We start from the raw sequence: 144,179 nt of genomic DNA, 5'->3' as shown, positions 1-144,179 counted from the left end.
GGAGTTGTGCTATCGATGTACGCTTGTAGCGACTATTGTATGCATGTGCTCATTAAACTTATTGCGTAACGATGTTCTTGCGAACATCGATGGCATTGCTGTGAGAAGAATAGAGACGGCGTACATGCGCGAGCCTGTAAGACTATTCACAGCAGCACCTTCTGTTTCTTTTCAAACTCCTTCACAGTATTCTTACCTGCCCCGAACTACTCAGCTGTACCATGTTTCGTATTCCGCGCAAAATTACAAGAAAACAAAGACCTTTCGATGTTCCTGCCGGTCGTCACCAACACTTAGCCGTACACAGAATACACAGTCTTTATAACACGTATTTTCATTATCTTGATGTTTTTCATAACTCGTTGTCACTGTTCTTTTCCAAGCTTTGTGTTGTTGTACTACTCATATACTTTCGCATATTAACGCGACAGTGTTAAGGGCCCCGCGTCGCACAAAATCCGGCGTCGGCGTCAATGTCAGTGTCGGCGTAAGCATCGGCGTCTGGTGGAATTAATCATGCCGAATCACATCATCCCGAACCACCCCGACCGGACGTGGTCTTCGCGTGGCGCAAGGCGTTAGCGAACAAAAATTGATTTTCTCAAAGTAAAATTCGTCAGAAAAATGGTAACGTACAACTCAAGCACAGCCTATAGACGTGATAGTGTCGGATTGTAATTTGAATATACAAAAAAAAAAAGCCTAATAAGCAGCCAGGGATCTTTGAATGTTGAAAACCGAGCCTTTCTAAATTTTGATCGGGCCCCATGTCACAGAAAATACGGTGTCGGCGTCAACGGCGTCCAATAACGCTATCGCGTAAAGGCGAAGCTTAAGCGTATACGTTTAGTTTTTGTTCAACTGCCCTTCTCTTCCGTTTTCTTTTGTATTCACCTTGCGCCTTGTTCTATGTGCACTCTTGTTTTCAAGGTCGTTCTCTTTACTAATTCTTTCTGTTTTCGCTTATAATCCCCTGCCGTCTTTTTTTTTATGTATATGCGTGCGCCAGTGCACAGACCTCGCGGTTGTTCCTGGGCACGGTAAATAAATGGATGATTGATTCACTGAATAATAATAATAATAATAATAATAATAATAATAATAATAATAATAATAATAATAATAATAATAATAATAATAATAATAATTATTATTATTATTATTATTATTATTATTATTATTATTAGTAGTAGTAGTAGTAGTAGTAGTAGTAGTAGTAGCAGTAGTTGTATCTACAAAAACGGTATGAACCCACAACTGTGGGTGATATATGTCAATTATCGTGTGATAGTAAGAGAACAAAAAGGTAAATCACAATACAATAGAAGGATTACATCGCAAGGCAGTCTAACCTGAGGTAGCAAGTTCTTCGTCATCTACCCACACGATCGCCTTCATTCTCTTTGCAAAATTATGTTGGTGATCGGTGCCAAAGGGTACGTAGAATCGTTATTAGAAAACACTACACTTATTCGTGCGCGCGCAATAATTGGGACCAGAATTGAAAGGAGTACCGAACAGTATAGACGAGATCTTTACTTCTGCCTTTTAGCCGTTTTATCGAACGAAAGAGCGCCATCACGGGCGTATCTGGAAGTCATCAATACAGAAATTCCAGTTTCCCGGCTCTCGTATGTAATGCTAAAATGATAGTTAAGTGCACCGCTTTACGTTTAGTTGACCATATATCGTACTGAGCTTGCATACGCGAGCACGCAGAAGCGCGAGTGCGAAAATCAAAACTTATAAATAATAATAGCACAAAAAGTTAAACAGCCTTAAGTCATCACTGAATGCGTGTGAGTCTGAGTCCGGCTGAGTAGAATTTCAGCCTGTCCGAGTCAATGAACTACGGCAGCTGTAATAATCTGAATGCTTAGAAGTGCCGAGGTGCGGACAGACGAAAACAAAACACGAAATGTGGGCAATTTGCTTGTGGGGAAACCTGTTATCCGGTTTCTACAGAAAGCGAAGCCTGCACGCTTCTGCACACCGAATATGCCCATGCACCTAATATGCCACGCGGACAATATGCAAATTGCGAGGCGTTTGTGCACGAAGACGACGACGGTGCAGCAGTGCCGTGCAGCTGACAGCGCGAAGAATGTGAGCTGGAGGAAACAGATGCTGCGCAAAGCTGCTGATCAGAGTTTCCTGCTGAAATCACTAGAGGGAGCCATGGTGCACTTCGACAGTTCTGCTACTTTATAACTGATGATTAGTACGTAGGCATTTTGTCTGTTCTTTGTGATGGTGGCTTCGTTTACTGAGCATTATGCGCCTTTATTACCCTAAATTTAGAAGCAATCGTATTTTTTGTAAGCGCCGAAGGCAGTATACGACTCTGCACGTATGCGTAATCACTGCAAAATGGTGCACTTAAAATGCAGTACTTCGTTGAAAGTGATGAGTCTGCAAAGTCACGAAGCCGTTTTAAAGACACAGGAACGAAGTTTAGGCACAAATTCAATAGTTATCCATCATAACCACGCTGGCCGAATGCTGGCCGACGCTGCAATATGACGCTACAGCACCGGAGTTATTCCCTCCGCTAATTTTTGTTGAAATCTCTGTGGTTAGAAGAACAACCTTTAGGAAGTTGTGTCTATTAAGGAGGAAAATTAGGAAATGCTTCACCGAAGCTCAGGTTGTTGGTATACAATCTGAGCTTTGAAATACGCGCGGCCTGAAATATAACATGCTTCCGTGGTTCGGGATCCCCAAACTAAACAGGATGTACTTACAAAAAGCTGGTCATGTTACAAGGGAAAGCCGTCAAATTTATTTATATGAAATGTAAAAGGTATATGACTCCCGTATTATGCTTCTACGTGATAATGACATTCCAACTTTACAAATGCTTAGGAAATATGCTCGCATAGTGTATTTGCATAATATTTTAACGTGTAAACTAGACATGTCCGTACCTTCTTGCGTCCAACTTTTAAGTACCCGAAGGATTCGACACATAGATGATGAAGTGCTGAAACGTATTTTTGCAATAACAAATGCATTTAAACAGTGTTTTCTTTTTCCACGGACGCTTTCCGACTGGAACGCCATTCCTAAAGCTGTTTTTGAGGCCACAGTTTTTTTCAAGGGCACTTGAACATATGTTGTTACATTTGTCTGCTTTTTGGATGAATTTATATTTATACAGGTGCAGAGATATAACCCTGTTCATTTGTTAGTGCGAATACTCCTATGTGCTTTTTTTTTGTTTTTGTTTATGGTGCTGTATGTCTGGTGCCCGCCATTTTTCAATATTTATTTGTTTCATATTCCACTCCTGCTCGGGCCAACCTGGCCGGCAGTATTGTGAAATACATAAATAACCCTGAATTATATATATTGTAGATACACTCTCTTTATTCTTCCAACGTACGTGTCATCTCCATATATACAACCTCGTATGCAGCAATAAATATAGAGAAAAAAAAAAAGAGAGGAGAAAAGCTTCACTGGAAAAGGTCGCTCGCCACCGAACCGCCCTGACAGCCGCGCACATTCCATCCGCAAAACATGGAAATAACAGGACGTCACAACTCTCGCGGAGCCGAACTCGCGTTGTTGCGTACACACCGGTCGGGCAGGCGGCGCTTCCACCGAGGGCAATTATCCCCGTCTGCGTTCCATTTAGGAAGCGCTCTCTGGTGGTCGTTGACTCGGCGTCCGAAGCCGCCCTTGTTTCTCGACGGAAAAGCACTGTGCGCCAGCTGAACTTTTTTTGACTGAACCGGCCGTGGCTTCCTCTCCCACTTTTTTCTTTTTCCTTTCTTCGTCTACTTTTGTGCCGCTGTTAGAAGAGATCAGCTCAGGTGATTGGTAATGCAAGCGAGAAACGTTCCTGCATACACGTAACCATCCTGCCGCGACTGCGAGTCCCGATTGGCCTTAACGGTTCCATCGATCTGCACCAGTTTTTTAAAAATGTAGCGAGGGTGTAACAACTGCGCTGTGCGCTATGCACGTCGTTTATTTTGAAGCCGGAAATAGCTGCGTTGTTTTAGGGCTACGCGGTTCCGGAGCGGATCGGCTCTGCCCGATTGGGAAAGCCGAACGCACTATATCAGCTCGGAGGGGAAAAAAATAGTTTCGTTTAACGTTGAAACAGTGGTCTTTACCGACGACCAGAGGTTTCCAAAAGTAAAATCAAGACGCAAAACTGAAATATATCGGAGCGTTTTATCTATTGCGATAAAGTTACAGGCACATCGACGGCAGCGAAAACGTCCTGTTTCCGAGCAGATAGATCGCCGCATTGCTGATTGTATTACGGTCTCAGAAGAATTCGCGTGAGCAGTATAAAAAATAAGAGCGTTTCCGTCTCTTTCTGACCCGAAATCACGCGGGTTCGTTCGTTAAACGTAGGTCATCTCTCATCTCATATATCGATTCACCACACTGCGATTCACTGCGAAGGGTAGTGTTAGTAACGGAGTTTTTTGCCTCGGCGCTGTTTTCGGTGTTCTCCGTCTGCCATACGGGCTGCAGACGCATTTACATCGTTCTTGGACGAGTTCGCGGTTACGACGCGGCGACACTTTGTGTTTAAAAACACACACGCATGCTTCGCCGACAATGTTATTTGAACTGCGAGTCAAAACGTCAGCTGACGAGCGAAGTGTGGATTTCCTGTTGCGAGGAATGATTAAAAGCAAAACGAACAAGCTAGAAAAAAAATGTTTAAAGGAAGAGGAAGAGACACATTCTTTACTGAGTGTTGGAGACGTTTGCCTAAGCCCCATCCTTGTTATTGTTAGAGTGCAGTGAAGGTCTCGTACAATGAAGGCCAATGGAGCCTCGGCGCACGCACCAAACTGCGCTGTGACAACTGCAGCAGCTGCGTGAAGCTTGTCGGTTTTTTTCCATGACAGCTGCGCGCGCAGACCGAGAGAGAGAATACCACTCGAAATGTCTCGGCGAGATAAAACGTCTACCGAGAAGACGCGAGTCAGCAAGAAACTCCGCTGACGACAGAAACGAAGCAGACGTGCTTAATGCCGCCAATGCTAACCGTGATTTATTATTAATTTCCTGCTCGTCGGTTAGCGCGCAGAAAAGTGGCTTCGAGCATCGCCGGTGTACTTACAACTGCTAGCTTTCCTCGTATTGAATATATCGCTTCCGAAATATGTTGGGCGGCGCCCGAGTAAACATGTCGGCGAAACAAAACGGAAATTGAAGCTTATAAAATAGTACGTTAGCATAGACGAACTATAAAGTCATTACACAGTGGTCTGTTAATTGAGTCTGCATGTCTTGTCATCGGCTCAACCGTATTCCTGACACCTTCATGTTAACATAAACACACACACGCAGACACGTTAAACACAAAGAAAAACCTGCAGTCGTCCGCTTTGCCTCGACTATCAGTTCATCTTGGCGGTTTAGTCACTTTCTTTACACCTTTCAGGCTATTGCACATCAAAGAAAAGAAAGATAGAAGTGAAGGAAATGCGAGGGAGCTATAGGAGCTTCGCTACCACGTCGTTGTCAAAGCTGGTTAGTTTTGACCGTTAAATTATTATTTTGCCACCCTTCGTTATCTGTGCGAAGCTACCGCCCGTCTGCGACATCGAGACCGAGTGACTTCCGCGAAAAAAAAATAATGAGATAAAAGAAAAGAAGACAAAACAACATTCTTTCCGTGATCCTGCTGCCAGACGCAAGTCAGCGCCGTCATTAATTGCCCAAACAACGGCGGGAGGGGGCAAGATCATCAAGACGTTCCAGAATGTACGCAGCGGCGAACGGGTTGCGTTCGGTGACGTCACGTCGGCAGCGAGCATTTCACCCTCTCCTCTCGATTTTACTCTTTTCCTCCGCTGTCTTTCCGAAGAGGCACGCAATCCGAGACAACGGGAGAGGATTCGCAGAAGGGGAAAGGAGGTGGCGAGGAAGTGAGGCCAGATTACGGCGCTCTTGCTTTCCTAGTTCTCTCTCGTGTTTCTTTTCCTTCTCCGCTTCTCAGCGGCAGCGCTCCAATCAGAGCGAAGCGTCCGGGGCGAGCCTCTGCGCTCTCATTGGTCGATTCCTGCAAGTGTTCACGTGCACACGGCATGCCCAGGGCGCGCGCCTGCGCGTCGGCGTGCAACCACAAACGAAGGTTATAAAAAAGCCCCCCCGCACCCGACGTCCACGCAGTCACTCGTGCTTCGTCTCTTCGGAAACCAGATTACGTCGCTTCACCAGAGGACCAAAGCCGGCATCGACGACGAGAAAGCGCCGATATATTTTTGTTTTCGTTAGCCTTTGCTGCGGTTCCCGCTTTTCCGATCTGCTCCGAGACACACAAAGCCTCCGACCGATAAAAACAGCAACGACGCGTATTATAAAAGAAAGAGCGGGCGGCGAACAAATTTTTTTCCCCCGCTTCTGTATATTTTTTTTACCGCCCACCTTGATCGCATCCACAACAAAAGGGGGACCCGACACAGCGACCACCAGCAGCAGACGAGGCCTTTCTCCCGGGGGACGTCACCACCAGCCGTCGAGCGAGGAAATATCTTGGCACGACTCGGCCAGCGCCCGCTTATCACCGGAATCAGTCCGCCGTTCGATGGAAACAGGAGTGTCCCGCTACAGCAGCGTTCCGGCATGCGACGCGCCCAACATATCGCTGCTTCTACTCAGTAGCGAAGACGCCGACCCGACGCGCTGCGACGGATCCGGAGACGTCCACGACGACTGCTGGCAACAGCTCGAAGCCTTCTGGGGAGCCGAGAAGCACCGCTGCTGCCAGCAGCACGAGCCTGCCGCCTTCGAGAGCAGCACCGAGAGCCAGCTCGAGAACAGGGACTTCCTCAGCGAGCCGCCGCCTCAGGATCCCGTCGACGAACAGCTAGCTAGGGTTGGTAGTAGTAGTAGTCGTCGTGCAGTCCGTCATCGTGCCGACATCGTGTAGGCGACACGTCACAAACTTCTGCGCAGCGGAGCTCTGCTGCTTCCTATTTCGCTGCATATCGTTACTAGTCGAGAACTGATTGGGTATACCGGAAGGAAGCAGTCTGCAAAGTGGAACGGCGTAGCGTAAAAATACACGTTCCACATGGCATATTGGTTGAAAACGTCTCGCACAAGGTGCGACGGCCTTTGTACGGAATGAAATTGATTACCTTGTTCAAAAGTCTCGCTGCGATAGCAGCAGACTTTCGTAGTTGCGTCGCGTGTTTTCAAACTATAGTGACTCAGTAGCCACGTATCAGGCAGCAGGTAAGCGTTGTTTGGGCTAGAACGATTCGCATGCATAGATACGTAGATTGCCCCGAAAAAGATAACTCACCGAGACATATTATGCGTCGCTGCACGTGAAGTACGAAAATCCGGAAACCGAAGCAGATTCGAGGCAAAATTACGAAACATCCGACGAAGAAGACGCAGGCCGCGGGCCACTCGAGATAAGGAAATCGAGCCCTCTTGAAAGACGTCGCGCACAGGCACCGCGGAGAGCTGACACGTGGCGCGCAGCCGCGCTTTCTTTCAAAGGTCTCGGTCGTTGCGTTGCCGTCAGCCGCAGCTGGGTGTAGACAGGCCTAGCAATCCACGTGTCCGCGAACTGGCAGAAACGAACCGGCACCGATGAAGCAAGGAGAGAGAGAGAGAGGGCGAGGAGTAAACGGCACGCAAGCAGACGCGTGCGCACATATTCGGCAGCTGGCGGGCGCCCGACTGAATCACCGAAGCGTGTGGCTCCGCAGACGAGCTCCGTTGCGCTGTCTGCAACGAAAACTCCGAGGGCAGACTCTTTCCATCTCTCGCTGTAACGACAGCTCCTCGAGCTTTCCAGACGGGGAGGATGCTTTTGTTTTGACTTGGGTACTCCGCTCCTAAAATAACCCGCGTACCTCAAATGGGACTTGCAGGCAGAGAACGAGGAGGGGTTAGAAGCCGGGGGAGGGGGGTGGGGGGAAGGGAGGAATGGGTGTGAGCGTTGAGTAATGAGGGTGGGATGCCGTGCGGGGGTTTGTGACCGTATTCACATTCCGCCCCTGTTTTACGAGCTTTTCTTTTTTTTTCTTTCGTTTCTGATACAGTTTCTTTTTCTTCCTATCTTCACTGCATTCTTTCAGGCTGACAAACACCACGTAGCAGGTTTTAGTGAGGTGAGCCGGAATTTGAAAGGAAATCGGAACAATGGGAAACGAAAGCATATATGCACGCTAGAAACTGTGCGGCAGATTTGAAGTTGTATATTGAATATGGGTGTAGGCGGATATTCGAATCTTGCTTAGCTAAACCGACTTGATGCCTGAGGAATTGAAAGTCAGCTCCGGCGTTGGTCGTCGGCCGGCGCAGTGTTCTTGAAACTTTCACTTGAACCTAAGTATCAGCGCTTTACCGCGTGCTGCGGACTCTTTTACTTTGTTATGATTCAGTCACGCTGTTCCTTTCGTGAGCCGACTTACCCAATTCTGTGATCTTCTGTTTGCAGTTATACGTGTGTAGACGCTTTGTGACCGAACAGCCTTTACGATCATTTAGCCACAGTTAAACGAAACTTACTGAACCCACTGACGTCAAGTGTGATACTGTCTTGCTGCCAACTGTCAACTCAAGGCCCCGATTGCTCATTTTCTTTGCAGAAGGCGAACAAGGCAAACCAGGCAGCACCGGCCAGCGATTTCTTGTACATCGTCAGAGGCGAAGACATCAATGATGTGCCCACCAGCTACGTGGTCAACGGTATCAAGCCGCACGAGTTCCCTGTTATCGGTGAGTGGAAAAGGGTGAGGGCCCTGAGGAAGCGACGGTATTCTGTAAGTGTTCATCTAGTGATCTGTCCATTTCGGTGAGCGCTGATTGGCTGGAGCTGAACCAGCGAGAAGGAAACTGTTTCCTTCTCGCTGGTACCCCAGCCCAGTCAATCATTGTTTGAGCAACAGCTGAAATGAACATTTCCACTTAGTGCACATTTGCGGAATACAGCCCTACTGGCTTTCGGGAGGCAAGGACAAACCTTCGTTTTACGCGATTCCCAGAATAACTGGTACGGCTAAGACTTACGAAGGTCTGTCTGTGACTCCTGAATGGTGTCACCGTATCTGTGATGAGTCCCTGAAATAAAAATAAAATAAAAACGTAGAGCTGAAATCGCAAATAATATTAGCTGCTCTAGTAACTGTGACGTCACTGCCTAGCAGCATTTGCCTGCTCTGTGTGCTACGTAAAACGCAGGGTTCTCACCACTGCTACGGCGTATGACGTGGGAATGTTGGACGCTACCTTAATGACATTCGTCATCAGCAGCTTATTCACGTCTACACTGCCGGACGAAGGCCTCTCCCCGAGATTTACAATTCCCTCTGCCTTGTTTCAGCTTCTCAATCTCGTATGCCTGTAAATTTTATTTTCGTATCGTGCCATCTAATAATCAAACTGCCGTTGTCGACCGAGCTTTCATTCCTTCGGCACCCACTCCGTTTCCAAATTACCGGATATCTGCTTCTACGCTTCCCATGTCCTGCCTAACTGCGTTTCTTCTTCTTAATCTGAACTAGAGTATCAGCTGCACACGTTTGCCCTCTAAAACAAACCGCCGTCATCCTCTCTATTGACGTCTCTTAATGTCGCGTTTGCGTCTTTCGTTTCATCACCGGTACCAAAGTGCTTTACTTGGCAAGCTTCTTATACTAGTTCCGGCCACACCAGCTGTACTGACATTTATTATAACTGACTGTGCGTGCAAACTAACCTGAACGTAACTCGGGTCAGTTAATGTTACCCGGGATGCAGTTTGGTTTGTTAATTTCAAGCGAGAAATGCTTGAGCTAAAAAAATAAGGAAGTAGGAGGAAATGTTATATTCGCTCTGTTACCGTAGCTCCGTATTGCACCACTGTTTTGAAAGTCGCATCAGTGTTGTAGATAAGACAGACAAATTTTACTAGGCAGGGCGCACTAAATGATCGTGGCTCATGCAAAAGTGGCCAGATTCCATAGCTCGCATGATACTGTGCTGATGTTGCGGCGCAGGAGACATCTAAAAAGCCGGTTGGGTAGGCTTCAGAGGTTTTCCACTTTGTTGACGTAAAAGCCTGTCATCGTCTACGACTAAAAAGCATACCGACTAATTATCGTTGACTAATTCTTAGGATAAATACAGGATGCAACTGGTTAAGTTAAAATCGCTTTCAAATAATTGGTGACCGGGAGCTCAATTCCTCACTTCCGCTTACAGGTTTAACACTTAATACACTGTCATATCATGGTCGACTTCATTGCAAAAGTGGGGAAAAAGCAGGCTGGTGAGCAAGCAATTGGCAACTATGGCATCGATTCCAGGAACAATAGAGGAGAGCTAGATGTTGGTAGAATTCGCGGAAAGGAACAGGCTCTGAATAAAGAATACCTTCTTCAGGAAGCGCATCAACAGGAAGTGGACATGGAAAAGCCCTAATGGAGAAACAAGGAATGAAATAGATTTCAGCATAGTGCAGCATGTATAAGTGTTAGGTAGGGTAAAGTGCAGTGACCATAGGTTGGTGAGGTCTAGGATTTCTCTCAAATTTCAGTAACACGAAACGTGGATATAAAGAGCTGATAATAAACGCAGACAAAAAATGTTAAATATACTGAGCTTGGTGGAATCAGCCGCCGCTCATCTTCAAATGGGACGCCCTAATATCTGTCCAGTCAGGCGTTGTAATGAGGTTAAGAGATCTGCAGGCACAGGATGATGGGAGTGGGTTGTTTTTGGGGATAGCTGGGGAGAGGTCATGGTCTGGCATTGCGAGATAAAATAGTTTGATTAGCTATGACGACGACTTTCAAGTTAACTGGTTTGGCGCCTCGACCCTAAACGTTGTCTCCCTTCTTTTCCCCACCGCAGGCACCTACGTGGACAAGCGGGTCGTGCCGGGCTTCCGGTACGTGGTGCGCGTGAACCGCACCTCGCGCTTCCTGTTCGGCGGCCGGCCCGTTGCGACTGGAGAGCGTGGGCCGCGGCTACGGCAAGCGCATCACCTTCGAGGCGCCGCCCGGCGGGCTCAACGAGAACGACAACTTCTTCTACTCGGACACCATCGCGCAGGGCTACGGCTTCGCGCCGGTCGCCGTCCAGGTCGGGGACCACTTCCGCGTCCAGGACTGCCAGGGCGAAGTCTGCGGCGACCTGGTGCTCGACGAACTGCTCGGCGAACAGACCGAGGTCGCGGGCGACGTGCGCAAGGAGGACGGCGCCATCGTCAAGGAGATCGCGGTCGACTTCCACGCGAGGTTCTTGTGCGTGAACAACAGGCTCCTGGACCGCCAGCTGGCCTGGAACAAGGTCCGTCTCTCCGCCGTCGCGAGGCTCGTCAAGCCCCGCGGATCGACCGAGGCCCGACTGGAGAAACTGCTGCTTCGCGACTGTCCACTGGCCGGCTACGAACTGGTTCCTTTCTCGCGCAAGCTTCAGCAGCTGGTGGACAGCGAGGAATAGATACGTATAGGTCTGCGCCCCACGCCTGACTGCCGCAGCTCTGGATGTGGCGATCTCTTCTTTGACCTTATCGACCCGCCCCGCACTGCCCCGGTCGTTGACTGCGCTTCTTTGTGCGGTCTTGACGAACGCGAAGAAAACAAGCTCGAGCGCGAACCGGCCGGTAAATTGTCTTTGGGTCCGAACTGGCGTCGTATTCGTTCAAGCAAAGAGTCAGCGCATATTTGTCGGCGCCCACTCGTAGCCAACCAAGGAGCGCGAACGTTGTTTTGTGGCACGAAACGACGTCTTTTCTGGTCTCTGAGCGATCTTCTCTCGCTCACCGAAAGAGAGTTGTTGATTGCATGGCCTGACAGGACGAAACCCACGGACACTGACCGCGTGCGATGCGGTCTACTGAAAGAGACTCTTGTAAAAAAAAAAAAAAAAAAAACTTGTAAAGACTTGAGCGGCTCTCCTCGGCAGAAAAGGCAGTGTTTCTGCGAGTAGTTTCGCAAGTCAACGTGTTCAAAGCTGGTCGAAGAAGAGAGAAGAAACACCAAAACAAAATGGGCGTAGAACTACGCGCCTGGTGTCGTGGTCAGCAGGCTGGCCGTGTCCTGTTGGGAAAGTGATATATATTTTGTCGATCTTGTGTATTCTACTCCCGTCCTCGCTTAAACAAGTCTTTCAAGGAACTATCTGCGCGTCTGGCGATTCTCCTTTTGTTTATTATTTTGTTGTTGTTAGAGACGAGGTACCATACACCTCCAGCGCCTACTTTTGCTGCTGCGATATAGCCTTGATGAGAACTCGTGTATATTTTATACCGCTATTAGTATTTTTTACCTTTGTTCGCCGTCGTCATCCGAGCAGCCGGGATCCTTTTGTTGTGAACACCTGGTCGCTCGGTTTCGACTTTGTGCGCATTTATTTAATCGGTGAACTGTGTAATTTATGCACCGGCAAGCGATGTCACGTTTATGTTTTGCCGTTGGTACTGCTCGAATGTCAAATAAAGTACGAAATAAACCTACCCTGGTTTTCTGGATGTGCTCTGTCGATCCCGTTCCTGCGGGTTTATCACCGTCGCCATCGCCACCACGTGCATCATCATCGTCATCATCATCACCATCAAATAACAGGAGTAGTAGCGAATGATTTAGCTGACCGCCGCCAACACGTTTCAAGATCTACAGAATGGCAGCGAACATTAAATATCTGTTGCAGTATACGGTGAAAGTGGAAGCGTGATCTCTCTTCACACCAGCAAAAAAAAAAAAAAAAAAAGAAAGAAAAGGAACAAAGACAGACAAGCCTTTTCAGACTGTGGCGTAGTCGGTACAAATTCATTTGATAAAACACAGCAAGGCTCTCAGCGTAAGTTTCCTAGGCAGGCTGCTACATAGAATCTACCCCCCAAAATCTCCGTCGAAGCATGTAATTCCAAGTGAGCTCGTAATTTTTTGATGATGGCATTGGTCTTCGATTTTCAGTTGATATTGCGCATAGCCATGTCTTCACAAAATGTACCCCGAAATTCAGACAACAAATGCATGTGCACTATATGCAATGACTTAGCGAGCTTACCTTACATGCTCTGGCGGTGTCCCGCGTTACGCGGCGATGAAAGCAACACTTCTTCACGTTAGGATGCGGTTCTACGCAGCCCCAACCTCGAATAACAGTTATGGGCTGTTCAACGGGCCCGCGACACGGCGGAGAGGCTCGGCCTCTCTGTCCCGACGTGGAAGCGGCCCGCTGGGCGCTAGCACGCGCCCTAAAGGACACTAATAAAGTTCTTCATCCATCCATCCATCCATCCATCCATCCATGTCCCATGTGCTTTCTGTTATTAGGTGGCCAAAAACAGCCATGTTCATCAGAATGGCCCGAAGTATCCTGGATATGAGGACAAGTTATATGGTGGTTACCCCGAAGAGTCGTCAGACTCTGAAAAAAACAACAACAAAAAAACTGCCAGATCACAGTTGACAAGACGCTCGCTAAGGACTGCCGCTGAAGCTTAAAAAAATTAAAAGAAATGAAAGAATAGTGTAGACACAAGAAAAAGGACCAACACAAGGTACGAAAACACCGAGGCATTTCCATAATAGATAGTCAGCGTGTAACATCATCTGTGACTTCCACCTCTTGCATCTGTGACTTCCTACGCTCCCTAATTTCCTACATTTCCACATAACATTTTCAATTATTCACTTATTCATAAGTGGCAAATAATGGCGAGGACTAAGGTAAATTATAATCGCAAAATTGCAGGCAGTCACCGGTAATACGCAACTATCAGTGAGAAAAAAACAAAAACAAATATAGTTTTTGAACGGGACGGTACGATTTGGTGAATGTATTTAAGACACATTTCACAAGCATGGGGCTAGTAGAGTTAACAATAAACAACGGAATGAGATGGTCGCATTGGATGATTGGGGATGGTACAGTATTTATAAAGTTTGGCTGAAAATGAAGCTAAACTAGAATTCAGCGCTTTTAGTTCGAAGGCACTGGGAAATTTTTTTCGCATCAGAGAGAGACCTGTTCTTTCAGGGGTACTTTGTCCACCTACAACACCCGACAACTTTCTAGCCGACATTGTGAATCCGATGATTTGCGATAAAGGCGAAAAGGCACGAAGATTGCTTTGACTAAACACGAAAACTCGTCTTGTGAAACTGGGAAACAATACATTCAGTTCCGGCGTCCGACAATTAAACATTGCAACATTATGATTTGGTGCGAAGCGGTTCTGTAAAAAGCAAAAAACAGAACTGGAAAGCACCCAGTGATATCCTGTGTTCAGGTGGGTACGTACACATCATGAACACGACATCGGTGAGTTTTCGTCATCGGAGAGTCGCTTGAGCAGCTGAAAGCCTTAGCGAAGTCATCAACATACATCAGCGGCACGTTGATACGGATTCTCGCTCCTGGCGATGACTTCATCGGGCAGCGCTGGTGGGTGCCGAAAATGTAAAAGAACTGAGCATCCGAGAGTGTCCACAAACTCCAGGCCACCTTCACTGCGTGCCAATCGGTGGAGTTCAATGCGCTCAGAACGGTCGATAACCCGAGCGCGCTGTAAAAGACCTGGTCGGCGTCGAGATCGCGTGGGGCGTCCTTGAGATAAGCCTTAACGAAGCAATATTGCAGTCTTTTTATGTTGGCACCTGTCTCGGATTTCCACTCGATGTTGCGCAGAGCCATGGCCCACAGGCTTTCGGCCAATATCTGGCCAAGAAGAGCCATGTTCGGCAGCCGTGCATTGTTCGAGCCCGTACGGATGAAACTGTAGGTCGGTAGCTGAGACAAGGAGATAGCGGTCGTCCACGAGGAAGACTTCCCCGTATCTAGTCATTCTCATTTGCTGCCAAGACAGATAGACGAGCCGTTTCCAACTTTAGGTTATAAACGCGACCGTTAAGCAGGTTCTGTGCGAAGTCGGACGTAGCAGTTGGAACTGGCACGTCAGTTCTGCTCATAGACATAGGAGTGAGCAGCGTCACGTTCTTGAAGAATCTCTCCAGCTTGTCGGCGTCTTCAGTTTCGAAAAGCGTACTGTTTCTGAACAGTTCGCGGGCAGCGTCTTTTACGGAGACGAATATATTTTTTGCTTGAACGTCCTTTTCGTGGCTGGTCAGGAGCTCCGCCTGGAACAAGCCCCACAGTCCGTGCAGAATGAATATGCTGTTCGTGCAGATTTCGAAGACACGTGAAGAGGCAGTGCCGGACTCGACGACGAATTCACTGACACCGCTGACGACGGCGTGCCACAGAAGGTACGCGGCTTTCGATCCCGACAGGGCGTCGCCGGCGAACAGGTCGTAAAGAAGCCGAATCCTTTTGGCACCTCGCACCCGGATGGTTTTCACGTCTTTCAGCGACAAACCGTTTGCATTCACTGCAGCATGAAAGTCGTCGATGTTCCAGACCTCTCGGCTGAAAGCGCTAGAGCCTTTCTGCGGACGGTACGTTGCCCTTGCTTCGGGGACATGACTAATATGTTCGCATAGCTTCGCAGCCGTCGTAACTACTTGTTTTGCCGTCACTGCCACGCTTAAACTACCCTTTAGAGCCCGAACCGTAGTCATGAGATCGGCCACAGAACGCTTGTCCAGAGGACAAATGGGCAAAGCTCGTAAATACAATGTCCAGACACTAAAGTGGGAGAGGTGCACGACTGATGCCAGAGAATACCTCAATTGCACGGATACGCAGAACATCATGGTACTTCGAGTGTCCGGTTTAATCAGAAGGTCCGCCATCTCTCGAGCCAAAGCGCGGGCCAGGGACGAGGCGAACGACTCGTGGTGCAGTGTGGCGTGCACGCACGTCTGGTAGTAGGTGTTGAGGAATCGTCCGGCCTCGCCCATTGTGGCGTCTATCGGCATCACGCCCGTGATCATGGCTTCTCGGAGCTGATCGTGCACGCCAGATGCCACCGAGAGCGCGTCGCTGATTACGTTTGAGCAGACGTAAGCGAAGAAATCTCCGCAGGGACTTAGGCTGCCGTTGACGCTGATGGCAAGTTCGTGGGCCTCGTCTGGACAGCAGAAGTCTGCGTCGGAAGGCTTCCTGGCGTTCTTTCGGCGCTCATTCACGTAGACGGAGATGAATGTGATCGCCGCGGCGACGACCAGAGATAATGGTACGCCGCAAACGACGAATAAAATGCGTTGGGAGACCACAGGAGACGCGGGGGATGGCACGTTCGTCCCCCCGGCGTCTTCGGGCGCACCGTTTTCCAACGGCGCCGCAGCAACCGGTCCTGGACTAACACTGTTCGCCATGGCTTCGTTCTTCTGCTTCTTCTTCGCGTTGTCGCACGCGAGCTCGATGTGCCGGCCAAAGAGCACACAGGACCGTTTGCGAAGCCCTCTTTGTCTTTCTGCGCAAGACAAAAAAAAAAATGTATGCTAAAATTCTCCTAAATATTTATTATGTTCGCAAAACTTTCTCTGTAATACTTAGATATTTGATCATTCATATCTGCATCAGTAGGCACTTTAAATGAAAACAGTTTTTTTCACCACTCGATTCATGGCCGATCTCCCAGAGTGGCCTGCACCATTTCACTTGGGAACAAGAACGAGCACGGAGCAAGATGTAGCACTCTTTAGGTGTGGACACCGCGCCTTGCAGGAAGGCCTAATAGTGATCCCTATTGCAAAAAGGCGCCACGTGATGACTCTCCTATCTTAGGTCTGACAGCAGAAAAAATGTCCCAATAACACGGCAGCAGGACCCGATGAAATCCCAATACAGCTAATAATAATAAAAAAAACGCGGTCCAAAGAGCAGGACACTGCTGACTAATGCCATAGAGAAAGTGATTAGAACGAATAAATGTCCGGTTGGATGGCGTGAAAGCAAGATGAACTTCATATATAAAGGCAAAGGTGATAAGGATAAGACGAGCTTTCGATTTCACTAAAACGTATGACAGTGTAGAACATGTAAGCCTAATAAACGTGCTTCAGAATGCTGGTCTGCGAAATTATTTTGTCGCGTGAGTTTATGAATGCTTAAACAGCAGGGAATCTTACTGCTCTCAACGCGGCTTGTCTTCATCAACGTGTAAGCAGTCAAGAGGTCTACCACAAGGCTCAGTCCTATTGCCATTACTGTTTAATGTATTACCTTTGCAACAGGATGTGCATGTGTATGTATACGCCGACCGGGCATTGCAGTTTTTGCTGCATCGGTAGATTTACATGGAAATTACCAAACTCTACAGAGTTGTGGTTCGATGGCATTAACCTCCCTTTTAATATAAAAAAAGCGCGCCATCGCAATTTACCCTCAAAGCGTTTCTGTGAAAATTTCGATTCTTTATCGACAAGACAGTTTGCCGCAGGTGAATTCACTTAAATATTTGGGTGTATTGTCGACCGAAAGGCTTAATTGGAGCATATTACCTCAAAATAATGTGGAGCATATTACCTCAAAATAAGTATACGTGCAGTAGCAATGCTGCATAGACTTAGCAGCAATCGATCCAGAAAACGTCGGCAAGCGCTGATTATTATCCATTGTATGTATGATCGCCCGATAAAAGAGTTTGGCTGCGTTTTGTTTTCTGGTGGACCTGCACACAAAATTCGGCCTCTGGTTCTATTATAACTAGAAGCATTACGTTTATGTCTTGGGCTTGCTAAATTCGTCGCTAATGATACATTATATCAAGAAGCACGCCTGCCTTCTGTTTTCATGGGATTTCATATCCTAACAGTACAAACTTTCCTAAACATATAGGCATTTCCACAGAGGAGGTCACAATATGTTTACATTATTGATTCGGCCTCATTTTTTAACCATCAATGGTATCGCTCACGTTGCCCTCAAGTTGTTTCCGTACAAAATCTATTAGACCAATTAAATGTCCACCTATGTGAGGTGGTGTTACTAAATTGCTGTCCCTAAAATAGAATCTGATGATATTTTTCGAAACAATGCTAAACGTTTGTGCTATAAATATCTGAATAGTATTTTGGAGTACCACCTTACACATCTGGATACAGAAACCGTGATAGCAACTGATGCTTCCGTCTGTGAAGAGAAGGCGGGTGGGGGCATAGTATCACCATATCTAAATTAGTATTTTTCTATTCGGCTACCTCACTTCATGCCTATCTTTCAGGCGTAATTATTGGCAATTTTCTGTTTGTCTGTTCTCCAACTCCACCCAATTCGTCAGATTTATTAGAAACTGTCTATTGTTTCCTCCCAAGACATTTACATCTCGTTCGTTTAGTGTGGATGCTAGGCCACAAAGGGCTAGCCTTAAATGAATATGCGGATACACTCGCAGTTGCATCCCAAGATGGTCATATAATCCCTACACTTTGATCTTAGTTAAAGAAACCCAGGTGGTCCAAATTTCCGGAGTCCCCCACTACGGCGTGCCTCATAATCAGATCGTGGTTCTGGCACGCAAAACCCTATAATTTAATTGATTTTTTTCCAATAATCCCCATTTTACCTACGTCAGCTATGATAATCGAGGCGCGATTCAGAAAAAATTACTACCGCAAATAATTTTGCGAAATCGTCAATGTCAACGTCTGATTTCCCGCATCTTATACCCGTGCCACACGGGCAAAGTAAAGTGCACTTTGAGCGAGTGCACTTCAGTGCGCTGAGTGTTGCTTTGGCGGCGCGCTGCTACACGAGAAAGAAAAGTGTTCTTTCAAAATGATTGCCATGGCGATCGGGAGTCTGGCGGGAAAGCATATATTTGTTCATATGAAAATTTGTGCACGAAAACAGTTCATTATTGTTAGTTATGTTATTGCGCGCTTTTTAAATGACTCCCGCGAACAACGATCAGCACCGTCCCATTTTGCCAATTGCGAAGCCATCACGCCGTGCTAGCGCCATGCGCAGAAGACAACGGCGCACGAGCCACTGGCAAGGCAGAAACATTCGCGCCGATCCAGGGTGCAATAAGCGAGCGGACTGTCTGCCAGTTGCCATGTAGACGAGATGATTTCGTTTTACTTTTAGCTGGTGTGTTGCGCCGATGTTTTACCGGATGACGCTGCGATCATCGGTCTGTGTCATCAGTGCGCATTCTCTGAACATCATTAGTTTTCGGTCGTTTACGTGCACTATATGATAACGTACGTTATTCGGCGAGTTTAACGTTCGTTATATTTGAAACCGTAACTAGGCTGATCTCAGAAGTAGCAATCGAAGTGACATGTTTGGCGCCAAGGCAACCAGCAGGTAAGCTCTCGAAAGCAGCAAAGGCCCTAATAAAGAAACGACTAAGCATGAAAGTGTCCAACTCGAGAGATCAGATAGAATTCGCTGAACTGTCGAAACTGATCAACACGAGGAAAGTAAGGGATATTCGAAATCATAACGTGGAAAAGATCGAGGAAGCAGTAAAATATGGACGCAGCATGAAATCAGTGAGAAGAAAACTTGGCATAGGACAAGGCAAGATGCATGCATTGAAAGATTAGCAGGATAATACAATCGACAATTTCTTTGATATTTTAAAAGCATCGGAAGAATTCTATACTGACCTGTACAGTACCCAGAGCAGCCAAGATACTTTCATTCGAAGTAGTGGTGAATAGGATACAGAGGCTCCTTCTATAACTAGCGATGAAGTTAGAAGGCCCTTGAGAGATATTACCAGGGGAAAAGCTGATGGAGAAGATGGAATAACAGTCGATTTAATCAAAGCTGGTGAAAATACCATGGCGGATACTCGGTGGCGGTAACACTGAGATTATTCCTCACCGATCTATTGTAAATAAAATGGAATAGGAGCGTCGGACAGACTGCAAACGACTCAACGACTCAACTTCGGAATTTTTTTCTCATATTTCTCAGACTGGTTACACACTACTACTACTACTACGACGGGGACGGAACGGGTGCCGCCATAAGGAGCTTCGCCCCTAAAATTCCGAAGTTGTGTCCGTAGCGCGCAATCGAACCAGGGACCCCTCGCTTCCGAGCGCGCGGCATTAGCCCACTACGCCACGAAACGGACATGGACACACGCACCACGATGGCAATAAATACCCAACATTAACGAAATTCCGCGTTTCTAGCGCGTTTCTAACGCGTTTGTGCTAGCGCGTTACGGCCCGTGTAAGAAGCTGGTGTAAGACGCTCTGGCCTCTCCGCCTTACCTTCAACGCGTTTCGAACGCGCTGCCCAAAGCGGTAGCAAGTCAAGTTCAAGTCGAGGAGCGTTTATGAATATGGGGGGTATACTCTCTCAGCAGTCATGTGATGGCGTCGGCAAACGCGGTGCACGTTCCGGCTTGTGTAAATGGCTGCGTAAGACGCTGTGGCCGCTCCCCCTTACTAGAGAGTACTGCACGTTTCTATAGCGTTTGTGCTAGCGTCCCCTTAAGCGGGAGATCCGATGATTCCCTCCGGAGCTTCGCCCACTCATCATCATTCACCCCGTGGATATGCTGTGAATTTTTTCTTTTCATAAAAGTAGACGTGGCTACCTACTACGACGACGACCACTACTACTACTACATACTACAGAGGAGGGACAGACCCACACCCTAAGGAGCTTCGCCCCTAAAACGTAATAACACCGTAATAACAACGTAATTAACGCCGTTATAACGACCGCGATGCTCCGCATCAGCCCATGGTTCCCCTCGGGAAGATGGTGTAATTTCTTTTTTACTTTCTGCTAGCGACTGACGATGTCTGGTTCTCTCATGCGAGCTACAGAGGAATCGTGATAAAAGGCATGCGCGCGGAGTTGAAGTGCATATCACTGTATGTTTACTTTTTGCAAAATACTCAGACTCAACGAAATTTGGAAAACAATTAACGTAGGTAACCAGTAAAAGTGCGAAGGTTATACAAATTGGTATCTTCGTAGCAGTGGTATTAGGATTGGATTCATTGACGGTATTTCTGTAGGCAGACTGATACGCAGGTGCGGCGCGGGTCGGAGCAGACGCATGCTCCGCACGCTCCCTCTTTCGACAATCGCTGTGTGTGCCAATTTTGGACTACGACCACAAAAAAAGTTGTCGCAGTTTAACCCGAAAGGCGAAGCATCAATTGCGATAGCAAATTTGTAGAGAGCTATACGGAGTAATGATAGTAAAAGCTTTAGCAGCTGTATAAACTTGGACATGCAGCAGCACCGGCAACACGCAGAACTGTTGTCGACGCCGTCGGCGTTTTGCCCGCGTTCGCACAAAACGCGTGCGGCGTTGGTGACTGTTGCTGGAGCCTCTGGGGGCGGCTCGGAGGTTTTCGACGACATCAGAACGGGACACTCGTCGAGCAGCGTCGGAAGTCTTTACCACCTTCCCGCCTCACAACGTTTTTATATAAATAGGCACTTGGAGCCGCAGCCCCGCGCCAGTGCCGGAGAACGAAAGGTGCGCGCTGTGCGGCAAAACTAGAGTGGACGCGTCGCAACCACACGAGTGCCACGCGAGATGTGTGCTCTGTGGCGGCCCGCACGTGGCCGGCTCTCGCGACTGCCCGCGCAGATATCGCCAACCAGCCCCCTCCAAGCCCGCAAGCCCATCGGCCGGCCAAAAACGCGGACGCAGCCGGACACCGACTCGCAACCACAACGGACAGAAAGGCATCGACAGCGTGGCCGGAAAGAAACCCGCTACAAATCAACTTCCCAGTCCCGATCCGGGAATTGGGCGGGCTCCCCATCCAGATCACGGTCCAGTGGGCGCCGGCCAGCTCAGCAGCACATCCGGCAGGGCCAGACGACATCCGCGCCACTGGCCCTCTAGTTAACGGGACCTCAGGTGAGCTGGGCATCAGTGGTCGCCTCCCCTGGCACTCAAAATAGCTCTCGCAATACAGAATCGCCGATGATCGCACAGCTTCAAAACACTATTGAGCGGCAAAATTGAACGCTAGCTCAATTGCAACAGCAAGTCGCACAACAGCGGCGATATAACGTAAAATAATTGCCAAACTGTTTTGATTCTAAACTCCTGACGTCAAATTTACGTAACCACCGACGCAAGCATTGGGAGGTGACGCGCAGCGTTGTCTGAAGAACCCAATCAAACACTCTCCTCGTTTATAGGAGGTCCCCTTTGTTCGCTTTCAAAACGAATAACATTGCCTGCGCTGAGAGGTGTTTGTTATTTAATTAGCTGACAAGAGGCGAGGAACACGCTCTAGTGGAGAGGGTTTCGATGGGGCCGAGCCAGCACAGTGAAAATAGATAACCGCATGAAGAAGGTGGTGCCGGCTTGTCCGATTGGTCGTCTTCGCCTTACTTAGCTTGCGGTGGCTGATCGAAAATCGCGGCGGCGTGCAACGGAAGGATAAGAATGCCGCTAAAACAGATCCTCAGCAAGGAAGAGTTGGCAGAGCGATGTCGTATACGTGCCGAAAGGGCTCGATAACGTTTTACTGCCACGCAAAAAGGTTTATCATGCGCAAATAAATACATGCTCACCGGTAGGTGCGAGTAGCGAGGGCCTGAGCGATCGGCGGGCAGCCATCTTCTATTCCTTTCGCAACGGGGCAGTCTCTGGCTATTGCGAAAAATTATCAGTTTTGTATGTCATATTAATACATTTTTTTTGCGTACACGTCACTTTGACGCGGTGAGTTTTCTAGGTTTTGTGAGGTCGCGTGACAGACAGGCGAAGTGGGCGTAGCCAGAAAACATTGGACCAATAGCAGAGGGCTAATGGTGAAAAGACGTCAAATCAGGAATGATTATTTTTTTCTTTTGTGTGGTTTAATCCTGCATAATCAGTGTGTACACGTTATATCAGATGGCCAGCTATCGCGGTTTTCGTGACGTCGCGTGACAGACAGGCGAAGTTGGGAGTGGCCCGAAAATGTTTTGACCAATCGTGGAGGCTGATTGCAGAAATTGGAATCAAAACACTTTGGAATCATTTTACGTTATAGCGCCCCAGGAGCAGGAAATTTCCCGCCTTCGACAGGCACCAATACAAGGAAATAAGCGTCCCCAGACAACCCCTACAACAGCTACTTCAGCAGACTGCGAGATGTCCCCGGCATCTTCCGAGACTCCAGAACCAGACACTCATATCACCCAACGCCGTAATTCCCTGACCACGCCGACACAGGCCTCAATAGCCGACATGGTGGACAAGGCCTTGGAGCAGAAATTAAGTGCCTTTACGGCTACCATAACCCAAATGATAGAGCAATCCATCATTAAGCACGTCAGTGCGCTCGAAGAACGCAACGCAAAAAAAAAAAAAAACTGCACGAACTGGCAATGCCGTATATCACTCAGATGCAATCAATCATAGCTAAACACAATAGGCAAATAACTCAACTCAACGAAGGCAAGCATTGCAAGGGTGTCAAGCTCCTGTCGGGACGACGTGACATGCCAGCTGCAGCTCTATCCATCAATCCAGACAGCGACGACGCCTCCACGACGTCACGTGATGGCTAGTCGCGATCCGCAATTTATAGTAATTCAGTGGAACTGTCGCAGTTTTCGCCGTAAAGCAGCATCACTGTATCAATATATTCAAACGCTAGAATCGATACCAGAAGTTATAGCTCTACAAGATGTCGGGCAACAGGCAGCCAAACTATCCTCGTACATGACTTACGCTAGTGCCGATGGTATATCGGCAGTCACGTTTGTCAATAATCGATATGCAGCTCTACAGCATGACCTCAACCTCAGCGCCGCTGCCTTACAATATGTATTCGTCCAATTGAGCGAGTGAAAGCGCGCGTCCCTCGCGCGCTTTTACTCGCACATACAGCATACGGCACGCGCCGACGAGTTTATCGCCTTCGGACTTTATACGGAACCTCACGGCGACGACGATGGCGACGGTAGGAATGCGCTTGGAGTGTCCATATAATTGCTATCGCCATAAAAATAGGAGTTCTGCAAAATATACATTAGAAATGCGAAGATTAAATGCATTATACAAATGCGAAGGTACAACTTGATAAAGGGCAAGGAAAGTGTCGCTGGAAACAAAGTTCACTGCTTGTATACACAAAATCTCGCAACAAGATATTTAAATATACGTATAAGTCACCAATAAATCTACGTATCTAAGCAAACATCACTGTATATGGTGCGTCAAACAAGACGGCTCTTCACGGCTTCTTACGCCTCTCCTCATGGTGCACAAGTGGCTTTATTTGGCATTGTAGAAGCGTAACTTATTAATCGAAAGTTCTTAAGTGTCTCCTTAAGAACGGCTGAACTGTGGATTCCTCTGAAAGGTTTGTCATGCATATAATGAAGTGGTGGTGTAGTGCATCGCCGGAACAGCCATGACGTCGAAATTTGTTTCGTTGTTCTTGCATAGACTAGGCAGAAATAAATGGACGTTGTGTACTGCTATATTTTACGTCTTTGTTGGTGACGAACTCTCATTTTACATCGTGAACGTGAATCGTGAGCAGGCAAAGCTAACGCGTAGTATTTTTGCCGCCAAATTCCTTCATCTTCAGCCGTATACTGGGTTAGCAAAAGCCAAGTAATGCGTACACTCATTCGCTGGCTGGACATGACGTACTCCTTAAATATAGTAAACCCGACCTCGTCTTACGATAAGAACGTACGCTGAAAAGCGCGAAAGGCTGCTCCGCCAGATCTGATACAGAATACACCCGATAAGACAAGCTGGATGGCACCGTCAAAATATGTTCGAAAGGTTCGTCTTGACAAAAGTTATCCTCAAAACTCATAATATACTGTTCTTGGTGTACTCAAATGTCAACACAAAGGGGCAGTGCCTTGCTTTTTATTTATTTATTTATTATACCTCAAGGGTCCCGTGAGGGACATTACATGAGGGGTGGGTACAGGGGGTAGAACATAATTACAGTAAAATTTGGCGAATACAGGTCAAATGAATACAAGTCAGTTAGCGAATGCAAGGCAGGAATAAATAAAATAATAATGATGCGCAGCAGTGTACACGATAACCCAATGGGTTAGCGTCGATGCGTGTGATTTCTTCGACGGCAGATTTGAATGCTGCATGGTCGGTGATCGTAGCGATATGGCCGGGAAAGCGATTCCAGTCACGCGCAGTACGAATAAAGAATGATTGATGAAATGTTGTGGTGTGGGCACGTGGAGGGATGACGGCGTTTTGAGGTCCGAGTTGGCTGCCCGAGGGCAAAAAACATACAGGAGTACATATTCGCCAGGCGGTGAGGCATGTGTCTGCTGCAGAAAGAATCCAGATATGTCTCAACACATTGTAATGGGATGCTAAGATATTCACCCAATCAAAACAGCACGGAACGTCTGCACCTTTCCATAAGCGCTGGGGCTCACGGCTGATGGAAGCGTCAACTAACCAGCCGTCGAGATAACCAAGATAAGTTTGCAGTATTGATGAAATTGCAAGCATAGGTAACTTTACATAACAGAGTAGGTAGGCAGAGTTCTAAATAGAAAATTGGAAGGCATAAGTAGCTTACAAAGACTAGATGGCTATTGGTCGTTATCCCCATTTAAAGGGGATGCCGTTAGAAACCATTTTCATCAATGGCGTTGTATTGGCGATATAGAAATATCCACTAACAGCCTCGTTGAGGAAGTGAGTGTAGTGGCCTCGTAGCCTTCCTTTTTTTTTTTTTTTTTTTTTTGTGAGCACCCACCATAAACGGCCGGAGCGCTACACTAAAAACTATAATGACTGAAGCAGAGGAACTGTTCTTAATTCATAAACCATAATTTGCAGCGGTCTATATGGCCACTAGAATCAGGGCAACACTTGACTTCAGGCAACCAAGAGAATCCGGCTGGCTTCAGGAAGGGATATTCAACGATAGATCATATCCATCTCATCAATCACGTAATCGAGAAATCTGCGGAGTACAATCAACCTCTCTATATGGCTTTCATAGATTATGAAAATGCATTTGATTTAGTAGAGATACCAGTAGTCATAGAGGCATTGCGTAATCAAGGAGTACAGGAGGCATACGTGAATGTCTTAGCAAATATCTACAAGGATTCCCCAGTTACATTGGTTCTCCACATGAAATGTAGAAAGTTACCTATCAAGAAACGGGTAAGGGAAGGAGACAAAATCTCTCCAATGCTATTCACTGCATGGTTAAAGACATATTCAAGCTCTTAGACTGAGAAGGCTTAGGAGTGAGGATCAACAGCGAATATCTCAGCAACCTTCGGTTTGCAGATGACATTGTCCTACTCAGCAACAATGGGGACGAATTAGAACAAATGATTGAGGACCTTAACCGACAAAGTGTAAGAGTGGGGTTGAAAATTTATATGCAGAAGACAAAGATAATGTTCAATAGCATGGCAAGGAACAAGAATTCAGGATCACCAGCCAGCCCCTAGAGTCTGTAAAGGAGTACGTTTATCGAGGTCAATTACTCACAGGGGACCCTGATCATGAGAAGGGAACTTACAGAAGAATAAAACTGCGTTGGAGTGCATACGGCAGGCATCGCCAAACCTGACTGGGAGCTTACCATTGTCGTTGAAAATAAAAGTGTACAATCGTTGTATTCTACCGGTGCTAACAAATGGGGCAGAAACTTGGAGGTTAACAAAGAAGCTCGAGAACAAGTTAAATACCGCACAAAGAGCGATGGAACGAAAAATGTTAGGACTAACGTTAAGAGACAGGAAGAAAGTGGTGTGAATCAGAGAGTAAATGAGGATAGCCAATATTCAAGTTGATATTAAGAGAGAAAAATGGAGCTGGGCAGCCCATGTAATGCGTAGGATGGATAACCGGTGGACCATTAGAGTTACAGAATGTATACCAAGAGAAGGGAATCGCAGTCGAGGACGGCAGAAAACTAGGTTGGGTGATGAATTTATTAAATTTGCAGGCGCAAGTTGGAATCAGCTAGCGCAAGACAGGGGTAATTGGAGATCGCAGCCTTCGTCCTGCAGTGGACATAAATATAGGATGATGATGATGATGATGATGATGATGATGATGATGATGATGATGATGATGATGATGATGATGATATGGCTACCATATTTGCCGGTACTGCGGGAACAGGCAGGAAAAACTGAAAGCAGGAAAAACAGGAAACACACAAAAGGAGGAAATGCGGAACAATACCGCATACTTTTGCCCATTTACACCTTCCGGTTGAGGTCGGAATAAAAAAAAAAAGTGCGAACATTCTAATTATCATTGTATAAGGTATAGTACATAATATTTCATGTTGTACTGTATATGTTATTCTGTAAAATTTTGTATTGTTTTCCATACTACTTTAACAACCTGACATAGCTTACAGTATTGTAAGTAATAAACCACATCAACAAGAACATTAATAATAATATGAATAATTATTTTCACCACCTCGTTTATTCGAAAGATGTCCATCGCTGCCTTCTGTTGCATATTTAACTTCTGTTCTGCTTGCTTTGAAACGGTGATACATTACGGAGATGGAGGACTGAACTGCACTAATCTTTCTGTTTCGCGAGCGAAACAAGTCTGTAAGCAAATTAAAGCAAAGATACAAATGTTAGGGAACAAATGAGAAGACCAATAGCCAACTAATCGGACAACATATGTGTCGAACACACAAACCGAATTACTCATTCAACTTTTTGCATTTTTTGTTTGCAGCGCTGACGATCTACATGGAAGCGAGAGAGAAGGGATAGGAAAGAGCGCTGACTTATCCTATCCCTTCTCTCTCGTTTCCATGTAGATCGTCGCGGTGCTAACCAAAAATGCAACCGTGCCAACACGCCCGTTCAGCCACCCTTGCGATCATTCAGCTTAGCATGGCCGTTTTTAATATTTACATTGATGGGCAGGTTTCAAGAGTATGACAATCAGGTCAAGTTTGATGTTAAGCTTTCCTATCTTTCATTTAAAGGAAAAATAACTGGAACTTAATGGAATTCGACTTTGTGGGATAAAACTATGCGGTACAAAGCTTTACGCAGCAAAAATATGCGGAAGAACAGCGTGCGGAACTAAACTATTTGGGGGAAAGATCATGCAGGGCAAAATAATGCAGGGCAAAACTACGTGGGACAAAACAACGTGGAACAAGACCTCGCGCTACAAAGATGTGCCGAACGAAAATAAAACATACGCAGTATGCTGGAACAATTTATGCGGGACAAAATTATACGAGACAGAATGGTGCGGTACAAAAAGTAGAGCACCAAAAATGTGTTGGACGAAAATAAATAGGCGGGGTATGCAGGACAATGCTATGCGGTGCAAATTTATACAGGACAGAGGTATGCGGGAGAAAATGTCGCGCAACAATGATGTTCCGAACGGAAGTTAAATCGGCGTGGTATTCAGGACAGAGCTAAGCCATGCAAAATTATGTAGGTAAAAACTATATGAGAAAGAACTATGCGGTACAAAACTATGTGAGGGATAACTGCGACACAAGACATATTGACAACCTTCACCGCCTTTTTTTTTTTCGACGCGGCATTTCCAGCGTCCTGAGTCACGCTAGGCTGCTACACACTGATTGAGCTGGCGGTCTGTTAAAACGCAAATCGTCCTGCTGCATTTGTTACTATTTTGCATTGCTTGGCTTAAATATATATCCCATGAAATGCATACTGACATTAAATACTGTATTGTGCGACTTTGCTGGGGCCGTAGAAAAGTAAACAAGAAACATGAGGAGGGAAAAAAAATGTCTACTCCAAAACTAAAAAAAAAAAAAAAAAAGAAGCGTCCGCGACAGGACTCGAACCTGCAATCTTCTGATCCGAAGTCAGACGCCTTATCCATTAGGCCACGCGGACTACGCCGGCGAATGGGAACCAGTATCACCAAACTGTTGAATGCCTTGCTCCACAGCATTTTCGATTTTTATCATATTGGCCACACTTAAGTACTTTCTTTCGTACTTAAAATTTATAGGCAGCTGGCTCACGTAACTTTATTACTAATGGATCCTCTTTAACGTAGATAGCATTACTAGATACGCGTCGCGTGTGGAATAGTGATGCATGCACTGGATGTCTTGTACTAACTTAAATGACATTGCTTGCAAAAAAAAAAAAAGCATAAAGGCAGTTTGGAGCTCTGGCCCAAAGGATTAAATTCCAGACCCCGCTATTTTTAAAACTTAGCTACAGTGTCAAACCTCTTGTGTTATTCCTGCCACCGCTATCCATTCCGAATATTTTCCTTCACCCTTCGTCAGGCACAACGTGCTAGCAAGATACCCCGCGCGCCTTGCTCATCAATAAATATGTTTATAAACAACGAATATGACGACCACAACGACAGCAAAGACAATACCGATAAAGGCGACAATACCGACAAGCGAAAGGTGACAACATGCCTGGTGCTCCGTGGTCTATGCGGATATACAGTATTTGCAATGTCGACACAATGACTTGAGTAAGACGACGAGATATACAGAAAAAAATATAAGTGTCAAGTACGGCGCCGCAGCGATGTTCTCCCCCCCTCCCCCCCCGCCCCTTTTCCCCTTCCCACCTCGAGACACATTCTCTTCCTCGTCTGCCTTCACGTGTGTTCGCATGTACACCAAATGTTTCTGATGATTACTCACAACGCCAATGATACATATGAGTGTGCAGTCGATCGTTGCATCCCACGTGTCAAACTTTGCCTCAACCAAGATGGCCGCCCTGCTGCCTGTAACACCCTCGTAGTCGAGATACGTGTTCCGAAAGCTCGGATGATTCGACGAACGGAGATACGTAGCAGGGATGGTGGCATCAGTCCGCATGTTGTCCGAGCTCTGGCATCTTGGTTTGGGCGAGAGAGATGCTTAGAAGGGCGCATTTGCCAATATTTTCGTTTTTTTCTGGCTGGTCTTTTAAAATTTATTATGGAATATAAAATTGGCAGTTCTCCCTTTAGGGCCACCTACCCGAAAAGCTCATGTTCACATCTCGGCTTGTGCCGGCATTATTGCAACGAGAAGTAATAAACAACCTAGTTTTAATAGCAACCACATTTATTTTCTACTCGATGCTATACTGTGTGCGTGCCAATGTTCTGGGACAGTCTGGCGGCATTACGAGAATTTGCCGCACATCGTTTATGTGTGTTTTTTTCATTTGTGTGTAGGGAGCTCCACTGTGCATTCCACTGTGACGCTCACGCATGCGGTCGCTGGCGGCGAGTGTTAAGCACGCACGCCGTTCAGACAAAACACTCGCAACCCGCTTCCCCTGGACAACGCAGAGTAATATTTTATTGGTCGCATGACGCGTGCATTTGGCTTTACAGCTTTCAGTCCAACTCCCGGTCTTGTACTTCCATGCCTCAACGTCACGTAGGCAGAGTTCTCTACAACCGAAAAAAAAAAAAACACCGAGGCGCACGCATTGTCATCTTCGACTTATGCACGCGCTAAAGACCGCGTTCTGCACGCTTACTATACTTAAAGATGGTCTGCACCGTAATCCACAGTTTACCACATTTTAATAGCAACCACATTTATTTTCTACTCGATGCTACTGTGTGCGTGCCAATGTTCTGGGACAGTCTGGCGGCATTACGAGAATTTGCCGCACATCGTTTATGTGTGTTTTTTTCATTTGTGTGTAGGGAGCTCCACTGTGCATTCCACTGTGACGCTCACGCATGCGGTCGCTGGCGGCGAGTGTTAAGCACGCACGCCGTTCAGACAAAACACTCGCAACCCGCTTCCCCTGGACAACGCAGAGTAATATTTTATTGGTCGCATGACGCGTGCATTTGGCTTTACAGCTTTCAGTCCAACTCCCGGTCTTGTACTTCCATGCCTCAACGTCACGTAGGCAGAGTTCTCTACAACCGAAAAAAAAAAAAAAAAACACCGAGGCGCACGCATTGTCATCTTCGACTTATGCACGCGCTAAAGACCGCGTTCTGCACGCTTACTATACTTAAAGATGGTCTGCACCGTAATCCACAGTTTACCACAATTGCAATGAATTCACGCTTCGGGTCAAAGCGGTGATCGGTATGCAAGGCATCGACGGTCCACGCTAGCGGCGTATAGGCGTCTCGCGTAGCAACGGCTGCCACGCAGCGGTGATGCGGTAAGTGGCACCTCGTAATGCAAGTCGCATGACTCGCATCGCTAGCGCGATAGAGCAAGCTGGCTTGCAAATTCTAATTCCCTCGCTGAGGAGACTCGCGGGAGATGCTGCGGGCTGACAGTCCCGATGCACCGTGTTTGGTAATTAATGTATGGAGGACGCATGATGAGCGGATAACTATATACACTATGTGCGCTAACAAAGAATAAATAATAAACGAGGTCCAGCAAATCTCGTGTCCCATTGAAAAGTTACCGAATGTCTATTTCAACCAAAGAAAGAAGGAAAGAAAAAAAGAAAAAGAAAGAAAGAAGGAAAGAAAGAAAGAAGCAAAGAAAGCACAGCAGACAGAAACAGACTGTTTAACCGTTCTGGGGGACAGAATAACATATAACGCATATGCACGAAGAAAGTGGGAAGGGGGGGGGGGGGTTGGGGGGGGGGGGCTCATGCTTTACCAGGGAGTGTCCCAAAAAAAGGCTAGCTGCGAAGTTGCCACAGTAATCTAGAAAAAAAACATATGTAATTGTGTACAGTTCATGCGCTAAAATCTGCGCTCCTCATGACGACGCAGCAAATGGCAGTTGAGTGCGAAAACTAAATATACGACTCCATAAACGGTAGCGGCTCATTCGGGAGTCGTCTGGGCGCTGAGAAAGCCGTACTTGTCCGCCATGTTAACCATCACGATGACCATGCTCACGACGATGGCCTTCGCGAGCAAGCCAAACAGAAGCTGAAAAAAGGAGAAGAGGAGGATTAATCAGTAATATGAGCAATTAGGAGGAAGCATTACCCGACGCCCACGCCCGATTATCCTATTCAGATCCGTGGGGCACCCAGAAATGCTCTCCGCAATCAACAGACGCACGGAATTGAATTGGAATAAAATTTGTTGCATTGGAGAGAGAAAGCTGGATACTACAGTCTCTAGGAAGCATAATTTCCATTTAAGGCTTCATATAGGTTGACAAGAGAAGCTTTCTTTTGCGAATTTGCGAACCTGGCCAGGTTTTCGGGACCCGGTGGTGTGGCTGTTCTCTAGCCAAATAGGCCAGCCAATCACAGCAGAGGACGCGCGCGACACCACCGCCACTGGGTTCCTTGCAGCCCCGCCACCAGGTGGCGCTCGCGTCCGCGCATCCGCGGCAATGGCGGCTCGGGCCGTGCGGGGAAAGAAGAAAAAAAAAAAGAACCAGAAAGCTCTCCTTTACGCCAGCGGCTGCGGCACTGCATTAGCCTCTATACAATGCCTGAATAAAACCTCCGGTGTCCCTTTGCGCGGAAATTCAATAAACACAAACTCGCGTTTCAAATATTAATGCACTCGCGCAAAGCTTCGCTATATATAGATTCCAACTCGTCGGATCTGTTGCATTTGCCCCTAACATTGCCCAAGATCGGAAAATTTAAAAAAAATTAGGGCAGAAACTTCCCGCTGGGGAATTGTCATATAGTGCGAAGCATTCTTTGTAATCATTACATATGGAGCCTATACTGTATTTTAAGAGAAAAGCAACTGCACCCAGTTTGATCGCATTTTGAAAGGTAACGTAATTATTCATTGCGCTCTCGATACTGTAATTTACCGGGTATACAGCTATCCATGCAAGCAAGATACCAGAACAAAACTCCTTTTTTTTTGTGTGTGTGCATGTGCTAATGGTCCATACCCGTTTAAGCGGATTGTGGCGAATCGCGTGGGGAAGTGGGATACGTACCAGCTTCCAGAAGGACACCCGCGCCAATTCGTGCAAGAGGGCGAGTGGTGCTGACGCCGGCATGATGACGTTGGACGAGGCGCCCACGATCACCGGAATCGCGTAATACGTGGGGTGCATACGCTGTACCTCTGCCTGCGGAGAGACCGAGCAAATGTTCTGCGTCAGGGCAGGATCATACAAAGCTAATACACCCTTGCACGTAAAGCATCGTGTCTCCACAACCTTTCCTTTATCCCTCTACCAGTGCCTTTTCAGGCGAAGCTTGAATTACCTCACAAGTGTCAGCGGTGGTGGAGGTGGTGGTGGTGTCATGCTAAAACCCTATCGGAAATCTGTCGAAAACTCGCGTCTCGTTCACTTGGTATATACCGAAATTGGCAGGGAAGGGTACGAATGTGTACCAAAATGACTGATAGGTCATGACATCAATATCACATACTCGTCAGTTACGTCACGATTATCGATAATAAAATCACGTGTGGCGCATACCCGCATCCAGAGATATGCGGGAATGAGACAGGGACATGAAAGAGAGAAAGAAAGGAAGAAAGCAGGAGAGGAGAGAAAGAAATCATGTGTGGCACATACCCACATTGGATATGCGGGTATGAGCCAGGGATATGTGGGTATGAGCCAGGAACAAGAAAGAAAGAAGGAAGGAAGGAAAGAAAGAAAAAAGAAAGAAGGAAAGAAAGACAACCCGGCTGCTCCCAGAGCAGAGCAGGTGCGGGGAAAGCTGCGCTGGCGCTGTATCACATGACGCGCGCGACCAATAAGGGTAATTTGGTTTGCCACGGGGAGGGAAAACAAAGGAAAGGGGGTTGGCGCGCACTCCGCCGGGCTTCCCTAGCCTCAGATCAGTTTCGGCGTCCGGATGCGAGGCCCACGCGAGGTGCGTTCCGCCAAGGGGCAGGCTGCGTTTGAGCAACGACGCCACGAACTCGCTCGGGAACGGGCTCGTCGTCGACATGCCGATTCTAGCGTGAGGGCTTCCGAAGCCCAGGTGCAACGTCAGCGAAGAGCCGCCGACCTTGAGTTTAGAGCAAACGAAGCGGAACGCTTGCGACAGCGTCGTCTTGCCACAAGCTTCGCTTACCCCCGACAGGGGAAGGGCTCTGAAGTTTTAAATGCGAAGCATTTCTTGCCGGCGGCTCTGTCCGTCCCTCCCGCGGCGTCCCACACCCCCACAGCGCTTGCGCGTCCCCTCTCCCCCTCTCTCTTCTCCTACGCTCTCCCCCTTTCTCTCCTCTAGGAATCCGGAGCGGCGCGCACGACATGTGGTGCGACAGCTGCATATTCCGCTGGGGACGCCACGGTAAATCCGCGGTATGAAAATGACGGAGCGCGCGTGCCTCATTCTCTCTCCTGTGCAGCGCCGCGATGAGCGCTCGGGCCGCTGCCGCGAAACCATCTCCCGCTCAAGCTAACCATCTCCTCACTGCTTCGCATCCACACATGGTTCCCTTTAGCGGGAGATGGAGTAATTTTTTTCATTTTGTGGATGTGAATAGCTAATGAACCAACGCCACAACAAGTGGACGCCATCAGGCATCTGCCATCGCAGTCATGGGCCGTCGTTTGCTACTAATGCGAGCTTGTCAACTGTTTCTGTCCCTTTTCACACTGATACGCTGCCACGTTGCATTTAGGAGCCGATGGTATGATTCTGTCGATATCTTTATCATTCGCTTACTTTATTTTCACTAAACATGTAGAAATGGGTGATCAAGAAAAACGTTGCGTGACCAACCTGACCTAATTCCGTCGAGAACGGCATGTTTGCGCATCCTTCGTCAAACCGGTTGATCCTCGTACGAATGGTATCATTTCCGCTCGGCGAAGAAAATTTGCATCGGCATGCCTGACGACTTTCCGTGATACGGTAGTGACCGAGTAAGGCGGAGGCAAGAATATAGATACAAAGGATTTGAAAGGAGACTGACAAGGAGGAGGCAAACGGCCGGTTTAGCTCTGCTGTGAGCTGTCTCCTTCGTCCACACTTACTGGAGATTGCGGCTTTATTAGTGCGCGTACTGGTTGACTGTAGTATTCTCGCTGTTGCTGAACACATGCGGCACTACTTTCCCCTGCCTATGGCAACTCAGCAAAGGAACTATTTCTCGAAGCGCAGTGGGGTGCATGGTGGGTTGTCAGTGACTGTCACCCTCTTTCTCTCCGCCCCCCCCCCCCCCTCGCCTTTTTTTTTCGTTTTGTATTTAGGAGAAGGATCCTTTCCTGTATTTTTGACTAATTTAATCACGGCCTCCGGTATGAACAATGCGCATGCGCGCCACACTCTCTCGGAGGCTATTGTCTAACCCACGTGGTCTAACTCGTATCATGTACTACTAGAGTTACTAGAAGCAGCCCTGGTGCTGTGATCGTCCAGCTGATATGAAAATGATTGTATAGTACATGAAACGTGCCTGATTTTTCTGCTCGTGGGTTCAGATTTTCTCATGGCTTTGTTCACTTTTCATTTTATCATTATTTATTGGCCTAAATGTTGAAGCAATGCTATTTTTCTAAACGCACAAACAATGCAACGACTATCTGCGGACAAGCATGATCGCGGCGATTTGTTGTCATTTATAAGGCAATATTTAGTTTTAGATAATCAGTTTGCAAAGTCACAAAGCACTTTGAAGTGAGGACCAAGTTTAGGCAAATCCATGAGCTAACTACGATCCTCATGCTGGCTGAACGCCACGCTTGAAGCTCTCACTAGCGTCAAAGTTAGCTCTAGTAATTTTTGCAGGAAACTCTATAGTCTAACCATATCATGCATATCATGCCCCAACTATTATGCACCAAGATTTAAAAGTATGCAAATGCCACGTAGCTGGATAGAGCCAAGGTAATGTTTGCCGTGGCTTAGAGATACATAAATTATTTATTTACATTCCGCTTAATTACATAATTAATCTTAATTCATCAATAAACTTCTCAAATATTATAACTAGATGAAAAGTGTCAATGAGAAAATCGTAGAGCAACATGAGAAACTCCCGATACAGCTTTCTGTTGCTCAATACATGCTACATAAAAGTGTTTTTTTCCGAGCGTGAAAGAAGCCCGCGAATACACGCAAAGTGCCTCGAGTGGCCAGTCGCGCGGCAATATTGAATGTATTCGAGGACTCCTTTCGCGCTCGGAAAAAACACTTATGTAGCAGGTATTGCGCAACAGAAAGCTGCATCGGGAGTCTTTCATGTTTCTCTGCAATTTTCTCATTGACACTTTTCATTTAATTACAATATTTGAGAAGTTGATTAATGAATTGACTAATTATGTAATTAGGCGGTATGCAAAAAAATATCTGAGTATCTCCAAGCGACGGCAAACAACACTACCTTGGTTCTGCCCCATTGCGTAGCATTTGCATATTTTTTAATTCTTGGTGCATGATAGTTGGGACAGCCTGTATAGTTGCCCTTCAGTCCTCTACTACTACTACTACTACTACTACTACTACTACTATGCCGGCATCTGTTGCGGCAGCGGTGGCGCAGTGAAACTCGTCGTGAGCTCGATCTCTATCAGGCATAAGGATGCATGCAGCTATAATGCAGCCCTGATTCCACAAATCCCTCGCTGCGCAATTGGCCTTGAGACATGGGCGCCGCTTAATACGTGCTTGCCGCCGGGTGTGCCCAGACGTGTAGATGACGGCCTCTTGATATCGCCTTATTGTACTCACGATGTTCACAACGACCGGCGTCATGATCTGGACGAGCACCTGCTTGTCCGCCGTCTCGGCCATCACCGAGCTAGCGATGGCCAGCATGGCTTGCGCCTCGACCACGGTGCACTCCTCCCAGAAGGAAGTGGGCACCAGCTTGAAAACCTCGTGCGGGATATCGTAGACCTGCGGAGGATTCATTAACGGTTGGGTCGCCGTTGAACTTTTCCGGCACTCGTAGATTAAAATGGGCCTCCATTAGTTTGACCATTGGCTCGGCTTTCTTCTCTTTCGCATGCTCCATAAGAGCAAATAAAATGCCATCTTATTTATCTCATCCAGGCCTCGCGCAGTATTTCGAACGCTGCTACCTGCTACAAGTGCAATGCATTATTATTATTATTATTATTATTACTATTATTATTATTATTATTATTATTATTATTATTATTATTATTATTATTATTATTATTATTATTATTATTATTATTATTATTGAAAATCGCTAACGAGCGTGTGAGCGATGGACTAAAGCCAAAGTAAACTTATGGGATGTTCCGCAGGTTGACTTCCCCACCTAGACGAGGAGCATAGTGGTGCGGCTCCGTAAAACCGCGGTGGAACGGCGAGGTTAGCGAGCAGCTGACAACGTTGGCAGCACGACTCAAAAGCCGTTTGAAAAAGGCAGCAGAGATAACCAGTTGGAATGTATATACAGCGAAGCTTTGTGTAAGTGCATAAAGAGCCGGAACACGAGTTTGTGTTTAATGAACACAGCGTCCTCCGCTGTGATTGGTTGGCCTATTCGGGTTGGGAACAGCCAGGCCGCAGCGTGCACCCGCGGTCACGAAACCCCAGCGAGGTTTGCAAAGAAAAGCTTCGCTTTCAAAAGCAAAGCACAGGCGATTGATGGAGAGGCTCGGCAGCTTAAGTGGCAATCATCTACTTCAGAATTGCTGCGTAAACGTCGCCGCTTCTTAAAGTCCTTGATTGTGATCACGCTATGAAGCAATCAGACCACCCGTTACAATTATAATTTACTCAATTTATCTACACGTAAGGAATACTTTTCAATTCACAGCTAGTAGCAAGTGAGTGACCGGGAGACTGCTCGAGCTATAAATCACGAGGAAAAGCGTCATAAAGACCAGAAAGCGCAACAAAGCGACGACACGGTGGCGCGTCTACCAGATGCTGAATAATGCATCGTCATAGATCGCCGACACCGGTCTAATGATCGCAGTCGCTTGTCTTTCGCCGGCGGAACTACGTGATAAAGAATACAAGTGATCGGAACGTTAACACCTAGATTGTGGCGTGCTGCATTGCATGCAATACTTCTCCCGGGGTTTTACTAGCTTTGTGCGAGTGGTTGACGATCAGCGATACATTTTCAAGAGACCAGTGCCTAGCTATGCAAGAAGAATACGTTGGGTTCAGCAAACCACATTATTGAGGAAGAAACACTCAAAGCGAATGCGGGGCGTATATATGTATATGTATATACCTGCAGCAGCTTCGACGAGACCTGGGTGGCCCCGATAAACAAGAGGATGCTCCAGGGCACCACTTGCCAGATCTGCCGGACGAAGTCGAATGCAGCTTCCAGGCATGACGTCACCAAGCTCGTGGCGAACATCATCGACGTCAGCGCACTAAGAAGAGCCACCCTGCAAGTGACCCGTGCATTCAGCACAATCAATGCGTTTACTGTTTACTGTTACTGTTCACGTAGGGATTATTGAGGGGAAAAATGCTTGTGCATTGCACTAGAAATACAATGCAGACGTGGAGTGGGAGGGGCTCGCGGTAGCCGCGAGTGAAGTTCTACAAGCAACTGACTTTTCGATGCTTCATCTCAAGCATACACCGTAGGCTGCCCATGTTTATCTAACCTCTATGCAGTACGCACCGCCTATAGTACCAAGGGATCACTGGTCTTCAAACGCCTCTGCATTTTCCCCCGCACCACATCGATTATAAACTGACTCACTAGGGCAATCGTCGACGATGCGCCCTCATCTGTTCTCTTATAGCAGCGCAGAGGGCTTCACCGTTCCCAGCGATAACTCTCCTCGGTTTCATCTGTCCCCGCCATCATTCGCCTTTTAAGCGCCGGCATCGCCGCCGCATAGTAATACCTCCTAGACATCATAAATGATTGGCGCTAATACATTGAAATTGGTGACGACGAATCGCAGAGAATGTGTTTCCCTCGGTGGACAGACAATTTCATTTCCCAAATATGGAAACCGATCGCGTAATAAAAACGAGGGCAAGATAACACTGGCGAACACATGTCCAGTTTTCTCACAACTGTCCTCGTTTTCAATGCCTGCTCGGTTTCACAGATATGGAGATGCAGAAGCTCGCCCAACTTCTAAGACAGTTTGATGACTGATTAGAGAGCTTTCGAAACTATCGAATCATATGTAGCATCTACGAAGCCTTCGTGATATCTCGGGTTAAGCGAAGCGAAATCCGTCGCTTGTAGTGCAAACCATAAGCTGGTTAACGGATGTACATTGCAATTTAACGTTAAATATGCTGTTGTAATTTTCCTGAAAAATAGGACGATATAGTGCAGAGTTACGACTGCATCTTGCGTCAAGTCCAGGATTGCACATCCTGCGCACACATCTATAGCGCTGGATCAAGAAGTCACATGGACACAAGTGTCACATTGTGCATTAAAGCAAAGCTTTACGCTATGTTACGCGGTCACTGGTTGTGAAGTATAGCACCTACTGTATATAATATATTATGGCTCACCGGTGGTCCAGGTTGAGTAGATGTGAAGGCACGTACGTCACCACAAATACTGCCACGTACGCAGCGCAGGCAAACTGCACGCCCCTGCGCACATGAAAAGTGAAACATTATACGAAACATTGTATGAAACATTACGTGTAACATTAGGAAAACATTATGTCAACGTTCACCCCGTTAATTGGTGCCAAGGAAGAAAAGCACTGATGCTAGCCAAGTCGCGCCGGCGTAAGTGTGGCTACATTCGACAAGCACTGGAATTCCTATCCACTTCATCCGCGTTTACGACGGTTCCGATTATTCCATGCTTTTCTACCGCTTCACCAAATGAAGTGTTTGGCTCTTAGTCAGCGCTCTGTCCTGTGTCGCGCTGTTCAAAATTCTGCTGTTTCCCAATGTGCACAATTCGGTTCGCTAACTCAAGAGTGAGTAACCTTATTGACGAGCCATTTGCTGTAATAGCATGAGTATTTTAAAATAAAGATGGCCGCCGCGCTAGCAGCAGGGGTTTATCCGGAATTTCGACTTTGGGTGGGTGGTAGAAGAACGCGGGGGGGGGGGGGGGGTGTAAGAGGTTCAAGAGGCTCGCGCTCTTTTTACTCCGTTGTTTCATTTAATTAAGGCGTAACGCTTGTTTTCAACAAATGGTGACGGAAAAGCTGCTACTTAGCAGAAGTATACTACTTAACCTTTTAAGCACGCATATTAAACCACATCTTACAAGGGAGTTGATCCTAGTTATTGCATGTAGAGCTGATTTTGTGGCGCAAACAATACTACAATGAAGGTAGAGACAGGCAGGCACGAACGAGCGCTGTATAGAAGCCGAAACGTGTGCCTAGTTTTTTTATTATAAATTCAGTGCTATATTTAAACACCCATGGCATCTGTCACCCCGGTTGAAAATTGCAAGATCACAAGCGACAGCATTTAGAGTTTTCATTTGAATTCACGAAGTTTGTTCTTTTTTTTTTCTATGTAGAACAAAGGTAAAGCAAGTTCTTAATCTACAAGTCTTATTGAAAGAACAAAGTGCAGACGTTTTCAAAACTAAGTACAATATCACTTTGCAAGATAAAAAAATACCAAGCACAATAGGCACAGAGAAGCCATATACCTTAAAGAATACAATTAAAATATAACAACTAAAAACAAATTAAAAAAAACGGCAGATCCCACGCCCTATGGGGCGTGGGATCTGTGAAGCAGTGTGCGGGGAGCCTACCAAGTTAACGACACGACCACGAGAGCACCGAGATGAAGCGGCTGTTTCATGACCTACGTGACACGCATGTCATGACCTATCATTTATGTTCGTCATACACTGTTGTCATACTATGCCAATTTTGATACATACCAAGTTAACGAAACGACCATGACAGCACCAAGACGTAGGCGGATAGATAGATAGACATATACTCTCAAAGTGGTATATGATCGGCGAGAAATGATTCGCATTTAAAAAGTATATATGCGCATCATGTCCGCTACAATCCGGTACATACAATATCCAAAGAAACTAACAGGCCAACCGTGGCTGCCACATTCACAAAATAATAATAATAATAATAATAAAAGCTATGACTACAGAAACTACACAATTGCATCGTGTCACCCCGCACAATACCCGACGTGGTTTCTTGGTTCACGTCACATAGGTTTGATTTGGTTTGGTTTTGTGCATTTATGTATAGCACAACCCACTACGGGGGATTGGCCATGAATCGGGTGACAGTGGGTAGAAAACGAAGAATACATAAATAGGATTTTCTTATTTAAGAATGAGATATGAAATTAATTCTAATCGTTAATATAAATTTTCATGGCATATTATCTGAAAATTTGAAGTTAACATTTTAGTTTTCATGTAGGCTTGGTCCACAAACTGCAAATATTCATCATTTTCTGTCTTTTGCGTTCCTAATATTGGGGATACTTGGAGCTTCGATAGAAATTTTCATCAGCGCGTCGACATGGGCCGGCGTCACGTGACATCTATCTGATGTTAAGAACCTGTTCACGGTGGAAAAAGCATCTTTCAACGGCAGCAATTCCTACGGAAAGAAGTAGTCTTTCATTGCAGCTGATGACAAAGGAGGGAACATTCTTTTTCTCTCGACCTCGCACGCAAGCATTAGCAGTGCTTGCTGTAAAGCTAGCGCTCCAAGATACCGTCTGTAAATTCTGCTCATTCCCCAGTCTAGTCGTTCGGAGCTTAACGATAACGAGAGCACTGTGCTACATTGTAAATTTTACGACTAAGCACAGGGGTAGTGCTCGTACTGCACGTATTGTGTATACGAGTACGTTGACTTAAAGATGGAAGAACAGCAAGACCAAACGTGAATCTCGCATCTCATTCACGCGCAAGCGTCTACCACGACCTCAAGGATTCTCCGCTCCCTGCAGGTAGCAGCGTAGCACTGTCGTCTGCGTGCTGAATATCAAACTTAAATTGGGCCTCAAAGTTTAGGTTGGTGCAGAATAATTTTTGGGGGGGTGTCGAGATCCTCCTGGGGGGGTTAGGGGGTATGTATAGATCCCTGGCTAGCAGGACGAGATATCCCACTGACCTGGTTAACGGCAGCAAATAAGGAAAAAAAAACTAGAAAAAAAAAAAACGCGTTTCTATCCCATATTCGCGTAGTGCAAGCGAGGAACTGGTCGGGATTTTTAATAACTATGACGTATGGGTGGCTATTGTTCCCTCCAGAAAGCTTCGCGGCCAGCTAGCGCACGTGAAGGACCGCTTTCAGCGTGGCCTTTATCCAGGCGTTATTTACAAGATTCTTTTTGTAAAGACCGTGACGCAGCCTACATCGGTGAATCGGGCAATATTTGGAAAAGAAAGAAGCAGCTATACGTGGTAAAGCAGTACGACGTGGTAAAGGCGAACATGGCATCGAATGCGCTGGCAAAGTATCACGAGAAGACAGACCACCACATCATCAACTGGGACGCAGCAGGTATCATCACCAGGAAAAAAATCACAATCTACACGCTCAATGCTACACGCTTAATGCTTGAATCATTCTACATCCAGACAACAACACCCGCGATTAACAGGACGTGGGGCAATCTACCATATAGCTGCCCCCGCTCATTGCTCCATCTTTCCAGTACATAAGTGAGGACTGTGCATCTTCCTTGTTATTGTGAACAAGGAGTCCGTAAGAGCGTCGTCAAAAGGTGAACCTTTATTTTTATTTTTTTTTCTATTTTTTGGCGCGTGTTTGTTAATGCGAGAGCATTATATGCCCCATTACACCAACATCCGGTGTCATTGGCGTCGCCACTGAGCGATCGTACGAAACAAGGCCGCGCGTAGGGAAGAGTAAAAACACGTCAAAAATGATAGGATTGAGGCCGAATGTATCAGGGAGGTTCCTGTAAACGAAGTGAACCATTGGCTTTGAAAGGGGAACAATGGTAAATTTCGGTCTGGGTGGGAATGAAGCCCAGGCCTCGTGGGTGCGCGCTTCCGCGACGTCACGGCGGCTCCGCGGTTCTGGTTGGCTGAGGGTGTACCTAGTGCGTGCGTCATTGCACACGTCGCGTCGAAAGGTGTGGTCTGCTACGTGCGTCATTGGGCACGGGACGGCACAGCCAGTGGGGTGGAGGTGGCGCCGCTGAGCGGTCCTTCGACTTATGAACTCCTCGCGGGCAAGCTTTAGCGCGTCGAGATGCTTGGCACGTTTTTATTTGGCCCCTACCGAGGCGCATTTAGAGCTCAGGCTAGAGCTCCCACCGAGAAGGAACGCGTAGAAAAGAACATTTCACCACAGGGACTACTATGCTTTTCTATTCCCACACGTAAGCAGTCTTAGGTGTGTCTGTTGAATTTTTCTGCTTCGGTACGGCGTTTTAAGGCTTTTTGCTTAGTTTGCACCAGCGGAAGGTTCTCGGGGTATACATCAGAATCAGAATAATGTTTATCATGTTATGCCATGTTATCAGTAATGTTATCAATGCATATAACCTGGGCCTCACCTCTGCCGCCGCTGTCGACCTGCGCGCTTCTCTCGAGCAGCTCTTTTGACGGCCAGGTTCTCCGACGAGTACGGGTCCGGATCACTGGACAACGGATACGACAACGCTTTGCTGGCATCTGACCCGTGGAAAATTATTGATATACGATACAATTCACGTTAAGTATCCATAGCCTTCGATAAAAGCTTTTTAGAAAACCCAGTGAACTTAACTGTGAACATTTCTGAGGGATATTTAGCTTCTGTTTCTCTAAACTCTTGTGTGCCTCCTGGGCTTCGTCGATTTTTTTCTTTTCATTCAAGCACAAATGCTACACAAATGTTTCATGGTTTGGCAACCGCTCAACTGAGTGTGAGTGATTTATCTGGATAAAATTAGAAATGTTCGGGAACCACACCCGCTTAATTGATTCACGTTTATATTCTTTTTTTTTCTGCAAGGTTCGCAATATGTTTCCATGAGAATTACGTATTGCTGGATGATTAAGCGACTCTGCTAATTAGAGACTGAAGGGTTTTGTAACTGTGAGCAGTAACAGTGCTTCACATGGGACCCCTTGTTCAGTTACCTGTGCTGTTGTGCAATTTATTATTGCATGCACTGCTCTAGAGTTCGCACCATGTTTCTATGAGTATTACTATATTCATGGACGATTTAGCAAGAGCCGCTCGTAATTTGAGATAGAACGGGCTTGTAACTGTTAATGGTAACAGGAATCACAATTGATGTTACTAATAACAGTCATAGCTGATACAGCAGTGTCGCTACGAGACACAGCACCACCGGTTAATACAAAAAAGAAAAACCTTCACATATATGCGAAATTAAGCAGCTGACATATCAAAGCGAGCGAAGCTGTTCTCACGCCTTTTGGAAGTGATCCTATTCTTGTCTGCCAGTGCCCAAAATATTGTCAACGCCTCACTTCATGTGGTGCATTTTTCTTGCTTATAACGGAATTCTTTAGGTGGGTGCTTTGTAGTATCAGCGCTTAGTACTTTTTACTATTCGATATATCCAACGTTATGTTCTCGTAGTCTGCGCTGCTGGCTCTTCTACGTGGAAATTCAATAGCGACCGCGGTCACCACGCGTGGCTGTGGCACGAAAATTGTTGTGTACTACTGCTTAAAGCCCAAGTGCAGCGAAATTCAGGGCCTCTTAGAAAAGCCTCGATTCAGATAGTATAGATGCAGCAGAACAAGCTTCGTGCAACATTGTACATAAGAAAAAAAAAAGAGTGATTGCGTCGCAAACCCTCGCAAAAGCAGGCGTTTTTGATATCGGAACTGGAAAAAAAATTTCCGCCATTACCACTCACTGGAAGTGACGTACGACCCGGATCGCGCGACTCCTCACCATGATCTCCGAGATTAGGCTACGCCTGCGGCTGCCCGCAGCGGGTTAAACAATCTCGGAAGCTGCATTGGACTTGCGTCATAGCCGCCAATCATAGTCGGCTTAGGCGCTGATAAAAGGCCGCCAACAAACAAATAAAAAAAATTAAGCAATTACCAGCCCGGCAGCTTTGGCAGGATTGCTTCAGGAGTGTATACTGCGCAGTCATTAGCGATTTAGCCGAAGTGAAATTTTGTTGCAGTTGGTGTTTAACAGCTTCACTGTAACCCTTGCAGAAATATACAGAGGGCACGCTTGCGAAGACAGCATAGCGTCGTTGCGCGCAGGGCTGCAATGCTGCCTCACTATGGCCTGACGTAGATTAGCCAGATGACCGCGCTGCAGGTGACCAGCGCCAGTAGCACCCCGGGCAGCGTCACGATCGCCCAGGTGGCGCCCGAGACGGACCGCTGTGCCACGTGCGACCTGCGACACAAGGTTCTTTGTCATTGGAAGCCTGCAGTCCGACGCTTCATAGGTCACGTGCTGTTTTAACAGAAGTCCTAACTGTAGTCGCAGCTGCTTAGTGAAAGTTTCCATATTATTTGTATTAGTTTAAACAGCCTTGTATTTGATGTATAAGATATATATTAGACTGAAAGAAGCTTTATGCACAGTATTATTCTAGTACAATTATTCGCTCGTTTTTGTCAGCCCATTAGGAATTAGCATTCTTCGACAAAAGGCTTCTTCGACAAAAAAACGTGCTGTGCCTGTTTTCCGACCCTCCATCTTTGACACGATATCATGCACGGGTTGCCATGCGCAGTGATGTTCCTATAAAAAAAATGTGCACCTAAATAAAAAAAAAATGTTCGAACTTATATCGTCTTACGTTGTCGTTTTTAAGTGTGTCCTCGTTTCTTTAGCGGTACTGTTTCGAAGTATGCCATACCAACTATCCTGAATTACTGGCTTGGTCAACTTATTACCTCGAAGGGCACCTTCTGCGGAAAATAGCCGCAAATATCTCGCCAAACATGGGCACCTGAACTATGACTTGCAGAAAGGGATCCCCGAGCCATCAGCACTCGGTGTTACCGAGAATGTCCTTCATAAACGCCGATTCAACGAGAACCGGCGCTCACTACATGAAACTGCGGTTAGGCAAGAGTGAACAAAGACGGCACGGACACCGTCCCTGAGCAGTACCTGAATACAAGGGTATAGCACTGCTATGGAGAAGGCAGTCATAGAGGGACAATCGCACTCACGCGAGTGAGACGCCCCTTAGTGCCTTCTTGTTGCCGCCCGTGTGGAAGCTGCAGATGTTCCCCAGCACGCTCATCAGCGACGGGCCCAGAATGAAGGCGTTGTGCACGTCCGCGCGACCGCTGAAAAACCAGGGCCCGGTATCCCGTTACTACGAGCAGAAAAATGACCGTAGTATGTCCCTGTATTGCTAAGCGGAAGTGGTACGTACGATCCATCTAGAAGTGAGAAAACAATCTCTTCTTTAGCTAGCTGGACTATAGATAAGGACACTTGGTATACCTTTATTTTATTTTTTTGAAGATTCCTTGGTTTCCCACGACCGCAATGAAGGGGACAGCATTCACGAGTAGATTTATTTCTCTTGGCACTCCATGCGACGTATAGTGATGTCCACTGTTAAAGGGAACGCTTGAGTTTAGTGCACGTGTTTACTTCCCCCCCCCCCCTCCCCCCTGAAAAGTGTGCAATAGCCCGGCTTCGCGGCAGAAGACTTGTGGCGGGAGGCCGCGGCACCTTTCTACACATCTGTGCAGTGAGTGCATTGACACGCCTTCGGGCTTGAACTTGCAGCTCGAGCGCAGGCAAACTGACAGCTGCTCACTAGGCTGACCTTTTTAACAATTTTTCGCACCCGCCGCGGTGGCTCAGTCAGCTGAGGCGTTGCGTTGATCGAATCCCGGCCGCGGTGGCCGCATTTCGATGGAGGCGAAATGCAAGAACGTGTGCTTGCGTTGTAGTGCACGTTAAAGAACCCCAGGTGGTCCAAATTTCCGGAGTCCCCCACTACGTCGTGCCTCATAATGAGATCGTGGTTTTGGCACGTAAAACCCCATAATTAAATTAATTTATTTACGCGACGAGGACATAGAGCTTGTTTACCAGAAAAAAAAAATGAAGAGCAAACTTGTTTCTTTTTGAATTTCACGCGGAATTGAACCTTAACTGCGGCGGGGCGCCTGTTCGACATCGTGGATTTCAGAGCAATTTTTCGTATTTGCGCTGTTGCGGAGCTTTAAGAGCTCTCAGGGACCCTCGAGAATTAAAAAAAAAAAGAAAAAAAATGAAGTTAAGTTATGAGGTTTTACATGCCAAAACCACGATCTGATTATGATGTACGCCGTAGTGGAGGACTCCCGAATAGTTTGGACCACCTGGGTTTCTTTAACGAGCACCTAAATCTAAGTACACGGGTGTTTTTTCGGATTTCTCCCCCATGCGGCCTATTCTTTCCTCGAAATTGTTCACCAGTATACCAATCTGACCGCAGCCTTTATCCACGCTCCTGTAAAGGCTTAGTTAAAGCGGAGGAGCGGCTTCTACTCCTGCTGTACACTATGCTGTGCCCGGCAGCTCTAACACACTTAGATCCCGCCTTTTCCGCCAGCTGCTCACACTGTGGGGAGAAGTCTTCGGACATCTACCACATGGTGTGGGCCTGCCCCTCCAATCCTGCTATCCCCAACCCAACCCGGGAGGACTGGGAGGCGGCCCTGCTTGGCTGCCCTGACCTTCAGGTCCAAGAGGCCTTGGTCGGACGAGGCGAAGCAGCGGCGGACGCCAATGGGGTCCGATATTAGGGATCCCCACCTAGTATGCGTAGGGGCCATCCGTTTAAGGGGCGGTTCCTGCATACGTCCTATGTATTCTCATTAAGAGACCCAATAAATGCTTTTACCACCACCACCCATCGAAATGCGGTCGCCGTGGCCGGGATTCGATACCGCGACCTCGCGCTTTGCAGCCGAACACCATATATCCACTAAGCAATCTCGGGACGGGTACTAAATAATTCAATATTTGGCTCATTTACGACGTGATGTAGTCCGTCTTTATCGATTAAATACTTGGCCCGATCAGACGCCCTCAAAATCCATGACGTCATGGCAACACGGTGCGGAAACTTGAAGGCAGCGTCGCCACGAGACCTTCGCGTATGCGTCTTTACTGGCTTACCCGTAGCCTCCTCCTCTCGGGGTAAGAGTGGCTTCTTGTTATTATATTGTGCAATATAATAACAAACTGTGCTAATACAGCTCAACTTAATTTTCTCTTCAATATCTCTGGTTAACAGTCGAAGCTCCAGCCTGCTGGTTCGCTACTGAACCGTTCGACGCGTCAGTTACATTATAAAATGGCAAAAAGCCCGGCATGTACGGTAGACGCACTGTACTCGCCTTCTGGTCTTCTTGGTTGCGGTTGCAAACTGGCTCCCTATATGGCTTGCTGCAACAGAGAGGGAAGGAACGCTGATATATCTTCGTGTCATCACTCTAAACCCCGTGTGCTAATCAGGACACCGTCAAACTCTACGTCATTGTGAAATTTATCATCGCTTCCAGCTCGATTGGCTCACAGGAGTGCGACGGCCTCTCTGATTGGCCCAGAACAACAACGTTACGGAATCGGACAACGCGGTGGCGTTTTCATTTGGGCTTGTTGGTACAAAGGTCAACGCGCTTGTCTAGAACACTCTCTTGAGGCTTAAAGCAGCTACCAAAGCTTAATTTGACCACCAGGTCGAGAGAAATCAATGAAAACTGTAAATGCAGTCACGCAACCTCCCCTATACAGCCGATTTTGTGCCACACGTCACCTTCAGATATCGTCAGCACAGTCCTGAGAACGTGGTTCGCGCGTTCTAAAGAAGTGTGCTGACCTCTGTACGTACACGTATACGTCATCATGGGGGCTCTTTAGCGCACTTAGCTTCTATTTAGCGCAATGAAAAGTGAAAAGTCGTATAGGTATCATATCATGCTACTGCTTTAAAGTGAACGAAGAACAGAAAATGGAGAAGGCACGACGCCCTGACCGGTCATGGACTGTCGGGTGCTGACGCCGGTTCGCGTGTTGAGAGTGTCGTCGAACAAGTAGCTTCGGGAGCGCATCGCGCGGCGCTGCGTGGTGGGTCGCCGGCTCCGGTCCCAGCCGTTACTCTCGCCGCCCGACGACAAGCTTCCCATGGACGGCCGGCTAAGTCTGCCAGTCGTCGTATGCATGGTGCTGCGAGCGCAACGTCGAGCGCGCATCAGTCGACCTGCTTTTAATGCGAATAGCGTTTAAAGGTGAATAGCATTCCAGACATTGTCAGACCAGTTTTTTTTTTTTTTCATTCCGGTCATCTAGATATCTAGCTATCCCACCAATAACGTGAGTCCATCCCGAGGATAGTGCTGTTTAAACACGTTAGGCGATCCAGCGGTTATAGGGCAGTAAAAAAAATATGGGCCTTTCGCGTGGTATGGGTTCACTGTTTAAGTGTCGCTCTTCAATGCACCTTGCCGACGCCGACTTGGACATGGGTTAATGTGCGACTACGGCCATTGGGTATGTTCCGCGCTTCGATGAACCTCTTTGACGCCAACTTGGTTCACAGTGTTATGTGCAAGGCAAGAATCAAGATCGCCAGTAGCCTCTAGAGTCGTGGAGTACTTGTCTACTCACAGGCGAGTGCGCCATACGGCCATGATTGGGAGCTTACGTCAAAAGCAGTCATTGCGCGGGGCAGAAACTTGGAGGTAACAAAGGAAGAACAAGTTAAGCGCACAAAGACATGAACTAAAAATCTTAGGACTAACGTTAAGATCAGAGAACAAACGGGGATAGTTCTAGTTGACATTAAGTGGACTGGGCGCCTGTAATGCGTAGGATGATTGACCATAAGGGTTACGTGGATTCGAGGTCTGTGATCAGCAAGTTGGAATACTTAATTGGAGATTAGTGGACATCGTAGATGTGTGATCGTGTTATGTGCCGCGTGGTAGCGTGGATTACGGCGGTGCGCCGCCTGAAGACGCAGCTGCGCGTTCAAAGAAAGGCGCGAGAGAGCGGAGCCCAGTTGCAGTACGCGCCTCATGATTGACGCGTTTCGTCTGTTCGCAAACTTGGATTATCATCGTAGATGTGTTCCCGCATTTTATTGCGATCGAACTTAAACCGGATTTCTGCCGTCGGCGTCGTCGTCGCCGTCGCCGTCGCCGTGACCCTATAGGGCGTGCCGTATGCCCGAGCGGACGTGCGGGGACGCGCGCTATCAGGAGAGCGAACGCACTCAATCTCCCACGCCAAGCAAGGAAGCGGGAAGCCAGCGCCGGAGGGAGCGGGGGGGCGCACTTCTATCGTCGCACATCTCCACACGAAGAGCCGCTCAGTTTCCGTTGACGTTGAAAAATTCAGTGTGATCTATTCATGTTTGTTTGTGCGCGCTCAACATAACTGCATTAAAACTTGTGTCCCTTCGCACGCGCTGCCCAGGTTCGCTTAAGCGTCGCGCCTTTAAGAGTGGAACGCGATCGCATTCAGCATTCGAAACGAGATCACCTATGGGTGATCGGGGTGAGACGCAGCTCCCCCTTTCACCTTCTACCTCCCCCTAGACTCTGCTTCTCTTGACAGATGGCTTGCGTTCTTTCCGTAGCAACTAGCATAGCTTAGGGTCGTAACCATTTCGAAGAGTGCAATGCCATTTGTGTAGGATATACGGGTTTGGGAAGGTACCCGTCTGCTTTTCGCCAGATTACTTCTTCCTTCTTTGTGAGAGATCGTTCTATAGTACCCGGTCGAAGGGCAAAAACGTACACAGGACGGGCGCTGTGAAGAGCGAAAAATAACATAACTGCATTAAAACTTGGAGATCGCTTAAGCGGCGCCTTTAAGAGTGGAACGCGATAGCATTCGAAGATCCCTGACTGCTTCTCGCGCTTTCCGGCAACTGCAGCTTATCGTAACCGTAATGTTTACCGTTTACCGGGAAGCGCTTGCGGCGAACGCTACGCACGAAGGCGAGCTTTTTGGTAGAAATGCGGCCTCTTGTGTGGGCCAATCCTGGAGGCAGTGCACAGCGGCGCCAAAAAAAAATTGCATCATTTCAATGTTTCTGTTATCGTTTCGCACTTTTAATATTTTAGTCTGAGAAGATTTAGCATTAAAGGCATGCGCTGTCGGTGTTTTGTTTCATGACATTTGTTTGTGGGCTGTCATTCTCAAAATTCCGACGAATAGCTTTGTCAGGAATGAAAGACAAGTTATGAACAACTTTAATGGTGGTGTGGCAATATAACCCTTATATACCGCATGTCATATACATATACCTAAATATATACGGGAATTTTGGTTCACAGGGCGCCGGACGCCGACACCGGATTTTCTGCGACCCAGAGCCCTTAACACTGTCGCGGTAAAAGTGGACATTTGGGCGAGTTGGTCAACGAACGTTCAATTTTGAAACCGCGCAAAACAGGACAAAACGCGCGGGAGGAAATAAGCAGAACAGGCTCGTGCGCCTTCCTGTCTCTTAATTATTTGTGTTTTTTGTGCGGTTGAAAAATCAATGTTAAGCCTTATTTTTCACATTAATACAGTTCCTTTAGTTCAAACCTACCTTTTTTTTCTTTTATTGCCTCTGACACAGCCTCTGCACAGCTGTACTCCGTGAGTGGTGGGCATCATTTGTACAAAAAATCGAAATGTATAATATTGACAAATTGACAATGTTTCGCTCATTAACTTTTAAACTAATTACTTTAAAGGACGTGTTTACGATTTGCAAATTGTATATCCAGTGGTTTCGGAAGGCCGTATACCCACTTTGGAAACAATTCTAAGGATGACACATGTTCCGAAATATTCGTTCGCAATGTGTGCGACGAAATACGTCGCCGTTTCAGTTATGTTTTTGCTTCAATTAATAAATAGAAAGACGTTTTGTTAAACAAAAATAAGCAGTGCAGCGGTGAATTCTCACTGCAATTCAGTGCATATCTCAAAACTGGTATCCCCAGAATTCACTTCAACTGGATGTGCCCTGCAAGTTCACCGGCTACAATTCATAAAGCGGTAGGTTTGCCGTATTCGAAATCGATAAAAACCAATTAGTAAAGATTTGTTTTCACTAGGCTTATTTGTTTTTACAGAAATTAATTTTACTAATTAGCCCAGTAATAAATTACCCACAACCTCCGAGATTGTGCGCGCTGGCAAGCTAACAGCGCGCCAATCTCGGAAGGCATGGATGAACAGCTTGCTTTCCCGTTGTGTCTGTTTGATGACGCTGCTATTCCATGAGCACTAGAGTTCCTCGATGTGATACCAGGTAGCATATACAGTAACTCTAATGCGCTGTCACATGGCATTTTTTTTTTATATTTCGCAAGCTTTCTCTATATCGCGGAAACAAATTAATATGTGTACCTTGCCGGCAAGAACTCATTTTGATGTGTCCTGCGATTCTCCATACCCACCTAATTGACATTTTGACAATACGAACAACAAATAAAATGTTAGGTTTTTTATATCTAATTAAATAATTGAATGTCGGGAAATAAAAATTACTGGCGATTTTTCTACAAGACTTTAAGCAACATCCGCTTGGTCTTATTCGCGTAGAATATTATATACGCGTTTTTCGAAAAACTCGGCGCGTGCTAACTGCAGGGACATGCTACCATGTATACACGTTTGGCAGGTCTAGCTACATTTTAGGCTATAGGAAGAAGTCTGTAATGGGCCAGCAACGAGCGATTTCTAAAATAACTAACGTCACTATGCGTGACATTCATATACAAGAAACCCTGCACCTACGCATCATTGGCCGCAACGATAAACGATTTCGCGCAGAACTCGTCGCGCTAATGTATCCCCAGGAATACGCTTAAACCACCCACGCCGTTCCGTAAGTCAGCGACTTTATATTTGGGATAAATATGTTAGGTAGTTGCTTCTGAGGTAATCTTGGAAAAAGAATTGACGGCAATGTACTCACTATAATGTTTACATACAAGGGATAGCACGAGCATACAAGACTCGTGCAAGGCGTGCGCACCTCATGAGAGTGAATCTCTCGGGACCGATGTCGACTGAGGAAGCCCGCTTGCCGAGGCGTGAAGCTGTGCCCGAAGTCTTGAGAATCGTGGACAAGCTCCTTCTCCCGTGCCCGGATTTCGGGGCCAAGTCTTCCAAGTGCGCCAAGGCCATGGACTGCGACGTAATCGAACGCGCTTATACAGGCGACAACACGAACGTCCAGCCATCGGCACAAGACACACAGCTGCAGCATATCAATGCTGTTCGCATTAGAATAAAAAACAGTAATCCGGCTCCTGGTGTCGTGGATACTACTGCTCACTGAATACAAGAAGACTCGCTCATTAGAGCCAGAATACCCGCCGTGGTGGTGTAGTGCTTTGGCGTTGTGCTGCTAAGGCTGCAGGCGCCGGATCGAATAAGAAAGAAAAATGCATGCATTTTAAGGGTGATGTTAAGGGTGACGTGCGGAGAAACTTAACGTTTCTTTCTTATGATCGTTGCAAATAGTTACTGAACAAAGCGCCAGTGTTGTCCTCAGTGAACTGAATGACTCACTTTGTTACAATGATTTCATGCAAATAGCTAGGGAGCAGGATATGGGTGGTGTGTAGACAAAGTGCAAAGTGTATGGCTCAATTAAGGATTTTGCGCTAAATTGATTATGCAAGCGCTCCCGAGCGTTATACCTCTACTGGAAGATCTACCTATAACAGCCACTGAGATGAAATTTGCTGAAAACGGGGCCAGCATTATGGCTGAGTGCGTGCCACGTTAAATGTACGTGGGTGAAGTTGGGCCCTCGCTAAAGACTTCTTAACCAAGTTCTCGAAAGCGTCGTTACATGCGGGTAATCTTTCAAAGGGGTGAGTGATATGTGCGGGCTAGAAGTTTAAAATGTAGCGTTTATTTACACGTTACTGAAATTCTTAATGGCAACTGCTCAAGACTGAACAGCTTCGCTGGGGATTGGGCTGTGATCCTGCAAGATCGGGCAAGTCTGCCGTCTTCTCACCCCCACCTGCGAGAACATTTCTAATGCATTACAGTTAAAAAAAAGTTTCGCTGCTGCTTACATGAACGTCTCCGCGGGTTTCCGCTGCTAAATCCATTATGTATATGCTGGCTATCACTGGTAGTTACAAAGACGTCAACATTCCGAAAACTGTAGAATTCCTCTACGGAAACGCTAAATAAAACTGTCGCTAATTGTTACGAAGACGTGTAGGCGGTTGCATACAAAGATGCACAGCTCTGCGCTACGGCGGCTCACCTCTCGTTTCACGAATGACACTTTCTCGTTCGTTTGCGGTTCCTTGACGCCTGCTCCAAAGGACACCACGGATTGCTTCCGCTTTTCTTCCAACTTGAACCTGGCCCGAGAGTTGCCGGATATGAAGCGCGGCGTCGGCGTACCAACGCCACTCGCAGTGGAGACCTGTGTTTTCTCCACCGGTGTTATTCCGCACGGCATCGACACCTCAGAAGTGCCCACGGACGCCTCTAGGAGGCTCATCTGTGTCGCAGAGACGGCTGACGTCATAGACGTGTTGGCTTCCTTGAGAGCGTCTACGGTGTTCGAGGCAGGCTGCACGTCTTTTCCGTTCGCCACAATCTCCCAACAACCCAGCTCACCGGTCCCGAGCTTCGTCGCCATCTTGGTTTCTCCGCCTGCGAGGCCTTTGCCTGCCTTATTATGGTCGTAACTACGACCAGCGCGTTTAATGGACGACTTCGACGTCCGCGATTGCTTGGAGGACTCTTTCTCATTCGCGCCGTCGTCTTGTTCGCGCTCACGCTTAGATTCCCACGCCGCTGCCGTCGCCTTCACTTCCGGCTTGCTGGATTGCGGTTGCGCAGGCGAGGCCGTTTTCGTCCCCTGCTCGTCGCCGGAAGAAGTACGACGCGTCTCGTGGGCCCCTGCGGTGCCGAACAGTTGCTCCGCATCAGGAGCAACGGCCGGGTGACTGATTGCAGTGCTGCTCTGTCGGCCTCCTTTCAGGAACGGAATAGCTTCGAATCCTATGGTCTCCTGTTGTCCACCTCCTTCTAACGCGGAACGGGGAGCCGCCTTCGAGTCCTCTGTCACGTGCCTTAGCTCAGTCTTCTCGGCTTGGGAACCCTTGGATACTTCTAACGGCTGATCTGACTTCAGATGAATGACTTCTGGCAGCTGATCGTTGACAGGCATGCCACCAATAGGACGCATCGAGTCGCCAAAGGACGACTTCGAGCTAGCGCTATCTGCGCTCCTCTTACCAGACCGCTTTCTCTTTTTGGCGCCTGTGATCTTGTCCTTCCCCGAGCGCTTCTTCTGACGCGCGTTCTTGCCACTTTCGGCATCTTTACCTTCCGTTTTAACCGCTGCAACTTCGCTGGGCCCCGGGGCAGGCGTAACACAATTGCCTTCGACAATCCGCTGACCGATATAATTGCAGACTTGACCATTAGAGTCCTTTCCGACGCCACTGTGCGGTTTTTCGTCGACGCTGGTGACCCGATCAGTAGTCGGTCCCTCGGCGTGGCGTTCAAGGTTAGGACTACCGACACGTTCAGGCTCGGGTGGAACTGGCTTGCTGTCGGACGTGCGAGTGTCAGTGATCGTTGGGGTCAGATAAGCAGCAGCAGAACCAGCAGGCGTTGCTACATTTTCAGGCCCACATTCTTCTAGAAATGGAATAACGGGAGTTTCAGTGCCCCTAACAGTGACAGGCGTGTGGGTCTGAGATGAGAGTTCGGACTGGTGAGGACTGAAGGTGCAAACCTTATTCGACGTGACCTTAGCATGCTTGGTCATAACAGGCCTTTTATCTGGCGAACGACTGTCGAAAGTCGTCGTGCTCGAGCTAGGAGCCGGTTCATGATTCGCTTGGGCAACCTCGAGTCCAGACGACTCTACCACCGGAGCCAACGGAGTGGGCGTCTCGGTCACAGTGGCAGACGTACTGCTCTGAAAGGACAGGTCGGACTTGTACGACGCTGTGTCTACAGTGGCAGTGGCGACAGTCGTGACATTGTCTTTGTCGGTTGCAGGTGGCGGCGGTGTCGAATGACGAAAATTGTTTTCCGCATTCCCGAAGTTCTCGCTGCGGTGACTGCGCACGAGGCTACTGGGCAACTCTGAAAAAGTGCCTTTGGCTAGCCTGTTGCCCCATCCTTCCGTCTGTTCCCCGGCACTCACGAGAGGTTCCGTGCCCTGATGCGTGGGCGCGTCCCTCGCGTTTTGGGCCAACTTGGACGGCGCTAAAGAAAAGCGCCTACCGACGAGCTTGCTGGCGAAGACGCTCACTCTTCGGTACCACGCGGGACGCGCCTTGCCCTCCGTGGTTGAATTACTCGTGCCTCCGGTTTCCTTGGTGTTCGGGGCGTTTTGAGGTTGTTGATTTTCGCGCCAGAAGAAGACGCTGAAACCGCGACCTTTCTTTCGCGACGCTTGCCTCGTCGCGCTTGTATCCATGGCCGAGTGCGCGCCCCCACCCGCTTTGCTACTGTCTGGCGCGAATGGCTGAGAGACGGCGAACTGAGAAACCGCCGATGCATCGGCACTCTGCTGCTGCAGCTCGTGCCGCTTTTGCTCACGTTCGGGCTCTTGCATCCGCAGCACCTTTTTCCTTATCAGATTCAATGTGCCTGCGAGGAGTGAATCGGGGAATACCGCTAGGTGGTGCTCGTTCGTCTTGCCATGCGCCGAGCACAATTGGGGGAAGCTGGAGGAAGCAGCTTATAACCACAATAGGGCACAGCGGACAGGGACGACTTGCTCTTTGTCGTCTCAGTATAGTGTGTCCTATCGTGGTTATTAGTTTCACCCAGTTGTACTCGCGGCATAAGAAGACATATGTCTCCCTATAGGGTACAAAGAAATCGCGTTACACATTGGCTGAAGTGGCAAAGCTGCAAGAATGTTCACGTAGACGGGAAGGGAGTGTTCGGACAAACTGAGGTCGCAACACGTCACTGAAACCTTATTTGGCGATATTGAGGCCGTAGACGGATGAGTTATTTAGGCAGCAATAGAGACGGTACAGACAAATCGGTGCGGCACGCAGGGTCGAGCAACAGTACTTGAGTCGATCCACTACTTATGCATGCGTTATCTTACATTCCAGAGCAGTCGGTTCCGATTGGTTGCAATCGTGAAGGTTTGAGAATGTACGTATTCTCAGTGCACGTGCAGTCTTATCTCATAAGAGAAGCACATAATGCGATCGAGCTGTTCTCGGCCGATTAAGTTTCACTTTGACGTTCTTCGTTCCCTACTTGGTTGCACACATCCGTCACGTTCACGTCAAAGCATTTTTTATAATCAAACTTTTTTTATAGCTGAAACGCCGCGTCCTGCATACGACAAGAGGTGGCGGGAGAACGCTGGAAGAACGAAATACTGGATGAGGTGGTTCCTATAACTTAGTCCTATAACTTAGTATACTTCCTATAAAAGCCAAAGTGCAGATTTACAATGCATTATTTAACTCACACTTATATTATTGCGCTTTAATATGGTGTACAACCACCAAAACTAACATAAATAAAGTTCTTTTGTTGCAGAAGAAGATAATTCGCTATGTTGGAAATATAGATTATTATTCAAGCACCAGAGAAGCGTTCCCTAAGTATAATGTTATTCGAATTGATAACCTATACACTTATCGTTTATTACATAGTGCACGATATTCATCAGAATTAGCTTGGAGCTACATAGAACAATTAGCCTCTTTAGAGCGACGCCCCATTAATGTGAACACAAGAAATCCTCAGATATGGTCCATTCCATACTTCAGAACACTCTATAAGCATCAGTCGTTAACACATAACCTGCCATTCACATTGAACAAGTACAAAAATATCGATAATTTCAGTAAGAAAGAACTCCGCTCTTACTTTGTACGCTTGTAATGTATCTGATGTAATTATTATTCTGCCTGTGTGTATGATTCTGAGTATGTAATGTACAACTTGTTTCGTTTTTTTGTTGTTTTTTGTTTTTTAGCAAATGTTAACCTTGTGAATTCAGTCTCATGCTATGTTGTATAGCTGTTGTTTGATTGTTTTGTATAGCTTGTATTGCTAATGTAGTGTTGTTTTAAATGCATTTTCATCCATGAGGAATTCCTGCGACAGTTGGAATTATGTGAATTATGTACATGTGCGCACACTGTTTGCTGTGATATTGCCTTGCCTGGTCTTTTGGGTCACGTCAAGCTACGTATGTAGCTTTTAACCCAAAATGACCGTCCAGAATGTAAACTGGAGAATAAATTGATTTGATTTGATTTGATTTGAATGGTCTTCTTGAATATGTTGGGGTTGGTATATTCTGCATGACGACGATAGGCAGTCTGTGCCTCTTTTTTATTTTTTCATTTTCCGTTAGGACGATCAAGGAATTTAAAGAGGCGCAAGTGAAAGCTGGCGGCTTATACATTTACGATGACTGGAATGACAATTTTCCCGATCGAAGCTCCTCGAACCTTTCGAAACTATTTACGTCAGTGCCGTACAACGAAACTTTGCTGTGAAAACATGCACTTAAGCTGCGAAGAAGGAAATCAGTTCGCGTTACCTTCGGGGCCACCGAGCGCAAGTCGAATGAGTTTCCTGTCCCGAGGAGGCGCTTGAGGTGCCTCACCGTCGAACCGAGGTGGCGACGGTCGAGCTTGCGTCGACGTCCCCTCGCCCGTATCGTCCTGCTGGTTGGTTGGCTGGTCCGCGTCGGCGCTTACAGGAACGTGAGGCGTTACCTCTTGTAAATTTTCCTATGACAGACAACAATGAAACCGTACATTTACAGCTCTCCCCCCTATAGCTTTCTCTCACTCCAACTACCGTCGTTAAAGACACAACGTTGCGCTCGAGTATAAGGTTTCGTGAGCATGTATCAATGGTCGTTTCGCAGAATAGCCTTGACTAGGGGTGTTGGACTCAGAGCGAAGGAGCAAAAAAAAAAGCGGGAAAAAAAAGGTGTGATGGGCGGGAAGAGCGATAGTCCCGTCCATCTTTTGATTTTTAGAGCGAAGCTGTTAAGGGCTACGTCCCCGAGGTTCGTGTCCGCATGTAGAAAGAAAATATCATCATCAGCATTGGCTCGAGCGTTGTCTTTTTGAGCGCACGGCCCCTCCTCCCTCCCGGCCGGCTCAGCCCCCGCTCTCTTTTCTTGCGCCAGGCGACCTTCTTTTATGCCGCGTTCCCCACTGAGTAGAGTTGGGCCCGGCAGCGAAGCTAGCGCAGCAAGCCTGCTGGAAGCTGCGCCTGACTAGAGTTGAGCCCTGCTGGGAGGCTCGCGAGGCTAGGCAGGCGGCGCTGCTTCTTTGGGTCCCTCCGCCTCGACTGCTGACGCGCGCTCTTTAATTATTAGTTAATTAATTAATTAATTAATTAATTAATTGATTAATGGGGTTTTACGTGCCAAAACCACGATCTGATTATGAGGCACGCCGTAGTGGGGGACTCCAGAAATTTGGACCACCTGGGGTTCTTTAACGTGCACCTAAATCTAAGTACACGGGTGCTCTTTCCCTCGCCCCTCCGGCTGCTACTCGGGTACAGTGTACTAGTTCTAGTACACTGTAACTCGGGCGTCTATTGACAGGGCCGCTGATAAATGGAAGGAAGGCGAAGAGGGCGTGGCCCGGTGGCGCGATGACGGGGGAGGGATAGGCGGCTGCCACGCATGAGTGTGCGTGTGTGTGCCCGCTCTCTGACTGCGGCGTATACATATATATGCGCGCAGCCCTGCCGGACACGGCCGCCTGTGCCTCGGGCTCTTATCGGGCTCCCGCCTGTCTACGAAAAAAGTAGGTCAATGGAGGAGTGGCGTATGAGAGTCTACCTAGTGGACTGTCCATTTCGGCTGTCGCGATTCGCTCCAGCTGCACGAGCGAGAGAGTGGCTGGCTCCTTCTCGCTCGTGCTGCTGGAGCCAATCGGACAGCCGAAGTGGACAGTCCATAGGTGGACTCTTACAGGATACCCCTGTTGGTCAAGGACTCTTGCCTGGGAACGTCGTACAAAAGCGTGAGGAACGCGCTAGGAACGCCGTCACCCGTGGACGCCGAGCCAGTTCTTTCAGTGCCGGGCATTGTATAGCCATCGTCTAAGTGTTAAAAAATATCCCAATGTGCTACTCAGAGCCGGCACAAAAGCCTCTTTCCCGAGTGCGTAGCGAAGCGGTTGGTTTACCATTTTGTAGCCAAACTAAACATAGCAAATCCCCAATACAGCTAAACTCCGACATAGCAAATCCTACCATAGCGCCAGCTTCTCTGGACTTCCCTCTTCACAGGGTGGAAGGGCTCTGACTTTCTTTTTTCTATTCTTTTATTTTCTTCTCTTGACATGAAACGCGTTGGGTCTCAGTCATGCTCTTGGGACAAAGGAACGTCAACAGAATAGTGGACAGAATCAAAATGGCATTTATTACACCTTTGATACACACATGCCAGCTAACCGAATTGCAATTAACTAACGGAACATGCCGATGGGCGCTGACGAATTGAGGAAGTTCGATTCACCGTAACAGGATATCAAGCGAACGTGTTCACCCCATGTCGGACAACAACGCCTAATCGTTTACGCGTAAAGTTCCCGCGAACGGTGCAGCGTTCGAACGGATCATCTTGTCCATCCCGATCGATGCTCCGCTCCGTAGCCTGTCGCAGGACGATCCCGCGAACCGTGTCGACGGACGAGCGACAGGACCGCGTGTGTCGCTGACTCCAAGCCAAATAAAGGTTAACTCGTTCCCTTTGCGCTCGAGGATCCGCGCCATGAGCTGGCGCTATGATGATGATGATGATTTATTGACACACCCTTTGAAACGGAGGCAGTTGCAAATAGTCACCTATCCTGCTTGAGTTAATTTGGTATGCTCCCGTGCTTTTCATTCTAGCATTTTCATATACATCTCCTTAATCTTTTCTTTCTTCCTCAAAAAAAGTTCCTGTGTACCTTGTACCATTACCTAGCTATGGCCATAACGGAACCGGTGGTCTCAGGCTAGATCTTCCCTGCTTTTTATCGGTGTCTTCCCTGCTTTTTTTTCTTCCACCAATACTCTGAACGTATCTTCCTAATCTCTACTGCTGGCCGGTCGATGCTTCCGTCCACTTTAAATCCAAGCGCTTCTGGAAGGTGTAAATTACCTACGGGTCTCACTGGGTGAATCCCTTCGCAATCCATTAGGATGTGCTGAGGGTCTGGATTTTACAGCGCAGCTCTTAGGCACCCGTTCCTGCGGTCAGCGTCGGCGTAAGCGAGCGAACGAGCGCAGCGGATGAAAGAGCGAACGCAGAACGCAGCGTGGGATGAAAAAACAAAACAAAAACGGCGAGAGCAAAGAGAGCGCGAGGACGAAAGCGGATGAGGAGGGTACAGCGGAAGCATGATGCGGAAAACGGAGGAGTATAATATGGCGAAAGTGTGAGAAGAAAAGCGTAGTGCCGCGCAATACGCGTAATCCGGTGACGATGGCTACGAGATGGCACCAGAGTACACTGCGCGTCGTCTGGGAGATCTGTCGGCGGCGGCTGCTGTGAAACGCGCCCACGCGTCACCCACGCGCTGCTTCTCGCGATCTCCCGATGAGCGAGGCAGTCGCGCCACACTTCGCTCCGTTTGCAACGTGCCGCACGAGACAGATTTTCCGCGCCAGCCGATATATCACGAAATCATAACACGCATAGATCTGCGCTCAAATTTTGCGTGAGGGAGTACGTGCAGTAATCGTCGGTGTATTTTTGCTGTGGCGTACACATGTCTCAACTTAGAGCTAGCATTGGAACACTAGCGCCATCGCTCGTAGTATTCTGCAACTACACTGACTTCCAGCGGCGCACAACTTACGCGGTAGCCGGATTACAGGAGATGCGAGAGTCGTGCTGGAAAAGCAACATCTATCCCGCGCCCCCACAAACATCTTTCAATTCGGTCAGCATAGGGGGTCGCTTGCTAAAACCACATGTAACGAAAACATGTTATCCCATTATCGCTTAGATCTCTGCAGCCGTACTACGCACGCGCCTTACTTTGTAATCTCTGCGTAGAGGAAAGAAGCCGTTACTCGATCATGCTTGCGTCGCGTGCACTGATGGCGTTGTTGTCGCGCCACGCATGACGCAATCTGAGCTAAATTAAAGCCTTTCACTTGACGTTCAGAGGGGCATAGCTCGGCAGTACGTTTCGCGATCCGAGCGGGTATGGTCGCATTTGAGGGAGCTCGCTAAGACATAGTTGGTATAATTCATCGAATTCAAACCTGTGCTCATCAGGACTTGTGCTCAGCGAGGTTTACGAACGTCCGATATTTTGCAGGATTTGGCGGTTGCTCGGCTATGGCGCTCTCGCGTTCGGCAACAACAGAAATGGCGAGAAGAGACTTAGGCAGCCAGACGGAGGCATTTGTCGTCAATCACTTTTGACCGTGGCGGGCGCCCTACGAACAGTGAGCGAGCACAATCGCGAGATTAGACCATAGGACACCTACTAACTGTATCTTAGGCATGTAAGCCTTCTAATGCGCGAAATAAATGCCACTTGTGTATTTAGTTACCTAATTTCTGTATCCTAGTGCACTAACACCGTCAGCCGCACGCACAAGAGATTTCGCGGATCCCATTGCGGCTGGATCACCGATACAGTTTCCCGATAATTTCTTTTAATGCCGTGTATTGCACTTGATCTTTACAAATGTGCTTCACCAGAGGGACCAAAATAATATCCTTCTAAACTGAAAATAGTTGAAAAAAAAGCGCCGTTGCGTTCCATATATGTAGGGATCTGACTCTTGCGGATCTGTGATACATTATGGCCTCGCATCCCTCTTCTTCACCAAAGGAGGCAATAGACAACCTGCGCAGCATGACGTAACGAAAGACGAACGTAAAAAAAAAAAATCTGCTGGCATAAATATTCTTGGTCGGCAAGGCTAACACAGAAGTTGCCTGCTTGATTTCGCTGTTTGCAAACATGCAGCTTATCTATAGGGAAGCGTGATGGTGAGGACAGACGTTAAATCATTGAAGAAAACACGACAAGAGCAGAAATGTGATAGCTAAAAGAGTGTTGAAATGTCCTGCCGCGGAACAGTGCTACAGCACACACAAGGCGCAAGAAAAATCACCGCCCATTCCACTCCATGAAGATGGTCGAACAGCGAAGCTGTGAACGGCACTGCCGATGTGTTTCCGCGTCTCGGGCGCGCACTTCGGCATCGGCCTCCTGGCGCTGCCGTTTAAACTCGGCATCTTGGGCGCGCAGGACGGGGTCGGCCCTACGACGACGAGCCCGTTCACGAGCCAACTCTCGCTGACGCTCGCGATAGACAGCTTCTTCCTCAGGAGTACGCACTACTCGTGGTCTTCTCATAGTTGTAGCTGGGATGGAATATGCGGAGCCATTAACCCAAAGCTCTGTATATACAACCAACGCTAACACGAACTCCCTCACTTACCCATCCTTCGTTGAGCTACTTTTTTCCTACGCCGCCATTGGTTGGCGTGCCTCACGCTCTCCCCCTTCCAAAGCGAGTATTGGACGGCGCGACTTACGTCAACCCTCCTCCACGTTATCATTTTCATCTGCACCCTCTCACAGCATTCTCACAAGGGAAAGGGGCCACTCGAGCCCCTTTCCCCCTGTTGAGCTATTCTTTTCCTCTCCTCTCCCGCTAGGTCACCTGGCCCCTTTTAGCGAAGTCTGACAACGACGGCACAGGGTGCGCATAAACAACTTCGCTGCAAAACAAAAACGGACAAAGCAGAATTCTTGCATTTTTTACGCTTTGTGTGTACTGTAACACTGCAACCAAAATGCACCATAAGGTAGCCCCCAAGATAACATTGCTGTCGCTGAAGGCGTACCTGTATTAACTAAAGGCATACGCCTGAATACGCATACGCATTCGCAACGGCTGTCGTTATCAGTGCGCCTTCGAAACTGGCTTTCCCTCCCAAGAGCTTAGCGAGCCATTTGTTACCCTACGGGCCCCACGGGTTGGCCAGATGACGTTGCGGCAGTTTGAACTTCCTACAAGTGCTGCCATGCCATACGCTTGGACTACCACAGTAATGACCGAGAAGGCACTCTGGGACAGCAAATGACTGCGCGAACGTTTCTTGGCATGCTTGAACCTGATAAGCGTAGCCTGGCCCCATCCAACGAATGATGGCTTATCCAATGAATGCGTGCTGAAAATGTCAGTCCTCGAAAGTGGTCGACCCGGCAGCCGCTCCCGGCTGCTGGGCTCATGGCTAACCTGTGCGTCGGTGGTGCCCTGCTTCTTGAACCACTTCAGGCGCCACGAGCCGAAACGACCGTTCTTGTGGCCATCCTTGCCAGGCGAGCCGCCGTCCGCGTATTCCGGCCCGGCGGGCTCGACGGGAGTGACGCCTCCGGACGCCTGCAGCCGCGATGGCGATTGAATGGCGGCTTCGAGCGCTTTACAACACGTCCCAACGATGAGTAGCAAGAATCAGCAGCTGGGACAGCACAGTTTTCTTCACTAGTGATGACGAAAGTTGAATGAGCGCGTTTGGCGTCTAATCTGAGGTGTCATGACACCTCCTGGTAAACGAAACCAAAACTGATCTCAAGAAAAGTTATTACGGTACATTATTTAGGGCTCTCTGAGGAATACGTCATGTCATGCAGTACACCGACGAGCTGAAATTTAAGAAGTTTCAGAAATAGGGCACCCAAAGTTAGGGAATGAAATTCGCCGGGCGTACAAAAGAACGCACAAGGACTATACAACATACCGTAAGCGGGCCGCGGCATTCTGGTTACGTTAAAATGCTTGGGTACGCTATATTTTTAAATCTTTCTAATCCTTTGTCATCCGCTACGGCGCCTCTCACGGTGGCTATGTTCCGTTATGACGTTCTGTTCTATTGGCTAGATGGGGTCGTTAAAAACAAAAAGTCGCAGTTTCGCCCGAAAGGCGAAGCATCGATTACGATAGCAAATTAGTGGACAGCTGTACGAAGTAAGGATAGGAGTTTTATCGGCGGCATAAACTTGTAAACATAGGCGTACTAACTAAATTAACAAGCATGGTGCGATGATGCCCACAAGCAAACATGAACGCATTTCAATTGATGACCGCACACACTCGCTGTAAAAACGCTGGAGTGAGGAAGCATAGCACAGCAGCGAGCGAATTGACCTTCGTGCTGCCTCACGCTTCAACGCGAACTAAGCGGCGAGAACACAGCGCACACCAAGCTGTCAGCACTCGGTGCACTCTGTCCCCATCTCAGATCGTTTTCAAGATAGGGACCGCGCGCCCGCGCGATACGCAGCTGCCGCCGGTGTAGAACGCCCCTTCTCCCTCCCAAAGCTGTGTACGCGATGGGGGAAGACGGCGTGCTACCCCCCGCTTTCCTCCCTTGCGCGCGGGAGATTGAGCCACTATCATCGGCTCACCCTCGCACGCTTTCTCACACACATACAGTATACGGTGCGTGGTGGCGATGTTATTGCACTTGGAATTTACACGGAGCCTCACGGCGACGACGGCGGAAATGCGTCTGGGGCGTCCATAAATTGCTATCGCAATAAATAAATCGGGCACCTCGAATACTCCGATTCCTTTGCTTCTCAGACGTTAAAGGGGACGCTATAGGAGAAAAGTGAGCTGTATTTATATTACATTTCTAGAATAACAAATAAGTAACTCTGATGGTGACAGGATCAAGGCTTCCCTTAAACCATAAAAGACGCAAAAAGGAAAGATAGGTGGTGACGCCGCTTTGAAGTTTCCACACCAGATACCCGTGACGTCATGAATTTTGATGTCATCTGCACGAGGCTACAGTGTCGGCAACTAAGTAGAAAAAAACTGAACTTCGAAGTTTCGATATTTTTCTTATTGCGCCATAACCACCCCAAGAACGAGAAACTGCTTTCAAATCCGAGACGTCACATGCCATGGCGTATAACGGCGCTGAAATTGAAGCATGCATGAAGAAAAAGAAAAAAATGGAAACTTGGCTTTTGTTTTCTGTTCTAGTAAACTGGCGACTGCAACATTCTGAAAGAATACTTGATAACTTTAAACTGATTTAGTGTTGATATTTATGTCCTTTCGAAAATACACCGCCGGCGATGCTGCGGAAGCAAGTATACTCCAATCATGGAAGTCTCACTTCGCGCGTTTCCCAGCTGCTATTCATTTTACTGCGCGAGCGTATATGGCCCTGTCTGTCAAATCGGCGAAATTATGTTTGTCGCCGCGAGAGAAGCGAGCGCTGGAGGAGGAAGGCGTCTGGAGGTCGAGAAGAGAATCGCCGCGTTCGCGCCCTTTCCGTTTGTGCTTCGACGCCATTCATGAAGTGAAACGTCACTGTATATTTTTTCATATGCCGACGCTTTCCTTGGAATAATTATTCCGTATATTACATCTACAACTTGTGGACGTAACGTTACGCCGAATCACGCATTATTTGTGCCCCTCTGCGCAGAAACATGTCACTCAGTAGGCTGGTCGGTCGATAAGTTCAGAGTTACGACGCCTTCCACTTAATAATAATGTCGGGTTTTGATACATAAGACTGACACTTAGTCATACATCGAACTGCGTGACGCACATTTATATCTTTCATATGTAACGCCATATTTTTTCGGTCGCGACTGCTAGCAGTATCAGAGAACTCTCTCTAGTATTCGTAATGTTGCCTGTTATGTACGGAGCAGTACGGTGCCCAGTTAGACTCTCACTCACTCACTCACTCACTCACTCACTCACTCACTCACTCACTCACTCACTCACTCACTCACTCACTCACTCACTCACTCACTCACTCACTCACTCACTCACTCACTCACTCACTCACTCACTCACTCACTCACTCACTCAATCAATCAATCAATCAATCAATCAATCAATCAATCAATCAACCAAACAGTGATTACCTGTGGACTGGCTGGGGCAACAGGGGTCACGGGAATGCTCTTGCGTGCGCCCAGCTTCTTGACACGCACTTTCCGGCGCTCGGGCTTCTTCATGGTGAGCACAATTTGCGCGAGCCGGTCGAACAGCGCCTCATCCTGCACCACGGGGGCCGACCGCAAGGAACCACCAGAGTCCTGCCGAAGCACGCGACGCGAACGAAGAAGAGGGTGCGTCGGTTCGGGCTGGCACGAGAATTGGTATGAAAGCGCTACTGAGAGCGAAATAAGACAGAAGCGGCTAATCAAATCACTTCCGCGGAAATCGTCAAGGTACATAAATATATACACAGACTAACGGCAAAAAGTTGAGAAGTTCTCTTTTTTAACAGTGCCAATAACCTCATAACATTCATATTACTCCGCACCGCTGTCGGAGAGTTGAGTAGCATTCGCAAACACTATGAAACACACGAAAGACGAAGGGGTCGAGGATAATACACAAGCGCGCATAGTGCGCATTCATCCGGTGCAACTCTTAATGAGCGCGCCGACAGAAATACGCTTCATTGGGTTGTATGCTTTAAATAAGGACTGGTAGCCTGCGACGTAAACTGTTCTACGCAGGAGCAACGAATGACATCTATCTATCTATCTATCTATCTATCTATCTATCTATCTATCTATCTATCTATCTATCTATCTATCTATCTATCTATCTATCTATCTATCTATCTATCTATCTATCTATCTATCTATCTATCTATCTATCTATCTATCTATCTATCTATCTATCTATCTATCTATCTATCTATCTAATGTCGAATTGTGTCTTCCTATTGGTCCGTATGTGCATCTATATATCCATCTACTCTTCGACCTGCTGCGAGGTGAACTGGATGGCGCCCAGTGACCCGTCCGGCGGCTGATCCATCTTCTCCTTGCGGACGGCGTGCAGCACGCGGTCCAGGAAGTACAGCACGACCACCGAGGCCACGGCGCCCGACAGGAGCCACGCGATGGCGAACGAGCAGGCGCACGCGCCGGCGAACAGCGGACCACGGCGAAGACCGCAGCGCGCGCACAGCAGCTGCGCCATGTCGCGCACCAGCTCGCTCCAGGCGTCCAGAACCACGACCAGGAACAGCAGCAGGGCCACGATCAGGACCTCGAACTACAGCGCGAGTGGCGCGTCAGTTTTGCGGCGTCGCTTACGCAGCTTACGTGACAACGCGAGTTTTAGCACCTCGTTCCCTATTCCCGTCGCTGATGGATTTCTATTGGCGTACCCTTTGAGACAGGGTGACGACAAATAGTCGCCTATCCTTCTTGAGCTGCACTCCGCTTCAGACATCAGGTACAACGATGTGGAAGCCGCGCAAGAAGTTCGGCCACGAGAATGTATCGCTACGCCAGTTCCGCCAGTGCTGATCGCTGCGCACGAACGGCAGGAGTACAGATTTTCGGGCTACTAGTTGGTTCGTTGTAGTAATTGAGGTCATATAGCGCACATCCTGTCGTGTTTCTTGTCGGTGTCAATTCAGTGCTATGACCTCTATTACTCCACCAACGGCGTTTCTTCGCGCGAATATGCGCGTGACGCTGCCGCGAAGGGCTGCAAATGAAAAGCCCGAAAAGAAAAGCAACGAAAATCAAAATGGTCTAAAGCAGCGCATTAGCAGCCGTATATCACAGTTTGTTTGTTTCTAAGGATGACAATTTTTTTCATTCAATACTGAGCCTATATAAAGAAGAGATTCACACAACTGCGGTCACAAAACATCGAACTATTTCCAAGTGAGAACGCAGAGAGTGAAAAAAGGATCTCTAGCCTCCAAAGCATTGCACCTGATGTCCCAAACGGAGTATAATCATGTTTGACTAACCTGTGAAATCGACATCTGATGGATCGATGTCATGTCATTTTATTACGATGTGCCGAGTCATCTTCGGACTTTTGCAGTAGCAGACTTGTGCCACATCCTGTCTTTAATATCTGCCCCGGTATGTATTTGTCCTCAAGCAGGGGGCCAGCTCGGGTCCCAAATATCAAGATACTGTCTTTGTTCTATCGTTCAAAATTTTTCTCGTGTTTTCTTGCTTGCTGTTTTGTAAACCTGCATAGACTTCTTTCTTACTTTTGTTGTTGTTTTCGATCTTTCCACCCTATTTTCCTTTGTTTCTTTCACTTTCTTTTTGATGTTGTCTATTTAAGCAGCTTTACTTCAAGTTACCCTGTACTTGTTTGCAAACTTCCTGACCTCCTCCTCCATTCCTTGTCAGAGATATCTGAGTCTTTAACCACCACGTCCTTCTCATTCACGTTCCTGAGCCTTTATTGAAAAGCAATCTTGCTCTGCGCTTCTCTTACTTTAAGAATGGACCAACTCGTGCCATTTTGCACACGGGTTGCTATGGGTTGCTGCACATGAGGCGCCATGGCAAATTGATACAGCGCCCCCTGTAGGAGCACTCTTTATGCTGTGGCGGAGGTGCGTTTGTGAAGAATGGGTCCCATTTAGTGAGTCTGGTTGAACGGAGCATATGGGATATTCGAAGAAGCCGTCTACTCAACTGCATGGCGTTAACCTTGCCTGCAGTTGCTTTACCGCTTATAACATTATTGTGATAAACCTCAAGCACTTTCTACAAAGCCTCTACTTGGGTCTCTACGGGGAAAAAAAGCGAAGAATACTCTAAAGCCCACCGGCGTGGGCGTGACGGCGATGTTCACAGACCCCCTACCGTAGAGAAGGAAAGCTTCACTCTAAATAAATCTTGGTTGAGATCGGGTTTCATCTTGCTGCCAACTAATCTCTGTGGTCGCATCACTCTGAGATAAGAGAGCAGAGAGAGACCCATTACCTCTAGACCTCGGGGACAGAATATGCGCAGTGGTTTTACGGAAACGAAAATTCCTATACAACGAGAAATAGAGGACACGGTAAGGACACAGTGCTTGGCGACGCTGAGAACGCGTATTTTACACGTTTTCCGCGTTCATCGCCGAAACAAGCAGGTGTCCTCAGCATAGTGCTCAAGACAGCACGAGATTGAGGAGGTGGGGCTCTTATGTTTATAAAGGGTACACGGGGGGAGCATGGGAACGCGCGTGCTCGCGTGATAGATTTCCTGATCGGTTGACACCACATGTAGCTTTCATTCGGGTGTCATGTAATCATGACATAGTGTATATATCTGCATGTAGTGGAGATGCAGGATTCCAACTCCCCTGTCACCCTGCAGACACACCTGTTTGCTGACATGCCGACACTAACACACGCGATTGTGCGCGTGAAGAAAGCATGTATACGTACGGCTAGGTACTGGCCGGCGATGAGCTCCGGTTCCAGCAGTCCCAGAAGCGGTACGGTGACCAGGTGTACGAGCGCCGTAACTGGCTTGGGCACCGCGCTGAAGGCGCATAGAAGCAGCGGGAGCAGCAGGCAGTACAGGCAGCCACCGTACTGCAATTTTGTGAAGATTGCCTCCGCCATTACCCGTGCACAGGGCAGCCAACAGTTTCTATGCACCGACTAAGCTGCCAATCTTTCCCTCTCTTCCTCCTGCTTATTTTCCCACAATTTGTGGCTGGTAGAGGGGAAGTAGGGGGTACTACTGTTATTGGCATTTACAAAAAAAAAGTGCAGAGGATATTATTTTCAGAAACAGGGCCCGATATCGGAGACCTTCCCATGCCTAAGCGTACTTTGCTATTGGTCGGTCGCTTTGGCTAATAATATGTATACAAAATTACGATTGGCTGGCCCATCTGCTTTTACGAATTGTTCTAGCGTGAAATCTCTTCGTGGAGATTGGCCCTACGTCCGTATCACAGAGGTAATCACAGGCTAAAGCAGAGTTCGTGAACAGGTGCTAGCCAATCCTGATAGCGAACATACTACTATAGAAAACTGCTGGCCACTGACAACTCGTCATTTCGAGAGGAAAGCACATTTCCGTGCTCTCGTATACACTTTCCTCGGCTTCGATGGCCTGCGGGCTATTTTGACGACAACTGTCCAATACACATAAGCTGCCTAGCCCGTCGCGTACAACCTCCTCAATTCAGCAGAGGAAACACGCTCCACCCAGTGATCTCGTGACGCACCTTTGGCCCAAGGAAGAGCAGCGGTAGCAGGTAGAGCGGCATGAAGACGCCCAGAGGCCACAGCCTTCGACAGCGCAGGCGCTCTCCACGCGCCCCTATGGATGGCGCCCGCAGCGAGTACAAGGACTGCTGACGAAGCGCTTCCGACTCCGCCCCAGGGAAATAACCTGCGTGTACAGCCAGCGAAGGCGCTGGTAATAACCATAGATTTTCCAACAAAAATTGCTAGGAGGAACTCCGGCGCTGTCGTGTGTGCGAGAGTTGCAAGCACACCATGCGGTGAAGCAACTACTCGCAACATGCAAGGCCGTGCAGATGTTCAACCCCTCCCTACTTCCGGTAGTGACGACAGTTACTTCCGACTACGGTCTGGGAGCAGTGCTACAACAAAGGTACGGAAATGATCTCCGAACCGTTACCTTCGCGTTTCGAATGCTGTCGCAAGCGGAGCGTCAGTACTCAGTAGGAGAAAAGGAGGCGCTCGCATGAGTATGGGCATGTGAACACTGGCATGTTTTTCTGTGGGGAAGAAAGCTCGAGCTACGAACTGACCATTAGGCTCTGGTTACTCTCCTCTCATCCTGGAGCACAGGTCGCCGATCTACTCGAATTGCAAGATGGTCAGCACGTCTTCTGTACGACAATTTTGAGGTGATTTATCACCGTGGAAGTGATAACAAGATGGCGGATGCGCCATCACGATTGCCTCTGTCAAACGTACCAAGAACAAGAGGAAGAAGTTGTGTCGCTTGTTTCCACCTGCATCACAAAGGCACAACTCCAGGATGCTGTTCAAACCGACTTGCTGCTACAGCAGGTGATGACTTACGTCACAACTAGGTGGCCGGCGAAATGCAGTCTTCAGCTCGAGCTGCGGCCCTTTTTCTACGTGCGGGATGAGCTGGCAGTTATGGACGACCTTCTATTGCGGGATGAACGCCTGGTCATACCAGTTGCATTGACAGCAACGCTCGTGGTGACGGTGCATGAAGGTCACCAAGGAATTGTGCGCACAAAGCAGAGGCTTCGCAACCAGTATTGGTGGCCAGGACTCGACAAACAAGTAGACCAGGCAATCTCGTCTTGCAGGTTTGTCAAGCGGCAGATAAGTCAGCGAAGCCCGCGGTAACACCACTGGAACCCATTCCGCTACCTGAGCTACCTGAGCATGGCTGAGAGACTTTGTGGCTGTCTCTGTAAAGTGTTCGTTTTCTTTTTTTAAGAGAAGGTGTATGTTGTATTGTTGTGCAGTGCAGTTTCGTTTTCGGTTCTGGTAGCAAGTCTGGTACGTCATGCATGACGTCAAAGAGGACGAATAAAAACGGCTGGTGCTGGCAAGGCGCCAGGCATGTGATGGGAGACGTTCGGAGTTGTTGCTTCCTCTGGCACGGAGTGGCCGCTTTTACTTACGATGCAACTGACGTCACTTGAGAGAGTCTACAACGTCTTGGAATCAAATTATTTAACTGTGGTACATTCATCGACAGTCCATCATGCAATTAGAGACTGAAGGCGTTGTACCAAACTACTCGGGCAGTGTATTGCTTACGTTCATCCTTGCCCGGCCGATGTTCTTCGTCCATGAAGGCGCGTTGTCGTGGCCGACGAGGAGACGCGAGACAAAGAATATGGAGGGCGCAGAACCAGACACTGAAGGTCATACACGCAGCCGACAACTCGAGAGCGCGAGATCGTACACAGTCTTCTGCTTCTTCCCCATAGAGTATACTCTGGTGTGCAGTACACAAATTTTCAGACTGTCAGATCTGGTTGCTTGGCACTCTTTTCATCATATCTCTTTGTAACCAAATCGAAACAACTGATAATCTTTTATTGGCTTCTCGGCGCTTCTCGTCCTTGAGAAAGAGGGCATTGGAATTTACTCTGCACTGGTTTAAATTGCGCTTATATATTCCTGTAGTGTCACCATTTGGAAGACCCAGACTATCGCGCAGGAATGTATGCAGTTCCATAGAAAACTTTACTTGGGACTTCCACCGACTAAATTGTTAACAATATTGTTCTCCCATTTGTTTGTTACCGTACCTCCGTTTAGAAGAATTATTTTTGTTTTTTAGTTTATTTAATTACAACACAGAAATTATATTATGTGCGTCTGAGTGTTTGATAACATTTTTTTTATTTTCTCATATTTGATTTCAGGAAAGAATATCGATGGGTGGTGTATCGACAAGGAAGTACGACGCATTCCTAAAGCTTCTTTGCGTCTCGTGCCACAGTGGCACGTACCCGTTCTACGGATATGGCTAAGAATTGGCACCTGCCCAGTGATGCATACACATTGGCTCAAGTTGTCTAATCGAGCACCCACCCAGTGGAAGTGCCTCAAGCTGTCAATCCTACACAAACACAGTGGCGCTTGTTGTTTACTCAGCACGACAGGGGCAAGCAGCAAGTTTTCTGTTCGGCCACATACGCAGTGGCACCATTACCAGTGGGCCAAGATGTCTACTTGCGGGACTGCAGAACCGGCAAAACGAAAGTAAGAGGCAAAGAAAGCGTCGCTCTTAAAGAGACCATCGCAAAACCTATTCGACGTCCTGGAGAAAGACAGAAACGTGCGCGCTGAGTCTCTGTATTTCCAAGGATTTTTTTTATCACTGCAAAAGATACACACATGCTGTTCGTCTGTCCCGGTGTCCGTTCCTGCGTTGAGCGTCGGCGTCCCTCGTAACCGAGCACAGCGAAGAATGAAAGCGCGATCGCGGAGCGCAGCGGGCGATGAAAGACGGCGAGATCAAAGAGAGCGCGAGGCGGAAAGCGGAGGAGGAGGGTATGGCGAAAGCGTGAGAAGAAAGGCGTAGTGTCGCGCAAGACGTTCTGCGGTGACGATCGCTACGAGATGGCGCCAGAGTAGCGCGCGTCGTCTGTTCACCGATGATGCCATCAATAAGGCATGCGGCGAGCGCATCCACCGATACCACGTATATATGGAAACAAAGCGCTGCATGATCGGAGGTCTGTCTGCGGCGGCTGCTATGAATCGCGCCCACGCTGTCACCCACGCGCTGCCTCTCGCGATCTTCCGATTAGCGAGGCAGTTGCGCCACACTTCGCTCCGTTAGCAACGTGCCGCAGGAGACAGATTGTCCGCACCAGCCAATATGTCGCGAAATGAAAACGCTGTCTAGAACTGCTCTCAAATTTCGCATTCGGGAAGTAAGGATACTCCCGAATTCGAAATTCGTCGGTGAATTTTTGTCTTCGTAGTCCTCATGTTCCATCGTTGCGGCGCTAGAAAATACTTCAAGTGCGATAGACTCCATGCTAGTCACACACTCAATCCCTGCTAACCTACATTTCTAACCTGCTTACCTTTTCGTCCACTGTTCCCCATTCGTAAAGTGCGCAAGCCAAGCGTGGGCCTGGTTAGCCCTACCCACCTTTCAATGTATCTCTCTGAAATGTGCCCTGATAGAACTATGAAGTGGAAGCCGACTAGGTGCATGTGTAGTGGAAGCGGTCCACGACATCGACGGGTTAAAAACAATGGACCACAGTGAAAGAAGATTCTTCCACCGTGCAATGGACTCCGAGAGCGGCATGTTACGTACACATTGCCATCGCTTCTGAAGTGAATGTCTCCTGGAATTATGTAACTGATTTCTTTATTTCTTGCGCAGTTTCTGCCATATAATCATTTGTTTCCAACAGGTATTTTGATTACATCTGCTGGATATATATTGTACAGTTGTTTCCGTCATTCGCCTATTGCATAACGTATTAAGTGTCTTGCTTTATATTCTTAGAAACTCAATAATGCCTCTGTTAAAGAAAAAAAGCCTAATGATTTGTATTCATTGCCTATGTATGTATTTATTTTTCTTCTAGGGTACACAATGGCCTTCGTGAAGTCATGTCTCAAGGATTTTTGTCTTTTTCCCTGACTTCACATCATGTGTATCGTGTGCGTGTCATGATACATAAACTTTGACTAACGTCATCGAAGCAGATCCCGATTACTATCTCACGCCCGTGGGCAACGTACGCCAGTGTACACCATATATCCATGGCTTTGCTGTCAGCTGCCCCCTTATTAAATTGGCAGCCCAGCACGGACTGCACCGGCAGCTGGCCATTGGGCGTGGTTGGCTCCTCAGCGTACCACACATATGATACATCGGACATGACAGGGCTGACTCTGTAATGCGCAATGTATTATATGTGTTACGTTGAGTTTGCCGCCTCAAAATGGTGGTTTAAGCACGGAAAACTTAACCCATGCCAATAGTAGCATTTTTGATCGGTTGGAGGGAAGTTTTATCTGTGGATGATTCAACTAACCAATTGCAAGTTATAATGCACTATAATTAAGCAAACCTGCACTATAATTAAGTTGTTACTTAAAAAGGTTTTATAGATTTTTTGTATGCAAATGTACTCTGCATAACCAGAAACATATGTGAGCATTTCTTTACAGTTTTGCTTGATGTAGAGCTACGTTTGGGTATTACAGGGATAGGTGTTTCTTTTATTACTTTTTATATCGAGGAGGGCAGTCCTACGATACAGGGTTGAGTGCGTTTGCTCGCAGAGCAAGCAGCCGGCAGTGGACAGACACAGATGGGAAGGAAACCCACCGCGAGAGCGTGGTGGCCCAAGCATTGGGTGACAGACGAGTACTGTACTACCCGACCAGAAGAAGGAAACAAGAAGGGACTGCAACGACTTAGTAACGCGTAATGGCGGCTGTACAACGTGACTAACGTACCTCACGGCCGCAAAATACAGACTTTGCTAAATACCTTCTTTCTAATAGGAGTAAATCATACCCTTGAACATCCTGAATATTTTGCCTTACATTTTCAAGAATTGAAAGCCACAGCTTAGGTATCAGAACAATGCGAACGTCGCGAAAACTAGCTGTGAATTCAAAAGTGCTCAAAGCAACGGCGGATAACAGACACGAAAGTGACTGCAATGGCTCCAATATCTTCCCCGATGGTTAGATAAAACTCAACGGGCAACTCGTCCGGCCCTCAGGCCAAGCCATGCTTCATAGATGATAATGCCGCCTTCACCTCACCAGCTGACGGTCGTGCACAAAGACGGTCGGCCACCTCAGGTGTAACCTGAGGCTGCCCACTGAGCACCGTACGAGAACCTTGACTACCATGGTATCGAAAGGTGTTACAAGAAGTGAGTGACCACGCGCTACACTTCGTAATCATCCGACATACTGTTTCGGAAGCCATAACAAGGAACCCCCTCACCTGCTCTAAGTAATATTCTTTATTTCGATCAAAGTTTTCTTTAGCGCTTGCTGCCAATTGTTAAGCTTAAGTAGCATTCTTAACAAGTTCAGTATAAAGCATGTTTCTTTTTACTTAATCATGACTGCTTTCCTATTGGAGACAACATATGCAAAACGGTAGGATAATACTATCAACACCCACATTTTTTACCGATTTCATTTCTGCACTGGTTCGCATTCCAAACCGATGGCGTACTCATTACAAGAGAATTATCGCTCTTGCCATCTTTATGACATGTGTTTACATTTAAACATGACAATGCTTGAAGCTATCGCTGCAGTGGCTCCCCCCTCACGTCGGCGTCCAGGAAAACGAGGATGCGACGCCGTGGCAAAGGCAGCACACCACGGCACTGTACACGTCAGGTCCGCTGTAACGGCCTTCGACTATACAGGTTGTCCCAACTATCATGCACCAAGATTTAAAAATATGCAAATGCCACGTAGCTAGACAGAACCATGGTAATGCTGTTTGCCGTCGCTTTGAGATACTGAGATTATTTTTTGCATTCCGCCTAATTGCATAACGTCTTAATTAATCAACTTCTCAAATGTTATAATTAGATGAATGGTGTCAATGAGAAAATTGCAGAGCGACATGAAAAACTCCCGATACAGCTTTCTGTTGCTCAATACGTGCTACATAAGGGTTTTTCCGAGCGTGAAAGAAGCCCACGAATACACGCAAAGTGACTCGAGTGGCCAGTCGCGAGGCACTTTCGCGCAATCACACTGGCAACGGGTGTGGTCAAAGCAATCGCCCAGTTGGGAAGAGATTCTTCCTAAGTCTCTCACTATCGGAGATGAATTAAACGTTCACTAATTTCAAAGCCTCTAGAGTCTGTAAAGGACTAAGTTTATCTAGGTCAATTACTCACATGGGACCCTGATCATGAGAAGGAAACTTACAGAAGACTAAAACTGGGTTAGAGTGCATACGGCAGGCATCGCCAAATCCTGACTGGGAGCTTACCACTGTCGTCGAAAAGAAATGTGTACAATCATTGCATTCTACCGGAGCTAACATATGGGGCAGAAACTTGGAGGTTAACCAAGAATCTCGAGAACAAGGACCGCACAAAGGGCGATGGAACGACAAATGTTAGGCCTAACGTTAAGAGACAGAGTGAGAGCGGTGTGTATCAGAGAACAAACGGAGATAGCCGATAATCTAGTTGACATAAAGCGGGAAAAATGAAGCTGGGCAGCAGTAAGCACATACAGCGTTCGGCGGCGCGCGGTGACGATTTCATCTCCAAATGACGTCATACGGAACCTCACGGCGACGGCGACGCGACGGCAGAAATCTGCTTTTGAGTGTCCATATAATTGCTATCGCAATAAAATGGAGCTGGGCAGGCCATGTAATGCGTAGGATGGATAACCGGTGGACCATCAGAGTTACAGAATGGATACCAAGAGAAGGGAAGCACAGTCGAGGACGGCAGAAACTAGGTGGAGTGATGAAGTTAGGAAATTCGCAGGCGCAAGTTGGGAATCAGCTAGCCCAAGACAGGGGTAATTGGAGATCACAGGGTGAGGCCTTCGTCCTGCAGTGGACATACATATAGGCTGATGATGATAATGATGAATTTCAAACGCTCGCGAGTGTATTAAAAGCATGCCTGCATGCCTCCCGACGATTCATGTTGAGAACCGCCGTAACAGTGCTGCCCCTTGTAAAGTGACAAGCCCACGTGAAGTCTACCCAAAGGTACAGGCAACGGATGCGTGAAAAGCTCCAGAGAAGATGGTTAACCTCAACCTGAAGTAGTTATGTAAAAACGAAGCTTTCTTGTAGAGCTCGAGGCACTTTTTTATCGTATCTGGCCTCCCACGCCGAACACCTTCATCGGGATGGTGGTGCCATCTAGGAACGGTGCAGCGAATGAGTAGTGCATAGACTTTCGTACCACAATTGCTAGTGGGAAGTGTGGCGCTTGTGTCTATGGGACCTGCAAGCAGCATGAAATCATGGTTAGTACACATATTTGCCTAAACTTCATCCTTACGGCTTGAAACGACTTTGTGAACTCGATCATTTTCAACAAAGTACGGTGTCAGATAATTCAACAATTACTACAATTTTTCGACGGCAGGATTCGAACAAAGGACCTCTAGCGCACAAGCCTAAATTGAAGCCAGTACGTTATGGACGCTTTCTTTTATTTATTACCTTCTCAACAATACGTACGCACGCACAAATCAGGTCAAGTGGCGCTAAACAATATTGATACATCATTTGGATAGACTGCACCAATTTAAAAGGCCTTCAAATAGGCCATCAGAGGCAGAAAACCGTCATGCTCCTGGAACCACTCTGGCGGTTGAATCATGTGCTTTAGGGCCTCACTCGTGTACGCTAATACTTAATTAGGTGTTGCCTCGCAGACCTTGAATCTACGCGGGCATTCCTGACATATATGCGTGGGTGCCACACACAGCTCCTACGCAAAAGCATTACCATGTCAGCTGGCACTTCCCCTGCGTCGCGCATGAGTCGACATGCTGCAATGAACACCCTTTCTCGCGGGCATGCCAGCGCGTTGATACCTTCGCGCGTTGAGACCTTCGCGTGTTAATTTCGATCCGCAGTTTGCACTACAGGAAACCGACGCGTCACCATGAGCCATCCGCATCTTAGTCCGTGAGAGAGGGCGAACAAACTACGAGTGCAACATGACACTTTGGACACCACTGAAAATTTCAGCAAAGAATGCATGTATGACGTACTCCATGTAAATGTGTGTAAAGAATATCCAGTCAGTCTATATAGTTTGCTGTAAATAAAATAGTTTCTTCGTATACCCATGCTGCTCTTTAATATTAATTCCTCGAAAACTCCACTTCATATACACACGCACATATACAGGGTCCATGAGCCAATCCCAACAAGAATGCTTCGATTTACGTATATCTCAACTGGAGTTGAGTCTGCCCGATTTTCTTTTGGTTTCGTTCCGTGTTGAAAAATAAACGAACTCGAGAGTTCCGGCTAAGTTCATACAGTCATCGCAGTCGAAAGCAGCGTGACCTCGCATTGAAAACGCATTCATAAATTTGTCCTTACCTGCCGTGATGCGCACATCAAACCACGTGGAATAGAAACCAATGAATGCTCGTTACAGCCACGCATAACGGATTCCGATGCGCCCTGAAAGACTCTACACCTGCTTTTGAAAAACCGATCTATAGCGCATTCTGGAATCGGACGGCGCGCTCAGGAGTATGTTGCAATATCAAAGGTTACTTTGCACACCGACAAAGGCGTCGTTCATTAAAAAAAAAAAAAACACTCGCCGAGCCGTGGCAGACTACGTGGCCGCCGCCTCCGCCCCTGATTGCGGGACGTCGGATCTGCCGGATCGAGACACTACGACAGACACGCTGCAACAACAAATATCGCTATGGCTGTGGGGCGATCGCCTGACCACGTTCAGAGACCTAACAAAACACTATACAGACTCGAAAGACTCAAATTCCCGCCACCGCACGTTAAGGTAATCAGGAAAGAGGCCGTAAACTTACGCTTACTGCAAACACAGTTACCCTAGCCCGGCCGTCTTACGCCACTGTTACCCGAGCTTATACCCGACTGATGCGTGTAAAGCGTGCGGACACAGAGCAACACTGCGACACATGCTCTGGGAATGTGCCGGCAACAACGGTACCGAAACCGCCGCCGTTCGCGACGCGCCGACAACGGCAGGCGTTACTAGATTAAAGGAAGCCTCGCGCTCGCTCATTCCCGCCGTTGCCCCGCGGCTGCTGGGGCCGCCGGGGACCTTCTCCGTTGGCGTCGGCGCCGCTGGGAGGCGGCCCTGAAAAGTTCGGAGCTGGAAGACCAGCTCTGGGCCGTCCGGCAAGCCGAAGATGCCGCCCGAGTCCAAGGACTTTCGAGCCGACTCCTGAGGCCACTAAAAGCAAAGGGCCGGCTCTTTAAATAAAGTTTATTTTTTCTTCAAACAAAGCCAACGCTGCGCCAACATGAATCGTTCACAATGATAGCATGTTCAAGACAACTCCGAAACGCCTCTGCAAACTTTCCTGACATGGAGTGTCCGAACAGCCTATCGCACGGTTTCGCAACGCTGCCCTTACTGTCCATTTGTGGGGCCAAGCAGACATATCCGACGCCTTCTTCCGAGGTACCACCTTCCAGTAAAACACGTGACCCTGCGGTGCAGGAACGGCGAGATAGACCATAGAACACCAGCAGTATCCTGCTTACTATCATGGATTATTTGCATCCCTGTGCACCCAGTGGCAATCAAGCATTGAACAAACAGCGGCGCGTTCAGTCAACTGTGTGAAACATGAACGCCACAGCAATGAAACTTTTTCGTTGTCTTCATTGTTCTTTTGTCGTTCCATTATTCGGCCATAGGATAGAAGATCAGCGCTTTGAGCGCATCCTTCCCCGGTAGGGTCGCTAAAGATACTCAATATGCGCGCGTTTACTATACAAAGTACAACATGCACAAGAATTAATACATATACTTTCGTAATCGTATAGCCAGTTCTTACGTACGCTGGTGTAGTGTCGACCACTTGTCGTTGAATTATTGGCTAGCATTCATTGGAGCGAAACTAGTTGCGCGCATCCGATACAGCCAGCTGCAAGCGCAAAAGCTCGTAGTCATAACGCAGGGTTACCTTGAAGCAACAAGGTCACTGAGGTAAGTCTCGATAAAGGTCGCCGCTGAAAGTCCAACAGTGTGAAACAGGCCACTTAAGTACATATCAATATCAAGGTGTACAGCGCCACGTCCCAATCCCCTCCCCCCCCCCCCCCCCCCCACCCATCCCCACCCCCGTTTCTTCATTCCGTAGAGGTCTGAGTGCCGAAGAGGCCGGCCCTGTCGGCTGCGTTAACCATCGCGATGACCATGGCCATGACGACAACCTTGGCGAACAGGCCCAGCAGAAACTGAAAAAAAAAAAAGTAGTCAAGGAAGAAAGTTAGGTTTCTCGCATGATGTGCGAATAAAATGTGCTGGAAGAAGCCAGAAATCATGTGTATTGTGCTTAGACGAAAACGTGTGCGTGTTTCGAATACGTCTGTCGGACGTCGCGCGGAAGCTCTTGCTCAGCATGCGTGCGTCTTCCCTCGTCCTCATGCGAACGCGCTTTCAGGAATCCGCGCTCGGGCTGCACTCATCTTGCACCTCGCGAGGTGCCGCTCTTATATACTCCAATTCACAGACTCCTTGCAGTGTGGTGAACAGAAAACCCGAATGATCACTCATCCAGGGTCCGCCACCGATCGCCCTCGGCGCGACGCCGGCAGAGTGGTAGCTTCACGGAAGTACATTCGCAGTTATACCGATAAGAACAACGGGAACTGCAACGCCACATTACCGAGACGAACTGTATATATCTGCATTGCATTTCGCGCATCACGCAATGCATTTCCGGCCGTCACCACGCATGGGTAGGCCGCAGGTGCAGCGCACGGCAGAAGAGGCTGCTGTACGCGAACGTAATTAAGCGCGAGCGCGATCGTGCCCGTAAGGCCAATCCCGTGTACCGGCAACGGGTGAGCCTCTGACCGTCTACCATAGCGTTCAAAAGGCAATACTGTGAACGTGTACAGTCGTCCGTGAAAGTATGAGAGTGAGCGTGTAATCAACGGTTACACGATCTAAAATAAAGGCTATGCAACTTAACGAAATGTGTCTTCATTCAACTTCAACGTTCAAAAAATACAATCCTAAACAAGCAATCAAATCACACGTGCATCGCGTCGGGTCGCTCAGCATTTCTTGGGTACGTTGCGTGGTCGTTGGCTTTGGACTTCGATTCAGTTTGCATGGAAGAAAGCTTTCCGTTCAACCATCTTTCTTTAAGAAATTGGCTTTTATTTATTTATTTATTTATTTATTTATTTATTTATTTATTTATTTATTTATTTATTTATTTATTTATTTATTTATTATACCTTCGGCGTCAGAGGCATTACAGAGGGGCGGGCGAGTCGTCCTCCATGTTTGAAACACGCAGCCAACTCTCGCTACAGTGATTGGCTGGCACGAGTACTAGCCTTCGCTGCATGGCACGGAATTGATACGTCTGTCACATAGTTGACACGTCAGCCTAGAGCACCCGTTCATATTCATTCCGCACGACGCGCTAAGCCTCTCGCACCCGCGCCCATCCGCCGCGCTCATTGCTCCGTTCTCACTGCCTCTTCTCCTTTCCACATGTGCTGTTGTTCTTTCTCGCACAGGTTGTGTCTTCTCGGCGCTGAGCCGTGCTAGCCGTGCTCTCTAAAGGGGTTGCATACAACAGTGCTCTCTCTCCAGAGCCTTTATCTTCTCTTTTTGTATCCACAGTCGCGTTACGGGCGAGGACCACGCTGTATTCATCGCCATAACTTACACCGCGGCATCCTCCTCAATCGGGCAACTGTTTGAAGAACATCTTGATCGTTATACAGGGCGTTGATTATCGTCAGCAGCATACCCACAGATGCTGATTGATCGCTGCTGGCTTGGTCTACATGGAGCGAAAATGAGGCAGACGCCGACGGGCGTTCGCCGCATTCCTGTAAGGGTTGTGTATGAATGTGCTTTTGTAAAAGAAAAAAAATAATGACAGGAATTTTTATTATATTCTTTGTTGTTAATTACCAAGCAACTCGAAAAAAGAGTAGCTTGAGGCACATATTTACAAACGGAAGGGGGAAAACCTGCAACCGGCCACCGGAAGTCAGAATGAGATCGCTCATCGCGACGCCTGGCGAGCGCGCCTCGCGTCATTGACAGTCTTTCATAATTTGTGACTGAATGGGCTAACTAAACAATCTACCTGCGTTTGCTCTCCTAGTCACAGCGCCGATTGTTTTCTGCCCGAGCCATGTATAGGCGGCGGGCGTGACATCTTGTTCGACGCCGGCCGTTCTCCACCGGGCGAAGTGTACGTGTCACTTTGACGCCGGTTTATCGCTCCATAAGCATGTCCTCCGTCAACCCACTGCGTGTACACTCCAAGTCACCTAATGCTGCCACTGCAGCCAATGGTCTTCCGCTCTCGAATATGTTTACCCTTATTTGGCACTCATTCTGCCACACTGAAAGACCGCCGGTTACCTGATCTGCGTATTGCATGACCTGGCCATCTGCGCTTCGTCTTAAACTGAACCCCTTCAGTCACGATGTACGGACGCATGTACGCCGACTTGCTTTTGCCGCAACCCACTACACCCACCAGCTTCCAGAACTGCACCCGCGCCACCTCGTGCAGGAGAGCGAGTGGCATCGACGCCGGCATGATGAAGTTGCTCGAAGCGCCCACGATCACCGGGATGGCGTAATAGGCCGGGTACATGCGCTGAATCTCGGCCTGGCGGGGAGAGGGTTACGTAGAAATGTGAGCATTGGTGTTAATGAAGCAGGGACGCTGATGCGACAGATTCTTAGACAGGCCTCTTTTCCTTGCCATCATATAATGGGCCATTGTGTTGTCTCAAGAAGACTGCGGTGCAAGTCCACAAAGTGTACGTAACGCCGGACGTGCTTAATGACAAAAATTGCTATTTGAAAGAAGAAAAAAAAAAACAAGATTTCTCGGTATACATGTTACTAGCGAAAGCCTCAATCTATGTGCCGCTATCAAGCAATGACTTTCATTCTCTCTACAGGGACAGTTAAAACTCTGCACTGATGTCATATGACGTTCTTTATTGCGCAGGGATTGGATGCGTTGGTGGATGAAAGTAGCCTCCACATCTCAAGAGCGTCGCCGCAGATTCATATATGCCTCAGCCTCTCCACGATGCGGTCCGCAGCGGCGCCCGTAACGTTCTCAGTGATCTGGCTACTTTGACGAGGATTTACAGACAGTCCTGATTAACCGGTGACATCCCCATTGAACAAGCAGCTGTTTTGCCGTGGGGTTGAGAGCATTAAGGGAAAACTTTTGGGTGGTGGATAAGGTAACGCATAAACCACTCGTGCCCGTTTTTGTCGCGGACTGTTTCAAATCAAGTGAGGTTTAACGCCCTAAAGCAGCACATGGGCTATACGGGACGCCGTAGTGGTCAGGGCTCCGGATTGATTTCCGATCATGTCCTCCGAGATATGTGCGTTACGGTGCCTCAATACCACCGCTGGCATCGAGGCACCCAAATTTGGCACGGTGGCCATCGCCAATGCGGCAGGAGAGGGAACTTCGCTCACTGCGCGCTTTAAGTACGAGTGGGACAGTGCGCGCCACCTGATCTCAGAGACCATGGTCCACCTTCTCGGGGCAACTGTAGACGCAAGTGCACGAGCGTTCGTGCATTACGCACCTATCGGCGTGCAGCCGCCGCAGCCGGGAATCGAACCCGCGAACTCGTGCTATATGCTGAAGAACGCCATAGCTACGTTCTTATTCTCTTGCCCATTTAGGTTCCCCATATGGGGATAACAATTTTGAAAACATCGCACCTCCACCAAAAAAGGAACGGTGTTTCTCATAAAACATTGCGTGGAACGATGACCCACGCACTTTAAACATGGTTTCAGTTACAGGGGGCGCAGAAGAATGTTCAAGATAATAGGTAGATATATCTATGGAACAGTGGAACATCCGAGTAACAGTGGTCAATTCATTAGATATAACTATTTTAATTTAAGAAGTAATAAGTTCAAATATATGGTACGCAATTCCCTTTGTTATGTCATTTAGGTGGAAGATAGTTTTAATAGGGGGTGGGGGGGGGAGAGGTGAGAAGGGCAAAAAAAAAAAAAAAAAAGATGGCTTTGAAGATGCAGCCGCGCGGATTGGTGCTAGCGGCGCAGAATGCTCCCCCCCACCCCCCCTTCCCCCAGAGCCTTTCGACCCGACGGCAGCGCGGGGCCACAATAAAGCGCGGCCCCTCCACCTGCCCACTCATCCGCCGGAGCTTTCCCGCCCGGCCGGAGCGCGCGGCCGCATTAAAGCACGGTCCCTCCACATCCCTCCGGAACGCTGTGCGCGAATGGAAGACGGCGCGCTTCCTTCCCGCTTCCCGCCCTTGCGTGCAAGAGCCGCGATTGCCGGCTCACCGTCGCATGCTTTCACTCGCACATGTACGGCGCGCGGCGACGATTTTATCGACCGTGGACTTTATACGGAACCTCACAGCGACGGCGACGCCATCGGCTGAAATGCGCCTAAAGTGTCCTATCGCAATAAAAGAGCACTTGATTTGTAGTTTTGCGCAAGCGCTAGTTTGGCGTATACCCTTTGTGTAGCTGCGAACCCACGTGAGCGCCTGGTCAAAAGCACTCGGAAAAACTTTCGGTGCACGCGCAACAGTTCAGAGATCGGATTCTGGTGCCCCGGTGGAAACCTCATGGCTACTCACAATGTGCGCTACGGCCGGCGTCATGATCTCGACCAGCACCCGCTTGTCCGTGGTCTCGGCCATCACAGAGGTGGCGAAGGCTAGCACGGCCTGTGCCTCGAGCGGACTGCGCTCCTCCCAGAAAGAAGTGGACGCAACTCTGAGCACCTCTTGCGGCAGGTCGCATGTCTGCGAAGCGACGCAGAGAGGGTAAGGAGGGTCCACGCTTCTATGAGGCTGTGATATTGCGTTTTGTAATCTCATGCTTCTTGGAGCCGCTTTCGTCCAAGAGGCGCAGCAACACAATGACAGTGTGTTCATTGATTTTACTTTCTAGTGTGGAGTCATGTATGAAAAATAACATCTAAAGAATTCTCTGTATACGTATTTTACAAAACCTGCCACGACCCTTAGGGCATCCCTACCACATCGGTTGCAGCTAGGGAAGATAGTATAGCAACCGTAGCACACACACGCACAAACGCACGCACGCACGCACGCACGCACACACACACACACACACACACACACACACACACACACACACACACACACACACACACACACACACACACACACACACACACACACACACACGCACGCACGCACGCACGCACGCACGCACGCACGCACGCACGCACGCACGCACACACACACACACACACACACACACACACACACACGCACGCACGCACGCACGCACACGCACGGACACAGACATAATAAAAGATACCACAGGCTTTCCGTCACTACATAAACGCACCGCATTGGACTTCTGATACCTTTAAAGGCACCTCTAAAGTGCAAAGGCTTCACACACTCGCTGCTTGTGACATGCGGTACATATAGGGTGTCCCAGCTAACGCTGTAGCCAAACCGTTACACGAGAAAAAAAAAAAGATGAAACGACACAGCACGAGGCACGATCTTGAGACTTACGGTGTTCAGTCGTCACCCTCGTGACAACAGAACATCGCCTCTTTTATAATTGTGTCTTTGTGATGTGTGTAGTGCGCGAGACGGTGCCGTGGTTGGGAGATGAAAAGAGGAGGATGACAGAGTGCGCGCGTAGAGGTGACGCAGGGCGAAGGTCGGCCACCGGACAGGGAGCTGAAGACGGACCGTCGGGTTCCGGACCCGAGCCTCCAGGACTTCACCCGACCGGGGCCTCCTGCCAACCCGTTCCCGGCCGTCGCAAGTCCACCTGATCACGAAGTCCTGCCTGAGACCTGTTGACTCCTGTGCCCGTAGGCTGAGCAGGAGCAGTCGGGCTGCGTACGAGCCCGGGCTTTGCGCCTGGCGAGAACGCCGCTTCCATTTGCGCGTGCCGCCAAGCCGCCTGCGTGCTCTTTCCAAACCGGAGCTGCTACGCTCTGGTATCCCGTACGTCAGTCAACTAACTCCGTTGACATCTTGGTGAGATGAACGCCGCTTCTTTCGTCTCTTCGCCTCCGCCCATCCACGTCGAACTGTTGTGCGCGCTTACACTCGTGCTCTGCCGGAACTCGCGTGGGGTTAATACTGTTCTGGGTCTGAGTGTATTTGTTTCTTGCTGTGAATTTTTTCATGAGTGTTTATTTCATATTTTTCTTTTCACATTAGTGATATTAAAAGTTTTGTGTGCGTATTGGAACGTACGGCATTGTCCTTAATTGTGGTCTCGGAAGCTCTGCCTCAGGGAACTGTCTGAAACATTAAAGAAAGTAAAGAAACTGCATCACAATCTTGCACCGTGTTTTGTGGAAATTTTTTTTACAGCGAAGCAGTATATGGGTAGGTTTTGACCAAGACTGCGTGCGTCGACAGAGTGTTTCGAAAAATGTGAGCGGATAGGCCACTGGGGCCACCAGGTGTATGTTCTACAGGGTATGTTTACGTGGTTGTCCCTATAGGTGTGTGTGGCACTTGGTATGTGCCCTGGGGCCCAATCTGCATGTGTCGCTGTTCAATGAACTTCTTTGACGTCAACTTGGGTCACTGCAAGTATCACAACATCACACCAACACGGTGACATTCACGTAATGCGATTTTTCTTGCAAATGAGAGTCGGCGTCGACGTTGCTGTTTTATTGCGATAGCAATTATATGGACACTCAAAAGCAGATTTCTGCCGTCGGCGTCGCCGTCGCCGTGAGGTTCCGTATGACGTCAATGGAGATGAAATCGTCGCCGCGCGCCGCCGAACGCTGTATGTGCGAGTGAAAGGCGGCGAGGGACGCGCGCTTTCACGGGGAGTGAACGCACGGCGGAGAACAAACGCGCGTTCTGCGCTGTGCTCCCTTAAGGGCTGCAGAAGTAGGCGTCTCTTTCCTCCTCTACAATCACCATATATGTAGAGTAAACGTACCATCTTCCGACGCGGGAAAGGCTGTGGGGGAGGGGGGGAGGGGCAGGGAAGGGAGGCGACGTTAAGCTGCAGCACCAAGTGCCTATTTATATCAGAGGCTCCGGCAACAGTCACCAACGCCGCACGCATTTTGAGCGAACGCGGGCAAAACGCCGGCGGCGTCGACAACAGTTCTGCGTGTTGCCGGTGCTGCTGCATGTCCAAGTTTATACAGCTGATAAAGCTGCTATCATTACTCCGTATAGCTCTTTTCAAATTTGCTATCGCAATTGATGCTTCGCCTTTCAGGTGAAACTGCGACAACCTTTTTTTTGGGCTCTCAAAAAAAAAAAAGCGCGTCCTTGCCAAATATGATCTCCAATATCGCGTTTGTGCTCTTAAAGGGCTTTGCGTGGGAGATATTAAGCTAAGAGGCTTTCATTGCCCTCCGAAGCGCTTCACGAAGAGTGTTCTGTTTTTCTCGTTTATCAGACAATGCCGAAGCATTTGTCAGAAATGTACAAAGATTACCAGTATGACTACAGTGGATATGAGTGATAACACGTAGGCTTGCGCGTGCATTCTTTGGCTCCAATGGCGATGAATTACTGCGCTCAGTTTCGTAGACGGTGGGGTCGAACCCCCTGATATTCAAACCGTATACGCATAATTCTCTCTACAGACGCGAACTACGGTCGAGCACCTCTTCAACGAACGCCTCTTGAACGGAATGACCTGTATAACGAATGAATAACTCTGTCCCGGTTCTTGTGCGAGCTCTGCGGTGCGCGACTTTTACAACGAAGGATTTGGGAGGCCCCATGCACTTCGTTTATGAAGGCGTTCGGCTGTATTATGTATACTTCTGTGGCACGACTGGCACGTATACCTCACGTCCCACATAGCACGAGCTAGAGTGCGCGCTATAGCTTCCATTCGGCCACTAGAATTAATGAGTTTCTTCCTTGCGTTACGAGTGGGAGCGCGTCAATTTGTACTATCATCGCCTCGTGGTAGCTGATGCTTTGGGACGCTGTGTTGAACTGAAACTCCGCCTTCGGGATCGGCCCTGATTCCCCAGTCCTCTCCTCGTGGCACAACGCTACGAAGACCATTTCTTTCTGGGGTAAAAAAAATGTCGCAGTTTCGCCCGAAAGGCGAAGCAACAATTGCGATAGCAAATTGGTAGAGAGCTATTCGGAGTAGGGATAGTACACTCTAAAAACAAAGAGAGTTCCGGGAACTCTCTTTGAGAGAGTATCTGCTTGTCCCATATTTCACTCCCTTTTCAGGAGTAAAACGCCTCCATCTCGGAGAGAGTACAGCAACTCCCCCGGACAGAGTATTAGTACTCCTCCTCAACAGAGTGCTAGAACTCCTTCCAGAGTACGAATACTCCACCCCACAAGAGTATTAGTACTCCCTCCAACGGAGTGATTCTACTCCCCCAAACAGAGTGATTCTATTCCCCCAAACAGAGTGCTTGTACTCCTCCTAATAGAGTGTTTGTACTCCTTCAGACAGAGTGCTGGTACTCCTCCCAGTTGTGTGAAAGCACTCGCTATGCAGTGCCATGGTCACATCAGAGGCGATTCACAACACTTACATGTTGGGCATACTTGATTCCTTCATAAGGAGCTCCTGCACTCATGCTTGGTGAATTGGATTTGATGTTTAGTCGCCGAGTCACTCGAATGAAACATATTTTTCTTCAAAGGTCAACATTTTTATTGATCAAACAGTCACAAGGCAAACTGAGTAAGATTTCGAAAAACATATATACACATAAAATCCGATTACACAGATTTTCATGAACTTTACAACACATCTTGCAATAATACATAAAAATTTTCTTTAACATTTCATCGCTAATGCAGTGAGAAATATTTTTTTTATTTTCAATTGGCAACATCTAAAAAATGAAAGTACACAATGTAAAATCAAACAAACAACAAACATGCGAAAACTCGCGAAGTATTGGCACTACGATTGAAGATAAAGATGCACCACATTACTGCTCAGAAAACGCATTTCAAGCACTAAACTCGTGTACTTATATACCATAGGTTATGAGATGAGCTGCTAGGCATGAGGCTGATAAAGTAATTTGCACAGGAAGTTTTTTCATGCGCAAATTACTTTCAAGACAGCAGCTCGTTTGATAACATCCTATGTAGCGTACGGATGCTCCTGACTGAGAGTATACAGTATATTTAGAAATGTACTGTATATTTTCGTGTAAAGCCGCACCGTCTAGTTTTGGTTATAATATTTCACATGGTTATTCATGCATGGGCTGCACCTCCTTTTTTTCTAAACGCGCATCTTGCCGTGGTTGTCCAACACTTATCTCCGCTCGGAGTGAAGGCAGTACTGTGGCGTATCATAGCTCCCCTTCGGTTGGATCCAAAGCTGGTAGTCTTTTGACAGAATGCTCGACTTCACTCTTGGCATCCTCATGCAAGTAATTTCCTGGTGCTGTCGGGATCGTGCCATGGCGCTTTCTCACGGACTGTATTTCGTAGACAGCTATTGCCACAGCGCACTTCACAACTGTTGCGGTATTCTTGTTGTCTATTGCATAATTTTCTTTCTCATAAGACATCACGTGATAGTTTGTTCATTTCGTACAGATGCATATTCTAATGATCTGATCAGGGAAGTGGGAATTTTTGCTTGTAAAACAATCTTTTCCGTTTCATTACTAACACGTGGCACATGTTCGCACAGAAACACAAAGGAGCAATGCAAGGAAGCAAAAAAAAGGAAAAAGCCACACCAGCAAAGAACACCACTTCACACAGTTATCTTCATTCTAGCAGTGCCGTTTTGGTATCAATGATGACAATGGAGGCTGGCTGGTACATCTTGCTTTGCGATTTTTTTTTCTGCTGAATGCTTCCATAATTTCGTTTGCTACTTGGTCGTGATGCAGGCTAAAGCGCATGCACCATCTCCTGCTACGTTAGTGCATTGTCAAATGCGAGTACATTGCTGCCCTAATAACTTATTGGTCTTCATTGCGGCACTTGTTAAAATACCTTATGGTCTGCCCAATGCAGATGCGAAAGGAATCTGACAGTCACATGCGCATGTAAAAAACATTCTAAACTTTCATCTTTGTGTGACATACTGTCTTTTGAAAGTTTTCATGCCATTTAGTTACATGGTACACCCAGTATACCCACATTTTAGTTTTCTCGTCCAAATTGCATGGCAACACATTTTGATGCTTTGGAGTACGCTCCTCTGCACCACGTGGAGTCGTGCTGAGCTGGCTCCTTGACACCATTTTCTCCTTGCAGCTGCCTTCTTGAGTTTTATAAAACGGGTGCCTGTAAAACAATGTGCGCGCAAGTGAACATGAGGAAATATTGTGAAACCATCTAAAAACAGTCAAGGAAAAAGGTCATGGCACTAAGAAGCCTTAGCACTAAGTATTTGTACTGTAATACAAATGAAATTGTCGGAGTCATGACTCCGACAATTAACCCATGGCCCTCAGTTCCCAGTGGCTGCGGAGCACCTGACCAAGGCGGCGGTCAGACCTGCTACGCGGCAGAGGGTGCTAAGAATCTCTGGGTCAAGGCAGGCCGCCAATGGAAACTGAACCTGGCAACGTTCAACACGCGCACCCTCTCGAGTGAGGCTAGCTTAGCAGGACTATTTGAAGAATTATCAGGCATTTCCTGGGATATTATTGGCCTTAGTGAGGTTAGAAGAACTGGTGAGGCTTACACAGTACTGACTAACGGCCACGTCCTCTGCTACAGAGGTCTTCCAGATAAGAAAGAATCCGGGGTAGGATTTCTAGTGCATAACAACGTAGCGGGCAACATTGATGAATTCTACAGCATTAATGAAAGGGTAGCAGTCGTCGTAATAAAGCTGAATAGGAGCTACAAAATGAAGGTAGTACAAGCCTATGCACCAACCTCTAGTCACGATGATGAAGAAATTGAACAGTTTTATGAAGATGTTGAACTAGCAATGAGAAAGGTGCAAACTCAGTATACTTTAGTCATGGGCGACTTCAATGCAAAAGTGGGGAAAAAGCAGGTTGGTGAGCAAGCCATTGGCAACTACGGCATCGATTCTAGGAATGCAAGAGGAGAGATGTTAGTAGAATTCGCGGAAAGGAATAGGCTCCGAATAATGAATACCTTCTTCAGGAAGCGAAGCAACAGGAAGTGGACCTGGAAAAGCCCTAATGGAGAAACAAGGAATGAAATAGATTTCATACTCTCTGCCGATCCAAGCATAGTGCAGGATGTAGAAGTGTTAGGTAAGGTTAAGTGCAGTGACCATAGGTTAGTGAGGTCTAGGATTTCTCTCAATTTGAAGAGAGAGAGATTGAAATTAGTCAAGAGGAAACAGGCCAACCTAGAGGCAGTAAGGGTAAAAGCAGACCAATTCAGGCTGGTGCTCGCAAACAAATATGCAGCTTTAGAACAGGAAGATGAAGATAACATAGAGATAATGAACGAAACCGTAACTAGGCTGATCTCAGAAGCAGCAATTGAAGTGGGAGGTAAGGCACCAAAGAAACCTGTAGGGAAGCTCTCCCAAGAAACAAAGGACCTAATAAAGAAACGACAAAACATGAAAGTGTCCAACTCAAGAGATCAGATAGAATTCGCTGAACTGTCAAAACTGATCAACAAGAAGAAAGTAAGGGATATTCGAAATTATAACGTGGGAAAAATTGAGGAAGCCGTAAAATATGGACGCAGCATGAAATCAGTAAGAAGAAAACTAGGCATAGGACGAGGCAAGATGTATGCACTGAAAGATAAGCATGGTAATATCATCAGCAATTTCAATGACATAGTAAAAGCAGCAGAAGAATTCTATTGACCTGTACAGTAGCCAAAACAGCCAAGCTTCTTCCATTCGAAATAGTGATGAACCGGATACAGAAGCTCCTTCTATAACTAGCGATGAAGTTAGAAGGGCCTTGAAAGACATGACCAGGGGAAAAGCGCCTGGAGAAGATGGAATAACAGTAGATTCAATCAAAGATGGAGGAGATATCATGCTTGAAAAGCTTGCGGCCTTTTATACGAAATGCCTCACAACTTCAAGTGTACCAGAGAGCTGGAAGAACGCCAACATTATACTTATCCATAAGAAGGGAGACGTTAAAGAATTGAAGAATTACAGACCCATTAGCTTGCTTTCAGTATTGTATAAAATATTCACCAAGATAATTTCCAATAGAATCAGGACAACACTTGACTTCAGTCAACCAAGAGAACAGGCTGGCTTCAGAAAGGGATATTCTACGATGGACCATATCCATGCCATCAATCAGGTAATCGAGAAATCTGCGGAGTACAATCAACCTCTCTATATGGCTTTCATAGATTATGAAAAGGCATTCGATTCAGTAGAGATATCAGCAGTCATAGAGGCATTGCGTAATCAAGGAGTGGAGGAGGCATACGTGAATATCTTGGCAAATATCTACAAGGATTCCACAGCTACCTTGGTTCTCCACAAGAAAAGTAGAAAGATACCTATCAAGAAAGGGGTCAGGCAAGGAGACACAATCTCTCCAATGCTATTCACTGCATGCTTAGAAGAAGTATTCAAGCTCTTAGACTGGGAAGAATTAGGAGTGAGGATCGATGGCGAATATCTCAGCAACCTTCGGTTTGCAGATGACATTGTCCTATTGAGCAACAATGGAGAGGAATTACAACAAATGATGGAGGACCTTCATCGAGAAAGTGCAAGAATTGGGTTGAAGATGAATATGCAGAAGACAAAGATAATGTTCAATAGCCTGGCAAGCGAACAAGAATTCAGGATCGCCAGTCAGCCTCTAGAATCTGTAAAGGAATATGTTTATCTAGGTCAATTACTCACAGGGGACCCTGATCATGAGAAAGAAATTTACAGAAGAATAAAATTAGGTTGGAGTGCATACGGCAGGCATTGCCAAATCCTGACTGGGAGCTTACCACTGTCGTTGAAAAGAAAAGTGTACAATCATTGCATTCTACCGGTGCTAACATACGCGGCAGAAACTTGGAGGTTAACAAAGAAGCTCGAGAACAAGTTAAGGACCGCACAAAGAGCAATGGAACGAAAAATCTTAGGAGTAACGTTAAGAGACAAGAAGAGAGCGGTGTGGATCAGAGAACAAACGGGGGTAGACGATATTCTAGTTGACATTAAGCGGAAGAAATGGAGCTGGGCAGGCCATGTAATGCGTAGGATGGATAACCGGTGGACCATTAGGGTTACAGAATGGATACCAAGAGAAGGGAAGCGCAGTCGAGGACGGCAGAAAGTCAGGTGGGATGATGAGGTTAGGAAATTCGCAGGCGCAAGTTGGAATACGCTAGCGCAAGACAGGGGTAATTGGAGATCGCAGGGAGAGGCCTTCGTCCTGCAGTGGACATAAAATATAGGCTGATGATGATGATGATGACAAATGAAACATGTAAATGACTGTAATAGTCAACTTCAAAACAAATTTAAATTTTTTGACTTAAGGAAATAAAGAAGAAAACTGGCCGTTAGGACTCAGTCCAGCACCAGTGTTACAAAAATCCTGAAAAATAAAATATTGGTCATCGTTGGCACACTTCGTAAACGCATCCCCTCCTCTAGGGGAGCGAGCAGTGGTGGTATTGTCTGCATCTCATTTCTGACGTTATAAATAAATATAATTCCTGAAGGGAATTTGGGCTCTTTGGCTTATCTAAAACAAAAGAAATCAGCCGCCAAAGTAAAGGGAACATAGCTAGTGGAGTTAAATGTATAAATACTACACTCGACATACACAAGTGGCCAACAATAACGCAAATGTGGTGCTAGAAGAATGACACGACATGACATGAAAAGGAGGTAAACCACCTGTAAAGAAACCCTTCAAACTTATGAGACCGAATTCTATACGCTCTGCTTATGCTGCACTTGAAGTTGATTACGATATGAAGTGCTCAAATCTGCAGTCATTTAACTGAACAGTGAAGCATGTAGTTTTTATGTAGCCTGCCGAAAAGAAAAGAGTGCAAAGCCGTATGACGAATTCAGATGTGTCACAAACACCTTGTGACACGTCCTAGGCACGCGCCCACTGTGCCCCCCCCCCCCCCCTTTCTGGTTATGACACTGCTCAAGCCAAATTTGAGGATCATATTTTCAGTAGGCATGACAATATGGTCATCTAGTTCAATGGATATTACTGGGTGTGATTATAAGGGGTAGCAAGCCCTGTTTATGGCAAGCTTACCCACATTTCAAGAATGACAAGAAACAGTTCACTGCGGCCTGTATCTAAGCTTTCTAAAAGCATGAACTTATTTCCATTTATGAGGTACGCAGTGGGCTTCATTTTTGACGGACTCAACTCTTGCTGCAGTTTGAAATCTAGCATTTTACATACTTGAAGGCATGTAAAAGCTTCAGTTAGACCAACGTTATTAGTTTATTAGACCAACTTATAGTTTGTGCATGACAAACGACTGGTAAACTGCAAGGTAACATTTTACTTTCATACTTCATTTCTCCACGAAAAATAACAAGATGGTAAATACATTTCAATCTGCCCTGCAATAGCAAAATGCACAGCTTACGCTTGGATCCCACAGAGGAAGGTTGATTTAGCCGTTTATACGATATAATTTTTAAGTGCCAACTCATAATAGGAAATGCACAGGCATATCGAAAACAACAAACGTGGAGACCGAGCCAATAGCAATAATGTAGAACGTCCCTGTCACTGTAATCCTACAACAGTAGCCACTGTATTCGATTCCAGTGCATAACTCGCCGCTTGACCAGTCACCGAGTCCATACACAACGCGCCTGTTCACATTCGCACCGTGCTCGGAAACCGCAACACGATACACAAAATCAGACATGAATTCACACCAATACATTGGCAAAAAAAGCTGTCTTATTCAGCGCAATGCAACAATTCCCCATGCGTATTCAGGCAGTTTAACATTACGCGCCAAACTGACCTCACGCAGCGTGCAGCTGTATGCCTGCGGCAACTTTCTAACAGGCGCTAGCGCTGCACGTAACTTCACTGGCCGCAGATTACCTATGGGCGAAACACACTGTCAAGCGCGCGCCTTAATATAACGAAAGCATGCCGCCAACAAGCTGACGCCTTTTGTTATGTAACTCCTTAGTTAAACAGCGATCCGCACACCATAGACTGCAAAACTGAATAAATTCAAACACATAAAACATACGCTAAGCACGCTCGGCATTGGCAAGTAATCATGGGCTGGTAAAGAAACCTTTTTATGCGACGCCGCGTCTCACTTACTATTGAACACACCGTGCTTCACTGAGCGTTTGCGATTTTGAAAGCTCTTACGGATTGCGGCAAGTGATAAAATCCCATGCAGTCATCGTGACGACTGGCTTTTTCTATTGACATCGAATGACGCAGCACGCATACCTTTAGTCCGTTGGCAATCGCGGCGGCTTAACAGGCTTAACTTCGCGATCACTCCCTGACGATAGCATGTCATATACGCAGAATGTTCCACGTAAGTTAGAAATCACTTACCGTGGAGTATTTGTTGTTCAATCCAACGAACGATGAACAACTGTCCTCTTTTCGCGGCGGTGAAACGTGGCTGGCACAAGAGTTTTCTTGGATGGCCTTGGCGCGCGCCGCCTGCCCGGGCCTGCCCGCTGAACGGATCGGCGCTGTGCTGTTACGCGATGTTGTGCGGGCGCGCGGTGGGGGCGACTCCGAAACAAAAAGTAGTGCGCGGATCCCCGCACCAGTTTGCGCGCTGGATGCCTCTTCTCTTACAAGAAAAACGATGCGCTCTTTGCTCTACCTGCGTGAGCGATACATCGCCATGTTCCCAACCAGCCTCATGCAGTTTAAGCAGCAGTATATACTACGTTTTGATCTCTGTTGCCGCGAGAGTGGAACGGGCATTCTACTCTCTCTCAGATGGGCAGAGTAGAAATAACATTTCACTCTCTCGATGCGGATATAGTGAACAATGCATTTCACTCTCCCCGTCATTTTGCGAGAGTAAAACAATGCTTTGAAGAGTAAATCGGCCCCTTCACTCCTGCGGTACTCTCCCTAGTTTTTAGAGTGTAGAGTAGTTTTATCGGCCGCATAAACTTGGACACATTCGCTTTCTAACTGAATTGACAAGCGTGGTGTCATCACGCACAAGCAAACATGAATAATGATGATGAATGGTGTTTAATGGCGCAAGGGCCAGGTATGGCCAAAGAGCGCCAGGACAGTGGTTATGAACTGACAATGGACCAATGAATTGCGAAAGGTGTGTCGTGGCTGTAAAAGGGCCTAAAGACAAATCGCTGTAAAATGCGTAAAAAATATATGTAATAAAATTATGGCATTGGCTAATGAGGTGCACTATGATAATGAAAGAACAAATTTCACGATGATGACGATAAACGAAAATATATAAACGAAAAGCAGTACTGCTTTGACAGACCCTTTGAACACGTAAGGGCCTGGAGGCACGTGCTATGCAAAACTACTGTCGCGGCGACATCCTCTGAGGAGTGGATGCGCTACGAGACTATTGGGCAAATAACATGAAGTATAACATCGCTCAGAAAATCCAAAACAGCTTTGGTGTTAAAGAGAGGTTCGTCACCAAGAAACATAGCGGGGTGGAGAGGTAGACGGTACTGGTACGCTAGAGGAAAGTGTCTTTTTCTCTCTCTTTCGGCTTCCCTGCACTCCACGAGCACGTGGAGAACGGTAAGCCTCTCTCCACATCTACCACAGGTTGGCGGGTCATTTCCAGTCAAGAGAAAATTGTGGGTGCCGAATGTATGTCCTATTCTCAGACGAGAGAATAGGACATTAGTTCTTCGAATTTTCGTAACGGGACGCCAGGGACCTATCTGTGGCTTAACTAAGTGGAGCTTGTTGTTCGTTTCGGCATCCCACAAGCGCTGCCAGTGGCTTTGAATTTTCTTTCTCAAGTAGGGCTTGAGATCTGTGGCAGGGATAGAAGCGGTAGGGTTAAGGGCTCGCGATGTAGTTGATGTGGCCATTTGATCAGCCAGAACATTGCCCTCGATGCCTCGATGGCCAGGCACCCAGCACAAAATAATATGCTGGTTAGACAGGTATGCCTTGCACAGAGCAGAATATAGTTCAATAAGTACAGGGTTTTTGTGTCTATGTAGAGTCATGACGGCTTTTACGACGCTTAGGGAGTCTGTAAATATTATTGATCTTTTGAGTTTGGATTTTCCTATACTCTTCACAGCCGATAAAAGTGCATAGGCCTCAGCGGTAAAAATGCTTGTTTCCGGGTGCAGTACATCGGACTCGGAGAACGATGGGCCGACTACTGCATAAGATACCCCTGCATGTGACTTGGAAGCGTCAGTGTAAAACTGAGTGCAGGACGAGTACTTAAACTGGATTTCTAGAAAATGCATCCGGATATGTGCTTCTGGAGCATCTTTTGTGACCTCTACAAACGAAGTATCACACTCTATGAGTTGCCACTGCCACGGTGGCACTGGCTTTGCTGGGGCCATCAGTGTATTTTCAAGTAGTGGGATGTCCATTTCTTCACTAATTTTTCTTACACGTAGTGAAAAGGGTTCTCTTGCTGTCGGCCGGTTATTGAAGAGTGTGGAACTGGTCATATCATTTACGGTTGAGAAGGACGGATGTTCCGGGTTCGAATTTACTTTCAGGAAATAGGTGAGGCTTAAGGATAAACGTTGTATATCAAGCGACCACATGTCCGCCTCTACATACAGGCTTGCCACAGGGCTTGTCCTGAAGGCACCAGTGGCTAGGCGGATGCCTAGATGGTGTACAGGATCCAACATCCTTAGGGCACTTGGCGTAGCGGAATGGTACACTATGGCGCCGTAATCTAATCTTGTGAGTATGAGGCTCTTGTACAAATTCAAAAGACACCGTGTATCACTACCCCAAGCGGTGCGTGACAACACTTTTAGAATATTTATTGTTTTCATGCACTTGTTTCTTAGATACCGTATGTGTGCCACAAACGTAAGCTTCGTATCTAGAATCACACCTAAAAATTTATGTTCGGTTTTTACGGCCACACGTTGTCCCTGCAACTCAATGTCAGGATCGGGGTGCAGACCCCTCTTTCTGGAGAACAGGACGCAGGTGGTCTTTTGTGGGTTAAGGCTAAATCCATTCTCGTCTGCCCACTTAGACACCTTGTTCAGACCAAGCTGAATCTGCCGCTCACAGACTGCGAGATTGCACGAGGCGAAACCTATCTGTACATGATTGACGTATGCAGAATAAAACATGTTTCTTGGGATATACAGACGCAAAGAACTCATTTTTACAGTAAAGAGAGTGCAACTGAGCACCCCGCCCTGTGGCACTCCAGTTTCCTGCACAAATGGTCTTGATACAGCATTTCCCACACGAACACGGAATGTGCGATTAGATAAGTAACTTTCTATGACATTTAACATGTTGCCACGTATACCAACGTGTGAGAGGTCTCTAAGTATTCCAAACCGCCACGTGGTATCGTAGGCTTTTTCCATATCAAGGAATACAGACAGAAAGAACTGCTTATGGACAAAAGCTTCACGAATTTGCGTTTCAATACGTATCAAATGGTCGGCGGTGGATCGACCCTCTCGAAATCCGCATTGGTACGGGTCAAGCAGTTTGTTTGATTCGAGGAAATGGATTAGTCGGCGGTTTATCAATTTTTCGAACAGTTTGCAGAGACAGCTTGTTAGTGCTATAGGTCGGTAACTCGAAACAGACGATGGGTCCTTGCCCTGCTTCAGTATAGGGACGACAATGACCTCTTTCCAGGCGGCGGGGATCTTGCCGGAGGACCATATAGCATTGTAAAGGCAAACATGAATAGATCACACTGCATGGCCGCAGACAACGACTGTTAAAACACTGGCAGCAAGCGCAGCCGCTGCAGCCAGCGGGCGAAGAAGCGTGCGGTCTATCGCTTCAACGGAAACTGAGCGGCGAATGCACAGCGCATACAAAGGTCAGAGCCGTGCGGAGATAAGAGACGGTGCGGGCGACGGCCACCACAGCCAGTGCAAGCGTATTTGTTGGCAGAGTAGAAGCTGCTCCCCCCCTCCCTCCCGCGCTGCCTCCCCGCTTTTTTTTTTTTTTTTGCTTTCGCGTGTGAGATTGCGTTGCCAGTTCCCCTTGCGCTGGGTTGCAAGATAAGCATTTGGTGCCGTAGAACAGCGTCGCCCCACCTCCCTCCCCCCATACCCCCCCCCCCCGGCCTTTCGCGCGACAATCACGTTTGCTTTCCGCCGTGCGTTGGCTCTCCGTGATAGCGCGCGTCCCCGAGCGCTTTTATTCGCGCATACGGCGCCCTTGGAATCTATACGGAACCTCACGGCGATGACGACGGCGACGCCGACTGCAGAAATCCCGTTGAATTGTCCATATAATTGCTATCGCAATAAAAAAGCATTCGCCAGAGACATTTGAGACTGCTTACGTGTGGGAAGGCGACAGCATTATAGTCCCTTTGTTTAAATGTTCTTGTTTTTTTCCGCGCGTTCTTTGTCCGCGCAAGCTCTCGCCTGCGTTCTAATTGTGCCTCGGTAAGGCAAAATCAAAACGCACCAAGCGTCTCAACACGCTCAGTTGCCTGCGAGGAGCTCATAACTCGAAGGTCCGCTCAGCGGCGTTCATTTGGACATTAATGCTTTTTATTTTATGCGCTTATTTTATGCACTTACTTTATACAATCGTGACATGGTGCCACCTACTCCCCATTGGCTGCGCAGTCACGTACCCAACGACGCACGCACCATAGTCACACCTTAAGGGCGCATTCACACTTGCAACTAGACGACGTCCCGCGACTGATTGCGACTGATGACCAGAAAGCTACTCAAGACGAACGATGTTCAAATGCGACCGACGAGTCGCTAAACCTAAATGTCTCACGATATGCCTCTCACGTCTGCTTGCAAGGTCATCGCCGCGTAATATAAGCGTCAGCGTATACGGACGTCCTGTTCCTTCGCATCTGATTGGTTCAGCTGTTCTGCGACTGCGGTCGCGCGACTGAAAAATCGAGCAGCGAGTGACTGGCCCGAAACGGTCACCTTTCGAGAAAAGTGGCCATTTGAGACAACATGCGACTGGTCGCTTTGCGACTAACTTGGTCGCGCGACCTCGCCTAGTCGCAAGTGTGAATGGCCCCTAAGTCAACCAGAACCGCACAGCCGCCGCGTCGGCGAAGGGTGCTCGTCTGGCACCCCGGAGGACCGGGTTCGATTCCCACGCAGACCGAAATTAACCGAATTTCCTTTTCACAGCCGTTAATTTCATTTGTTTGCAGGAACCTCCCTGCGAAATTTGAGCACTTTTACTCCTTGCGCCGTTGGCTACTTTTGGTACTATCATTCGGTCACGCCGTCGACTACGACGGATTTTCGCGTAATGCGGCAATAACGCTTTCGTACTAAAAAACAAAAAAAAGAAAAAAAAATTCATAATGTCGTCTTCCTTCTGTAGTCAAACATAACTGCTTGTTTTACACAAGCCTGCAGAGGTATTCCCACAGCCTGTGGGATGTGCAGAATTTTGTACAGCGACGCTGTTAGCCTCTAGTTGGTCGGAATTGTTCGTGTCCGTGTGCGTCAGCGAAAATGCGGGCCCATCCCGGCGGCGGCGCAGGGCAGGAGCAGCGTCTCGTACACCCCTAAGGAAGAGGCTTCAAGCAGTCAGCAAAGTGAAGCGAACAGTGCATACACTCTTTGGAATCACGCATACAACGTACAGAACAGCATACGTTTCAATAAAGAACAAGCACAGAACAATCATCCAAACCACATAATTGATGATCAGGCGCTCCTGAAAACGTATGCGGGGAGCGATAATGCTCCCCGCATACGTTTCCCGGTGAACATTACTGTTGCGCACAAGCTGCCGCGGCGATGGCAGCTTGCGACGTGGGGAGTGACGTCCCTATCCTTTCGTATATAATATAAGCAGCCTAGCAACTCATTTCATTGTTGTTGCAGCCCCGCATTGGGCGGCGGCGTGCTGTCGAAATTACAATTACTCCCATTACTCTAAATTACCATTACTACCTTGACTTTAAAGCAATAAAGCATTGCATACCCCCCTCAGCAATTGTAATGGTGGTTTTTAACAGCTTCGCTGTACATCCAATTTCACAGGGACGGGATGACAACTATTTTTTTTTTTGAGTGCGAAGCATCCTTTGCCTTATTCCAGGCACTTTGTGGTAAGTAGAGGTCTTTCTCGCCTCATTTCGGATCTCGGTAATAAAACCTCGGTGCTCGAATGATCCATTGAGCGAAATGCAGCTCCACTAACGTGAAACCTGGGGAGGTGGGAATCATGCAGTGATGCACCGCTAATGGACTCATACTGCCTTTAGCAATGGCTCATAACCCCGTAAACGCGGCTCGTGCTCGCGCTCCCCACGAGCACGGCGTGCCGAGCGCGAGCACGAGCCGCTTGCTTACCGTGACTACGACGACGACGATTACGACAGGAGACGCCGACAGCCCGGGCGCAAAAGGTGCGCACCTAAAAAGTCGCGTCGACAAAATTGAATCCACAGTAGCCTGTGTTATGTAGGTTCCTTAACATAAGTGTCAGAACCAGTGATGGATAACCATTACGTCACAATCTACCCACCAATCCACCATTTAGGGTGGATGAAGGAGGATAAGGGTGGATTAGGGTGGAGTAAGTCTGATTAACGTCGATTAAGCTGGATCAAGGTGTATTAAGGAGGATTACGGGTTGATTAAGGCGGACTAAGGTGGACTAAGGTGTAATAAGGAGTAGTAAGGTGGAATAGGGTGGATTAAGGTCGATTAAAGTGCATGAAGTAGGATGAAGATATATTAAGGTGTATTAAGAAGGATTAGGGTGATTAAGGTGGATTAAGGTCGACTAGGAGGATTAAGGTGGATGAGGGAAGAATAAGGTGTATTGGGTGGATTAAGGCCGATTAAGGTGGATTAAGGTAGATTAGGGTGCATTAAGGTGTATTAAGGGGGACTTGGGTCGATTAAGGTCGATTAATGTATATTAAGGAGGGTTAGGTGGATTAGGGTATATTTGTGTTGATGTTTTAATTGCATATATATATATATATATAACTTTGCATTTTCGAAGAACACATCACAGCTTCACTGGTCGTCTTTCTTCACAGAGCGGAATGGGTGTAAGCTTTTTTTTTTCTTTTTTTCGTTGAAAAACTTGGCTAACGTTAGCTGGGACACCACACTGTATTGACCCTTTTCGCGGAGCAGTTTGCTCTATAGAAACGAGATGGCGCTTACGGCGGCGCGCCATACGTTGCCTCAGCGACAGCGCACGAATACGAAACCATTACCGCTTCTACCTTGCTTGTATGCGATCAGCTGTCGGAAATGCAACAGTTTTCGCCAACGCACTGTGCTCCATTCATGCTGGTTTGAATCATGTGAATTGAAGACACGTGCAGTAGTTGACTGCAAAAATAGTGACTGGCATATTAAGGAATTTAATGAATATATGAGGCCAAGTTCGCGGACCGCTGCTGCAACAGTACGTTCGTGTTTCCGGCCCTTCTATATGTACGGATTTCCTCGAGGATACACGAATTTGCTCATCCTCCAGCGTTGTATCGCTAACCTTCAAAGAAAGGGTTTCAGCACCGGTATGTTGGCAAGAGTGAGTACAGCTCGTTAAACAATGATAAAATGAGTAGCGCCGCTTCCTGTCATATTAGGTTTGGCGCACAGTATCTACACCTATCTACCCCAACCAGCACGGAAACTTATGCCCAATCTTTCGCCAATGTGTTAAGAATAAGTGAATGGGCGCACATTTGAATATATGTGCACTTTATACGCGCAATAAATGACGGACTACACCGACAGCGCACGAATGGTCGAAGCTGAATGTTTCGAGAAGGTCCACGAGAGTAAGCGAGTTACTAGCAATAATACATCTTTGCTACAAGGTATTACGGTGTACAGAACAGCTACATTTCAAGCCTTGTGCGCAGCAAGAACAAACCTAACGAAACTGAGCACAACCGTGAGCGATTAGGCAGAAAATAATCAGATAGTGACCGCATGAGAAACTTTACTGAGTCAGAAATATGACAAGCCACTGCTTCGAAACATTTGCCAAATAAAGAACGAAGAGCAAAACACACTAATCCTGATTCATTTCATGAGCGGAAAGTTTGTAATTCATATTTAGCCCCGCTTTTAGCGCAAGCACCGTATACGCTGCTCGCGCCGTTTGGACGTAGCTTAATCAGCTCCGAAAGCGCTTTTTCATGTTCTCTGAAGCTGTGGCCAAAGCTTCGTGTCGTCCACCCAGTCACCGTCTACAATATCTCCCGAAACAGCGGTTTGCTAAGCCGCACCGGCGTCATACACATCCATTGTAAACACGGAGGCACTGGAGGCAAGTAATGGACGCCTCACCACGAGATCAAACATGGCAGCGCCCATGGGATCCCCGCGAAAAGGGTCCATACCTGCAGCAGCTCAGATGCAACGTGCGTGGCACCGAGTAGTATGAGCACGCCCCACGGCATCATCCGCCAGATGTTCCGCATGAAGTCGAAGGCCGCCTGCAGGAACGACGTCAGAAGGCTCGTCGCCAGCATCATTGACGTCAGCGCTGTCAGCAGGGCCATCCTGCGCATGCGCACTGCATTCATGTTGTCCTCCACGACACCTCCAGTTCAGTATCGCATTATCAAGTTGATTGCAATCATGAGTGGCGGTCACTCGAACTTCAACAAGGAAATGCTCTTGAAGTTGATCTAGCGAAGGCTTCAATGCAAGTTTTTCTGCTCATATGTCATAAACTTGCGCCTACTGCGTTACGGAACACCCTTACAGCTTCTTGGTCACTATCATAAATAGTGACTAAGGATAGTGACTAAGAAAGTCGTATCCCAAACTAACCTTTATGACACAACGAAGACGCAAGCGCTCCGAAATGATATTTTCTTTTGCACCTTGAAAGGGTCAATGACCGCAATAAATTTTTTCGAAATGTTCCTATGCACCCCTACAACGGCCGGGCCCAGGATATTGGTGTTCCAACTTACCACTCCGTGGTGGCGGACTGGTCAAACGGAGCTCACATTTCTAACACACCCTGTACTGAAATTAGCGGGGGAAAACACCACCTAAGCACTCCGTACAGGTGGTTAACCAGCGAATCTGAAACATTCGGCCCCGGTGTTTAGCAGTGGGTTAATCCCGGCGCTGTATTGAAGCTTTTCTCAATTATTGCTTACATGTTTGTGTTTCTAGTGGAACGCAAGCGCCAATGGCGGGCGGATTCTGCTAACCACGACGCCGAGCTAACTCGAGATATCGAACGCATGCGACAACGGCGAGGCGAGTAGGCGGCGTTGCGGGCAGAGCAGCGTCAACGTGGCAATGGCGGAAACGCGTTCGCCGGGGCCAACGCCCACTTTCGGCGGGAGTTTCTCGAGCGGCACTTTGGCTTCGGCTTCGACGAAACGTCCACGTTGAAATCGCGAAGTGGAACGCAAGCGACAATGGCGGGCGGATGCTGCTAACCACGACGCCGAGCTAACTCGAGATATCGAACGCATGAGACAACGGCGAGCCGAGGAAGCGGCGTTGCGGGCAGAGCAGCGTCAACGTGGCAATGGCGGAAACGCGTTCGCTAACGACGTCACCAACGGCGCTGCCAATGGCGCGCGCGCAATTGGGTGCGACGTAGAGAACGACATAATTGACGGCGCAGCCAATGGAGACGTTTAGAGAAACATGGGGGCGAACGGTTTTTCGTTTCGCCTAGCCATATACAGCTTTCGCTGTAAAAATGAGCGAAAATTAACAATAGAGGCCCGAGAGTTCGTTTTGCATGCCTCTCTTGGTCGCCTGATAACAGCCACGACAGGGTGACCAGGGCTTACCTTTCAGTCAAACCGAGCACAAGGGATACTGCGTACACGAAACTGAAGGTGGCCACGTACGTCGCGCAGGCATACCGTACGCCCCTGCAACAGTTGACGACGGCCCTCAGTGAGAGACACGTTGTCATTGTTTGGAGGGAAACACGTTTGTCGGAAAGTATCCGATGCGTAATTGGAGCACGCGTTGTTGGAACTTGTTTTAAGCGTGTTGAACGAGATTATCGGTATACAGCTATTTGTGAAATTGCATATACCAGACGGCTCGGACAGTTGTACGTGCACGTATTTCGCGCTTTACACGTATGTTTGTAGCTCACGAAAGGAGACATGGCCTCCTTCCCAATGGCGGCTGTAATAATTTTGGCCGATAAGAACTGAAATTTATTACTAGGGGGAGTACGACCCTCCCTATGTTCTAAATACGCCCTGTTGCATTTGAACATTGTTTTTGATAACAACGAGCTGGCACAGCCTGCCAGAAATTCGCCTCAGTTACATGTAAAGTAACCTTTATCTAGTCTATGGAATTGCGTACGAGACAAAATGACGACATTTCCGCATTTTGCAAGAATCGTTCGAATCGAACTCGCTTTGCCTTGCTACAAGAACTATTACTACATACTTCTACTATGTTACTTACGCTCCTACGACTACTCTTACAGCTACTGCTACGAGCTCATCCTACACGACGCTCTAGCTCAGTGGCTATTGCGTTGCGCCACTGAGCTCGAGGTCGCGGGTTCAGTCGCAGCTTCTATATATGGACGCATTACGATGGGGGTCGAATGCAAGAAGGCTTGTGCACTGTCCATACGGATTGTGCATTAAACAATCCCAGTTCGCCAAAATTTAATCCAGGGTGCCTCATATTCATAGTACGGCGTACCTCATAATCACATCATGCATCGTTCTGACAACTAAAACTCCAAAATATAATTCAATTTTTTTGTCTGTATCATTCTACAAGTACTACAAAATTGCTACAACTAATACTGGAATTACTGTATAATACTACTGTAACTACTTTTATTACAGCTGCTGCTACCACTGCTTCTACGAGTACAAGAAAGTGCTTTAGGAAAAAAAGTTCAGAGCCATTCCACTCCATGAAGGTGGATGCCCAGCGAAGCTGTATGCGAGGATCTCTACCCGACCGATGACGTGTCGTGGGCACACTGATGTTTGTGTAACATTGAATGCCGAACCTTTCCAAGAACCACTTTCCGTCTGGCCGACACACGTCTATGTTGAAATCACCCACAGTTACTATGGAAATGGAGTCGGTAGAGGTGTGATCACATCAAAGATGCATACGCTTGGCGTTTGCGGCATGACCTGCGTCGGTATTACATGCCACCCGCCGTCGCCAGCGCACATTCCCTCTTATGTTCACGAAGGTGTTCTGTGTGTTTTGTGTTAATGAGAGTTTTTGTGTGTGAGCGCCGGTGTACGTTTATTATAAAGGTGCGTGATAAGAGAGACACTTTGCGTGTGCGTGCGTGCGTGCTTGTCTTCACCACACGCCACCTGCGCACTGCACGGGTGGAAGGGAACTGAGATAAGGTTACGAGGTTTTCCGATTGGCCCCTTGACGTCAAGCCGCAATTCATACTAAACAATGTCTACTCCGGATTTACTTTTTTCATTACGATATTTGTTTTTGTCACAATACGTTTTAACACTTCTCGCGATTAAACGAAGATGAGGCACACCCGGCGATACCCTTTTAGCGCAATAGCGTTAAGGGCCGGCCCATGACGCTGAAAATCCGGGGGGTCGCGTCGACGTTGGCGCCGGCGTCCGCGGCCGAGAAATTTTTCCCGAACCACCCTGACCACGCAGGCCCTCCGCGTGGCGCAGAGGCATTAGTGAACAAATTGAATTTCTCAAAGTAAAATGCGTCAGTAAAATCGTAATGTACGACTTAGACACCACCTTCAGACATGATAGCGTCGGATTGTAGTTTGAATAAACGCGAACACGTAATTCTGTTACGCGGAAACGCAAACACAAGCCCCTTTTCCTGCATTTCTACCATTCATACAGCGGCATGCCCAAGTCGTTTCCTTGCAGAAACACCATCCAGATGGCGCTCGCCTCCTCACCAGCGTAAAACGGTGGCGGCGCGCGGTGGCGCAGGTGGAGAAAAAAAGAAAGGTGCAGCCGCCGGGACGCCTGACAAGCATTCAGGGTTATTTGAATGCTATCGCGTTCCACTCTTAAACACGAAACTTAAGAGTCCTCCAAATTTTATCACCGTTTTTATCACCGGGATCGGCCGGTTGTGAGCTCTGGGGTGGTCGCCATCTTTTTTGCCTAGGCACACGAACCCCCAGAACCTAGCATATAACAACTATGATGCAAAAAAAAAAAAAGAAAGAAAGAAAGAAACGTAGCAACAGGACTCACCTTTGTTTGCGTCGGCGCGCACGCTTCTGTTGAGCAGCCCTGATAACGGCCAGATTCTCTGCAGACATGGGCGCCGGTTCGCTGCAAAGCAGAAGACGTTAAAGCATTGCAATAAGGTCGCAATACTGGTGTCGCTGTCTAAATAGCCCACTTGCGCACTTAAAGCAGTGACGTCGGTAAAGCGTAATATTCTTCGCAAGCTGAAATTTCTTACGGTGGGCTTTGTCAATCATTTAGCGCTTTCCTTTCGTCCACAAACAAACATGAAGTATCGCCCCGCGTATACATTCATGGTATACTTTTTTCAGCCCATAAATAAATAAAACTATAGTACCTCATATTGTACATGCTGAAACCGAAACCGAAAAATAGCTTATGTGTGTGAGTAGTCTGCTTTGTAGTTTTGTACCTAATTCTCTCGAACATCCCCGACAAATGACTCCAAAGAGAGCAACGAAATTCAGCCCGAACTGGCAGTTTCAGTCTTCTCCACTCAGATGTAAGAAGCGCTGATTGTAAAACTCCACTCGTGTGAGCGTTTTCAGTTTACAACTGTGTGTTTTGTGTTTATGAGTGTTTTTGTGTGTGAGCGCCGGTGTACGTTTATTATAGAGGTGCGTGATAAGAGATACACTTTGTGTGTGCGTGTGCGCGCGTGTGCGTCTGCGCGTGCGTGCGTGCGTGCTTGTCTTAACTCGCGGCTATGTGTATTAACGAATATGTAACGCTACAAGGTTCTCTCACTGTGGCCTGACGTAAAGAAGCCAGACGGCCGTGCTGCAGGCGACCAGTGCCAGCACCACTCCGGGAAGCGTCACGATTGCCCACTTGACGCTGGTTATCGGCCGTTCCGTCACTTCCGTTCTGAAACGGAAGCAGCGTGTAATTGTACTACACAGGCATTCTACAGAAGCAGCACGATGTGCGATAAAAGAAAAGTGGCTCATTAGTATCGTTTTACTTTTTTAGCCTTCATTCAGCCGGAAATATTGACGGCGAAAATAGCGAAATACTGGAATTGACCATTATGCAACAGCGATGCAAATCAAAATTTAGTAATAAACGTGCGGTCATGAGAATTCACAAATTTCATGTTAGTTTTCTTAATATCAATTTTTTATAAAGATGTCTATGAAAGATGTTACAGAATATTATAATTCCTTACCTTTGCGACAATCTAGAAAATATAACGAACAATTATGGCGCCAGCTAGTCCGAAGGTGATGGCATGGCTGTGCCAGCAGTCTTCCGCATTAAATAAGCTACAACATGGAATGTATCCCTTTCACGCTAGGCCATGGCGCCAACGTGATCCATACTGAAATGGATTCGAAGCCATCCCACACTTTTGTATGGCTTTAGCTGCGACATCGCCTCCGAAATTTACGGTGCCTGCGCGTTGCTCCGCACCGGAGATCTCAGGGACCCCCGTCTCCGCTCCCGAGCCGCACCGCGATGCCCCAGGTTAGACCACAGAGCAGAAAGTCGCTCAAGCTCAAGGCAGAATGTAAGAAATGCGAGAGGAGAGAACTTCCTGGACCTGCCTAAGCCAGACGTGCTTTGTGCTAAATGTTTGCAAAGCCAGGGATTTTTTTCTTTTCTTTTTTTTTTATGGAGCATAAAATATACAGACACTGGAAGCGTGATCGGGTCGTCGCCATCGCCATGCTGTCCCGGGTGCGACGACGCAAGCGCGCCAGCCATGGGTGACTCAACGTGTTGGGCGTGGCTGAGCGCTTGAGTAGCCGGCGCGCCGAGTGTTGAAGATCACGTGGTCTTCTGCGCGTAAGAATACGAGCCTGCGAGGGCGACAGCAAAGGCCAGAAGGCTCGTTCCCGCGCGCCCAGTGCAAGGTCAATCCAAATAGGTCGCGAAGCTTCGCGCGAAAGGCGGTTCAGAACGAATTGTTATACCTACATCAGCAAGGATGGTTATGAGAGTAACGATTGAAGCGCGACTATGTTTAAAGGGAACAAATATTGGGGAAGAAAAAAGCGTTCTTAATTAAAGCGAGAGACGGTTAGATTCATTCAACTAAAATAAAATCCCTAGTCAATTCTATATACGCATGGTGAGAAAAGAAGAGACAACTCTATTTTACTTGATCATTATCAATAAATACTTTTTTCCAGCGTCCACAGTAAGAGCGCCCATCGATAGCGGTGGGCGTTGACGCCGCTATCACTTGCAATGCAATGCCGCTCGATCTTGAAATGCGCAGAAAGGCGCGCTCGTAAAGTTCACCTGTTACAATACGCCCCCCTCACATAATGTGTTGTTTTGTTTGTCGACGTTTGTCCGAATTTGGTGACGCGGGTAGTTTCATTGTTTCTTAAGCTGTTCAGTCAAAAGTAGTGAGTTGCGACCGCTAGATAGTTGTTTGCTTTAGTTATTTTGGTGGGACAGCGTCCGAGCATGAAGGACGAGCACTCTACGCCCAAAGCGTTCGTCGGCCACGAAAAAAAGAGTATGTTCTGTGCAGCGGTGCGATTTCGACACCCGTACGGCTGACCTTTTCCTGCATCGCTTTCCACGCTGAAAGATCATCATCATCATCATCATCATCATCATCATCATCATCATCATCATCATCATCATCATAATCAGCAGCAGCAGCAGCAGAAGCCGCCGCCGCCGCAGCCGCCGCCGCCGCCGCCTATATTTATGTCCACTGCAGGACGAAGGCGATCTCTGCGATCTCCAATTACCCCTGTCTTGCGCTAGCTGACTTCCAACTTGCACCTGCGAATTTCCTAACTTCATCACTCCACCTAGTTTTCTGCCGTCCTCGACTGCGCTTCCCTTCTCTTGATATCCATTCTGCAGTGTAACCCTAACGGTCCACCGGTTATCCATCCTACGCATCACATGGCCTGCCCAGCTCTATTTTTTCCGCTTAATGTCAACTAGAATATCGGCTATCCCAGTTTGTTCTCTGATCCACACCGCTCTCTTTCTGTCTCTTAACGTTAGGCCTAACATTTGTCGTTCCATCGCTCTTTGTGCGGTCCTTAACTTGTTCTAGAGCTTCTTTGTTAACCTCCAAGTTTCTGCCCCATGCATATGTTAGCACCGGTAGAATGCAATGATTGTACACTTTTCTTTTCAACGACACTGGCAATCTTCCAGTCAAGATTTGGTAATGCCTGCCGTATGCACTCCAACCCAATTTTATTCTTCTGTAAATTTCCTTATCATGATCAGGGTCCCCTGTGAGTAATTGACCTAGATAAACGTACTCCATTACAGACTCTAGAGGCTGACTGGCGATCTTGAATTCTTGTTCCCTTGCCAGACTATTGAACATTATCTTTGTCTTCTGCATATTAATCTTCAACCCCACTCTTACACTTTCGCGGTTAAAGGTCCTCAATAATTTGCTGTAATTCGTCCCCATTGTTGTTGAATAGAACAATGTCATCTGCAAACCGAAGCTTGATGAGATATTCGCCGCTGATTCTCACTCCTAAGCCTTCCCAGTCTAAGAGCTTGAATACTTCTTCTAAGCATGCAGTGAATAGCATTGGAGAGATTATGTCTCCTTGCCTGACCCCTTTCTTGATAGGTAACTTTCTACTTTTCTTGTGGATAACGAAGGTTGCTGTGCAATCCTTGTAGATATTTGCCAATATATTCACGTATGCATCCTGTACTCCTTGGTTGCGTAATGCCTCTATGACTGCTGGTATCTCTACTGAATTGAATGCCTTTTCATAATCTATGAAAGCCATATAGAGAGGCTGATTGTACTCCGCAGATGTCTCTATTACCTGGTTGATGACATGAACATGATCCATCGTAGAAAATCCGTTCCTGAAGCCAGCGTGTTCTCTTGGTTGGCTGAAGTCAAGTGTTGCCCTGATTCTATTTGAAATTACCTTGGTGAATATTTTATACAATACTGAAATCAAGCTAATGGGTCTATAATTCTTCAATTCTTTAACGTCTCCCTTTTTATGGACGAGTATAATGTTGGCTTTCTTCCAGCTTTCTGGTACACTTGAAGTCGTGAGGCATTGCGCATAAAGGGCCGCAAGCTTTTCAAGTATGATATCTCCTCCATCCTTGATTAAATCGACTGTTATTAAATCTTCTCCAGCAGCTTTTTCCCTGGTCATGTCTTTCAAGGCCCTTTTAACTTCATCGCTAGTTATACAGCTCTAATAGCAGGCCTCCAAAAACAAGTTTTGCGCATTTGAGAACGAAATGACGACACTTCTGTTTTTAATGAATATGACGTCACATTATCTTTTCTTCCGCCGTAACTTTTCCCTCCTCACACAGATCGCGCTAAGCCCCATGAACCGCCGATGAACCGCCATGTTTTGAACATATGGGCTTATATGGAAGCTCCGCTACCAGGTATACTTTCCTTGCCCAGTGTTGGAGGTCACGTGATCTACTGAGTTTCGTGGGTTCGGCACAGTGAAATGGTAAAGGAAACGGCAGCACTGCTGAGCGGAACGTAAAAACGCCAAACTTAATGTCCACGAGCACTCGCGTTCGCAACGCTGGGTGGTGAGGAGCGTGCGTGCTTCCAAACCCGAACGTTCCGTGCTGCCGTTTCCTTTGCACGCGTCCTCGATGGGCCTCGATGCGGGCGCCCTCTCTCGCGCGTGCATTGAGGCACAATCTTGCATCGAGGCACTAGTTATGCAAGCGCGAATAACTTGTAATACACCTCGTACTGGTTCTTTAAGGGAATAAAGTGAAGTGAACAGCACAGCTAACAAAAATGTCGCTAGCGCATTTATGGCAGAAAGAATTGGATTGGATGCGGAATGCAACTTCGCTGGCTATCAAGTGGCGTTCACCAAGTCGACGCTTCATTTTCCACTCGATAAAATGGTCCGGTAACCCATTACAAGCGCTCGCCTAGTATTTTATGAACCACTAATATATATATATATATATATATATATATATATATATATATATATATATATACGTTTCACTTTCTAAAAGTGACCAAATGTTTTTATTGCTTTTATTTACTACGCTGAATTTGGCCAGATGACGCTGCGACTACGAAAGGGTCCGCTCCACTACGCTGAACGCATAACTAAAGCGTTAAATTCGCCCACCGCTCCATTGTGGCTTAGCGGGGCAACTCGGAGCGTAACGGACCATAAAGACGCTCACCTAAAACACTCTACAGAGGGAACCCTGCTTGTGTGTCTCGTTATGGCGCTGAACACCACGCATGTTCCGTTAATACAATAAAGAAAAAGCCAACTAACCATCACTGCCACTTATACCATTATATAGCTAGGAGCTTTACTTCGTGTATTATTCCGATATTTTGTTATCGCTATCAATGCTTATTAGGCCCTTAGGCCTAATAGGCCCTTAGGCCTTAAGCCTAAACTAAACTGCAAGCTTCGCTTTCAGGAATGATGAGACTGCGCCGCTCTACAGAAACTCACGCAAGAGAGACGGTCTTCAGCGCACTCTTGTTGCCGCTCGCGTGGAAGCTGCAAATGCCTCCCAGCACGCTCATCAGCGACGGACCCATGAGAAAGGCGTTGTGCACGTCTAGACGAGCGCTGCGGACACCATATGCCTTTTAGCACACTTTGCAAGTAGCACGGCGTGGACGTTGCAAAGGCGCAAACTTTCGTTTTTAAAGGGACACACACGATCGACGTTCAATTAGGTTAGACTAGTGGGAGAGTATCGTTTGAAAGCATGCCGCAAACCATCTTTATAACGAATTTCTATTAGAACAGAAAAGTTACTCAGTTATAAACAATATTTCGTTAAACGTCGAGGATCTATGAGAGAGTAACAGTGCGGAATAAACACTCCAACAGCGCGGGCGATCGTAAAATGTATGCACGCGTAAACGTAAGACTTGGCGGAGTGATGTACTTTCTCAACGCTCTTTGCCTCCGAAGGTTCATCCGAAGAAAGTTGAATGGCCATGCTGCACTGAACCGTGCGGTTCCGTGCGGATTTCTTGCTTCTGACTTCGTATTAAGCGGAGTCCGGTGCTAAAGCACATAGAATAATCCAGTACTAGATTCATCCAACTGTGGTCGGGACCACGAGATCCCTAGAGCAACGCCATATTTCGATAAACGAGGGTTTACTTTATTTTAATCCACTCGCTGCTGAATGGTTGATTAGTAAAAGAAAATTATTAAAGTAAAAGTTCGATTTCTTAATTTTGTGCCCCAAGTCTCGGCATCGGTACGTCAGCGTGACATTACGGACTTAAAGGGGCCCTGAACCACCCCTCGGGCTTGGTGAAATAACATAGTCCGCGGGTAGCACTACGCTGCTTGTGAATATCTCAGCCAAGTTCTGTTGTCACACGCGGTCCATGAAGCTTGCAAGCGGAGCGCGAACTCGCCTTCTTCTCAAATGCTCTCGTTTCGAAAACCCCATGATCCTCGCTTTTTTCTGCGTGCTTTATTTCTTAGTAAAGCACACTCCAATACGCGGCTGCTATTGGTCGCTGCGGTTGGCTACACCGCGGCCACCGTGAGGTGCCGCCACGAGTCCACTGGCTAAGCGCACTGTCGCTCGCTGAGGACAACCGCGTTTGGCTTACGTTTAGCGCTTCGGAGGCACCAAAATTGGAAGTCCAAAATGAAATTTGGACATGCGCGCCACCTTCACGTCTCGGAGCCGGAGCGTTTTGGCCCCGCTCCACTACGCCGTAGCGTTCGCAGTGCAAGGCATTGAAGGAGGTAGGGGAGCACAACGCAGGCCGTGTTTGATTGCAGATAACTCCGCTTCTGCTGAACGCATTGAAGTGCTTTTTGCGGCAAAGTGATTCGGAAATAGCCTATTTTCACTTCAAATGTCTTTCTCCATTTCGATAAAAAGTGTTTCAGGGCCCCTTTAAAAGCACTTTCTAGTTTTGGAGGCTTTCTGACGCAGGAAATGAATCTCGAAACTTGCCAAGTTGCGTGTTCGATTACTTTAGAATACGATGTAGTCCTTTACTGATAGACAACTGTGTTCGAGCAGAAGCAGTCGGAATACATGACGTCACATCGAGCAGGGGCGGTATTCTGTAAGAGTCTACCTAGTGGACTGTCCATTTCGGCTGTCGCTGATTGGCTGCTGCTGGACGTGCAGGAAGGAGACTGGCTGGCACCTTCCTGCACATCAGCGAAAGCCGAAACGGACAGTCCACTAGGTAGACTCTTACAGAATACCGCCCCTGATGCGGGAACGTCAGGTGTCACGCACTCGTCATAATTTTATTTTTATTTTTTTATCTCTTCTGGTTTAGGAAGCGTTCTATATCATCGTGATGATTATTATTAGTGGGGTTTATTGGCGCAAGGGCCAGATGTGGCCAAAGAGCGCCAAGGCGATGATAATGGCATGTCAGTGGTACATGAATAGTGAATTATGAGGCCTGGATAAAACATGAAGCGTGGCTGCAAAGGGGCCTAAAATAGTCGCTGTAAAGAGCGTAAAATTTACATGTAATAAGGTTATGACAATGATCAATGACGTTTACTATGAAAATGAAGAATGCATTGAAAAAGGGTGATAAGATATTCAAGTTATTTCACATGTAGTAATTTGCAAAACCACTACTGCCTAAACAGAGCCCTTGAACCACAAGGGCCTGGAGGCAGGTGCTATACTGAACTACTGTCACAGCGGCATCCTCTGGAGAGAGGATGCGCTACGAATTTATTGGGCTTATGACATGTAGGACAACATCGTTCAAGAATGCGAGGACTACTTTGGTTGTAAAAAGTGGTTCTTTACCAAGAAACATGGAGGGATGGAGCGGGACACAATAGCTGTATGCAAGAGGAAAATGTTTCCTTCTCTCTGTTTCGGCTTCCTGACACTCCAGGAGGACATGGAGGACGGTCAGCCTCTCAGCACATCGACCACAGGTTGGAGGCTCGTTACCAGTCAACAGAAAATTGTGTGTACCATATGTGTGTCCTATTCTGAGACGACAGAATAGGACATCAGTTCGTCGTGTTTTTGTTGTACAGGGCCAGAAACCTAACTGGTTTAATCATGTGGAGCTTATTATGTGTTTCGGCGTCCCACAAGCGTTCCTAGTGGTTTCGCAGTTTCGTTCGCAAAAAAGGCTTGAGATCTGTGGCAGGAATAGCAGCGGCAAGATTAATAGCTTGAGATGTAATTGATGTGGCCACTTTGTCTGCCAGTTCATTACCCTCAATGCCTCTATGGCCAGGAACCCAGCATATTGTCACATGTCTACCAGATGAATAAATATTGCGCAGGTATGTGTCAAGTTCAATAAAAACAGGATGTTTGTGTATTCTTATAGACGTTAGTGCCTTTACGACACTTAAGGAGTCCGTGAATATTATTGCATTCTGTAGTTTAATTTCTTAATGTGTTTAACCGCAGACAGCACTGCATAGGCTTCTGCAGTAAAGATGCTTGTATAAGGGTTCATCACGTCCGATTCAGAGAAAAAGGGACCAATTGCCGCGTAAGATACGCCAGCGTGCGACTTTGATGCGTCGGTGTAGAATTCAGTACACGAATACTTAGATTGTAGTTCACGGAAATGCATTCGAATTTCGAGGTCTGCAGCGTGCTTTGTAACTTTATATATCAACGTGAAAGTGGTCGCTTTATTATGACAGAAGCGCAATTTACTGAACCACCTTAACCTAATATTCCTATTTAGTTTCCTTTCAGAGGTAACAGCCATGTTGCAACCGTAATATCCATTGCCGCGCTATATCCAGAAGACCATGTCTACATTAGTCGCAGATGACCCTAGAGCGCCAGCCTCCATGTGCCATCGTACAACAGGAGGCGCTCGGGACGCTGATATTCACGCGTTCTACTGATTTGTGCACATCTCACAGGCCACCTGACGCCAGTGCAGGAAATGTTCAAACAAATAAATTTTCCGCGTCGACATTTTGGGAACTAATAGAACCTCAAAACTGGCTGCTCCTCTCAAGAAAGCCTGCTAAGTGGACATACCTTCCAGCCCCAGTCATGATCGCCGTGATCGCAACAAGCGCCCTAAAGTAATTACATAGAAAAGCAGTTCGCAAAACTTCGGCTCATTAAGGAGCTTACGCATGGATGATTATGGTTTGATTTATCAGCTCCACTACTGTACAATTCAAGCAAATATGATAGTCGCAGCCGATGCTATGCGTAAACGTTCGGCGCGTTCGGCCATCGCGTACAGCACTGCACGTTCCTCGTATGACGAGAGCCACTCTTACCTCTTGGTCTTCGACCTTTTTGTGGGGAGTGTGAGCTGGCTTCCCGAGGGGCTCTCTGCAAAATAATTAGAATGGGTTGTCATTGAAGTGTCGTGTCGGATTCAGGCTGGCCACTTGCACAGAGCAGGCTCCTTCGGCGTGTCATTCCATCATTCCAGCGTGCAATTTCACTTCTCTTCTGTCGTTGTAATGGGAAGGCAAATCTTGCACTAGGCCGCGCCAAGCTCGAGACACAACGAAGCTGGCCGATCGACTGCGTCTCCTGGTTGTAGCTAGGTTGAACTTGGCTATGTCTACGTTGAAATTGGTTGTACCTAGCTTGAACTTGGTAGCAGCTAGGTTCGGCCTTGGCTATGCCCGAGTTGGGCTTGGTTATGCCAGGTATCTCTTAGGTTATGACGCAATCGATCGGCCAGCTTCGCTGTGTCTCGAGCTATGCGCGGCTTAGTGCAAGCTTTGCCGTTTTTTTATATAACCATACAGAATTTTAAAAGTCACTTGTGGTAAATAACGTAATTGTAAACCCTCGAGCTCGGATTACTCGAAGCGGTGGAGATAACTCGCAGGGGAAATCAAAATGCATAATTGGTTGATTAACAAAAACTCGGTGATAAAATTTTAAAGAATTACTTTGCGGCACGTATTGCATTTTACGAAACGTAGTCAATGAGTTTGCAAGATATATATACTTGGAATGGATTCGAAGGATCAAACTGGCTTCGAGATATGCGTCGTGAAATATTTCTTGCATTGAAGCACGAAAGTAGCTCGAGCGCTGGAGTATTTCGCCGCACACTTTGTGAGAAATATCTCGAAACTGGTGTCATCTTGAAAGTTCGTTTGAAGTGGATACGCCTTGCGAACTCATGGGCTGCAATTCGTAAATTGCAATATGTGCCATAATGTAAATAATTAGACAGTTGGTGCATTATTGGTAATTAGTCGAATACGCATTTCGATTTCTCGCGAAAGTAATGTCCACCTCTCTGAGTAATCCAGATGATACTGCCCGCTACTAGGGATGTTTGAAAATGCTGTATGGTCTAAAAATATACCAGTTATATCTTCCTCAGCAGCTCTGCGAAATCGTCATCACTGCCCTTGTGCTTGAGTATCCAAGCACAAGGGCCGTTGTCTCCAATAACCCCCCCCCCCTGTGTTGCACTAGATGATTCCAACCCCACCTAGTTTCGTGCCGTGTTCGACTGCGCTTACCTTCTCTTGGTATTCATGCCGTAACCATAATGGTCCACCGGTTATCCATTCTACGCAACATGGCTTGCCCAGCTCCGTTTGCTTTTCATCTTGTCAGTTACAATATCGGCTAGCATCGTTTGCTCTCTGATCCACACTGGTTTCTACCAGTTTCTTATCGTTAGGCCTAACATTTTTCGTTCCATCGCTCTTTGTGAGGTCCTTAACTTGTTCTCGAGCTTCTTTGTTAACCTCCAAGTTTCTGCCCCATATGTTAGCATCGTTAGCATGCAATGATTGTACACTTTCCTTTTCAACGACAGTGGTAAGCTCCCAGTCAGGATTTGGCAATGCCCGCCGTATGCACTCCAACCCAATTTATTCTTCTGTAAATTTTCTTCTCCTGATCAGGGTCCCCTGTGAGTAATTGACCTGGATAAACGTACTCCTTTACAGACTATAGCGTTTGACTGGCGATCATGAATTTTTGTTCCCTTGCCAGGCTATTGAACATTATATTTGTCTTTTGCATATTAATATTCAACCCCACTCTTACACTTTCTTTGGTTAAGGTCCTCAATCATTTATTTCAATTCGTCCCCATTGTTACTGAAGAGGACATTATCATCTGCAAACCGATGGTTGTTATTTATATCCCATAGCAATTCCATGTCTACGTTGTCGTAAGTTCCATTGTTATCTAGAAATTCTAAATATGAAAGCGTCGCAGCGCCATCTGCCAGCTGCATGACTAATATTTAGCGCTTGTTGGTGGCTTAAAATTGGTCTTTGTCGACGACTGCGGGAACAGGCGGAACCAACGTCGCAGCCTGCTCTTATGGTTTGCTTGCCGCCAGTTATCGCTCGAAATCGGCTGTGACGTCACAAAACCCGCAATCCCTGCGGGAGCCATGCTGACAGGTGGTGGCTGGAGTCAGAGATTATGCACAGGCGAGAGACGAAATAATACTGAATATGCAAGCGCGTGCCAATCTGCCCTCTTGCACCCATTAACGAAGCAAGCGCCTTCTGTTGAGACATGGCCTTGCGCATGATCGTTCCTTTCGCTCTGGTGGGTCTGCTCCTAAGCACATTCCTTGCCTGCGTGTCGTCGGAATTGACGACGATTGCAGAATATTACGCTAGGTGAGCGCTGACATTAAGCTGGGTGAGTGCATTGCCAGACGTTACAACTGCCGAAAACAGACACCGCTCTTCTAGCGGCGTCTGTCTCCAAGCGCTCTCCAGTTGAGCCATTATGGAACTTGTTAAAGTAGTTCAGTACAGTGACTAAGGAACTTGCGTGGATTTTCTTTTAGAGCGCAGCTGTTAGGTGCCTGTTGCTGCGGCAAGTGGCGGCGGCGGCGGCGTAACCGAGCGAACGAGCACGGCGAAAGATGAAAAAGAGAACGCGGAGCGCAGCGAGGAAGGAGGGTGCAGCGGAACGATGAGGCAGAAAGTGGAGGAGGAGGACGGTATGGCGAAAGGGTGAGAAGAAAAGCGTATACTGTGGCGACGATGGCTACAAGATGGCGCCAGAGTAGCGCGCGTCATGTGGGAGGTCTGTCGGCGGCGGCTGCTTTGCATCGCGCCCACGCGTCACCCACGCGCTGCATCTCGCGATCTCTAGATTATGCAGGCAGTCGCGCCACACTTCGCTCCGTTTGCAACGTGTCGCACGAGACAGGTTGTCCGCGCCAGCCAATATATCGCCAAATGAAAACACGTATAGAGAGGCGCTCAAATTTCGCACTACAGGGAGTATTGTAATCATAGGTGATTTATTTTTTTCGGTGCCACATGAAAAGGCATTCTGCGCAGCAGCGTTACCGCCACTCAGCGACGCTTTGTATATCCGCTGCTTCATTAAATGAACGGCGTAAATTAATTGCGTGCAAGCGGGAATAGAGAGCCGTTGGTCGGAATGGGAGGGTGCACTCACCGAGTAGGGAAATCGGGCCGCTGGTGATGCTTCGCATCGAGGACATGTCGTAAAGGGGAATGCTTCGGTCGTGCGTCCTGTGACGAATCGGGATGGGACGCCGTAACAACGCTTCGTTGTCGCCCGTCGAGGAGTGGCTGGACGGCGAAAACCGGGACTGCAGGCGGGGCATCGAAGTACCGGAGTGGTGTTCCATGGGGCTGCGCGGGAGATGCTTTCATGCATAGAGTTTCTCACTATAACACCTAGAGCGTAAACTGGCGCCACTGTCTATGCGAGTTTCTTAAAGGGCGCCGTGCCCTCATGGGAATGACAGGATATGTGTCTGCGAGGCTTGTGTTGGCTGGTGTTGAACGAGGCTTCGTCTAAAACGTGGATATGGCTACACATATAATGCGTTCTTAAAGTAAAATCTCCATAAAAGGCTTTCGTTCACACATATTACATCCCCCAATAAAGTTTACTCACCTACAATGCAGGATCAAGCGAAGAAAAGCAAGAACAGACGACAAGTTGTTCCAAAGCGAGCGATAATCTTGTCGTCTGCCCTCCAACTTTAGCTGCCAGCTGATACTTTTTATGTTTCATATAATTGTGCATCCAATAGCAAGTCCTCAAAATTAAACAAAACACGTTTTTGTGTAATAATAGAGCTAATGCAGTTTTTTCACAGTGCTGTTTTAGCAAGAAATGAGTCATTGTGAAAGGCGGAACGGTGCTAGCCAGGCGCGTCTTCAAGGCTTTCTTGGCTCTCCGAGAATGATGCCAATCCGAAGTCACAATATACCGGCATTCCCATGGATACCACAGCGCAGCAGCGCCAGTTTTCCCTCTAGGTAATGTAGTGAGAAACTCTATGCTTTCATGTTGTCGATAGTCACAAAATTCAATTGTAATTTTAGTTCAATTGACAACTTTATTCGTCCCGCACCAAGGAAGGAAACGACCGCAAACGAAGAGATGCAGACGATGCAGCTAGAGTTGAAGCTTACACCCTGATTCAATTTTAAAGGTGTAAATCATTTTGCTATGTGCGCGCGCGCCCACACACACACACACACACACACACACACACACACACACACACACACACACACACACACACACACACACACACACACACACACACACACACACACACACACACACACACGCGCGCGCGCGCGCGCCTTCAGTGTATGAAATGTTATTTGTGTTGAAAGCGATCAAAGGTGATTTCCTATGGGCTGTTCAGACAATGCTGCGGGTCACCGCACGATGTTGCGTCGGTGGTTACGCAAATTGGACGTCAGGAGATTGGAATAAAAACAGATTGGAATAGTTTTACGTTATAGGGGCCAAGGCGGCGTGCCCTGTGGGCAACGCGCTCCGATGCTTTTGCTTCAGTAGCGCCTGCAAATCCAGGGCACAAATAAATATACAAGAGTAAATTCCCCTTCGCACAACCCCTGTGGTTTGTAAGCGTGACCTGGCAGTCTCGGGTCAGAAGCGTCCAATCTAACGTGGAGAGACACATTGCTTGATGACAACATACAGCGAATAATTGGCGTGTAGTCGGTATTAAATTTTCCTCCTTCCAAATCTCTCGAAATGTCCAAAGACATAATCCTTCGATTATGCCTTTGCCTTGTGCAACCTAGAGCTGGTTTCAACTATTTGTGCACAGAAAATTTGTTTAAGCGGCAGCCTTTTTCAGGTTGGTCATGTGATCCGCAGCGCTAGCACACTGGCTATGGCGTCGCGCTGCTGAGCGCGAGTTCGACCCGGGCCACGGTGGCTGCATCCTTATAGGGGATCGAAAGGCAAAAACGATCGTGTACCATGAATTGTGAGCTCGTTAAAGAACCACAGGTAGTCGACATTACTCCCGATTTCCCCCAGTACAGCGTGTCTCATAATCAAATCGTGGTTGCGGCCTTTGAAAACATTCGAATTTAAGATGTTATTTTACGCGGCTTATAGAGTTGAACGCGCGGGACACATACCTAATGACAGCGCACCGCGAAGGGCCAAAGTCGACCGAGGACATGCGACGCGCGCCCACCGTACCCGAGCTGGAAACCCTGAGTTTAGTCGAGAGGCCTCGCTTTGGCGCCGCCCTTGGAGCCATTTCGAGTAGATGGGCCAGTGGCGTGAGCTGCGAGAGAGAGAGAGAGATAGATAGATGCCTCACACGTGTGGCAGGCACTTAAGTTAGGAGCGCAGTGTGTCGTAAAGACGTATTCAAACGATGGACCAGGTTTTTCAAATAACCAACCTCCAGAGATCCAGGGAAAACACGGATAAATGCGGGAGATGGAAATTCAAGACGATGAGCAACACGAGAACAAGGTGAGAGCAGGAGCCAACGTTTCGACAAGTGGACTTGTCGAAACGTTGGCTCCGGCTCTCACCTTGTTATCGTGTTGCTCACAATCTCCGGAGCGTAATTCGGGAAAATTACTCAAACGCGCAGCCACAAAAAAAAAAAAAAAAAAAAAAAAAGAAAGAAAGAAAGAAAGAAAGAAAGAAAGAAAGAAAGAAAGAAAGAAATACCAGCCCTTGCTCTGTCGAGAAAATGGTGGTAAGCGAAGCTTGTAGTGTATGTGACCTTCGTGGTAATTTTATTTCTTTCGCTTTCTTTCTTTCTTTCGCTTTCTTTCTTTCTTTCTTTCTTTCTTGGCTTCTTTCTTTCTTTCTTTCTCTCTCTCTCTCTCTCTTTCTTTATCTCTCTTTATTTCTTTCTGTCTCTCTTCCTTTCTTTCTCTTTCTTTGTCTTTCTCTGACCTTCGTGGCGATTTTCTTTCTCGTTGTCTCTTTCTTTCTGTCTCTCTCTCCTTTCTCTCTACGTATCTTTATTTCCCTGTCTCTTTATTTCTTTATTTCTCTCCGTCTCGCGCTCTTTCTCTTTCTTTCTATCTTTCTCTTTTTTCACTTGTCTCTCCCCTTCTCTTTTTCTGTGACCTTCGTGGTGATTTTATTTCTTTCTCTATCTTTCTCCTTATCTTTCTTTCTTTCTCGCTCTCTTTCTCTCTCTCTCTCTCTCTCTCTCTCTCTTTGTCCCTGGTATGTGCCAATGAGTTTGGACCCTTTCTGAACTATCGCCAGGATCGGCCCACTTTTCAGCGTGACACCACCACCACCACCACCACCACCACCACAGAAACTTGTGAGCCTATAAAGCTTCGCTTAAAGAATCTATGCAACAGATGAGACATTCGTTATTACAGATGTGACATCCGTTTCCGCTCGAGTGGATGAAATGGGACGGGTAAGTTTGAAGAGGAGGCCTCGGGGGGCGACGACCGACCCAGTCAGTGCCAGGGGCCTCCAGTCCGCACGTGCAACCAAATCCATCATATATATTTTTTCAGTAATGCCATGTCGCGATCTACAACATGAAAGGCGCGGTATAGTTGCCTGACTAACACGGCTACCAATACGGGTAGAGGTACTGTGAGCAGTTAGTCCCTACAACAGGAACTAGAACCACGACAAAAACGAAACCGTCTTCATGCTTATGCAGTGTAACAGCACACAATGTAAGCATGCGCAAACGAGATATGAGGCATTATAAAAAAGGAAATCTGGTCTATTTATGTTATCCAGTAAAGAAAAAAACTAAATGTGGTACGTTTGGAGCTCCCACAAGGGTAAAATCAGAACACAGGAAATTTTACTCAGAAGTCGGGTCTGTCTGAAACCCAACCCCGTGCGTACATCGCCAAAGAAACAGCACCTATTTTCACCCAAAATTTGGCCCTCATGACTATAGCAACAAACATCGCGAGGTGTTTAGACGCCTTACTCAGGTCTTTTGTTTATCCTCTTCTCTTCCCGCCGTTTATTTCTTAAAGGTAAAGAAGTAGATTTCAAAGCGAAGCTATAAATGTCCTCCTCCCCCTTCCTGGTTTTGGTTGGCTGCTGCTCTTGCTTATTATGCAAGTATTTGGCCCATTGGGTAAGTGCGCTCTCCCAGAATAGGCTTTTGACACTGAGCAAGTGCTGGAATCGACAAGTATAACGAGACGCAAGTTAGTGAAGAATTCGGCTACGCAGAAGCAAAGTCCGCCTCAAAAGCAGCCCAGTGTGGAGAATGAAGTAAAGGAAACAAAATGGGACTAAAGTGTGCATTGATCGAGTTGCGTTGAACTTCAAACAAGGAGAAATGAAGCGAAAACAAAGCTTCGTTTAACACCCATTCCCACATATGCGTGGGATCCGCAGTATAGTTCTTTATGCATATCTCGGGGATTCATCTGAACGTTTCTCTGCCTTTGCCAATACATGTTTTTCTTATTTTCGCTGTCTGAGTACCGCATTGTACTTACATGATACGGACACACACTGTTGTTGAATTTAGTTGCGCGTAAGAGCAAGTACAGGAAATAAAAGTAATACCCCTGACACACGGGCAAAAGTAAAGTCCTTTGCAGGAAACCCCATTTTGTTACTCTGAAGGACCCTTTGCATAAAGGAGTTGCGCCGATGACACACGGCAGCGCACTAACTTCCTTAGGTGGTTCCTGAAATAAGCGCCGCAAAAAAAATAAAAATAAAAATAAAAAATAAAAAATAAAAGCTCGGCTTGTTAAAGCAGCAAGAGAGAAAACATTATAAAGAAGCTGTGCATGTAGGTTACATTTAGTGATAGTAGAACCCAATAACATTTTTTCCCATTTTTGATGGCTTCTAATGGGCGTATTTGGAATTTAACATGGCGGTGCGCTAGCGACGTGTGCGGGCGTTTGAGAATATAATTGGAGTAAATATTCACTGTTCGACAAATCGCATAACCGCTAAAATTTAAAGCATTTTCCAAGGCACCTTAGCTACGTAAAAGTTTTTTTTTTTTCTATTGAGTTGTGCACGCTGTATGCGAGAGTACACCTTTCCGCTCGAAAAGTTGATGCCCGATCTTCTTTCCCACAAAGGAACTTTGGCGGGAGGGATATACTCCTTTGTCGTGTGTCACTGTGGTTGAACGCCTCTCCAGTAGATGTCGCCTTACCTAAAGGACTTTAGAGTGGCCGTGTGTCAGGGGTATAAGATTGACTTCACTATTTAGTGACAAGAACTGTAAAAGTGCATATCAGCGTGCCCTAACCCTTCCCCCCCCCCCCCCCCCCCCTGCCTCAACTGTGCCCCGGCTCTAGATTTTCAGGTATAACAATGAGATTAACGAAAAAGCAGTATTGAAACAAATCCTTCTATCAGTTTTATCAGCCGAATCTGATATAAGCATTTCTCTCCAGTGTCCCTTTATAAAACGCTCAATATACGGCTGATTAACCCGAATGCCTTCTCAGACGTCTCTATCACTCCTTGCGATGTTTATCAACGGTGGGTCACCTCAGCCGCTGCCGTGGATCTGCTACAATGACACGCGAATCCACCCAAGAGTCCCCAGAACACTGTTTGGGGGAAATACCGTCTAGTCATCATCATCATCAGCCTATATTTTTATGTCCACTGCAGGACGAAGGCCTCTCCCTGCGATCTCCAATTACCCCTGTCTTGCGCTAGCGTATTCCAACTTGCGCCTGCAAATTTCCTAACTTCATCATCCCATCTGGTTTTCTGCCGACCTCGACTGCGCTTCCCTTCTTCGGTATCCATTCTGTAACCTAATGGTCCATCGGTTATCCATCCTACGCATTACATGGCCTGCCCAGCTCCATTTCTTCCACTTAATGTCAACTAGAATATCGGCTATCCCCGTTTGTTCTCTGACCCACACCGCTCCCTTCCTGTCTCTCAGCGTTAGTCCCAAGATTTTTCGTTCCATCGCTCTGTGTGCGGTCCTTAACTTGTTATCGAGCATCTTTGTTAAACTCCAAGTTTCTGCCCCATATGTTAACACCGGTAGAATGCAATGATTGTACACTTTTCTTTTCAACGACAGTGGTAAGCTCTCAGTCAGGATTTGGCAATGCCTGCCGTATGCACTCCAACCCAATTTTATTCTTCTGTAAATTTCGTTCTCGTGCTCAGGGTCCCCTGTGAGTAATTGACCTAGATAAACGTACTCCTTTACAGACTCTAGAGGCTGACTGGCGATCCTGGATTCTTGTTCCCTTGCCAGGCTATTGAACATTATCTTTGTCTTCTGCATACTCATCTTCAACCCAATTCTTACACTTTCTCGATAAAGGTCCTCAATCATTTGCTGTAATAAGTCTCCATTGTTGCTGAATAGGACAATGTCATCTGCAAACCGAAGGTTGCTGAGATATTCGCCATTGCTCCCCACTCCTAAGCCTTCCCAGTCTAAGAGCTTGAATACTTCTAAGCATGCAGTGAATAGCATCGGAGATAGAGAGAGAGAGAGCATTGACACGTTGTACCGTCTAGTACAACGTGCCAAACAGTTCGTGCAAGCGCGCTATCACTGTCTACCCGTATACAGCACAAAACTTCGCATCACACACCTTTCCCGCGGTGGGGGATTCTTCACTGGCTATTTCTTTCACGTCCTCTTCGAAAGACACGACGGACTGCAAGCTCCGCCTGTGTGCAGAACTCGCCGCTAATGGGAGAGTAGGGCCTGTGCTTCAGACGACCGGAGACGGTGGACGGCATGCTCTGGTGCTGCTTCGTCAGTATGTTCTGCTGCTGCTGCAACGTCGACATGCCACTAGTCGCTGACTTGGAATCGTCCCTGTGGGCGACCACCGCGGCGGCGGCTGGCTTTGGTGTTTCGAGCCCTTCGGAAGACTGCGGCTCCTCGGCTACTCCAGGCATGCTGGCGCTTGCGGCTGTTCCGAATGTGCCGCTTCGCCGCCCCAATTCTGCTCGGTCCTTGTCATCAACGGTAGGCTCTGGCGTAGGACGAGAACTTCCAACGTGGTGGACCACGGTCTTCCTCTTGGCGCGCCGTTCCTGGTCCGTCTTAGTCATCTTTACTGCCACCTTCCTAGCTCCCGCGTCGCCGAGCTTGCCCTTGTGGTGGTCAGAACCACAGCTCTTTCTCAGGGATGATTTAGAGATTTCGCTGCCCTTGTGCAGGCTTTTCTGCTCTCTGATGCCATGCTGTCCACTCTGCTCTGCATTAGGCGCGGCACCCGTAGCCGCAATTGTGGCGTAAGCCTTTCTGCCTTCCGGTCGAACCAAGAATCCTTCTGGAGCTTCCGGTTCTTCCCGTGCAGCTGGACAATGGGGTTGATTTCGTTTTCACTTCCGCGATCTCGCATGCGTATGGTTCGGAAGCAACAAGTTTGCCAGTCGGAGTGGTCAAATCGGCTTCACAACCCTTGCTGCTCGGCCCTTACCATCGCTTGAGGAACCATCAGGGTCAGTGACCGAACCTTTCAAGTCATGTTGTTCCTCCTCTCTGAAGAAAACAAAGACGGGCACAGTTCTTCTTCCTTGCAGGTCGCTGTTGTTTGAAGCTAGCGGAGTCTGGCTACCGGAGGACCTCCCTGAGTACCTCCTGGAGGTCCTGCTGGAGGAACCACAGCTCTTACAGGCTTGCTGCGTTTTCTTTTCTCTCCAGTTCCTGTTTCTTCCGGATCGCTTTTTCGAGTGGCTTTTGCCGGAGGCATCGTCAACTTGGGCTTCTTTTTTAGCGCCGAGTTCATCCGCCTTCGGAGCGTGGGCTGGTAATTCCAATGTGGTGGCTCTATCGGAACTAATTACAACGGCCCCGTTCGTCGGCGTGACACTGTTCGGCGCTGTTTCGCAACTGCCCTGCACGGATAGACTGTTCGTCGCAGGTGTGACGCTTATCTCGGATTCGACGCCGGGGATCGGAACGCCGAGCTTGGTGATGACGCCCGCAGATGCGGTAATCAACGCCTCCGCCGCGAGGTCCAAGTGCTCTGCCAGAGCATCGAAAACGAACGCCTCCCCTGCTTCCTTCACGCTGTCATCCTCGTCGTTGGCACCTGTTGCTCTACTTGACAACGCCGACGCATTAGGCATGCTTCCACTTAAAGGACATTCGTCCAGCTCTGTCCACGAGAGACCGTCCCCTCGCACTTCGTGGTCGACAGGACGCTGGTGCGTAGGATGCGTAGGGTGCGTTGCACGCATCTCGGAGGCTGCATGAGGCACGCTACCCTCTTTCGGTTCCTCCTCAGCGGTGCGCTTGCGTCCTGACGTGCCCCTGAAGACGCGGAACTTGCGCAGCCACTGGAAGCGTGACTTACTCGAGGGATGTGGACTCGTGCCGCCGGTAGCAGTGTTGTGGTGCCGGTCGAGGTGGGAATCGTCTCGCTGCTTGCTGCTGGAGTCACGTTGATGAGACAGCTGCAGAGGTTCTCTCGTCGTCTTACTGGTGACCATATTTGATTGCACCGGGATCTGGGTGTCGGTCTTGCTTTCGGCGAAAGTCGGATTAGAAGACGGAAGCTGCTGTGGCCGTTGCGGAGGCTGCTGCTTCTGTAGCTGCCGCTGTTCTTGCTGCTGCTGCTGCTTCTGCCTTCTCAACTGCCGCTGTTTTCGTACCGCAGCGAATGGCGTCTCGATGCCGAATGGACCTGTTGTAATCAGACGGAATGCACATATTACAGTAAGCGGATGGTGTGGCGCCACCGTCTACGCGTTTTTCGAGGGCGAATTCTTGACTTGGGCTCTAATCCTATAAATACCTAGGCGTCCATATACCCTCGACACTTTCCTGGTCATTACACATCGATAAGGTAATCAACAATACTAACCGCATGCTAGGTTATATTCGCCGAAAATTTTCTTCTGCTCCTATGTCATTCTTAATCTATGTCATTCAAGTTAATCTTATACAAAAGGCTTATTAGGAGTAAAATGGAGTACGCCTCATCCATCTGGTACCCTCACCTTCAAACCCTTATTCAATCACTTGAACTAATCCAAAACGATGCTGCGCGTTTCATTTGTAGCAATTATAGTCGCACCTCAAGCGTAACTTCGATAAAAAAATTCCTTGCTACTTCCTCTACTCTCCGCCCGACGTAAGTGCACTCGCCTTGCTTTATTTCATAAACTATATTTCCACAATTCCTACCTGTGTGATAATCTTATATCATCTCCTACCTACATTTCCTCTCGCATTGATCATAGCCATAAGGTTGGAATAATTCACTGCCACACCAGTCAAGAATAATTTATTCCCAGAACCTCTCAAGAATGGAACCACCTTCCCGGCGCAGTTGTTGCAATCAAGGACAACTCAAAGTTTCGTTCGGCCATATCCGACATCATCGCTCCTTGATACTATTAACTAATCAGTTTTGCTGTATTGGCTAAACCACTTTTGCTGCTTTGTTTGTTTTTATTGCGATAGCAATTATATGGACACTCCAAAGCAGATTTCTGCCGTCGGCGTCGCCGTCGCCGTGAGGTTCCGTATGACGTCAATGGAGATGAAATCGTCGCCGCGCGCCGCCGAACGCTGTGTGTGCGAGTGAAAGGGCGCGAGGGACGCGCGCTTTCACGGGGAGTGAACGCACGGCGGAGAACAAACGCGCGTTCTGCGCCGTGCTCCCTTAAGGGCTGCAGAAGTAGGCGTCTCTTTCCTCCTTTACAATCACCATATATGTAGAGCAAACGCGCCTTCTTCCGACGCGCGAAAGGCCGTGGGGGAGGACGAGGGAAGGGAGGCGACGTTTAGCTGCGGCACCAAGTGCCTATTTATATCAGAGGCTCCGGCAACAGTAACCAACGCCGCACGCATTTTGTGCGAACGCGGGCAAAACGCCGACGGCGTCGACAACAGTTCTGCGTGTTGCCGGTGCTGCTGCATGTCCATGTTTATACAGCTGATAAAGCTACTACCATTACTCCGTATTGCTCTCTACAAATTTGCTATCGCAATTGATGCTTCGCCTTTCAGGTGAAACTGCGACAACTTTTTTAGTTACTTATGTACGTTTTTTTTTTACCCACAGCCCTCTGTAATACCTCGGTCTTGAGGGTACAATAAATAAATAAAAAAAATGTCACAGTTTCGCCCTAAGGGCGAAGCAATGAATGCGATAGCAACACAGCAATGTCATACGAAGTAAGGTGAGCGGCTGAGCAGGTGTGCGACGCCATCGGCGTTTTGCCCGCGTTAGCGTGCGGCGTTGGTGACTGTTGCTGGAGCGGCACTTGGTGCCGCAGCTAAGTCGCGTCCCTTCCTTCCCCCTCCCCCACGGCCTCTCGCGCGTCTGAGAAGGCGCGTTTGCTCTACCGACATATGGTGAAGTAAAGGAGGAAAGAGACGACTACGCAGCCCTGACACGGCGCACGCGCGTTTGTTCTCCGCCGTGCGTTCACTCCCCGAAAGAGCGCGTCCCTCGCGCCCTTTCACTCGCACAACGCGTGGCGGCGCGCGGCCACGATGTTGATCACGAGGCGACGGCGACGCGACGGCGACGGCGACGCCGACGGCGACGGCGACGCCGACGGCAGAAATTCTTTTGAGTGTCCGTATCGGTCACAGTGTGCTGCGTCGTAAGTAGACCGACATGAAGAGAGACTCGATGACCACGAGAAGGCGCGTGTGAAACGGTGGTGTTGATGAGAAGCGCTTCCCGTGGGCAGCGCGCGTGCGAAGGGACACACCTGTAGCGCTGCACTGCCGATCCGGGCAGCATTACATGTGTAGCGTGCGTTGGAAAATGTGACCCGACTATTACTAACTGAATGAACAAGCGTGGTGTGAGCGCGCACAACAAACATGAAGAGATCACACTGAATGACTGCAGACAACGACTGTCAAAACGCTGGCAGCAAGCATACGCCGCTGCGGGCGAAGGTACGTGCGGTCTATCGCTTCAACAGAAACTGAGCCGCGAATGCACGGCGCTTAAAGGTCAGAGCCGTGTGGAGATAAGAGACGGTGCGGCGAGCGACGAGCGCGGTTGTTGGCAGAAGAAAAGTGCGCCCCCCCCCCCCCCCCCCCGCTTCCTCCGGCGCTGGCTTCCAGCTTCCTTGCTTGCGCGTGGGAGAGATAAGAGACCGTGCGGTCGAGCGACGAGCGCGGTTGTTGGCACAGTAGAAGTGCCCCCCCCCCCCCCCCCCCCCCCGCTCCCTCCGGCGCTGGCTTCCCGCTTCGTTGCTTGCGCGTGGGGGATTGAGTGCGTTCGCTCTCCGTGACAGCGCGCGTCCCAGCACGCTTGCGTTCGGGCATACGGCGCGCGGTGAAGATTTTATCTATACGGAACCTCACGGCGACGGCTACGGCGACGGCGACGGTTGAAGTGTCCATATAATTGCTATCGCAATAAAATATTTGCGTCATCACTGAAATACGTTCCTCGAACACCATCAATGCATAGTGCAACAACATTATTTACTGAGAGTACACTTACAATATAGCTACCGAATCCGGTGATGAAAAGCTGAATGAGAAATGTGCATTGTAAATTTGAGTGCAGACGTGCGTTATAAATTCAATGGTTATGTCCTCGTAACGATGCTATCTCTCCTAGAACACCTTAAGTACATGTTGGCAATTAAATGCTTTATCGTGACTACACTATATGAGCATCTCGGTGTCATACTGGGTGATTGTAAAAGTCTAAAAGGCGCGTTTTAAAGGTTTACTTAATTTCTTTGGTAGCTGTCTATGAAACTTCATGCTGTTCTTTTTCCATGCGTTGTGCTTTCTTGCGCCGAGTTCATACCAGGTCCTACCTTTTCGAGACTGGGGCATTTTGTCTGCTTGGCTTGCAGAGGCTTGGCTGTCGGGTAGAGCGGACGATCGCATGGAATCTGTTGGAGCACTGTCACCTTGCTTGGCAGCGTGATCTAGGCGTTCACGGTGATCGGTTGTGATAGCGGCGTCCGTATCCGTGGCCGTCTGTGTCAACGCTTTCCAACGACCCTGCGTCGATGCGTAACAGCTAGTAGTGTGAGTAAATCGCTTCCAAAGGCGCACTTCGCCTTTTCAGCCTGCATAGTGTAAGCAACCGTAAACATGATCAGCCTAACATTGTTATGGGTAAAAGTCACACGGCCAAGACACATACGCCATCATCATGAGTAACTCCACAGCAACTTAGTCTTTTTGGGGTCAAGTAGAGAACGATAAAGTTGAGGAGCCAGAAGCCTTAACATTGCAACTATTGAAATGTAGTGTTGCTCAAGTTGGAGTGGTAGCTCTACTACACCTATGTAAGTTTACACCTTTAGTTATATGTAAGACATAAGTCACTAGAAATATCTTCGACGACAGAATAGGCTGAATAAATTATAAACTTTATACAATTTTGCTTACTTATCTACCGTAATAGTTGTTAGCACTGTGCCTTTCGTACAATTTTTATCAATCTCCATTTGGCGTGACACAATATATACTATCTCTGTGAGCTGGCACTCTCAAACCTGCATCATTGATTGATGTAGTCTAAGTGCTACAGAATGACTGACTAAGATCGGCAGCATGCTATGTAGTTTTTTTTTTTTTTTTCTAAGTTCATTCCCGTAAACGATGTTGCACAAGTAGCACCATGACAGCGCTGCAGCTCGTCTCCGCTGCTGTGCAAATGGTTTCTGGACACCCTGACTGACCTGAGAATGGACGGGTGCGTTTTTGCTCTTGTACCAGCCCAGACGCCACAAGCGGAATGGCGCCTTCCTCTTCTTGTCGGCCTTGCGCGACGAGCTGGTGTCGATCCGTTTGGCGTCCTCATTCGAGTGACCGGATGGCAGCATCTGTTGCGCAGCAGCACGGCACGTGTTCAGATTTTGGAACATAACCGGCAATATTACTTAAGAGCACACCCGTTCACCCTATCCGCGGGTGTGATATAATAAGCTCGATTCGAGTCACCTGCACTTTCTGAACTAGTTCACGAGGTGCTGCACTCCACTATTCGTTTCACCAATCCAACATGGCGGCCTCAGCACGTAGCTATTCGTTTCATTCACTGCAGGATTCGCGCGACACCAGTTCACAGCTTTCTCTGCACTCCTCAGACAGATAGTGCAGCGTCCTTGCAAGAGGTGCCGTGCATGTTCCGCACGAGCAAGAATTGGCACTGAACTGGCGGGAACTAGCTCACGTAGTGCAAGGCGAATCGAATGAATCTGTAGATAACTGACGCCATGTCTGTGTTGAATGTGCAACGACAGAGGTCTTCAGCCGAACACACGACACGAATTTGGCATGCGACACTAGTTTCAACGTACCGCTAGTCGTATACCAACAGCCGCATCGAACAAGCTTTCAACAGACTCAATTTCTTTTTCCGTTAGTTTCCACAATCGGAAAATCAATCTTTTGGCCCTTCGTGTCGGACGTCGTGTCGTACCATGGGATTCCGCGTTTGACCTGACACATGGACACATGGTACGATCCGGCGTCCTGTGTGTCGTGTGAAGAATCACATCTAACAAATTTTCGACAAGTTGGGACAGGATGCGGCATCTCTCGGATGCCGGGCGAACCAACTCCCTGCACATCGTCGCATGACGGCCGGAGCAGTCGGACGGCCGCGGCCAGCCCTGGCGCAGATTGCGTGTGACGTTGCCTGCCATAGTGCAGGCGCCGGCACCGGGCCGGTTTTTGCGCCGTTGAGATCACCCCTGCCGAGAGCAGCCACGTGCAAAGATGTTTGCTTTGTACTATATAGTACAAACAGAAAATCCTTGGCGATGGTGCGAAGTCTTCCGTGGAAATGAAGATGAACTAGTACTGCCAGGGGAGCCGCATCTGGGCGGCGCCTATACGCACCGCTCGCTTCATCTGAAGAACGTTACCGCCGCCGTCGACAACAGTTCTGCGCGTTGCTGGTACTCCAACATGTCCAAGTTTATACAGCTGCTCCGAATTTTCGAGAATGACAGCCCATAAACAAATGTCATCAAACAAAACACCGGCAGCCCATGCCTTTTACGTTAAATCTTCTCAGACTTGAATATTAAAAGTGCGAAAAAAAAATGCTCGAGACAAAGAGTTTTTTTTTTTCTACACGCGGACACGATGATCGGAGACTGAGCCCTTAACAGCGTCGCTGTAAAAACGGGTAAGTTTGCACTCGGTCATGAAAAGCACGGCGAAACTGCATGGCGAAACTGTCGATCGCACTAATGCGCAGTAATGCGAAGTGATAGCAAAATACTAGGCCAAGCAAAACCTACTTATAAACCTAGCAGCAACCAAGTTAATACCCAGCAGTAGCAGCCAGCAAGGCTTGAGAATCGACAGTTTCATTGTGCCTAAGCTTTGCACGACCGAGTGCAATCTTGCCCGTTTTTTTTTTTTAACCTCCTTGGCCGCAACAAGCCTCGAACGGCAAACGTTGATTTTTTTTTTCCGCCGAGAAGTTGGCCCCGCAAAATGTAGACGGTGCTGCCGTGCCTCCAAAATCCGCCATTACAGGACGTATGGGCTTCTATGGCAGCTTCGCTACCATAAGTACATATTTCCTTGTATTACCCATATCCCCCGAGATTGTGCGCGCAGGTTGCGCAAGCTCCGAGGCCGTGCATTACGGCGTACTCACAGCGGATTCATCGATAGTGACAGTGGTCGTCGCGCCGTCAGTGGCCTGGGACAGGTTGCTGACGGCGGCGGCCACTCGCGTCCTCTTGAAGCGTCTCGTCAGGCTCTCGGGGTTCTGCATGCTGAGGACTACCTGCGCCAGCTGCTCGAAAAGCACCTCGTCCCCTCCGTGAGGTGGAGCTGAAGCCATGGAAGCCGAGTCCTGCTGCGAGGAATGCCTGAACAGGTAGAGCGATAGGGTAAGGTATAACGAAGCAACTAAAGGTTTAACATATATATAGGGTGTCCTGGCTAACATGGATCACGTAAAAATAAAGGCGATGTCATCAGTGCGGAGGAAACCAATTGTATGTTCTCAGCAACCGCCTGGAGAAACTTGCAATGTTATTGTGTTCTGATTGATTGATTGATAGAATTCGATAGAATTTGCGAAGATTCAAGTTTCATTTTAAGACCATTGAAAGAAAGAGGCAAATCGAGCGGTATCTACATGGCAAGATTGACCGTATTTTTCGCAATATGCTAAGGTTAATTTATACCTCCAGTTACAGTTCTTACTCCAGAAATTGTTTCAAAACTTGCTTTATATCTCCCGAAGGGGAAGCATGGAAAGCGACAGCAAAGTTTGTCGTTGCGCTGAAGACGTCTCGGAACGCTGGCATGATATCAGGAGGGCACCAGCAGTGCTGACCGTGTAAGCTGTATGCCTTTATCGTGACTCACAAATTTCGCTTTGTCATTAGTCAGACAATTGCATGTCTTGCAGAGAAGGCAAAGCATTGAAATCGATAGCAAAACTTGGCCTTGCGCTGAAGACGTCTTGGAACGCTAACGTGATACAGAGCGTGCCAGCAGCGTTGCATGTGACGTTGGTGAGCGTCCAAATAAATAAAAATGGCCGCGTATCTGCGTGCTTCGCTGCAAATGTCGTCGAAAGACGATAGTCTTCTGCCGGCCGTACTACATGAGTGCTGGTCTGATCCGCGGCCACCCGTGATGCTGTTCTCGTACCATTTCCGTCCTGGCATGATAAATTCAATGGAGGTTGCCCTGCCTCAGACAGCGCTTCCTTTATGTTGAATCGGCCGCATCTGGCTGGCATTGATAAAATTGAGGAGGCGGAATCGGCCGCATCTGGCTGGCATTGATAAAATTGAGGAGGCGCTGCGTGAGACATGGACGCCATCTGGCAATATATCGGGAAACATGAGCTTGTGCAGAGGGTTTCCTTCCTCCATGGCAGAGGGCGCTCGTCGGCGCGCAGTCGGGGAAACACGAGCTTGTGCAGAGGGTTCCCTCCCTTCGTGGCAGACGTCGTTCGTCGGCGCGCATAGCATGGCATTTTCAGCGCAGCTTAAGAAACTAGGGTCTTTAGAGTTACGTATCTATGTATTTTCTATTAAAGGAACACACCTCCTAATACTTACCTAGGGATGTTGCGCCTCAGATATGCGTAATATTTACTTTGTGATCGATAACGTTCACAAGTATGAACAGCCGTACCAGTTTAAGTAGTGTGGGCGGTAAGCAAGTGGTCCAACTTTGGCCGGGTGGCTGAATCGGTTGACAGACAGACAAACAGAAAGACAGACAGACAGACAGACAGACAGACAGACAGACAGACAGACCAAATTTTCAGCGTTTAAGTTCCCCAAGAAAGACTATCGTCTTTAATACATAAATTTAGCTTGGCGCTCGGCAGGAACACTTATGTGCGTGCACACAACGCTTATGCCAGCAGTGGAAGCCAGAACGCAGCGCTGGCTCGGGCAGAGCCGTTTGAGCAGAGCGAGACTGCGTGACGGCTTGGCTTCGTCGCTTTTGCAGCCAAACGTACTTCTCGTTCGTGGAGGCCTTTCAATACACCACGCGTGGGCAGAGAATCGCGTCGTCGACATCGATACAGCACGACAACGCCGACGCCAACAGCGACGGCTCGAATGCGCCTCGAGCGTCCTCATAATTGCAATCGCAATAAGAACACTTAATTCACTCCTATGGTCGCTGCAAGACGTTGCACTACTGATCGTCGCCATATTAAAGGCCTCCCTCGGCGAAGTTGCTTATGTATATTTTACTATACACTTCATACGGATAAGGCGCGATCGGGCGTCCTGGGTGTTATTTCTCAAGGATTTAGGAGGATAAATACCTTGTTATTGAAGTAGTGGCTGAATATGTCCAATATATTGGGTAGATGCCCCATAGCTCGGACTTGGCTACTTTTACGAACGCAGCACTCTATACGTACTATCGACCAAAGAACCTTACGGACCAAGGGATCTGATAAAAAAGCTGAATATCTCCGCAGGCTCAAAACGCAGCCCGGTATTCCCATTTTCAGCCTCTACTGGTATATGCGAATAGCATTGTGATGTACGGTTTCACTGGCTACTTTTAATGGCTGCTCGGATATTTAGCGTTTTCTGAGGTCCCGTGGTCCATAAGCTTTTTTGGTCGATAGTACAACTGCGGAGCCTTCTTTTTCTGCGTTTCATTACAGTCAACGCAATGGTGTGCTAAATGAGATCAAATTTAAACTTCTCTCAATTACTAGCTCCTCAGTTGACCGAAAGGCCACTTCTGAACCGCATTACGTGCAGAAATGGTGCAAAGAAGCCTTCTTCATATTCTCTCTTTTTACTAAACTGACTCCGCACAACCATTATATTTCACGTTGTCCAGGAATGAGGAAATATATGGTATTCGTCTCGATATTCAAAGGTCCTCGCACACTCGGTTCGACTGGCAGATTTCGCTGTACCAACAACCCCCAATTTCGACCCCCCGTAAGTTCTACTGCGAACTGCGTCATTGGCCTGCAGAATGGACGAAAAATCGCCAGGACAGCCAAACCGAGTACAGATGTGCCGTTGAAGTGCGAAAATATTCAGCGACCGTAGTTAGAGTGTCTAAGGTTATCATCATCATCCTATCTCATTTGCACTGCATGTTGAAGGCCTCCCGTATTGATTTGCACACACCCAATGTCCTGCGTCATGCGATGTCCACCCTACACTCGTAATCTCGTTCGACGTAGGTTCCACTGAGCAAGTGGATGACGTGTGCAAAAATGTTCCATTAATGAAACCTTCTTGCCACCGCTATTATGTATGACTCTTGACATCATTGTACATGTGCTCCACAAAGTGGAACATCCTAGTCTCGTTCCGCATAGGTTCCACCAAATAAGGGGAACGTAGCTCACTGAAAAACTTGTCGCAGGTCTAGTTGGTTCAAACCGCTTCAGAAAAAAAAAACACTATCCTGCAAGTTCCAGCCATCTTCGATTGAGCTCCTACAGCTTATCATCCTCTACGTGCCTACCCCAAAGTTTATTACTGTTAGAATTATGGCGCTGTTTTTTAATCTAGGGTAACGTCCGCACCCATAACTCAAGCTAAAACTGAACTCTTTGTATAAAACAAAGTTCCATGCCTGTGCGGGGACGGTGACCAGAGGGCGCCACCTTCCTGTGCTAGGTCCATGTTCTCCCTGAACGTCGTGGTCACCACGCGGTCCAGGAAGTACAGCAGCGCCACCGACGCGACGGCACTCGAGAAGACCCACGAACACGCGAACGAGCAGGCACACGCACCGGCGAACAGCGGTCCCCGACGCAGGCCGAAGCGCGCGCACATTGCCTGCGCCGTGCTCAGCACCACGTCGCTCCAGCGGTCCATCACCACCACCAGGAATAGCAGCGGGACCATGGTCAGGACGTCGGCCTGTTTCGAAAATGGTTATGCGAGATCCCGCCACCTTAATTCTGGCTGTTAGTGGGACACGTAAACAGCGATATCAAGTTGCCCTAGTGGTACGGTGGGTATAGGCCCAGTGGGGGCATGACGTAGTCGCCAGAAAAAATTCTGGAGTGCTCAATTACCGAAACTACTCGCTACGGCGGTTCTATGGCTACGGCTTTGTTGCCGAGCACGAGGTCGTGGGTTTAGCTGCCGGCTGCACTTCGACAGAAGGCGGAATGCAAAAAAACGCTCGTGCAACGTGCTTTCGGAAACGCCATAAAGAACATCAGGTGCGAGAAAATAACCCACTAAATCTTTGTATAAAAGATACTTCTAATAAGGCACGCGTCCAACGTCGTCAGCTTTCGCTCAGCTCACTGTTTCTATACATCCCTTCAAGACGGCTATACCACATGTGAGATACGCTGAGTAAGTGTTAATAGCTGTCGTACACTACCGTGATCAATGTGAAAGGCAAGAGAAGCGTGTGTCAGAGAGTCTCAAACCATACTTCAAGCGATTCGCGGCGGCCACCGTGGGAAACAATGCGGAAAGGGAGTGGTCGTCTCGTAACCGTAGCACTCGCACACCGCCTTCATTTCTAGAATGCAAGGTGCATCCTTGTCGGTAGCTAGCTTCGTTAACGCCTTTGGATATCAGAAAGATTGGTAATTCACTCGAGCGTAGCGATAAATATTGCAGCAGTGATAATGCTTATTACCAATACGAAGTGAACGTGAGCGCAGAGCGTAGATTATGGGCCATAACGCTCGTGATTGTTTTCCATCTTAGCTGCTTCCGAGGCCCGCCTGGCGTATGGAGCGGTATGGTGGCAAAAGGAAGCCGTAAAAGCCAGTTTCCATAATCGGAAGCACAAGTAGAACCAACAAGTCTATCTGGCGTCGCGTTCACGGAATTACTCCGATTAGAAGCAGCGGCCAACTGCATTACTCTCAAGCACCTCTGAGTGCGCCGCTGCCGAGATTTAGAGGAGCGTGCTGGACTCTGTACAAGTCATGCTTCACCGCTAAGCTTGCTAACTATGTTGAACAAGTGGCAAGGATAGTAAAGGCTGTGGTCATCGAAGCGATGCAGGTACACACAGAGATATACCCACTGCGAGGTATTGTTGAGCGACGCGCTTCTGTATCCATGAGGCCCAGCACCGGCACGGTGACCAGATGCACAAGCGCTGTGGCAGGCTTGGGCAGCAAGTTGAAGGCCCACAGCAGCAGCGGCAGGAGCAGGCAATATAGGCAGCCTCCATACTGCATGCATTGCAGTAAGTGATAAGGATAAAGGGCCGCGTCTACGTGAATTCCCAATTAAGAAAACGGAACAGGCGCCGATGCCACATGAAACAATTACGAAAAAAAAAAAACATGCCGTTTCGCTCGCCACGCGGAAACCTTGATCCCAATACTTGTATATGTATACATTAGGTATGCACATAACTATGAATAAAGCTTCCGTGTGGAGGTCAAAACGTCGAGTTCGTTTTATTTCTTAACCTTGATTGTCCTCTCTTCTGTTCCCTTCATGATCCTTCTATCAGAATACAGTTCGTTAGACTCTCGACTTCCTTGCCTCAGCAGTTTGCTGCACTTTCATAATGCGGCATCTTATAGCGTTTAAGTGAATTCGCTGTGTAGGAGACTACCCCGCATTCTGCTCTTCTTCGACCATAGGTGTCCTCGAATCAATTATGATGATGATGATGATGATGATGATGATATGACGATAATGGTATGAGCATCATCTTGGAGGCGGCCGGATGGTGGCACATGCTACCAAGCTCAATCTTTTAACATTTCCGGTGTATCTAAGTGTTCAAACTGCGTTGTAAACTACGCTGCATTATTCACAATACAGCAGGCGTTCGTAGGAACATGGAGACTTGAAATGATCAAAAGTGATCGAGCAAGCGATGACTCTACTGTGTAGTCATGTTTCGAAGCGGAAGCGGCGCATTAGCCACTTAGCATATTTTGGCAGAATGAGGGACTATTCATTCAGCGATAAATGTGGAAGTATAGTTAGTCTGTCCTGCACGTTTGGCTTTAATGACAGACGTAAGTTAATCTTCAATGAAGACTAGTGAGAGACGACTGGAATATTAGTTGCGCAAAGAGAGGAATAACGTACAGCATCAAGCGAACCTTCCGTTGTGAACACTGGTCAAAATTGGTGGAAATTAGATGAGTTTTTGGAGCCACGTTTTGACAAGGGGACTTTCCCCGACGAAGACAAATTTTCTTGCCGAAACAATGGCTCTTGGCTCTAGAGACGTCTTTTGCTTCCACAAATTTTGACCATTGTTGACAATAGAAAGTCCGCTTAATGGCACGTCATCCCTCCCTTTGCGCAACCAATATTCCACCCGTCTCTTACTAGTCTTCATCGAAGATTCACTTACGTCTGTCCTTAAAGCCTAACCGCCCCAGGAGGACTAACTATACTTCCATGTTTCTCGCTAGATGAGTATTCCATCATTCTGCCAAAATATGCCAAATAGTTTGTGCACCGCTTCCACATGCCACGCTATACCGGAATCGTCATTGAAGGTAGAGGCAGTACCCCAGCTTCGGGTGTTACGGTCCCTGCGCTTCATTAACAGCCCGTCCGTCCTCCCGTTCAACTATTCATACACCCACCCACCATCCGAATCGCCTACCTAGTCCACTGAGTGGAGGTGGAGCGACAAGTGGATGAACGTCCTAGAATGCGGCGGTTAACTTCCGTTCGAATATTCGCACTGTTGCAAGCAGGAAGCTAATCGCGGGAACCGCGATAGAGGCAACCGATGCCTCGCTGTACCTTGGGGCCTAGGAACAGCAGCGGCAGCAGGTACAGTGGCATGAAGATCCCCAGGTGGGAGAGGCTGCGACACTCCTTCCGCTGCTCCTCGACCACCGACATGGGCGTTGACGGGAGCTGATGGAAGTGCGCGTGCTGGGGTTGCTGAATGTTTAGCTCCACGTACCGCTCGCCTGCTCAGTAGTAGTAGAATGCAGTGGGCAAGGTGATTGTATTATCTGGTAGTGTAGTAGGAGTAGCAGCAATATTATCGTACAGGGTTTTTCTTTTTAGCTGCTCCAAATTTTAAACCATTTCCCTGTGGCAGATATCATAATTCTAACCCTTGATCTAAATTACTCGACGAGGTGGCCATCACTTCTACGAGAAATTCAAATGCTTGATTGAATAGTTAACATACTAATTAGGCTTATTAATATATGAATACTTTACGGCACACATTTCGATCAACGAGTTGTAGTTAGTGAGTATGAAAGGCATATCGACTTGGAATGTCTTAGAATGACTGAGGATGGCACCATCCTGTTATAATCCTATGAGGGATTGACAGAATGAAAAATAAATAAAATAAATTGAAGTGGCATCAAGGGGTCCGAATCCTTACGCAGTTCTCAGTTGCGCCTTTTTTCATCGCAAGTGCCGTTAGAGCTCACTGCCATGTGCAATGCTATTTTTATAGCCCTAAAGGTAAGAGTGTTAGTCAGTGGATAAACCAATAGCCTTAAGGGTGTAAATGTTTTTAGAGTGCAGGCAAAGAAGTACTACTGCTACTAGTCTTATTGCTATTAGCTACTACTGCTATTAACTATCAGCCATCTCACCTTCAACCACGCCGTGGGCGCGTTCCTCGTCCATCGCCAGCACTTGTGACCGAGAGGGCGTGCCGCAGCCAATCGTAATTCGCGTACGTAGTGTCACCAAGGCAGTGTCAAAGATGCAATTCGAGCGAAGAGAACCGCTTGAAAGCACGAGAAGCAAGAAAGCTCGTGCACTGTCGTCTTCGTCTTCGCACGGCGTTTCCACGCGCCTTTTGGGTTTCTTGAAGGACAAGAGGCTTAAACCTGGTATATTCCTCCGTGCAGCTTCCTACAAGAATTATTAGAGCAAGCTCTGGCACTACCAGCTGGCATGGTAATGATGGTTATGGTACATCAATTCTCTATTCGCGCTCGTTGCTTCGAACGTTCTTGTGGCTTTGTATCTCTAGCTTTATCTTTGTCAATTAAAACAAAACGACATGTTTCTAAACGCATGAAGATAATAAAGTCTCTCCACATACCAACAAGCATTACGAATGGTCACATTTATACCGTAGCAGATTGGAATGGAATGGAATGGAAAAACTTTATTGAGGTCCTTCGGAACGTGCGCTATCACGTAGCGGGTGTAGTCGCAAAATTGTGTGCATCAAAAAGGACGAAGTTTAGGCAAAATCTCGGCTGATCCCCCATAGTGGGTATGAGCCAGTGACAGGGGACAAACAAACAAACAAACAAGCCATGTATATCATTCTCATTGTGGTTGAACCACTACCACACTTGCAGCTCCCGTCGACATTATCGCCAGATTTTGCTCAAATACATTTTTTGCGCGAAGCTCTTTGCTTCCCCGCTACCCCCTAGAGTAATGGACGACTGTCTTGCCTATAGAAAGCTGGGTCGATAGCGCATAAACTGTACAGATCAGTGACAGAGTAGGCAAAGCTGAGCAAATCCAGGAGGCATTATATTCAAATGTTGAAACTTGGGGCAGTGCAGATCACGGCGGTATCGCGGCATCAGAGCACCCGCCATGGAGGCAAGAAAGAACTGAGCGTTTCTCAAAACGACTGATGACAAAGTAGTCGACGCAACACGTGATTGTGACGTCAGAGCGCGCGGTATGCTTTTGTGCTTCCGCTGAACAAGTCACAGCTGAGTAAGTGCGCACCAAACATTCTTGGCCAATACGCAGAGTCTGAGAGGTCAGGTGCTGGACAAGCACTGCGACGTAAAAATCGAAGTGAATGAAATGACTTCACGGAAAGTTGACTTGCCAAGGCCGACTGCATGACGTAATGCTTCCTCCTAGTTAATTACCTTCTTGCACGGCACCTACACGCTTCGCAGAACTCAACCAATAGAGCTAACCAATAAGCATCCACAACAGCATGTCCCAGCTCGTCTACCGGGTTGCCATCACTTGACCTTTTACCCAATCATCCTCCTTAGATTTCCGTCCAATTTTCGTTTTCATTCTTGTAATCTGCAAGTGTCCACATTTCCACTTCTATTTGCTTCATATTCTACTTCGTTATTAAATGCGAAGCATTTCTTGGCGAACATTTCCCACTTGGAGAGTATCTATCTATCTATCTATCTATCTATCTATCTATCTATCTATCTATCTATCTATCTATCTATCTATCTATCTATCTATCTATCTAGCCGCCTACGTCTTGGTGCTCTCATGGTTTTGTTTCGTTAACTTGGTATGTACCAAAATTCGCATAGTATGACAAGAGCGTATGACAGATCATAAATGATAGGTCATGACATGTGCTGTATCTGTATGACGTCACGCCAGCATACGGCTGCGGTTATCGCCGCTGTCTCCTTCTCGCACAACGCCTATATTAACATCCATCGGAGCAATAAACATTGTCTTGGCCCAGCCACCTCCCGTGCATCGTGCGTATCCTTCAGTGGCGACGAGGGTGGGATAACAAGAGGCCGCCCACTTAGTACGCCACTGCCTTCGACACCACGGGAGGATATGCCAGCCCGCCGCAGTTTGACGAGATGAGCGACAAGTGGCCAGCTTACCAAGTTCGACTGGAGTCCTTCCTTGAAGGCAACGGCGTCACGGACGACAAGAAGCGGGCCCTTTTGGTTCCAGCGCTGACCACCCACACCGTGGACGTACTTAGCGGACGATGCGCGCCAGACAAAGTGAACGAACTTTCGTACGCTCAAGTGGTAGCTTTGTTCCAGCAGCACTTCTCACCGAAACTAAACGAGATAGCACAGTCTTACAAGTTCTTTACACGCGACCAGCTGCCAGGCGAACCTGTCAAAGACTTAATAGGTGGCATTCGTCAGCTAGCAGACAGATGCAATTTTGGCGCAACGTTGGCTATAATGCTACGAGATCGCATTGTCTGTCGTCTGCA

At 47.8% G+C, this 144,179-nt stretch overlaps 3 protein-coding genes, 1 non-coding gene and 1 pseudogene across 4 annotated transcripts; 1 reads left to right on the top strand and 4 right to left on the bottom strand.

Annotated features, from left to right (window-relative positions):
* The first annotated feature begins 6,134 nt into the window (after nt 1–6,134).
* On the top strand, nt 6,135–12,436 carry LOC119446411 (uncharacterized; annotated as a pseudogene).
* Nucleotides 12,437–28,580: 16,144 nt separating this feature from the next.
* Trnar-ucg (transfer RNA arginine (anticodon UCG)) lies at nt 28,581–28,653 on the bottom strand. The gene has a single exon. It is a non-coding gene; the product is annotated as a tRNA-Arg (tRNA).
* Nucleotides 28,654–82,730: 54,077 nt separating this feature from the next.
* LOC119445118 (uncharacterized) lies at nt 82,731–126,530 on the bottom strand. Its single transcript, XM_049664129.1, has 7 exons — nt 126,487–126,530; nt 120,077–120,276; nt 108,482–108,601; nt 107,738–107,818; nt 103,904–104,066; nt 85,097–85,264; nt 82,731–83,106 (listed from the first exon to the last, which is right to left on the bottom strand). The coding sequence occupies exons 4-7, from the start codon at nt 107,803–107,805 to the stop codon at nt 82,822–82,824; spliced, it is 684 nt and encodes a 227-aa protein (XP_049520086.1). The 5' UTR covers nt 107,806–107,818; nt 108,482–108,601; nt 120,077–120,276; nt 126,487–126,530; the 3' UTR covers nt 82,731–82,821.
* Nucleotides 126,531–127,271: 741 nt separating this feature from the next.
* On the bottom strand, nt 127,272–134,659 carry LOC125944122 (uncharacterized). The gene is made up of 4 exons (XM_049664128.1): nt 134,467–134,659; nt 132,530–132,673; nt 131,654–131,843; nt 127,272–128,535 (listed from the first exon to the last, which is right to left on the bottom strand). Exons 1-4 carry the CDS (start codon nt 134,653–134,655, stop codon nt 127,289–127,291), a joined length of 1,770 nt encoding a protein of 589 aa, XP_049520085.1. The 5' UTR covers nt 134,656–134,659; the 3' UTR covers nt 127,272–127,288.
* A 2,743-nt stretch (nt 134,660–137,402) lies between these two features.
* Nucleotides 137,403–141,883, bottom strand: LOC119445117 (uncharacterized). Its single transcript, XM_049664889.1, has 5 exons — nt 141,850–141,883; nt 141,029–141,201; nt 139,329–139,479; nt 137,904–138,193; nt 137,403–137,411 (listed from the first exon to the last, which is right to left on the bottom strand). Exons 1-5 carry the CDS (start codon nt 141,881–141,883, stop codon nt 137,403–137,405), a joined length of 657 nt encoding a protein of 218 aa, XP_049520846.1.
* Nucleotides 141,884–144,179: the final 2,296 nt, after the last annotated feature.

This window comes from Dermacentor silvarum, chromosome 3, assembly GCF_013339745.2.
Source record: "Dermacentor silvarum isolate Dsil-2018 chromosome 3, BIME_Dsil_1.4, whole genome shotgun sequence".
Classification (NCBI taxonomy): Eukaryota; Metazoa; Arthropoda; class Arachnida; order Ixodida; family Ixodidae; genus Dermacentor; species Dermacentor silvarum.
This window is presented reverse-complemented; position numbering and strand designations above follow the sequence as displayed.

Excerpts from the sequence above, each read along its gene's own strand:
- LOC125944122 (XM_049664128.1), bottom strand. The coding sequence starts at position 134,655 with ATGGCTTCAGCTCCACCTCACGGAGGGGACGAGGTGCTTTTCGAGCAG. Across the intron at positions 132,674-134,466 it reads TCACTATCGATGAATCCGCT|ATGCTGCCATCCGGTCACTC; the intron begins GTGAGTACGCCG and ends GCTGCGCAACAG. Across the intron at positions 131,844-132,529 it reads ACGCACCCGTCCATTCTCAG|GGTCGTTGGAAAGCGTTGAC; the intron begins GTCAGTCAGGGT and ends GCATCGACGCAG.
- LOC119445118 (XM_049664129.1), bottom strand. The coding sequence starts at position 107,805 with ATGTCTGCAGAGAATCTGGCCGTTATCAGGGCTGCTCAACAGAAGCGT. Across the intron at positions 85,265-103,903 it reads TTGCATCTGAGCTGCTGCAG|ACATGCGACCTGCCGCAAGA; the intron begins GTATGGACCCTT and ends GTCGCTTCGCAG. Across the intron at positions 83,107-85,096 it reads CGCCGGCCGTAGCGCACATT|GCCGAGATTCAGCGCATGTA; the intron begins GTGAGTAGCCAT and ends TCTCCCCGCCAG.
- LOC119445117 (XM_049664889.1), bottom strand. The coding sequence starts at position 141,883 with ATGGACGAGGAACGCGCCCACGGCGTGGTTGAAG. Across the intron at positions 141,202-141,849 it reads CGCCCACGGCGTGGTTGAAG|GCGAGCGGTACGTGGAGCTA; the intron begins GTGAGATGGCTG and ends ACTACTGAGCAG. Across the intron at positions 139,480-141,028 it reads TGCTGTTCCTAGGCCCCAAG|TATGGAGGCTGCCTATATTG; the intron begins GTACAGCGAGGC and ends CAATGCATGCAG.